This window comes from Mya arenaria, chromosome 9, assembly GCF_026914265.1.
Source record: "Mya arenaria isolate MELC-2E11 chromosome 9, ASM2691426v1".
In the NCBI taxonomy this organism is placed as follows: Eukaryota; Metazoa; Mollusca; class Bivalvia; order Myida; family Myidae; genus Mya; species Mya arenaria.
Window position 1 is genome coordinate 26671941 of NC_069130.1, and position 144179 is coordinate 26816119.

General features: G+C 35.8%; 8 protein-coding genes and 1 long non-coding RNA gene across 11 annotated transcripts; 6 read left to right on the plus strand and 3 right to left on the minus strand.

Annotated features, from left to right (window-relative positions):
• Positions 1-7975: 7975 nt before the first annotated feature.
• On the minus strand, positions 7976-12035 carry LOC128245440 (uncharacterized). The gene is made up of 4 exons (XM_052963588.1): positions 11250-12035; positions 10488-10583; positions 9953-10040; positions 7976-9672 (listed from the first exon to the last, which is right to left on the minus strand). Exons 1-4 carry the CDS (start codon positions 11292-11294, stop codon positions 8396-8398), a joined length of 1506 nt encoding a protein of 501 aa, XP_052819548.1. The 5' UTR covers positions 11295-12035; the 3' UTR covers positions 7976-8395.
• A 28662-nt stretch (positions 12036-40697) lies between these two features.
• LOC128203369 (uncharacterized) lies at positions 40698-50833 on the minus strand. Of its 2 annotated transcripts, XM_052904770.1 has the most exons (7): positions 50739-50833; positions 49609-49716; positions 48734-48956; positions 48085-48237; positions 47519-47723; positions 46559-46579; positions 40698-43616 (listed from the first exon to the last, which is right to left on the minus strand). In XM_052904770.1, the coding sequence occupies exons 2-6, from the start codon at positions 49714-49716 to the stop codon at positions 46564-46566; spliced, it is 705 nt and encodes a 234-aa protein (XP_052760730.1). In that variant the 5' UTR covers positions 50739-50833; the 3' UTR covers positions 40698-43616; positions 46559-46563. The 2 variants fall into 2 exon arrangements, with proteins under 2 accessions (XP_052760730.1, XP_052760729.1); XM_052904769.1 differs by lacking the exon at positions 46559-46579.
• Positions 50834-50960: 127 nt separating this feature from the next.
• Positions 50961-77073, plus strand: LOC128202922 (GMP synthase [glutamine-hydrolyzing]-like). The gene is made up of 16 exons (XM_052904099.1): positions 50961-51028; positions 55077-55178; positions 55823-55914; positions 56211-56325; positions 56743-56840; positions 57239-57342; positions 57814-58004; positions 62854-63019; positions 65789-65931; positions 66795-66968; positions 68433-68538; positions 69332-69447; positions 70076-70201; positions 70654-70778; positions 71124-71427; positions 74682-77073. Exons 2-16 carry the CDS (start codon positions 55089-55091, stop codon positions 74781-74783), a joined length of 2052 nt encoding a protein of 683 aa, XP_052760059.1. The 5' UTR covers positions 50961-51028; positions 55077-55088; the 3' UTR covers positions 74784-77073.
• A 2075-nt stretch (positions 77074-79148) lies between these two features.
• LOC128202856 (protein SCO1 homolog, mitochondrial-like) lies at positions 79149-88821 on the plus strand. 2 transcript variants are annotated; one of them, XM_052904015.1, is made up of 8 exons: positions 79149-79308; positions 81522-81644; positions 82520-82684; positions 83096-83189; positions 83627-83824; positions 84644-84736; positions 87002-87117; positions 88140-88821. In XM_052904015.1, exons 1-8 carry the CDS (start codon positions 79231-79233, stop codon positions 88281-88283), a joined length of 1011 nt encoding a protein of 336 aa, XP_052759975.1. In that variant the 5' UTR covers positions 79149-79230; the 3' UTR covers positions 88284-88821. The 2 variants fall into 2 exon arrangements, with proteins under 2 accessions (XP_052759975.1, XP_052759976.1); XM_052904016.1 differs by lacking the exon at positions 82520-82684.
• A 1898-nt stretch (positions 88822-90719) lies between these two features.
• On the minus strand, positions 90720-95775 carry LOC128203625 (macrophage mannose receptor 1-like). The gene is made up of 8 exons (XM_052905122.1): positions 95686-95775; positions 95038-95361; positions 94473-94754; positions 93642-93797; positions 92823-92894; positions 92062-92346; positions 91674-91859; positions 90720-90794 (listed from the first exon to the last, which is right to left on the minus strand). The coding sequence occupies exons 1-8, from the start codon at positions 95687-95689 to the stop codon at positions 90760-90762; spliced, it is 1344 nt and encodes a 447-aa protein (XP_052761082.1). The 5' UTR covers positions 95690-95775; the 3' UTR covers positions 90720-90759.
• Positions 95776-106908: 11133 nt separating this feature from the next.
• LOC128203783 (uncharacterized) lies at positions 106909-108966 on the plus strand. The gene is made up of 3 exons (XR_008256048.1): positions 106909-107076; positions 107682-107766; positions 108328-108966. It is a non-coding gene; the product is annotated as an uncharacterized LOC128203783 (long non-coding RNA).
• A 9964-nt stretch (positions 108967-118930) lies between these two features.
• LOC128202991 (uncharacterized) lies at positions 118931-122336 on the plus strand. The gene is made up of 3 exons (XM_052904207.1): positions 118931-119144; positions 119301-119394; positions 120607-122336. The coding sequence occupies exons 1-3, from the start codon at positions 119066-119068 to the stop codon at positions 121406-121408; spliced, it is 975 nt and encodes a 324-aa protein (XP_052760167.1). The 5' UTR covers positions 118931-119065; the 3' UTR covers positions 121409-122336.
• Positions 122337-126531: 4195 nt separating this feature from the next.
• LOC128202992 (uncharacterized protein DDB_G0280205-like) lies at positions 126532-130212 on the plus strand. The gene is made up of 3 exons (XM_052904208.1): positions 126532-126691; positions 127161-127239; positions 128207-130212. The coding sequence occupies exons 1-3, from the start codon at positions 126631-126633 to the stop codon at positions 128547-128549; spliced, it is 483 nt and encodes a 160-aa protein (XP_052760168.1). The 5' UTR covers positions 126532-126630; the 3' UTR covers positions 128550-130212.
• Positions 130213-132024: 1812 nt separating this feature from the next.
• LOC128245892 (uncharacterized) lies at positions 132025-134265 on the plus strand. The gene is made up of 3 exons (XM_052964111.1): positions 132025-132210; positions 132636-132714; positions 134007-134265. The coding sequence occupies exons 1-3, from the start codon at positions 132150-132152 to the stop codon at positions 134263-134265; spliced, it is 399 nt and encodes a 132-aa protein (XP_052820071.1). The 5' UTR covers positions 132025-132149.
• The last annotated feature ends 9914 nt before the right edge of the window (positions 134266-144179 follow it).

Consider the following 144179-nt stretch of genomic DNA (forward strand, 5'->3'; position numbering starts at 1 on the left):
ACTAGAACAATCTTAGCTCATTCTGTACGTGCTATATTTGTATATTAAAGGGCGGATTAACTAATGGCTTGTATTTCAAAATAATTGTTCAGAAAGAGCAGATTACAATTGGGCGTATCAAACAACATTCTAAATGGTCATTCTAGTTCAAAGCTTCAATAAATTGATTTAAACGCTCTCATAATTTACTTGCCAACCGAGGCAAGGAATAATAAAATTTCCCCAACTCTATCGAATTTGTCAAATAAATTATGCTAAACAGAGGCAAGCGTATCTGACAAATTTACGTCTACGTATGAAATGTAAATTAAGAGTCTATAATTTCTTACTTTTCTACCTATCTCGACTACATGATAAATACTCGTGGTTGGCTTGGACAGTTTCTAATTAAACACGGCAAGGGTGTTCAGAGGCAAACGGATTAAAATGAAGATTGTTTATTTCATTGAAAACCATGGAATGCAGTTAAATAAAAGCTTCACTCTCGCAGATTTTGACAAGCTTTTATTTGTTTATTTGCTTGGAATGAGCCAATTTTTATCGTAAATATCTGCAAACGTTCAGATCGCTTTTTTCATATTTCCGTGCCAAAAGAAAAAAATGTCTTATGGCTAAAAACGTTACTGACGCTTTAAGAAAAATGCATAAAACATCAATTTTTGAACATAATTATGAACATCTGCGTAATGATTTTTTAGCAGTCTTATATCATTCGTTTCGATGCATTTTTAATCAAGTTGGCTTAATGAAGACAAAAAAAAGCTGACAAAACGTTCAATCTATGAGAGTGCAGCTTCCAAGCTCTTCCAAGATAGCAAATGAGTGAGATTGCGAAAGAGTTCAACTAATCTTCTGCGACAGTACATCATATATATTGTTTGGTGTGTTAAGGAATTGGGCAAATCTCAGATGGACTGTGTTTAAAATTCGATTGGATCGCACGCAAATGTCCTCCGACAGTATAATGATTTTAAGGCCAATACACTTCATACTATCCAATCAACAAGTTCTTGTGGCTTTTCGATGATATCTATTCAAATAACAAAAAACATTGTACAAATAGAGCCCGATTCACACCTGGTTATACAAATGCAAACATCTATCTTGGGATAGAAGATCACCACACACACAGGATATTGTTCTTTTGGGTACCTTAAATATACACTCTTACTCCCAAATAAGACATCCATCAGTTAATGCATTTGTTTTTATATACCAAAAGGAATGAATAAATGTCGAAAACAATGGTTCGTATGAAGGATACCGAGTTGAATTTGAGAGAAAGGTACAGAAAACACGGTATTTCTACCATATGAGACGATAGTAGTTCATAGTAAATGTTTTAGCACTCACCAATCATTTAATAGTTTTGCGTTTTCAGCTATTTAATGCACTGTTACAATATTGTTAGTAGTTATTTATATTTTCCATAAATGCATTATTTTGTAAGGAGTTGAAGGTTTATAACTCAAAATTTATGACTGTTATGTGTATGTAGTGATTTTAAATAAGGGTGTCACTTCAAACTAGTTTGTCTTGATGTTATTGCTTTCAGAACTCAATTCTATTTAAATATTCCGTTGTTTTTGGATCAATTCTCAAGGACACTTAAACATGTACAAAATGATATATATCATGCTTGCCAAATATTAAACCTAAAACAAGATATTAATGGCATTTTAACAGTTATGTGTTTTGGTGCTTCATACACACTTGCGCATTTTAATGGTCACTTAAACAAGATTGCATTTGCTTTATATATATGCCAGCTGCTTTTAAACAAAATGGTAAAAAAAATAAAAAAAATATTTTTTTATGCAAGTATTAGATCTAGTATATTATCTAACCTATGTTTATAGAAATGTTCCTCATATATAATAAGGGCAACCCCAGTGGTGTTATAAGGAATGGGGACAATATCATTACCACTTTCTTCTAGAGTGCACATTGTTTAAAGATCCACTCTTACTCCAAAATAAGATTTACCACAATTAATAATATTGTTTTACTATTCCAAAAAGGATGAATAAATGTCGAAAACAATGGTTATTATGAAGGATATCGAGTTTAATTTGAAAGAAATCAGCCTAAAACACGGTATTTCTACCTTATGAGACTTTACTAGACCACAGTAAATATTTTAGCACTCACCAATCATTTAATACTTTTGCACAAACTGCTATTAAATACACAGTAACAATCTCGTTAGCAGTTATTTATATTTTCTATAAATACATAGTTATTCAGTAAGTAGTTTAAGGTGTATCAGTCAAAATTGATGTTTGTTATACATGTGTCTGTATTGGTTTTGAATAAGGGAGTCACTTTAATGAATTAAGAATGAGATGTAAACCGAGGTATTATATACAACATCCTAGTATGTATGAATTAGTTGCGTTGATCAATTCAGAAAATGAAACTATTTAAAAAAAATCTGAGTATGTTTACATACAGGACTTTCGAACTTTGAAATATTGTATATATATCCAACATGTGTATATGTGTGTGTTTACGTTGATGTATATGCATATAAAATATATAACCACTTATAATACGATTCATTGTATTGTTATAATTGTGATTATTGGTATTATTGGTATATCATATTTTGTCTGAAGTGCACGAAAGTGCATATATATATGTATGAATATTTACACATTTTTTGTACTTGTCGCCATTTTGTATGACATTCGGCAACAAGGGTCTATGATCTTCTGGTAAATAAATGTTCTGTTCTGTTCTGTTCTGTTCTGTTCTGTTCTGTTCTGTTCTGTTATCATTGGTAAGCTCTCTGATTCAAAAGCTTGAGGCTCTCATACATGTAGTTGATTTAACCAGATATCTTTTTATTACTCAATAGCCACATTTATTGACAATGACACTCCGACAAGATAATCTACACATATATATCAAGGCCTCAACGAAGTGTCTTGGACCTTGTTCATCTTACACTGAAAACTATACACATGTTTGCAGTTTGGAGAAGTTTCTTTTAATAAATGAGCACTATTTATTTTCATTTATACATCAGAAATCACCAGCTGGTATAAAAACAGTTTTATTCGGCTAGTTATTTCTTAACATACATTTAAAAATTTCAAGCATCTTTACAATGAACAATATAACATTAACTCCTATGAAAATATATCCATTAAATGTTAGCCTTTTCAGTATATATACATGTCTAATGAATACGCATCTTGCATTATAAAAGCCATTAAATGAAAGGTAATTTGTTTCTTGCGAGGTTTTGCTTCATTAGTAAAGCTATTGGCGAGATTGATTTCACCACTTTTTGAATAAACTTTTGTTGAAAGAGTACTATTGTAAAAAATAATTATGCATTAAATGGGCTATTTCTCATTAAAGATTCACAGATGCTTACACATTTCAATTTTACCAAAAAGCATTAAAACTGCAATTTTCTATGAACGAGGATAAAGGCATACTTGTATCACGGTAGGAAGGACTTGATTGGACACGTATCAAATAAATTGTCTAATTGAATTATAATATATATTTAAATGCAGTTAAGGTGTTTTTTTCGATATTTTGCGCACACTGCTTCCATGCAATTTCACCTTTTAATGCATGTGCATGCGCTTAAACACTTTCATAATAGGAAATTTCTGAAATTGCAATATATTTTATAATGTACGTAGGAAGCCATTTGGAAGTTAATAGCCTAAATAATTATATATTTTTTTTAATTCAGTCTTTATAGCTAAGTTCACTACTATTGATATTGAAGATGAATTTCATTTTATTTGCACATGTCCTTATTATCCTGGTGTAAGAAAGAAATATCTAAAACTTAATTTCTACATGCACCCTTCTGTGTACAATTTTCTAAATTATTGAAATAAAATGACAAGAATGAAATAATTAAACTAGAATTTTATATTAAAGAAGCTCCTGTTATTAAAAATAATTTACTGATTGTTGAAAGACAAATGTTAAGTTCAACTTCCAATTTTTGTTACATATAGTATGTTGTTTTAAAATTATGTGAACTTTCCGTATGTCTTACTACAACAACAAACATATGTTTACCATTTAACATTACATGTTGTATATACACGTTGACATGATATATGAACAAAAATGTATGTATATTTAGACGACATACATTCTACAAGTCTAAATAAATATCTGTTCTGTTCTGTCCTTCGTTGATGTTTGGCTACTGGGCCCGTCCCTGAAGTAAACATTGTATGATAAGTGTTTACGCTCATGTCTCCGAACATTTGGTAGGTTTTACATTTAATTGTATAGAAAGCCTCTGAAACAACCGCAAAATATCCATTTAGTAATAAAAATAAGCTCGCGCATTCGCTGGCTAGGCTAGTATAGAGACAATCCGCGATAAACACTAATAATATTAGCATTTATTTTTGGTCTTAAAAATATTGTCGGCTTTCGGCTCGACTTGATTGTTTGGAAGACCAAATTTAAAACTTTCTTTAACTTAATGACAGTTTGGCAGATCCCCACCAAATTCACATCTGTTCCCAGTAATAGTGCTTATGTTTCATCTCCAGCCGGCGCAGTAAGGCTGAGACTCAATTGTTAAGAAGACTTTCCTAATTTTGAACCCGAAATGCCTCCAATTCCAGCGTCTAAATAATCCATTAAATAAAAAATGATAGCCAAAGTTTAAGTAAGTGTTTTAATTTTGGTCTTCTTAAAAATTATGTCGACAAGCTGACTTATTTGTTCTGAAGACCAAAACATTGCCAGGCAAATTCATTTTTAAAATAGGCCAAACAATTTGAACAAAAACGGCGTAAAAATTCAGCTTAATATTTAACTACTAAATTATCTCCCTTTCAAATGAATATATAAATCAGAACTCAAAATATGTTTATGAGTTATGAAACTTTCAACTTCTCATATTTAGATGTCGTTTTTATTTACCTATAAGAAAAAGTAAAGGAAACCAAATGTTGTTGTATTGAAAATGCATTGCTTGAAACACGATTCTTTTAAAGTCTCAAAGGTGAGAAATTTAACTAGGCTTTAATTATAACCACAAAATGAACACCGCGGCAACACGGATGTTGTGTACAATCATATTTATCTTTCACATTCACCATGTCCTTTACCTTTTATCATTGGCAAAATTAATTTATTTGAATTGTTCTTGTTCTAAATCTATGGGAGTTTTTGATTCGAGGGTTATCTGACATTGTATCTATTTATTTCAAGATTTGAATAAAATCATCATAATTCGTCAGCAATATATGACACATGTATTCTAATAAAAAAATACGTTAATTATAATTGGTTTTAGAAAATAGATTAGGTGACCAACAGAAAAATAATTGCACTGTTTAAGTCACCCTAGACAGGTCTAAAATAAAATTTTATCTCAGGCCCAAATTTATCGAAACTTCTTAAGTCCCTTCACAGGATTAAGCTTAGCTCACTGATTTTGTTATTCTATAAATTGTTTTATATTAACTTCGTTAAGATTGTTTGAGAATTTTAATTTATCTTTATTGTAATTACAATTAACCAGTTTTCATTTATCAAAATCAAAGTTAAGTATGTATTTTGTGTTATTGAAATAAGCTACTTAAAGCTGTTAACCTTAAGAAGTTTCGAGGAATTGGGGCCAGTTATTAAAAAATGACAAGATATACTAAAACTTCAATATTAAACATCTGAAAAGAACTCAGTTCTTTTTTTGCAAAATCGTTTGATTTATACGAAAATAAATGTTTTATTATATTTACAAATAATGCCAGCACCTGGGGTATGAGTGTTTTACAAATATAAAGGTTTTATATGAGTTGATTTAGTTGTTTCCGAGCCAAATAAACTGACAAATTGCTGTACAATTTTGTCGTAAATCGCATGGCCATCCATTTATTTTTCTATCTGTGTGTCAGTTCCACTTTAATTATTCGACAGCAACTTTTTAATATAGTTTGCTTTCATAGTTCATGGTGACTGACATTAACTTTTTAGATATGTGGGCAATACTTTATTTTAGGTACAGCGAAGTCAGTCTGTTACTGGGTTCTAATTAATTGTGAGATATGTCACCATTTTTCAGTGTCAAATTATCCCTATAAATAAGCTGATATTACAAATATACATTGCATAGAATACCATATATTAAGATACTTTCAAGAAACATTTGTCAAGTTGCACTTTTTATAGCGAATTTATGTTAGAATACAATACTTGTATATTCTTTACGAGCCTTTTATTGGATCATTTAAAGCTTCATAAGCTACAGTATATATTATCAAATACATTTTTTTATAAATATATTTCTAAGTGTGAAAGCTATATAAATATAAAAATAACAAATATAGAAAAAAGTGTCCCGTCTACACCAGTATCTGCAGGCCAGAGCTGGTATTCAATAATGGTCCTAATTTGATATAAGAACGATATAGCTAATCGGATTACTGGTTATTAATAACTGACCTATAGCGTGAATGAAGTCAATGATGCATTACCGTACGATCAACTTAAAGGGCATATTGAATACCACTCCAAGCCGTTATCGCTGCACGACAGAAGCATTTGCGTACGACGTTATACACAATAAAACCATTTACGAAATAACATTGAACTCCACCAACCTAGCAACAGCAGTTGTAAAGTTTGCAATTGTATACTTTGTTTTTGTATGGATAAATTGAACATGGTTTAGAGCAAAGTTATTATTCTAGACGACATTCATTGCCATCGGGCAAAAAGGTTTTAAAGATGCACTCTTACTCCCAAGTAAGATTTACCACAATTAATACAATTGTTTTAATATACCAAAAAGGATGAATACAATTAGTAAAACAATGGTATTTATGAAGGAAACCGAATTTAATTTATTAATTAGGTACAAAACACACGGTATTCTACCTTTTGAATCGATAGTAGATCGGGGTAAACCTTTTAGCATTCACCAATCATTTAATATTTTTGCATTTTCAGCTATTAAATACACGGTTACAATCGTGTTATCAGTAATTAACATTTTCCATAAATGCATAAGTTAGTAATTAGTTAAAAGTTAATCACTCAAGATTTATGTTTGTGATGTTGATGTTTTGATATTAAATAAGAATGTTACTTCAAGAGACGTTCAAGTTAGTATTTATTTCCTTATTCGTAAGCATTAGCAAAAAATCTGGCCAAACAAAACAATGGGGCTTTAATTGTCCCTAGTGAATCTTTGGAAATCAATCAACGCTTAAAGAGTAAAAAGCAACAGTGAATATGTTAGCCATGGCAGTATATTTTACTGTTAGCAACTTAACCATGTACTATACGATATTCGAATTCGTATTTTATTTATCGCAATCCATCTACAAACAATAGCTCACAGTCAGCCCAAAACAATTCCGGATCTCCATTCACATCCTTAATTTATAAATAGGGATTTATCATATGATCAGGAAACAGGAACGGAACGACAATCATGTGAGTAATAATCGAACGAGCAGATATTTAATGTAATATATAACATTTCATTTTATTGCGATTTCTTCTGCCCCGACATGTTTGTGTTTCATTTGTATAAAATATAAATGTTAGATTGTCAAGGATTGTACATAATTTGGATTGTGTTTTTTATACATTTTTTGTGGTTTCAATCGTTGTTAGAGTGAACGTTCAGTTTCTTTCACTTCATTAGAGGTGTCAATAATACATGCATTTTTGTTGGTTTAACAAGTAACATCGTTGCTGTCAGAGTGGGAGTCAGCTGGTGCAAATACATTAGTTTATCGTCATACAGGTCGTAACAATGTATTTCAAACTGGTATGTTACCAACTTGTGAATGTGAAAATAAACAGTTCGACTCAGAATTGTCAGAAAGTAGTTGTGTGCGGTAACCACCTTGTCATACTCTCTGAATCCGCAGGAACATACATTTAGAAAATACATTATAGTCGATAAACGTTTATTAATAATAAATGATTTATTTTGCAAACAAAATGTAATGGAAACAAAACAACATAAAACGTGTTCTTTTTATTTCAAAAACGAGCAATATATTTTCAATATAACATTTATGATATCACATGAACACCGATATGTAAGGTTTTTTCAAAATAATATTAAATTCTCTATTATCACAGAATATGTTTAAAAAAACAAAATAGTTATCAATAAGGTTGCTAGCCTTTTAATTATAAAAACTTAAACAAAAGAAATTATCTTAATTGTAACACTAAATTTGCGAAAACATGATTCACGTTTAAACGATATCAATTAAATAAATATCATTGTTCACCATGGACTTGAATCTACTATGAACGCCAAACTCTTGAATCTACCTTGGACGCCAAACACTTGAATCTACCATGGACGCCAAACTCTTGAATATACCATGGACGACAAACACTTGAATCTACTATGGACACCAAAGACTTGAATCTACCATGGACGCCAAACACTTGAATCTACGTGCGGGTTATTATCATTATCACGACCACCAGTTTCATCACTTCTATTATTTGGATTATGGGCTTGTATCACGTTAGAACGAATACTCCCAGTATGATCAGTGGTGGTGGTGGTGGTAGTGTTACTCTGAAATGTTTGCACCTTTTCTCTGAATTCTTCAGCACTAGCCCGGTCCGTCCTCATAGCTGTATCGCGTGTCTGGTTACCATCAAAGACGATTGAACTGACGGTGTCTGACCTGTTGCATCTTTCTTTGAACAAAGGTGTAGGTCGAATAACACTTGATTTTGGTTTATAAAATTTAACACCAACCATTTCATGGCTATTTCTGGTCTCGTTACCTTTACTGTTATTATCTTTGACCACTGATGACTCAATCTGATCGGAAGTTATGGTTTGTAATGTTGCAGCTGTGTCCATTTCACTGTCAGGCACATTTTCTGGAATAGTGTACGTTTGAATTGGAGTGATTTGCGAACCAAACGGCGGAGAGAGATTCAGTAGTTGTTGTGGAGATATGTTTGAAACATAGGAAGACAAAGGCGCACCGATAGTGGAATAGTCATTAGTTTGTTGCTGCGGATAGTTTGAACTAGCACCGGTCCACGCTACCGGTATCATACAAGTAGTACCAAGTTGAGTTGAGCAGAAAGTAGTTCCAAGTTGGGTTGAGCAGAAATTAGCTGGGACAAGAATTGTTAGAGGCACCGTTGAAATATTTGAATGGGATGTCGTCAACTGATTTGAATCCATGGATGACTTTACTGTGTTGTCTGAGGGACTGAAGTTGCTGAATGGCACCGTGGTCACTTGGTAGATAGGTTGAGGGCTTGCGCCCACCACATTAGGAGAGGAGACGAGACTTGCGCCCACCACATTAGGAGAGGAGACGAGACTAGGCTCGTTCGCAGATATCTCTGAATTTGGATTGTATTGCTGAACATGTGGACTTATTCCCAGGTCTTCCGACGGTTTCTTTAGAACTCCAAGTCTGTTTTTACCAAAGCGATCGACAGTGGAATTTAAAACATCATGAGTTTGCATCGAACCCGGAGATTCACTCTGGGCAGGGTTTGGGTATATTGGCGTACATAGTTTGTTTGCTAAATGGTCGATCAGCTTGGTTTTAATTTCAGGGTCGGTGTTTCCAAGATCATTTGAGGTTAGCATTTTTATCACCTCGCTAACGCAAGTGTCTATACCGCTTTTATATTCTTCGTCGCTCGGTACTGGGGACATCTGGTCACCTGGTGAAAAATTGTAAGTGAATTAAATCACCTTTCGTATTTTTTATAGCCGAACATAAATCTTAGAGTAAATGGCGTACTTTCTCTATTGTAAGCTAATGTAATCTGAGATCAGGAGTATCCGCTTGTTACGACAGAATAAAGGAATGCTTGTATTTGAAGTTGAAACCGTATATGAATGTAGCTGTATTAATACTATAATGTATTAATTAGTATGCATGTTTATGTGGCTTAGATAGTGTTCTTCCATTAGATGATATACAGTTCTGGTGTTTATTACCTGTTTGTGACTGGCGTTGTAGTTGTCGAACACAACTGACTGTCATTTCCAAAATATCTGCTTTCTCCATTTTTTCGAACCTCTCACCCTTAAAGGAAATATCAAACTCACATTAACATTGAAACTGATATTCCTGAAATACATTGTTTCATCATTTCGTCTACATGTTCGTATTGTTCTGGCAACGAGTCCAAAAGACAATAAGAAAAAAAACCCAACAAGATCCACTCTTGCTTACGCAAATGACTGAACCATTTCGAATTGTGCTTTCAATATGAAAAATTACATTTACAGCTTTGAATATTATATATTGATTAAGACATTGATTTTGCGTTATATGTGTTTAATTCGGAATAAAATCACTTTTAAACTGCATAAAAATCGAATCATTATCACTCTTGTGCCTGTCGATTTAGGTAGTTTAAGTACTAAATTTATTTTACGTATTCTTGATTTAAGGTGTTTGATTTTTCGATCGGCTTTATATCCATGATCGGTAAATTATTTCATACAGGCGTCAAAGCTATTTAAATACCTTATTAGTGACCATCCCAGCCAGAATATTTTTCAGCTCAGTCAAACTGGAGTTGATTCTGGCTCGTCTTTTCTTCTCCATCGTCGACTTTGTCACCTAAAATAATTTGGTAAAAATCAGCATTTCGAAATTAAAATGTCAAGAAAAATATTCATTTGTATTTATTTATATAATTGCTAGTTTATCTTAATTTAAAATAACACACAAAATAACTATTGTTTTTGAAAAACCGATCGTTTGTTCTTATCTAATTAATTCATCATAGACTAATAACTATGACCAAGTGAACTGGTCTCACATCTTAATCGAATGTTAATTGCTGTTTTAGCTAAATTTAAAATAACACACATAATAACTATTGTAGTTGAAAACCCGATTGTTTGTTCTAATCTAATAGTCATCATTGACCAAGAACTATGACCAAGTAAACTGGTCTCACATATTAATCGAATGTTAATTGCTATTTTAGTAATTTAAAAAACAACACATACATTGCAACTATAATTGTATTTGAAAAAAAAAACGATCGTCTTTTCTAACGTTATTAATTCATCACTGACCAAGAACAATGACCAAGTAAACTGGTCTCACATTTTAAACGAATGTTAATAGCTGTTTTATTTTATCTGTTTCTTCAATTAAGTCAATATCTTTACACCGATTCAACTCAATTCACCCCTGAATAATTGCTTTGACCATAGCCTTTATATATCCAATATTTTATCCGGTATCATAGTGGATGTACTGTTTCTTGATAATTACCTTTCGTGTTTCCGACAGACCAACTCTCGGTTTTTCCGACAACATCTTTGCGGGTATGTTGTTGTTCAAATAACTTTCAGACGTCAAACTATTTGTTGAAGTAAAAATACAACATAAATAGGAAACATTTTTTCTTCAAGAGGCTGTCTTCCGTAAATTGTCCATACGACACAAAAAGTCCGGCACACGTATGGCCAATGATGACCCTCTCCTTGTCAGGCTTGCTGAAAGATTTGTTCGTGTGCCTAATAACTTAGGTCCAACAATGTCTTCCACAAATCGTCCATACGCCACAAAAGTCTGGCACATGTATGGCCAATGATGATCCTCTCTTTGTCACACTTGCTAGAAGATTTGTTCGTGTGCCTAATAGCCGAGGTCCAACTACAGTGGAATGCGTACGTCTGACACACTTAATACCTGTCTTCATATGAACTCAGCGATATCTAATGTATGAAGATATTGTTCCGTTGTAATGTATTGAAAACAATCCGTTGTTTGCTTAGAATATTTCCATAAAATATGTATGATTTTCGTCAGTTATCCAATCTAGTGAACTCGTATAAGTTCTGCATAAATAAATGAGCAAATATATACTTTTAAGACTTTTATATATGTGTTTTTTATTTAGTCAAGCCCCTGCTTGCATCAATCACACATATCTTTTGTTTATTTCCATAACAAGTCTGAACTTGCTCAAATTCCCATGGTCTTCAGATTTGATGATGCACCTGTATCTTCCTCATTTAAGATAGACAAGTTTGAGCGACCAAGCCAAGCGATAGATAAAACTCAAAGTGCGACAGAAGAGGCTTACGCCATTGGTCGAGTGCATGTCGCGTGAAATAACGCGTGGTCTTTTGGCAAATGAAATCGACAATTATGGTCACAGAAAGCGCGTGCGACTTTGATTGACAGACACGGCGCGTGGCGTAGATAGAAGCTTAAACGTGGGAATTCTCCGCCCCTTTGCGCAGGTAAACGAAACGCTAAAGTTCATCCAAAACTGCCATTAATCTTACATACCTATGGAGATGTCCTTAACAGCGTCAGGTGATTATTTATTAAGTGTCTCTTGCGCTTTCTCAAATCGTGGGAAAGTGGTTTAACAGTCTTGCGCTGGGTTTTTTGTTTGACAGGACTGCTTAACAAGCAGAAATGATTTTATGAAATGAATCCGTGTATTGTTCTTTATTGCTGTTGGTTAAATACAACTAGTTAACGTTGAAGTTAATTGTATATGCTTTATAAGTGTATTGCATTCGACTACAAATGATCGGTGCAGTAATTGACAAACAGTATGTGAAATGAAAATAAAATAGATCCCACAGCATGTATTAAACATGTACGAGGATGTGTTGACAAAATGATGTCATATTACTTTAGAACTATTGAAAAATGCGTGATTTAAAGCGATAATTTATAGATTTCTGTTCTTATAAGTATGTGCCAGTAACTATGGTAACTATGGTACAGTAACTATGGAAGCGTCTTACTGCCAACACATATACTTTCTTTGACATATACTATCTCGCAATAAGGTAATAGTAAGTCCTTATGACAATATCATATCTCCCAGTTAGGAAAAACTAAGTCCCAATTAGGAGAAACGATCGTATTAGGGAGATGTTGATTGAAAATTAAGTGATACTAAAGCATGATTAACAGATACTTGGTTCTGGGCCCATGAACTCCTTATTTAATGGTATTAAATCATAAATATACTTTTATTATATCCTTATAAGAACTTAGAATCTCCTAATTAGGAGATACGATCGTAATACGATCGTAATTGGGAGATACGAGCATGAAGAACATATACTTGTTTCCGAGTTCATTGCCTCCTTATTTAGTGATACTATATCATAGATATCACTGTTAGTATCTCCTTGTTAGAACTTAGAATTTCATAATTAGGAGAAAGAGTCTCCTTTATATTTATGAGATAAGTCATTTAACAAACGTATAGACGGTTGAAGTACAAAGCTTCGTTAAGTTAGTGTTTGGTGTTAGTGTACAAAATTGAATATGGTTACTCAGATTGGACACATTTTAATAATACATGTTGTCAATGCGTCTCTTTTAGATCCAACCGCACCCTTGTTATCGTTGATGATCAATTCAAGAGCATAATGTAATACCTTTGTACTCCCTCTTATCCTTAAAAGCTTTATCAAATGAGGCGCTATTAAAGATATTTTAAAATCGATGGTCCAGGATTTGATACAGCTGATGACCAGTGTATGACCAGATTCGTTTAGTTGTATATATGCCAGTTTGTTAGCATGGTTCAACCAAGAACCGTTTTAAGGCATTGGTTTTTTGGAAAGCGTGTCTTACACTGACACTCTCCGATTGAGAGCTTGAAGCGCGTTTGGTCATCCGAGCCCGAAATTGCGAGTTTATTACCGTTAAACCAAAGGTCGAGCGGTCATTGAGCGTCGTCAGAGGTTTATGTACGGGCAAGTGACCATTACAAGAGCAGACCCTTTGGCGGATTTAAGACGTTATAATTCATTGCTCTAATGAAATACAAATTAAGACGGACACTGCTGTTTTGAGGTCGAGATAACTCCCGAGATAGTGTAGTCTTAGTGCAAATTTTGACCAGGTCTGTCTGTCTTGTACAAATCAGATTGATGTACGCATGATATGTATAACCTTAAGCGAGTAAATCATCTGACATGCTTGCAATTGCAGATCAAAGGTGTTTGCATTTTGTGCTTAACAATGTTGTCGTGTTGTTTAACATAGAGATGTCATCTCCTATATATGCATGAAAACATGATTAAAAAACATTCAAAATGTAAATAAAATCTAAACAACGTCTTGCGTGGGATTTTCCTTTTTACATTTTTAACATGGTGGAGCCCCTTTCTTAACCATATATGGTATACATTGTGGTGCCCATTCTTTGACCATATATGGTTTAGTAGGAGGTGCCCTTTCTTTGACCATATATGGTATAGAAGGAGGTGCCCTTTCTTTGACCATATATGGTTTAGTAGGAGGAGCCCTTTCTTTGACCATATTTTGTATAGAAGGAGGTGCCCTTTCTTTGACCATATATGGTATAGAAGGAGGAGCCCTTTCTTTGACCATATATGGTATAGAAGGAGGAGCCCTTTCTTTGACCATATATAGTATAGAAGGAGGAGCCCTTTCTTTGACCATATTTGGTATAGATTAAAGTGCTCTTTCTTTGACCATATCTGGTATACATGGTGGTGCCTTTCTTTGACCATATGTGGTTTACATGGTGGTGTCCTTTCTTTGACCATATGTGGTATACATGGTGGTGTTCTTTCTTTGACCATATGTGGTATACTTGGTGGTGTCCTTTATTTGACCATATGTGGTATACATGGTGATGTCCTTTCTTTGACCATATGTGGTATACTTGGTAGTGTCCTTTCTTTGACCATATGTGGTTTACATGATGGTGTCCTTTCTTTGACCATATGTGGTATACATGTTGGTGTCCTTTCTTTGATCATATGTGGTTTACATGGTGGTGTCCTTTCTTTGACCATATGTGGTTTACATGGTGGTGTCCTTTATTTGACCATATGTGGTATACATGGTGGAACCCTTTTTTGACCATATGTGGTTTACATGTTGGTGTCCTCTCTTTGACCATATGTGGTTTACATGGTGGTGTCCTTTCTTTGACCATATGTGGTTTATATGGTGGTGTCCTTTCTTTGACCATATGTGGTTTACATGGTGGTGTCCTTTTTTTGGCCATATGTGGTATACTAGGTAATGTCCTTTCTTTGACCATATGTGGTTTACATGGTGGTGTCCTTGACCATATGTGGTTTACATGTTGGTGTCCTTTCTTTGATCATATGTGGTTTACATGGTGATGTCCTTTCTTTGACCATATGTGGTTTACATGGTGGTGTCCTTTCTTTGACCATATGTGGTTTACATGGTGATGTCCTTTCTTTGACCATATGTGGTTTACATGGTGGTGTCCTTTCTTTGACCATATGTGGTTTACATGTTGGTGTCCTTTTTTGACCATATGTGGTTTACATGGTGATGTCCTTTCTTTGACCATATGTGGTTTACATGGTGGTGTCCTTTCTTTGACCATATGTGGTTTACATGGTGGTGTCCTTTCTTTGACCATATGTGGTTTACATGGTGGTGTCCTTTCTTTGACCATATGTGGTTTACATAGTGGTGTCCTTTCTTTGGCCATATGTGGTATACATGGTGGTGTCCTTTCTTTGACCATATGTGGTTTACATGGTGGTGTCCTTTCTTTGACCATATGTGGTTTACATGGTGGTGTCCTTTCTTTGACCATATGTGGTATACATGTTGGTGTCCTTTCTTTGACCATATGTGGTTTACTTGGTGGTGTCCTTTCTTTGACCATATGTGGTTTACTTGGTGGTGTCCTTTCTTTGACCATATGTGGTTTACATGGTAGTGTCCTTTCCTTGACCATATGTGGTATACATAGTGGAGCCCTTTCTTTGACCATATGTGGTATACATGGCGACACCCTTTCTTTGGCCATATGTGGTATACATGGTGGTGTCCTTTCCTTGACCATATGTGGTTTACATGGTGGTGTCCTTTCTTTGACCATATGTGGTTTACTTGGTGGTGTCCTTTCTTTGACCATATGTGGTATACATGTTGGTGTCCTTTCCTTGACCATATGTGGTTTACATGTTGGTGTCCTTTCTTTGACCATATGTGGTTTACATGGTGGTGTCCTTTCTTTGACCATATGTGGTATACATGGTGGAGCCCTTTCTTTGACCATATGTGGTTTACATGGTGGTGTCCTTTCTTTGACCATATGTGGTATACATGGTGGTGTCCTTTCCTTGACCATATGTGGTATACATGTTGGTGTCCTTTCTTTGACCATATGTGGTTTACATGGTGGTGTCCTTTCCTTGACCATATGTGGTATACATGGTGGTGTCCTTTCTTTGACCATATGTGGTTTACATGGTGGTGTCCTTTCTTTGACCATATGTGGTATACATGGTGGTGTCCTTTCCTTGACCATATGTTGTTTACATGGTGGTGTCCTTTCTTTGACCATATGTGGTATACATGGTGGTGTCCTTTCCTTGACCATATGTGGTTTACATGTTGGTGTCCTTTCTTTGACCATATGTGGTATACATGGTGGTGTCCTTTCTTTGACCATATGTGGTATACATGGTGGTGTCCTTTCTTTGACCATATGTGGAATACATGTTGGAGCCCTTTCCTTGACCATATGTGGTATACATGGCGGAACCCTTTCTTTGACCATATGTGGTTTACATGGTGAAGCCCTTTCTTTGACCATATGTGGTTTACATGGTGGTGTCCTTTCTTTGACCATATGTGGTATACATGGTGAAGCCCTTTCTTTGACCATATGTGGTTTACATGGTGGTGTCCATTCTTTGACCATATGTGGTATACATGGTGAAGCCCTTTCTTTGACCCTATGTGGTATGCATGGCGGAACCCTTTCTTTGACCATATGAGGTTTACATGGTGATGTCCTTTCTTTGACCATATGTGGTTTACATGGAGATGTCCTTTCTTTTACCATATGTGGTATACATGGTGGTGTCCTTTCTTTGACCATATGTGGTATACATGGTGGTGTCCTTTCTTTGACCATATGTGGTATACATGGTGATGTCCTTTCTTTGACCATATGTGGTTTACATGGTGGTGTCCTTTCTTTGACCATATGTGGTTTACATGGTGGTGTCCTTTCTTTGACCATATGTGGTTTTCATGGTGGTGTCCTTTCTTTGACCATATGTGGTATACATGGCGGAACCCTTTCTTTGACCATATGTGGTTTACATGGTGGTGTCCTTTCTTTGACCATATGTGGTTTACATGGTGGTGTCCTTTTTTTGACCATATGTGGTTTTCATGGTGGTGTCCTTTCTTTGACCATATGTGGTATACATTGTGGAGCCCTTTCTTTGACCATATGTGGTTTACATGGTGGTGTCCTTTCTTTGACCATATGTGGTTTATATGGTGGTGTCCTTTCTTTGACCATATGTGGTATACATGTTGGTGTCCTTTCTTTGACCATATGTGGTTTACATGGTGGTGTCCTTTCTTTGACCATATGTGGTTTACATGGTGAAGCCCTTTCTCTGACCATATGTGGTATACATGGTGATGTCCTTTCGTTGACCATATGTGGTATACATGGTGGTGTCCTTTCTTTGACCATATGTGGTATACATGGTGATGTCCTTTCTTTGACCATATGTGGTTTTCATGGTGGTGTCCTTTCTTTGACCATATGTGGTATACATTGTGGTGTCCTTTCTTTGACCATTTGTGGTTTACATGTTGGTGTCCTTTCTTTGACCATATGTGGTTTACATGGTGGTGTCCTTTCTTTGACCATATGTGGTTTACATGGTGGTGTCCTTTCTTTGACCATATGTGGTTTATATGGTGTTGTCCTTTCTTTGACCATATGTGGTTTACATGGTGGTGTCTTTGACCATATGTGGTATACATGTTGGTGTCCTTTCCTTGACCATATGTGATTTACATGTTGGTGTCCTTTCTTTGACCATATGTGGTTTACATGGTGGTGTCCTTTCTTTGACCATATGTGGTTTACATGGTGGTGTCCTTTCTTTGACCATATGTGGTATACATGGTGGCGCCCTTTCTTTGACCATATGTGGTATACATGGCGGTGTCCTTTCTTTACACATAGGTGTTATACATTTATCTACTGTCTGGTCTTTTAAAATTTCAGATGAATCGAGAATAAATTGTGTATCTGTATCTGTAAAGCTAATTTATTTTATGATAGTATCGTTTGTATATATTTTTAATATGCTTGGTTTACATTATCGTAAATCTATCTTCCATTAATTTGTCACTATTGGATTTCTGCTTTATCGTCCATATCTTAGACCTCGATGTCTCCAACATCATTAATGTCACGCTCACAGTTAATCAACATTGTGTACATATGTTTCGCTATACGTTTTGTTACAATGTCCTTTTCCCATCACCTTCTAAAACAAATCTTGCGATCCGATCTCCCCTCATGGCCTGTCACGGCAATGTATGTGTAATTAGTTTCGGGTAGAATTACCTGCCTATGACAAGAAAATGGTTTACAACATTACCTAACATTAATCACAGGTATTTGATACTATAATTACCCGCCAGTTAAAATGTTCACCTTGGTACCATATTGTTGCAGTCATGTGACCTCTGACGCTGTCACATGACCTAGGGTGGAAAGTTGGGGTCTTTAAGCGAGTGTGAGTTACATGTGTACAATTATACAACAGTGCACCTGCATTGCTGTATATTAATGGAAAGAGAATCTTTCATATAAACTCATATTTTATCTCTCTTGACGTCTTCTTTACATATGATCGGATGGGTGTCGAGTAGAGAGTGCACATATGAGGTTACATATGGCATAACTGTTATCTATATCTTAATGGGTTTTTAATCACTCCCGAAATCCTTTTTCATGCTGTTAATAAATGACTTTTGCGTAATGTAACATCAATGTCCTTTCAGTAACAACATACCGAATGACTCAAAGTACGAAAGAAGGGAAATCAGTTTTGAAGTGAAGTGTAAATTTAGTAGTATCATGAAATATGTAAAGGATTAGTTTAATGAAAATATTTCATACTGTGATTTCATTTTCTTCGAAGATTAAATTTCCCGTCAGAAACGGATGCATTATTATTACAAGAAATTACCACCGCATCTACGTGACACGGTGGTCCTAATAAATACCGCTTTGTGTAATCGTCTGTATCTTAAAGGGGCTCGTTCACTGAGATTTTACTGGCGACATTATTATTTTTTTAAACTTTGTTAAAATTGATTTATTTTACACTTACTTTTATAAATAAAACAGACACTAGCAGATATTTACTTAAACATAATTGTGTACTTTTTAGTCTAAATTTATTCAAATCCCAATACGTTGATGACGCTCTCCGGCTAAACAGAGATATTCATGTCACAATTTTCGATAAATTTATAATCGAGCACTTACTCAAACTTGATATGATGAGTCATCATTGTTGCAAGCGTTTTGTTAACAATTCACACAAAATTTACGTGTTCGATGTCCGACCCTGTACAACGTGAAGAGGCCCCTTTAAGCCCTCACAGTAGACCTACAGAGATGACTTATAGCTGTGATAGTTGATTTACAATGGTTGTTTAATTACAAATCGTCTCTTGAACTACAGATCCTCATATAAAAATTGCTTAATGCAGTGCAAAATGATTCAAGAGCGATCGTAGAATTACTTCCAGTGCGCGCATTCAGTTATAATAAAATCATGTTTAATCTCACTAAACTCAATCTGACTCTACATATTAAATATCTTTTTTGAAATATCAGTTTAATTGCATTATAATTGTGTGTTAGTGCATGCATGTAAGTTGATAAACAACGACATACGTTCTGAATAAAACCACTTCTAACCATATAAATTAATCACCGTCAATAGTACAACTTGACTTAGTGTTCGAAATTATATTTTGTCCAATTTATATTTCGGGATGGCAGTATGTACTTTTATTTTTTGTTAAATCAGCAGTTTTAATCAGGTGAATCGGTATATTTCAACAAAGGCTGGGTCGGTAGACTAGATATAATCTCAAACACTAAGCTGGTTTAAGGGTTGGCTTAACAAGTATTTATTTCAGATAATAATACATAAATCATGAGCATTGTCGGCGACACTCCAGGTTCATTCTTTGTTGTAATTGCATACAGATAACCTTCCACCGTTCGTTACAATTTATCTTAACTATACAGCGCTTTGATGGTTTCAATTTTATTAAAATTTCTATTTCTATTGCCGTCCTTCGTAGTTTTTTTGCTTATTATTCCTTTTGTGTTTTTCTGTGAACTACATAGCCTTTAATTTTATAACAGTATTCGAAGTTAAAGTTTCGACCTATGTTCGCTTAAAGAAGTGGAATTTTCTAATACGGCTCATATACAAAACAGGACCTATTCCGAGCTCCCAGCCTATTGCTATAGGTGCAGTGAATTGACCACCGGGTTCAGTAGTGTATATTTATTCTTTAAAAGAGTCACGTGCCATGTAGCTCGATACCTGACCACCTCATACCCGTGCAACACGTCTGTCGCACGCAACAAGTTGTTGTTGTTTTCTTTGGAGTTGTAAAAAAATCATTCATAAAAGGAAATTTTAAAGAAGAAGAAGAAGAAGGGAGAAGAAGAAGAAGAAGAAGAAGAAGAAGAAGAAGAAGAAGAAGAAGAAGAAGAAGAAGATTAAGAAGAAGAAGAAGAATTCCCGTAAATTCCCGTAGCTCTTGATGATTCCCGTAGCTCATGATGATTCTTGTTGATTACAGTAGCTCTTGGTGATTACCGTAGCTCTTGATGGTTCTCATAGATTCCCGTAGCTCGTGGTGATTCCCGTAGCTTTTGATGATTCCCGTAGCTCTTGGTGATTCCCGTAGCTCTTGATGATTCCTGTAGATTCCCGTAGCTCTTAAGGATGGCCACAGCTCTATGTGATTTCCGCAGCTCTTGGTGATTCCCGTAGCTCTAGATGCTTCATATATATCTTTGCAATTACCGTAGCTCTTGATGATTCCCATAGCGCTTGATGATTCCCGTAGCTCTTTGCGATTCCCGTAGCTGTTGATCATTCTCGTAGCTTTTGTTGATTCCCGTACATTTTGATGATTCCCGTTATTGCCGTAGCTCTTGATGATTCCCATAGCGCTTGATGATTCCCGTAGCTCTTGGTGATTCTCGTAGCTCTTGGCGATTTCCGTAGCTCTTGATGATCCCGCAGCTCTATGTGATTCCCCTAGCTCTATGTGATTCCCATAGTTTTTGGTGATTCCTGTAGCTTTAGATGCTTCACATAGATCTTTGCAATTCCCGTAGCTCGTGATGATTCCCATAGCGCTTGATGATTCCCGTAGCTCTTGGTGATTCTCGTAGCTCTTTGCGATTCCCGTAGCTGTTGATGATTCTCGTAGCTTTTGTTGATTCCCGTAGCTTTTGATGATTCCCGTTTATTGCCGTACCTCTTGATGATCCCCGTAGCTCTAGATGATTCTCCTAGCTCTATGTGATTCCCGTAGCTCTTGGTGATTCCCGTAGCTCTTGATGAAGCCAGAAGCCTTTGATGAATCCCGTAACTTTTGATGATTGCCGTAGATCCCCTTAGCCCTTGATGATTCCCGTAGCTCTATTTAATTACCGAAGCTCTATGTGATTTCCGTAGTCCTTGGTGATGACCGTTGTTCTTGATGATTCCCGCAGCTCTATGTGATTCCCGAGCTCTTGATGATTAGTGATTCCCGTAGTTCTTTATGATTCCCGCAGCTCTATGTGTTTCCCGTAGCTCTTGATGATTCCCGCAGCTCTATGTGTTTCCCGTAGCTCTTGATGATTTCCGAAGTTTTTGATGATTCCCGTAGTTCTTGTTGATTGCCGTAGTTTTTAATGATTCCCGTAGCTTTTGATTATTCCCGTAGCTCTTAGTGATTCCCGTATTTTTTGATGATTCCCGCAGTTCTTGATGATTCCCGTAGTTCTTGATAATTCCCGAAGCTCTTAGTGATTTCCGTAGTTCTTGATGATTCCCGCAGTTCTTGATGATTACCGTAGTTCTTGATGGTTCCCGCAGCTCTATGTGTTTCCCGTAGTTTTGGTGATTCCCGTAGTCCTTGATGATTCCCGTAGCTCTATGTGAGTCCCGTAGTTCTTAGTGAGTGTTTCCCGTAGCTCTGAATGATTCCCGTAGTTCTTGGTGATGAACGTTTAAACTCTGATTGCTCGCTTGGTTTCTGCTGCCTCTTGTCGTATGTCATGTCGCACGTGTTGTTGCACTGGTCAATAACCTGACCACCAGTCATACCAAGTATTTTCAGCACTCCTCTTGAGATCTTTCAACATTTTCGTTTGACTATACTTAACGCAATTTCTGCTACTCACACTTATAAGTCAAAGTTAGGTTTTCCAACATTTCTTTACTTTTTGTAAACATTTTTGCCTTGTCACCGCGTTCCTGCCACTCACACTGACTAGTCATATGTTTATATTTTATCATATATTTCATACGTCATTATATGTTTCATATTTTATTAAAGTCTCGTCAATACATACATAAATCATTTCCAAAATAAAAAAGTTCATAAAAAGTATCGCCAAATAAACAAAATCTAATTAAATCTTGTATGTAGTATAAACCATAAATACAAAGTGTAAAATTGGAAATTATAAAAAGGGATGTATTCACTGTCCATTTCTATATAATGTATCTAGTATTGGCTTTTATCTAATATAAGTGGACTTTCATATTATATAAATAACTCCTATTTTCAAATTAATACAACTATTATTAGTTTTAACTTATTTGTTTTTCAACGACTGTGAACAACATTATATTAATCACTCTCGTTGGCACGATTTCACGCGAGAGTGTGGTCTTGTTGTTGGAAAAACCGGAGTACCCAGAGAAAACCCACTTGTTCGGGTCGCATTATTGAGAAGCGAGTGCGCTAACCACTGCGCTAACCGAACAACCTAAACTATACAACCATTATTCTAGGAAAACTTCAGGAAATACATGTACAGAATTGCCATAACTATTTTGGCACTTTTTTAATATTCATTAACATTTTCGTCTGACCACCGCGGTCCTCGCAAGATTTCTGTCCAAGATTTGCGTATTTGGTAATAAATGTCTTTGAGTTAAGCTGGGACACAAAACATATCTGATAATTTGAAATATAAATCGCTCAAAACATAGGTAGGCTGACGTTTTAATTACTCATTTCAAACATAAAAAATATTTCACACACCAGTTTCATTATTTTGGACATATTCGAAATTCTACTTCAACATCAATTAGCAATGAAATATGACATTATTATTAGCTAGTTCATAAACATGCAATAAATCATTGCCAAACTTATCAGCGATCTGGCGCTGCCGAAGATAGTTAAAAGAAATGTTTTTCATTATAATGAGTTTACTCTATCAAATTATCATTTTAATTGCATATGATCAAATGATATAAGTCTATTAATGACATCCAGAAGATGTCGGACATTTTATATGGATATATCTCTATCAAAGGGTAAACAATATTTATACTTTTTATGATGTGAAAATTATTGCGGAATTTCAAATGCTTTATCACAATAAGTAAAACTTTTATCAGGTGAACTTTTTTGTAATATATGAGAAAATGTAAGACCGTAACGCCCCCGACAAGTTTGTGTCCGATGCTTTATATGGTCATGCAGTCGGTCACGTGGTTTATATAATCGGTAAATTAGTCAGTTGTTATTTTTTTACTCAGGACAGTTGGTCACTTGTTTTTTATATCAGGTCAGTTGGTCACTTGTTTATATCTCCGGTCAGTTGGTCACTTGTTTTTATCTCCAGTCAGTTGATGTTTAATTTCAGTAAGATTGCCACGTGTTGGTCAGTTGTGTCAGTTGGTCTCTTGTTTTTGTCTCAGGTTAGTGTGTAACTTTTTTTTTTATATCAGGTCACTTGTGTGTTTTTTTATCCCCGGTCAGATGGTCAGGGTTTTTTTATCGCATGTCAGTGAGTTTAATGGGTTTTTTTTTATCTCCAGTCACTTGGTTACGTGTTTTTTTTTTTATTTCCGATCAGTTGGTCACGATGTCTTTATCTCCGGCCAGTTTGTCACTTGATTTTTATCTCCGGTCAGTTGGTCACTTGGTTTATATTATCGGTCAGTTGGTCACTTGTATTTTTTTATCTCCGGTCAGTTGGTCACTTGTTTTTATCTAAGGTCACTTGGTCACGCGGTTTTAATCTCCAGCCAGTTGGTCACTTGGTTTTATCTCCGGTTGCTTGGTCACTTTGTTTTATCTCCGGTCAGTTGGTTACGTTGTTTATATTTCTGGTTTGCTGGTCACTTGGCTTTTATCTAAGGTCAGTTGGTCATTTTTTGTCTGCGGTCAGTTGGTCACTTGGTTTATATCACATAGTTTTATGCCAAGTCAATTGGTTACTTCTTGTTCTTTTTTAATTCAGGTCAGTGGGCTACATGTTTTAATCTCCGTTCACTTGGTCACGTGGTTTAAATCTCCAGTCAGTTGATCACGTGTCTTTTATATCCGGTCGGTTGGTCACTTGGTTTTATCTCCGGTCAGTAGGTCACTTTTTTTTTAACTCCGGTCAGTTGTTCACGTGTTTTTATTTCAGGTCAGTTGGTCATTTGTTTTTTATCTCCGGTAAGTAAGCCGTTTGTTGTTTTTATCTCCGGCCAGTTGGTCACTTGATTTTTAACTCCTGTCAGTCGGTAAAGTGTTGTTGTTTTTATCTCCGGTCAGTTGGTCACATGTTTTATCTCCAGTAACTTGGTCATGTGGTTTTAATATCCGATCAGTTGGTCACTTGATTTTCAACTCCGGTCACTTGGTCACGTGGTTATAATTTCCAGTCAGTTGTTCACTGGTTTTTTTTTTATCTCCGTTCAGTTTGTCACTTGTTTTTTTTTATCTCCGTTCAGTTGGTTACTTGGTTTGTGTCTCTATGAAAATCTACGATCTGATTTTTTGTCCGCAATCTTATATCATCGGTTTGCAGATATTTACGCAAAAACTTGCTCCTTCCAAGACAAAAAAAAGTTGTAAAAATGGTAAATCTGTGAGAGTGCAGCTTTAAAATGATATATTTGTGAGAGTGCAGCTTTAAAATGGTATATCTGTGGGAGTGCAGCTTTAAAATGGTATATCTGTGAGAGTCCAGCTTTAAAATGGTATATCTGTGAGAGTGCAGCTTTAAAATGGTATATCTGTGAGAGTGCAGCTTTAAAATGGTATATCTGTGGGAGTGCAGCTTTAAAATGGTATATTTGTGGGAGTGCAGCTTTAAAATGGTCTATATGTGAGAGTGCAGCTTTAAAATGGTATATTTGTGGGAGTGCAGCTTTAAAATGGTATATCTGTGGGAGTGCAGCTTTAAAACGGTCTATATGTGGGAGTGCAGCTTTAAAACGGTCTATCTGTGAGAGTGCAGCTTTAAAACGGTATATCTGTGAGAGTGCAGCTTTAAAATGGTCTAAATATGAGAGTGCAGCTTTAAAATGGTCTAAATGTGAGAGTGCAGCTTTAAAACGGTATATCTGTGAGAGTACAGCTTTAAAACGGTATATCTGTGAGAGTCCAGCTTTAAAATGGTATATCTGTGGGAGTGCAGCTTTAAAACGGTATATCTGTGAGAGTGCAGCTTTAAAACGGTATATCTGTGGGAGTGCAGCTTTAGAATGGTATATCTGTGAGAGTGTAGCTTTAAAACTGTATATCTGTGAGAGTGCAGCTTTAAAATGGTATATCTGTGAGAGTGCAGCTTTAAAATGGTATATCTGTGAGAGTGCAGCTTTAAAACGGTCTATCTGTGAGAGTCCAGCTTTAAAACGGTCTATCTGTGAGAGTGCAGCTTTAAAATGGTATATCTGTGAGAGTCCAGCTTTAAAACGGTATATCTGTGAGAGTCCAGCTTTAAAATGGTATATCTGTGAGAGTGTAGCTTTAAAACGGTATATCTGTGAGAGTGCAGCTTTAAAATGGTATATCTGTGAGAGTGTCTGTGGGAGTGCAGCTTTAAAATGGTATATCTGTGGGAGTGCAGCTTTAAAATGGTATATCTGTGGGAGTGCAGCTTTAAAATGGTATATCTGTAGGAGTGCAGCTTTAAAATGGTATATCTTAGGGAGTGCAGCTTTAAAATGGTATATCTGTGAGAGTGCAGCTTTAAAATGGTATATCTGTGAGAGTGTAGCTTTAAAACGGTATATCTGTGGGAGTGCAGCTTTAAAATGGTATATCTGTGGGAGTGTCTGTGGGAGTGCAGCTTTAAAATGGTATATCTGTGGGAGTGCAGCTTTAAAATGGTATATCTGTGGGAGTGCAGCTTTAAAATGGTATATCTGTGGGAGTGCAGCTTTAAGCTTGCGGTACGGGTGAAATGTTTTTTTCTTATCAATTTCATTGTGATGCTTGAGTCTAACAATTGGCGTTATGTCTTTATTTCAATATGTCAACGTGGCGCGGTCCGTCAACGATTACTTTCAAATGTTTGTTTTTTCGATATTTGAATCTCTCTCTTTTTTGCAAAGAGAACTAGAAGTTACGCTCATCATTAGACTATCTTTGTCTGCATTTGGTGCTAGGTTTATTTTGTCACGTTTCGCATTTTATGAAAAAAATGAGTGCGGTTAATCCGTCCAACAAACCCTCAATATGGTGTCATGTAAATTGTAGATTTGACATATTATACCTTGCATTAGATAGTGTAACATGATGGTGAATGGGATTTGAACACTGCTAGCTTATTAAGTTCGTGGATAGTAGATGTTATCGCAAGTTAGTTTTGCAACATCTGAGATTTCTTATTTTATGTCACTTCTAAAAAGATGCTGACCCTATAAATGGCTGTGATGAGGGAAAAATCTTCAATTTATTAATTTATGTTTTTTAGCTTCATGTAATGTCACCTCAAGGTTTGGTTTGCGTGCCAAAATATAATAACCTTCATAAACAGTAAATTACAGTAAGTTTTATTCTCCAATTCGCTCCATAGAAATAAAGATACAGTATTCATTTTCTGATGATAAGGTTTCATATTTGTGTCAGCTAAATAGATTTTGAAAGTATTCCCCATTGTCACTTATTGTTATCTTTTATGAAAAATATTGTTTTCTCAGACAGGGAAGATGAGAGATGTATTGATGTCCGCGCCAAAATGTGACCTCCGGGAGGGCATATGACACTAAATGTTATTTTCCCTTAATTGTGCGCTACTTTAATCTTGATAAATCATATTATATTTAGTGACACTGTGACATACGCGACGTTTACAATTATAATATATGACAGCTTCAGACTTTGAAGGTATATCATACGGTTGTGTACTCTTGGATTATTTTTTGTTTTTGTCAGGCCATACCAAATACATTCCATGTTTAGCAGCAGGATCCGTATTGATAAAGCATCTTAGTGAATTACAAAGTGAAACCCAAGTTGAATATTATAAACGATTTGCGATGTTTTAAAACAAAAAATATGAAAATAAGCAAGAAAAATATCAAAGACATAGGAATACATTTAATAAAAAAGAGGGAATTTTAAATGTATGAAACGAAGAAAACATGTTCGTCAACTTCTGCGAATAATATGCGTTATCCCTGTTTAACCGTACACTTGTGTTCCAAATCGATTTGTGAATTTCGTGATAGCATATTTGGCATTTTTGTGAGAAAAAAATGATTTGTGAAAAGTGGGGTCCAATCACACTATATAGATGAAGGATCTTAAATTTCGAAAAAAAGCACTATTTGAATGCTTATTTAACTGCTTCTTAACTTATTACATTGTATTAGCTTAATTCATACAGTTTTCTGAGGTTGTGTTGATCTATTTAAAAGGAAACTAGCTGTTGGCGTCCTAAAGCTACCTGCAGGATGACGCTAATCACAGCATCCATTTGCGATGGCCTAATCCCCCAGACATGAAAAACATGAGGAGGATGTTGTGCCATACAAACAAAGCGTGATTCATTCCATTCCCTACATTGACAAGTTTAGAGATTGCAGAAAGTCGTATTCCACTGACAAAAAATGATACATTATCTGTAGAAAGCACAGCAACTTGATACTCTGTACACCCATTTGTAAAAAGTAAAAAGGACCTGTACTAGAGGTTTACATTCAAACCATCGTATTTTATAACTTTCTTTTGTGCATGCGCATGTCAGCAAACACGGGGAAATTAATCTAAAAACAAATTACTTTCGTTGCAATCTTAGTATGATTTTAAGGAAAACGTCGAGGGCGTACAGTATAATTATACATTAGTTTGTTATCTGTCAGACTGAAAACTATCTATAATACAGTGACCCGAGTGTATAAAATCTACATCCGTATTGAATAGTCGTTATAATTTAACTTAATTTTTTTTTTCATTTTTGTTAAAAATTCGTTATAATTTATAATACATTATCATTTAGATTTGTAGACAAAGTGTCCGATCATATTAACATTTTTTTCGTAATACAAATCCAATAATATGAATTTATTAATGCGATTTAAAGTGACTTAATCAAGTTTAATGACTTCTTAATTAAAGCACATGTACCCACATTTGGACGATACAAATTAACCCAGTTATCTTAATATGATTCCATTAATAAAAGGGTCAAATAGGATGTCAGGTGGTGACCCTTTACAGAAATGGTAAAGTTCGAATCGGATGTGTTAATTTTACGAATTTTACAATTGCCGTTATTTGTTGACTGCTACCGTTTAACAAAACTGCGGCAATTTGAACGTACTGCATATCTATTAATGTTAGTTTCAGTTGTGCGAAACTGTGGCAGATTATGTCATCCAAATGTGACTAGCATGATAAGCTTCATAGAAGAGTAGCTGTAATGTTTACGTCTTGCCAACCTTATCCTGTAGAGAAAGATTGTCTTTTATTCATGAGGTTTTGAGAGCATTTCGTGACCAAATTTTCTCAAGAGTTCAAAATTAGAATATAAGTGTACACTTTAGGGTTTCTAGTATGTAAGTTCTCACTTGAGATATCCCAACTAGTGTATAGGTTAACACTTGAGGAATCCCAACTAGTATGTAACTTCACAGATAAGGGGGTCTAGTATGTAAGTTCACACTTCAGAGATCCCAACTAGTATGTAAGTTAACAATTGAGGGATCCAAACTAGTATGTAAGTTCACACTTGAGGGATCTCAACTAGTATGTAAGTTCACACTTCAGAGATCCCAACTAGTATGTAAGTTCACACTTCAGAGATCCCAACTAGTATGTAAGTTCACACTTGAGGAATCTCAACTAGTATATAAGTTCACACTTGAGAGATCCCAACTAGTATGTTAGTTCACACTTGAGGGATCCAAACTAGAATGTTAGTTCACACTTGAGGAATCTCAACTAGTATGTAAGTTCACACTTCAGAGATCCCAACTAGTATGTTAGTTCACACTTGAGGGATCCCAACTAGTATATAAGTTCACACTTGAGAGATCCCAACTAGTATCTAAGTTCACACTTGAGAGATCCCAACTAGTATGTAAGTTCACACTTGAAAGATCCAAACTAGTATCTAAGTTCACACTTGAGAGCTCCCAACTAGTATCTAAGTTCACACTTGAAAGATCCAAACTAGTATGTAAGTTCACACTTGAGGGGTCCAAACTAGTATGTCAGTTCACACGTGTGGGATCCCAACTGGTATATAAGTTTGTTCCCACTTCATGGATCCCAACTAGTATATAAGTTCACACTCTTGAGGGATAACAACTAGTATATAAGTTCACACTCTTGAGAGATAACAACTAGTATATAAGTTCAAACTTGATGGATCCCAACTAGTATATAAGTTCAAACTTGAGAGATACCAACTAGTCTATAAGTCCACACTCTTGAGGGATCCCAACTAGTATTTAAGTTCACACTTGATGGATCCAAACTAGTATGTAAGTTCACACTTAATGGATCCCAACTAGTATATAAGTTAACACTTGAGAGATCCAACAGTATATAAATTCACACTTGGAAGATCCCAACTTGTATCTAAGTTCACACTTGATGGGATCTTGAATACAAGTTCTCACTTGAGAGATCTCAACTAGTATCTAGGTTCACACTTGATGGGATATTGAATACAAGTTCTCACTTGAGAGATCCCAACTAGTATATAAGTTCACACTTGAGAGATCTGAACTAGTATCTAAGTTCACACTTGATGGGATCTTGAATACAAGTTCTCACTTGAGAGATCTCAACTAGTATCTAGATTCACACTTGATGGGATATTGAATACAAGTTCTCACTTGAGAGATCCCAACAAGTATCTAAGTTCACACTTGATGGGATCTTGAATACAAGTTCTCACTTGAGAGATCTCAACTAGTATCTAGGTTCACACTTGATGGGATCTTGAATACAAGTTCTCACTTGAGAGATCTCAACTAGTATCTAAGTTCACACTTGATAAGATCTTGAATACAAGTTCTCACTTGAGAGATCTCAACTAGTATCTAGGTTTACACTTGATGGGATATTGAATACAAGTTCTCACTTGAGGGATCCCAACTAGTATATAAGTTCACACTTGAGATATCTCAACTAGTATCTAAGTTCACACTTGATGGGATCTTGAATACAAGTTCTCACTTGAGAGATCTCAACTAGTAATTAGGTTCACACTTGATGGAATATTGAATACAAGTTCTCACTTGAGGGATCCCAACTAGTATATAAGTTCACACTTGAGAGATCTCAACTAGTATCTAAGTTCACACTTGATGGGATCTTGAATACAAGTTCACACTTGAGAGATCTCAACTAGTATCTAGGTTCACACTTGATGGGATATTGAATAAAAGTTCGCACTTGAGGGATCCCAACTAGTATATAAGTTCACACTTGAGAGATCTCAACTAGTATATAAGTTCACACTTGAGAGATCCCAACTAGTATCTAAGTTCACACTTGAGAGATCTCAACTAGTATATAAGTTCACACTTGAGAGATCCCAACTAGTATCTAAGTTCACACTTGATGGAATCTTGAATACAAGTTCACACTTGAGAGATCTCAACTAGTATCTAAGTTCACACTTGATGGGATCTTGAATACAAGTTCACACTTGAGAGATCTCAACTAGTATCTAGGTTCACACTTGATGGGATATTGAATACAAGTTCGCACTTGAGGGATCCCAACTAGTATATAAGTTCACACTTGAGAGATCTCAACTAGTATATAAGTTCACACTTGAGAGATCCCAACTAGTATCTAAGTTCACACTTGAGAGATCTCAACTAGTATATAAGTTCACACTTGAGAGATCCCAACTAGTATCTAAGTTCACACTTGATGGGATCTTGAATACAAGTTCACACTTGAGAGATCTCAACTAGTATCTAGGTTCACACTTGATGGGATATTGAATACAAGTTCGCACTTGAGGGATCCCAACTAGTATATAAGTTCACACTTGATGGGATCTTGAATACAAGTTCTCACTTGAGGGATCCCAACTAGTACATAAGTTCACACTTGAGAGATCCCAACTAGTATCTAACTTCACACTTAAGGGGATCTTGTATATAAGCTCTCACTTGAGGGATCTAATGCAGTATCTAAGTTCACACTGGAGAGATCCAAGCACGTATATAAGTTTGTTCCCACTTAATGGATCCCAACTAGTATATAAGTTCACACTCTTGAGAGATCTCAACAAGTATATAAATTAACACTTGAGGGATCCAAACTAATATATAAGTTCACACTTGAGAGTTCCCAAGTCCAGTGGCGTAGCTTCCTATAGGCCGTGTAGGCCGCGGCCTACACATTTTTTAGAAAAACCGAAAAAATAAAAATGCCAAATCTGCAATAAAAACTGAAGGCATAAGAGGGTGAGGGGCTAAAAGATGAAATTCCGACAAATGCGCTTTAATATATAGGAAACCTGGTATTTCAAATATATCGTTTTCCTTTGCTCTAAAGTACATTTTCACGCGACATCAATGTTTCGTATATAATTTATCGAAAGTTGCATACCAGTAGTCTGCACGTTGACGCCTTACATTAAACATTTCCAATCGGCTTGGTAAAAGTTTGCGAGCGCTATATTGAAATTGTAAACGGTCTGGCGCCAATATTGCCAAACATAGTCTTACGTATCCTGATTTCGATAGTCTCACTTTGACTTCAATAGATAGAAAATACCAAACAACAACTGCTAGAAGGAACTTGGCAATCATGCCTCCAGTACCAGTTTCCACCCGAGTGTCCGAACATTGATGGACACAGTTCAGGACATTGGATTTTTGTTCAATTTTTCAGCAAATCGTCTAGCAGCGTTTCAGGATGAGCTTTCTAGAGAAATCGCAACGAAAGAGGATATAAACCGGCTCACTAAGCTTCGCTCGTTATGTGAGACACGATGGTTCAGTCGTGCGGACGCACTCGAAACGTTCCAAAATGCGTTCTCCGTAGTGGTCCGCGCACTTGAAACTTTTAATGAAGACGGAGATGAGAAGGCCGGCTAGTATTTGTCCGCTGTACTGCGCTTTGAATTCATAATCACACTGGTAGTGGCGCAACACATTGGGTACTTCCGTGAACCTGACAAATCTTCTTCAGAAGGAAGGCAATGATCTACTACACGCTTTTGAAGAAACAAACGTCATTGTTAAATTGTGCAATGACTGGAGGGCTGATCCTGATGTATAGAATGGACTGTACATGAAAGCAACGGATATAAGATCAGGCTTCGACATTCAACCATCAATGCCAAGAAGAGTTTGTCGACACCAAAATAGAGCAAATCTTGAGGTGCAAACACCATCTGACTACTTCAGATTAACCTTGTACAATGTCTTCAAAGACAGATACAGTGCACAACATTTATTGCCTTCAAAACTGGAATTTCTACAGGACGACATGCTGCCATCAATTTATGCTGCTTAGGCCCCTGATCGCCACGAAACATTTGACACATTTTAAACAGAATGGAATGTGAGATGGAGCATCACAGCCGCAAGTTTATCTAGACTACAAGAGACCACGAAGCAGACCAACAAGGACCTGTATCCTAGCATATTTACAATATTCGAGGTTCTTCTTACTATGCCACCTACATCAGCCTCTTATGAAAGGTCGTTTAGTGAACTTAAACGAATAAAAAACTTCCTGCAAACGACAATGAAAAGCGACAGGTTGTCATCCTTGGCCCTAATCCACAGCCACAAGAGCATGATCATAGATGTTGACCGCGTCATCAATGCGTTTGCGTCGCGAAAATGCCGGTAGCTACGTACAAAATTAATTTAAGGTAAAACATAATGATTTCGTTGCTCTGTTTAATGTTTTTACAATAACGAAATATACGCCAAAACGCACCTACAATTACCTAGCTAAGCAAAATTTCCGGGGGTGGGGGGGCATGTCCCCGGGCTCCCTAAAACGTGGCCTACACATATATTTTCGTCAAGCTACGCCCCTGACAACTAGTATATAAGTTCACACTTGGGAGATCCCAACTAGTATATAAATTAGCACTTGAGGGATCCCAACTAGTATCTAAGTTCACACTTGAGAGATCCCAAGTTGTATTTTAGAGACACAAACTTTTATATAAGATACTCCAAGAAACTCTTGTGTACTCATGAATGACCACAACTTTTTATCAGCTGACTTAAGTTATGCAACTGATAATATGTATATGACAAAGTTCAATTTTAGCGATCTACAGAAAATAGGACGGGCATTCCTAGGCCTGCAACCCGCTCTTTTTCTGTAGATCGTCAAAATAGGACTCTAACAAAAATAAAATCGAATTTGTGTTGACCAATGACAATCGAAATTTTTCAAACGTTCTGTCCATTAACTGTTAACTGTACATGAACAAGTGCTCCAAAACTAGTTTCATAGAATATATTTCAGTCAGTAATTTCTTCAACCCACTGAGACTTACTTGTTAAACGAATTATATGTCAGTAGAGAAAGGTAGCAAAAGCTTAGTTTTTGCATTTTTGTACGAGCTAAGGACAAAGAAGGATTTTCTGTTCATTTATTTTACGTATATCGACTGACAAACACCAAATTTTGACGACCTACAGAGATTAGAGCGGACTATGGTTTACAGAACATATGTCACAGTGTATCTTGTCAATGTTTCTTTTAAATAAATAGGGTATTTTTCTCAGGATGATAAAAATATTAAACCAAACAATGGCAAATTAAATTTCTGTTTTGAATATGTATAAAAATAAGGAATGGCCTAATTAATTATGTAAACATTATTATAAGGATGTTATCGAGTGTATTACAGTGACTCGCTCATGTTTTTGGACCAAATATTAGTTTTCCCGGTAATGAGTCTAAAACACTTATTTTATCATTATTTAACTCTATGATATCGATATTGCAGAAACAATACAGTTATAGAATAAAAAAAATGGTTTTAGTGGGGCTCGAACCAACGCCGGTAAAGTCAAGAAACAAATGGAAACAGCCGGCTATACCACACGGCCACCGGGACTTGTGCTTTTATGTTTTTGTTTTAATCTTTTTAATCTTTATGATTTGCCACACTTTATTTCGTAATTTATAAAAGTGCATTTTACAAACCATGAGCGAGTTTCTTTAAGGTCGATATTTTAGCAAAAGTGAAGGAAACACAATATTGTTTAGCTCGACGATTTTATATAACTACTAGTACACATAAAAATCAAACCATATATACTTATTGATTAAAACAGATATACATAAGTGCTTTTATAAAGACGTCGTGTCATGTCAATTCTTTAATGTATCGGAAAGATAAAGCAACTCTCACATTTATACCGTTTTAACAACTTATTCTATTTTTTGTTTCGGAAAAGCATTTTTTGCGTAAATATCTGCAAACCAATGATAACGGATTGCTCACAAAAAACCAGATCGCAAATTGTCATATTTTTGTTCGAAAATTAATGTTTTATGGCTTAACCCGTTACTAACGGTGTAAGAAAAATGCATAAAACATAATTGTTTGAACTTAAATACAAAAACCTGCGATCTATTCTTTTGTCAGCAGTCTTTTATCATTGGTTTCCATGCATTTTTGCAAAGAAATGGCTCGTTCGAAGACACAAAATAAAAAAAGTTTTCAAAACGTTCAATCTGCTGCACTCTCACAGATTAAACATTTTGACAACTTTTATTGTTTTATTCTTTGTCTTTCAACGAGCCAATTTATGCGAAATAGCATGTTAACCATTCATATAAGACTGCTGACAAAAAAATAAGTCACATGTTTTTCAATTGAAGTTGTAAATTTGATGTTTTATGCATTTTTTTAAACCGTTTGTAACGCTTTCAGCCATAAAACATACATTGTAAGTTTTCGAACTGAAATATGAAAATCTGCTATCTAATATTTTGTCAGCAATCTTTTATCATTGGTTTGCAGATATTTACGCAAAAAAAGTTGTAAAAACGGTAAATCTGTGAGAGTGCAACTTTAAAGATTTTTATTCAACTAACGAGTTGTCTCGTTTTCTTCTGTTTTTATTGTTTATAACGTGAGAAGAAACTGATAGAAGCATTTCATGGTTTTCTGATTAAATCAATCAGCTAAAAGGCTGACGATTTATGGAGTATATTACTTGACTATCGATAAAATAATCAATAAATATGACATCGTGTTAAAAAGGCAGTAATAACATGGTTATCACCGACAATCCATTACTTTTTCACTGTGATAAGAGGATGTCATATAAAGTGAACAGTGCAAATAATACATGTGTTTAATTATGTACCTTCTGTATCTGTACTTAGTAAATGTAAAAGCTCTCAGTAATAGTAAGATGACATGAAGTAAAATCTTAATGATTAAGAATGGGTGAAGTGAGTTTAATGATTATGCCTAGACTTAATTATTGCGAATCTGCAATTTCGTTGGCTAAAAATGTAGGTTGTATTCTATCTAGTATGATCAAATAGAAAGAAAATAACGAGTTACCTTTCTTTCACCGCTTAAAGTACAGGGTGGGGAATCACGTGACTTCAAATGGGTTCTCACATGGTTCACATCGTTCTACAAAATTCCGTCCAGTTTAAATTTTTACCAAGGATTACATCATAAAAATACGAGCAAATCTAATAATGTAGCATAACTCCATATTATACTAAATACAACTTATGTCCCCTGATCGACTAAGGAAATAAGATTAAAGTTTTAAGGCACATTGTGTCCGGTTTAAGTTTTAGGGCAAGTTGGAATCTCCACTAGTTACTTATTAATTCAATTGACTTAATACATAACTCCTATTATCCTAAATGCAAATTGTGGTCCTTGATTGACTTAAAAGGGGTTTAGTTATAGATTTTGGGCCACTTTAGGTTTTAACTCGGATGTCAAAAACTGTACATTCAATGGCCTTCACATTAATAACAGTACCCGCCACACAATTAGACTACATAACTCCTAATTAAGTTCCCTTAATATAAATAATGGCCCTTGATTGACTTCTTTATTTTATTATATTCTTTTATTGCTTTTACAAGCAATTTTGAGCTCACCTTAGCCGTTGGCTGAGAGTGAGCTATTAGGATCGATGAATGTCCGTCGTCTGTCGTCCGTCGTCCGTTCACACTTAGTTTGTTGACACTCTAGTGGTCACAATTTTGCCTCAATTGTCACATTACTTGGTCAGGATGTTTGTCCCAGTAATTATTCGGACGAGTTCGAATATGGGTCATCTGCGATCAAAAACTATGTTACAGAGCCCAAATATGGAAAAACCTTGTGAACACTAGAGGTAACATTTTCAGCCCAAATATCCTGGAAATTTGTCAGAAAGGTTGTTGTGATAATTTTTAAGTCAAGTTCGGATATGGGTCATTTATTTTTTCTATGGTCATTTTATTGTTTTAAAATCATTGAAGGTACCAACTTCAAACTTCATGAACTTATTCACAGTAAATTGTGATTTTTTGTGACGAGTTTTATGAATCCAAGCTAAATATTGTAAGAGTAATTGCCCTTTGTATCTCTTTAAAAAGATACATATTTGTCATGTTTTTACACGCATGTTTAAAAAACTGGACAAATAATAGTTCCACCTATGGTGTATGGAAGGGCAGACCAAATTTGGTCAGAATGTGTATGAATGTGTTTGATAATTAGCAAACTTGCTGTAGTTACCCGAGAGCTATTGAGCTTTAATTATATAAATTACCTAAAATTGCTCTTGTCCTATCAATAACTTTTTAAGCATTTGTCCAATCATCACAAAATTTCGTGAGAATGTAAATGGCATGATACATCAGAGAAGCCAAAGCCAAATCCCTGTTATTGCCCTTTTATTATCAACAAGTCTGTAGCACAAAGTTTTATTCAAGTGAGCGATTTAGGGCCATCTTGGGCCCTCTTGTTTATATTTTAACCAGTTTTTCACACAGTGGAAACTGGTTTATACAGTAACGGATGTCGTTGTTCGGGTGGGCCGGTGGGCGGGCAACGTACAAATCACCTATCATGGTTTTGAATAATTTAAGTTGGGTTTGACATATAGTCACTGACCTTGGTATAAGGAAGATTTTATGGAGACATTTCATCGAATTTTGTGGTTCCTATTGGTCAACGTCAAGGTCACTGTTACTAGAAATGGTTGGTACTAAATAACTTAAGAGTTGATAATTTGCGACCAAATTTGGCGTAAAGGAAGAGTTCATGGAGACCTTTCATGCAATTATGTTTGGGGCTCCGAAAGTCATAGTCAAGGTCAATGTCACTAAAAATAAAATAATGTTAAGTACTGAATAAATTTAGTTAGGGTTGAAAACTTGGTATAAGGAAAGAGTTTATGTAGACCTTTCAAGTGAGAGCGTTTGTGGACCCTATGGTCAAGGTCAAGGTCACTTTTACTTAATCGACCTTTTTATTGCTTTTGACAGACACATATTAAATCATTAATGCATTCATTTCTGAGACATAGCGGTGCATAGCCATGCGCGCTGCCCAACGACAGCTCTTGTTCTTTTTATTACATGCTTAAAAAGGATATTACATGATAGTGCAATGTTATTTTTCAGAAAGGTGCACCAAACTGTATTCGAACGTAATGTCATTTCAGTCGTTGAATTTGTGTCCTGTGCGAATAACATGTACACGAAGTTACCGGCCTAGCGGCTTAGATGCGAAACAAAAATGAAAAAATATGAAATATTTTTTTACTGTTTGAAACAATGGAACATCATTTTTTCACTGAAACATCTCTATAATCCACCAAAATGCATATAAAAATTGTATCTCTTTAAAATATCCGTCTTATTCATCCTTTAAGAGCGGATTCAGATATTTTGTCGTTCACAGAGTTCTGATATTCTTTTTAAAGTGTCCACTCTTTGCCGATACAAAATGTCAAATAGTCTCCAAAAACTAAACAAACAGCTTAACCTTAGCAGTGGAGTATTAGCCAGGCGCAATTATTTTAGACAAATAGTTGTGAGAGTTATACTTTCATTTAAAATGTTATATGAAAATCTATTTTTGTTTCATTGGCTGAAAATAAGTACTAACTGTCGTAAATTATGTTGAGATCGGACAACGAGGCAGGAACAAGGATAAAGGGTTGCATATAAGCCTTTGGCTTTCTCTTCAATTGTGCCCTTGTATATGTAATGTTGAATATATATATGTGTGTGAAGGCGCGTGTATGCGACTGAATCCACATGAATCTGACAAAAAATAAATCAATAAAAGCAAAGTTGCAGTATGCGTACTACTACATGATCCTAAAACTGTCCAGTTTCCAGTACTTAATAAAGCACCTCAGAACGCCCAGAATGTACCATTGTTTTCATTTTTCCGAAGGGGCATAACATATTCTGTGGTACAAAATGAATACTGTTAAAAAAAACGAGACAGCAACGGATCACAGCCATGTTTCATTTGTAAAAAAGCTTATGCCTATTCAGACAACATCATCTATCTCCATGTCCTCCAGATTTCGTGTGCGCATGTATCATGTGTATTGTATTTCTGTACAAGCTTTATGGACACTCTCACGCACACCATACAAGTGTCCAAATTGAAAACTATACCTGACACAGCGAGAGAATCAAAAATACCCGACACTTATGAACGATTCAGATTCATCAACTCTGAACAATTATATTGTGATGGGTGTGAAATTTCATCTAGTCCACATTTATAGATGACCACACGCAAGCAGGCAAGCGTCGTGTGATGAAACTGACATTTAACAGTTTTGGGGATGGTACCGAGCTCGTTTCTATTGAAAATACATAATTGTATAACATAAAATATGATTGTGATATTCCTATAATAGGGATAATATTAGGTACTTCTCGTGCATTGTGCTTTTACATTCATTTTGACGCAGGCTGTGTTACGTCTGCATATGAATTTAAATAGCTGTGAATTTGATCGTCACACACGGTGCGTTTTGAATGTTCTATCGCAGACCTGTTGTATTTCAAAGACAGTGTTTAGTGTTTATTTTTTGGCTTGGTTTAATAAAAATGCTTGGTGTTTGTTAATGAAAGTAAACGAAATATCTCAATTTAAATTTCACATGAACAACTTGTTGTAAACATGGAATCAGTAAAAGATGCCTAGAAATTTCATCTGGAATATTGAATTTACTCTATAAGCATAATAAGAATGATAAAAAGAGGCCATAATGTATGAACAACTTTCTATTAAAGCTGCACTCTCACAGATTAAAAGTTTTGACAACTTTTTTATTGTTTGTCTTTGAACGAGCCAATTTATGCGAAAATGCATGGAAACCAGTGATTTAAGACTGCTGACAAAAATTCAGATCGCAGATTTTCATATTCAAGTTCAAAAAAATGATGTTTTATGCATCTTTCTTAAACCGTTAGTAACGCTTTTAGCCATAAAACATAAATTTTCGAACGGAAATATGAATATCTGCGATCTGATCTTTTGTCAGCAGTCTTATATGACTGGTTTGCAGATATTTACGCAGAAAGTGGCTCATTCCAAGACAAAAAATAAAAAGTTGTAAAAACGGTATATCTGTGAGAGTGCAGCTTTAACACTCAAATGACAGTATGTACTAACATACCCCACACTTGTGAACTAGATTTTCTTCCTATTTATCATTGTTCGTGGGAAAAGTTTTATGTGAAATTAAGTTATTGATGACTGTCCACGTGTAATAAATGATTTTTAAATCACAAATCTCGCCTTAAAATTTATGCATGAATCGTAAACCTGTTTATGTTTAAATCGAAATATATTTCAAATATGCGTTGCTAACAAGAAATCCTCGTTCACCGGTGATTACTTATGGCTAGTGTAAAGATAAATGCGAAATAAACGACATTTGGCCCAGTGGACGCACGACATTGATGTAGTTCAAACTGCTGTGGTTTCCGGTTTCAGTGTCATGGTCAAATTTCGTACAAATATTTCTGTAATGAAATATGGAGTATTAACAAAATGCTGGACAAATAAGAAAAGGAGAACGTGAAACCGATATCTATGTAGTCTGTCTTGAAATTAACAGTTATTTTATTAATAAATGGATTTTAAACCGTTTTGTCTAACTGCTGGTATCATTTCGCAGCCAAAATCACCGTCCCATTGTGAACTGTCACGTAAAACAAAATTGATTAATTTATGGAAAACGTCTTTATGACTAAAATTTCACATATCAATAAGGAGTTGAATAATTTTATACATAAATAAAAAGTAAAATATGTAAAGTCATGTTGTGTTTACCGTGGTAATTAATTCTCCTGACATTTATATCAAGTAAAAGTATTTGATATATCACTTACATTTTTATATTGGGAAGAGGTGTTAGTTCACCGCGGCAACATTGTATTATATAAAAACAGGTCACGAGTTCAATGTTTATTATTCAATCAAAACGATGCGGTAATTTAACAAAGACATATCCTGGTGTTGTCTTTCGCAATTTCAAGGATTCCGTATACAGGTCATGTGATCGATTTAAAAAACATGAACTTTAAATATATTGTTGTTTTTTAAAAATGCGTCTTAAAGCTGCACTCTCACAGATTGAACGTTTTGACAACTTTTTTTTGTCATGGAACGAGCAAATTTCTGCGAAAATGCATGGGAACCGGTTATATAAGACTGCCGACAAAAAAATAAATAGATCGCAGGTTTTTATATTTGAGATAAAAAGTTGATGTATTATGCATTATTCTTTAACCGTTAGTCACGGTTTAAGCCATAAAACATTAATTTTCGAACAGAAATATGTAAATCTGCGATCGGATCTTTTGTCAGCAATCTTTTATGATTGGTTTGCAGATATTGACGCAAAAATTTGCTCTTTCCAAGACAAAAAAATAAAAAAGTTGTAAAAACGGTATATCTGTGAGAGTGGAGCTTTAAAGTAACAAAGTAAGCACTTTATGATTCCGCAACCAATTGTAAACAACTGGTTTGGTTTGGTTACAGTTTGCTAAAACGTTTATTGGGTGGTCAATATTTATCCAATAATAACTGTTGTCCAATCAAATTATTTCAATGTTCAAATTAGCCAGAAATAAATAACCTGCTAATAACTTTTCCAGTTTTTTACAACTAGATGTTTATATTGTGTTGATGTGATTTATGACCAAGACTATATATGTTCATCATTGTATACGACTGTGTTCATGAAAACAATAGTCTACAATGGCTTATTAACCGTTTCAGTTAAGTATTAAAATCCAGAAATAGCACACGACGGACGAATCAATGATATGGTTTTGTATATGAGAGGGCAGTGTCAAAGGTCACGAAAGAAAAACAAAACAATATTTGTAATATACATAATCTAAAACGAATCTAAAGAAACAATCAAATCATGATAGAAATACTTATAAATGAACATGGAAAATGAAATTATTATTATTGAAGGGAGATAACGCAATCTTTCTACAAAATGGCGGTCGTTTTGTAGTTGTATTGGAAATAAATAACTGTCCGATATAGCAGTGGGCAATTAACAGAGAAACTTTCATCAATGGCAATATTACACACCGCCAAGATATACATATACAACAAAGTATGGAAAGATATTTCATATATACACATAGGTGAAATTAGCTTAAGAGAGAGTGACAGGTCTTTGCAACAATACTTTCAATTTTGATTATATTTTTAAAACTACAGTCGAACCCCGATGGCTCCAAATCGCTTGGCTCGAATTCTTCGTTGGCTGTAACTAGATGTAAAGGACCTATATTCTTTAACTGAAGGTAAGCATTCCCGCTTGGCTCGATCTTTTCGAGGCTCAATGTATTTTTGCGGGTTCCTGTGAGTTCGAGCTAACGGGGTTCGACTGTATATAGTTTTAGGCCCCAATTTATCGAAACTTATTAGTCCCTGATAACACGATTAAGCTAAGCTCACTATTTTTCTTGTTTAACAATTTGCATATTATATTTTTCTTTAATGGCTTTTTTACTTAAGATAGGAATTATGTTAATGGTAATCACAAAAAACCATTCTTCGCTTATCAAAATCCATTTTCAGTATGTATTTTGGCTAATTGAAATAAGCGACTTAAGCCTGTTAAGCTTAAAGATGCACTCTCAAAGATTGAACGTTTTGACAATTTTTTTTATTTTTTATCTTGGAACGAACCAATGTTTGGGACAATCCATGGAAAACAGTTATATAAGACTGCTGACAAAACAATAGCTCGCAGAGTTTTATATTTAAGTTCAAAAAATGATGTTTTATGCATTTTTCTTAACCCGTTAGTAACGGTTTAAGCCATAAAACATTAATTTTCGAACGGAAACATGGAAATCTACGATCTGATTTTTGTCAGCAATCTTATATCATTGGTTTACAAATATTTATGCAAAAGATTGCTTTCCCAAGACAAAAAAAAATAATAAAAAGTTGTAAAAATAGTCAATCTGTGAGAGTGCAGCTTTAAGAAGTTTCGACAAATTGGGGCCGGAGCATGTCTTTAACTACACATGATCGTAAAGCTACCGATACAGATGAAAAGCGCGAGAGCATGCCATTTTTTTCATAACCGTTCTACAGTTATCTCGTACTACAAGAAATCTTTGATACACAGAAATAATTCTTCCTACATTGCCGAATCTATAATTATGGATCGGTTTCTAGATTTAAGCATTTACTACTTCTTTTACTATTTAAACCGGTTTACTTGTGAACAATGGCATATGTACTTCGTGTGTTTTCACTGCCGTCACGGTAAAATGTCTAGAATGGTGTCCATATTGAAATTGAAACACACACATGTATAACAAGTAATGAAAGCGCATATTAGTAACCATACCGTTTTCTTACGTGGTCTTAATATTTCTACTAACGATTCCAGCTTCAGAAAAAAGTCATGAATTTTGTTAATAAAAGCTTGCTTCCAACAAACTTTACAGAATATTCTATCACTTTTTATTACATGAATATAATCCACCAAAAAAAAAAAAATATGTCGTCGACATGATTTCATATATTTTAAGAGTTCCTTTTGTCTGCTATATATTGTTTGAAGAAATTAGTGTCACAGTCATTTAATTTGCAAGTTAAGAAATGAGGCAAAAGACCAAATTAACAACAAAAATCTCATTTCCGGTTCTACACGTCTTGAAAGAACATCTTTCAACGACACCGTTTGGCCTCGGGACGATATGACTTGATTTCAGGTGTTATGTTTCCATGATAATGCTGAAGAGGTACGTCATCATATATCCAAGAAAATGAAATGACGTCATCATGCCCATAATGCTGCTTCTGCGAGTTTATTTTTCCTTGTCGTCAATCTAAAATGAAAAGCAAATAAAAACACTATATAGCGTCACTCGTCCAGAATATATTGAGAAACTACCGCTAACATTAGGGGCGAGGTGGTGGCTGTATTTCAAGTTTCACCGTACATTCCTCGTCTTTATTTTCTGATCTATATAAGATTTATAAGTAATTCTTAATAATCTTTAAAACTTTAAATAATGTTAAAGCCGGTGTCTTTGACAGTTTCGCACTTGCTTCTATTGTTAACAAACAATCTTAATCAAACTATGAGTGCCATTCGCATTCTTTTGGTGTGCGTATAATTGTCACAGTCATTTGATAGGAATGAACATCTGCTTTGTAGTCATATGGCCTGAACAACATTTAGTGACATTTAACCTGAACATATTCAGATGTTTCTCCAGATTTATCAAGGGGGTCACCCAAACCAACGATCACGCATAAAGTAACTAAGAATTACTGCAGTTTAAAAATGTCAGAAAATCACGAAAAGCCTAAATAGACACCAACGCAGGAGTTCATTCCTATTAAATGACTGTACGAAGTGTGTGTTCCTGTACAGGTTTTTTAAAATAGTCTATAACACGCGGTATGTTTCGGTACAAATAGTACAGAAGGAATATAAAACCTCATCATGCACACTCTGATAGAGATCATTCCGAAGCATTAAATGAACAAGAGTGCCGCGAAGTGACCGCCAACGCTCGTCTGTTATTGTTTTTTTCAGTCCATAACTCAACATTATTAAAGTCAGAGTTATGTACCTTAATGTACATATGCGTTTTGTCTCTTGAAACATGTGTACCAAGTTCCATTTGAATATCTTGAACGTCATGTTTTATCATGGCCAATATTTTGCCAGACGACGTCACCAAGGCTATATCACAACAGCCTGACCTTTTACGTCGAAAAACATACTGGCTTAAAATCAGGATCGGTTTGATTGAAACTGTTCATTGACTGCAAAGAAATGTCTAAAACAAACAACGACCCCAGGCATAATCTTTAAAGATAAGCAGTATTTTTCACCCCGATTCAAAAGCCACATTCGTGATCACAAAGGCTCAGTCAATAATTGACAATTTGTGGACGAAGTACCATGTAACTTCACAATACTTCAACTAAAATGTTCAGTGTCAACTGCCATGACCAGTAAGGCTGGTCACGTGGTAACATTACAATCGTAATACAGAAACGGTCAGTCTAACATGTCTTGACCATAAACATACCATGATAGAGGCTGGTCACGTGGTTACTTTACCATCCTAACACAGAAACGGCCAGTTTAACATGTCATGACCATAAACATACCGTGAAAGAGGCTGGTCACCTGGTTACTTTACAATCCTTATCCAGAAACGTTAAATGTGATGACCATTTTCATACCATGATAGAGGCTGGTCACGTGGTTACTTTACAATCCTTATACAGAAACGTTAAAAGAGTGATGACCATAAACATACCAAGCAAAGAGTGATAGTGGTCACATGACCCCGTGCTCTCTCAGTGGGCGCGAAACAAATGTTTTCTGTCATCCATTGATTTATCGAACAGTAATCAGAATGATTAATAGCGCAATTATCACTTAGTTTGACACCATAATTGTGTAAAAGCAAATGCGACACAAGTCTCCCTTAAACGTTAATGACTACTTTTTTTCCTGGAATAAAACTATTCTCGACAAGTTTTTACTGAATGCACAATACGTCATACGTTAAAACAACGATTTATATCACTTAACGATAACTTAAATTCTTACATTTCTGTTATACTCCCATTATTTTGATAAATTAAAAATATAAATAGGCAATCTAAAAATGTGTGGCCACCATAGTAGTTCTATTTTAGCGAATCAAATCTATATAATAATATGACAGTAGAAAAGAAATAAAACATGTGTTATAATTCCTGTTGAATTGCACACAGTGACAGTTGAAATAATCTACAGTTCGAATCTAACCCCATTGGTTCGAACTCGCTTGGCTCGATTTGCTCGTTGGTTCGAACTGGATGAAAAGGACCGATTTATTTCTACTGAAGATAAGCATTTCCTCTTGGCTCGAATTATTATCGCCGGTACCTTGCAGTTGGAACCAACGGGTTTTGACTGTAAATAAGGAAAATGCGTACGCGAAATAGCAATTAATATTCGACTTGCAATGCGTAGCTGGCATAGTTGGGTGTGAGTATATTCGTAAATCATAATAAAATATGCAAAAACGTTTATAAGGGCAAGGACAAAAACACACTTCTGAATTGCAAATAATGAGGTGCGCACAAGAATAGTGATATATTTCATTTAATGTGCTAAATCTTATATCCATAGCGTAAAAAATGAAGGCGACACACAGAACAAAGCAAACAGTTTCAATTTCATTTTTGTCCCTCGTATGATATCAGTAATCATATAGGGAACCAAGGCGATTGAGTTGCAGGTTTTAGGTGGTACGGAGTATCGTATATCTGTACTGTGATGATATGCACATAACTAAATTGTGAGCATTCTTTCATATCGTGACAGAACTATATATTTTATGGAATAAATTTGCTTGCATCTTGAATGATCTATTAAAATGATAATAAACCCCTTACAAAATTTGTTTCAAATGTAACATTTCTTTATCATATAGGGGGTATACATTTCTCTATGTTTTATTAATCGTTTATATTTGATATCCGACGATATTTATTAAAACAGCACAGAATTAATCAAAAGAAAATTAATTTCGTTTAGTCTTATTTCAAATTAAAATATCAATAGACTCAGCAACAATTTATTACGCAACACCCTGTAGTAATATTCCGAAACGAAGTAGCTGCGTTAGAAAATTTGCTGAGCGTATTCACAGTGACTCCGTCAAGAAGATGCAAACAAAAATCCAGATCAAGAATTGTTCTAACAAAGCATCGGTGACTGCTGGCTACTTCACAATGTTCAATATCTAATACTTACGGTCGTCAGTAAACACTGAGGCTAAATGGAAGTTCAAATTATATGATTATAGACATACAGACAAACAGACTCATACACAATGAACATGATATACATTTCATACACAATACTTGTCCCTGCTTTAACACGCTCTAAGTATGTTTTGTTTCACCTTATACAACACAAGGCGTATTGGTACAAGATACAAGGCGTACATGTCTTCAAAAACAAGGCAATTGGTAGCTAATTTTCAGTGCGTCAGTTTGTGAATCTAGTAATCGATACCGCACTCTTAACTCGAGTTATTGAAATTATACAGGAGGCCTTTACTTTCAATAACGTGGGTAGTGGGGAGAGAGGTTAAATTGTTCTGCAGCATGTTGTTCAGGACAATGTTCAATAACAAGCGTGCGACGAAAGTAAGTGAATACCGTTGGTAGTTATAGCACGGTTAAATTTCCTCCTTCATTTTACAGTTCCGATATGGGAGTTAATGTATAAACGAAAGCAAGAAATACACACTCCAACATGGTACAAATTAACATTCTTAAAACCTTTGAATAACAATTTCAACGCGTTAGCTTTTGGGAGAAAAACTTTATAACTTGCTTATTTTAAACCATTAAGTTACAGCGGGATAACTTTGAAACACAAATCTAAACAACTGTTTACTTATAAAACACCAACCTTCATAATGGCTTACTTTGAAACACAGACCTTTACGACTGCTTGCTTTTAGAACAAAACCCTATCCCACTGCTTAAAAGTTTTGCAATAAGAACTGCCCTGCGTTCGGTAAAGGTGTTTGCGGCTAACGTTTGTGATTTTGACTCCCCGCGCTTACAATGTATGCTCTGCGATGCAACAGCCGGATACAATACAAAACAGTTTGTTAACATTTACTAACGCGAGCGACTGTTAGCCTTAACTGAACACGGGGCTGATATCACGAGGATGTTTATCCACACCTCAAATACTCACGTGTTTATTGTGGGTTCAACCCTCGTGCCAATCAACGTCCGGTCCGTGTATTCACTATAGTTTGGCCACATTGGTTTCCTCTGCAACATTTCCCGCGCTTTCTCCTCCCGCAGTTGAGAGTACTCGGCCATAGTTTTAGGCCGGATATCTTGTAACACTGTCGTTCTGTTCAGTGGTACTGTTGACCCAAACCACGTTTGGGAATCTGTAAAGAGAGGAGTAAACAGCATTGTGAAATTGACGAACTCTCCTGACACGGTTATGTATATGGAAAATACTTTTAAAAGTGTAATGTCCTTATCACATTATTGAATTATGTGTTCTAGTTTGTATGTCTTAACAATTACCATAAAGATTGTATCATACATTGCTTTTGGTATGCGGTTAAGAATCGGCCCTCTAACCACTTTTTTTAAACATGAATTGGGCATAAAAGTATATGATGACGAGAATAAAATTTAATACCAGAGATTTCTGTTAAAAAACTGATAAAAATGATTACGTGTATATAGGGAACACAATAAGTATGTACTTGACCATGGTTATTTTTCGGAATTAAACCATACTTGGATTTCTTTGTGCAAAATATCCTTCCGTCGGCCGGCCGTGGTCTTGATAGACATCGCCGGCTATGTTCGTCGGTGGTCGTCGGTACACTTCCGGCTTAGTGAAGCGCTTCGGATCTTCGGGTCTGTTGAAATGCTGGTTTGTTCTTTCGCCTAAAACAAGAAGTATCCATGTAAGAATTAGTGCTGTTTGTTAAAAATATGAAATAGTCCCGATGAAATATGATCGTTTACTTTATTATAGAACCATTTTTACGATCTAAAATGCGCGAGTTAAGGACTGGAAAAAAGTTGCATGGCTTGAACTGGACGGTTGTCACTAATTGCTATGAAAACATTTTATCCATATACGAAGAACCGAAAACAAAACGATCGTCAGTTGCAGTGTGTCAATGTATCAACTATAAACAAGAGGCGTCATCCTCATTACGGAGGTATCGTCACTCCAAAAAAATGGGCGAACGGGATACATACTCACCTTTTAAGGGGAGTAACATTTAAATATAAAACGTACTATTGAGAATAGCAGCTCATTATTCAATCGTGGATTTCCTTCTCATTGCGTATGAAGTCAGCACTTTAAGCACACATTCCGAAAGAAATCGGTCAACACCGGACTATAATCAGGACGAAAAAAAACATATCGTACCAACTCTGTCGGGTCCCCATCGCTCTGCCCCTCCCAGCCTGGCAGTATTGTATTGCGCTGGTGGGTCCCGTTGCCACTGCGTGTCGATCCAACAGAAGGGGTTTGACGTGGGGGTGCCACGCAGGAGGTACTGGTTCGTGTTGGTGGCGTACCGATCCCTGTACCAACCCTTGTCGGGGTACGGTCGTTCTTGGCGGCTTGTCATGAAAAACGCTTGGGGATTCTAGAAATAGGACATTGACATACAGTTTAAACTAGTATACGTTAGTTCGTTTGCGAAAACAAGTGTAAGCTTACCTTAGGAATCACTTTCGTGTCCTATTTTTGGGTAGAAACCAGCACTGTTGTCCATTTTGAGAGGCGCAGAACCGTCCCCTGGAGGAATTCGAACTCACGTTCTCTTGGGTAGGAGTCGGGCACTTGTACCACTTAACCAATCGCTTCATATTTTGGAAATGTTTTCCTGCCTTTTATATCAAGGTTTGCCAATGCTTATTGGTTGGATTATGACCTAATCGAGGCTTCCATGACTGTGTTGTAACATGTTGACGTTTCATTTTTGGAAGACTATACTTTGTAAGTGAATGGCACTCTAAAAAATTTAACTTACGGTCATTTCCATCCAAACATTTATTGCATTTATTATGGTACGTGGTACATTACTAAAGTCATTATATCTTCAATTTGGAGAGAGTTTATAATAATTATAATACGAAAAACATAGTTTGGGTATAACACGAAGACCTCGTCCATATTGCCCTGCAGTTTCAGCATGTACGGTTCGCTAAAATGCCTTGTCATGGACCAGGGTGTCCAATGAGACATTGCGATCAACTATCCAGAAATTAATTTCAGGTCAATGAACGCCTACAAACCTTTTGAATGTTTTTCTTCTGTGTGTCTGTGAGGGTGGTGTAGGGATCCCGCGGGGTGCGGGGACGTTTGGTGATCATGTCCATCCCGAGGTCTATCCGGTTCGTCATCTAGAAAATAGATCATGGAACTATAATGAACAATACATAGCTACATTTGTATTATTTCGTTGAAAAGGATTCGAATTATGCAGCTAGATCTAGAATAACAACATAATAGGTTGCACTATGTTGGCATCCAACATTAATACAGGTAGAAAACAATGCACACAATTGACTATCAGTTGTGTGAGACGAGTGTCTCAAAAACAGGCGCTGTTATTTTCATTGTGATAGACGCTCTGAAAACATAAAATCGTATATTTTATAAAATAATGAAATCAGATCATGTTTCAGGTACGTGCCATATGTTGTTATAAACATATCATGTTAAGAAACAGAGCTGACAGTGCAATGTGACTGAATAATGAAAACCACATCATAGCAGCTCTAAGGCTCATTTTTCATGACATGTCTTTCATCTTCGAACCATTTCCTACCTAGGTTCAAATATACACTTTCTTATTATATACAAAATCAAATTCAAATAGCCCGAGTAAGAGAAGAGGCTTTAATTAGGGTAAAATAAGCTTGTTTTGTTTTGTTGGTTACATGTAACAGAAAATGTGTATATATGTACAATGTAATAATAAATAATTGATTGTTGGAAATGTCTGTAGTGAACGTAAATATACAATTTTGTTTCTATTTAGTCAAAACATTACATATAAACGTTAGAACTATATGGCATTAATACTGAAACTACATTTGGCGCAGCTTAATGTGCTCAAATATTGATTAAAAATTCAGCCAGTTGAGCTTTTTTTCTTGCATGCTTATATTATTATTTCATTCAAATGTGACGACATCTACTTAGTTCTCAATACAAATTTAGTGTCACTTTATATGGGGTCGTGTCCTTTTAATTGAAACAGGTGCCCTCTTAATTGTCAATTAGTGAATATTATTATATGAAAGACTGTATTCCAAACAAAGAATTGTGAATATCATAGCATGCATAAACCAAGCAACTTATTTATTGAACTGAACTTATTTGTGATGAATTGCATTACTTGTTGAAAAAGAAACCTTACTTTGTGTTTATTTTCGTCCACAAACCGGAAACCACTACTTTTGTTGCTACAACTATAATAGTCTCGTTAGTAACTGAGACAATGGTCCGATTTTAATAAATCTTTTGCAAGCTTGTTATGTCACTTAAACATTTTTTAACAAAATATAATGTTCTATAATGATTCTCATTAAATAGGTTTCAGTTTAAGAAAATACTTAAATACTGTTTAGAGAACATAATATAACTTCCTGTAAGTTTACTTCCGGTTTTCAAGGTTCCCGCAAAATTAGCTGTAAAAGTAAATAGAAGGTAACTGAGAACTTGTAACAAAGTGTTATGTTGAAATTCAGTTGAAAAAATATCGAATATAGAAAACACTTCATTATAAAACCCCAGAAATTTACGTTGCCATTGCTGTACCTGTTATTAAAAATGTTAATATAAAACATTTTTTACTTTCTGGTCTGACAACATTGTCACATGTACGTATTCTGTACAGTACTGGTGCATATATATTTAAATGTAAAACCCAACAGCTTTATTTTTTGTGTTTTTCAATGTCTGCCTGCGCCTATTTGCTGCATTACGGCTTGACCTTGCTGTCTCGCCATCTTGCCTTAAATTACATGTCATACACAAAAGTGAGAGATTGTATGCCCAAACGAGTGCAGGGATAATTCTAGTAAGCGATTTCCGCAATATCTCGCATAAAAATCACTTAAATGCGAGATATTCTCGTGCTTGATCGCAGTTTGTGTATTTTGTGCCTTTTCCCTTTTGTTGTTTTACAAAATAAAGCATCGTAGTCGCAGATAGCTTCTTGTTTATATTTATTGAATTACTCACAAATTGCCTCCCATACATTGAATGCATTTGTCTTATCGAATGTTTTGATCGATATTGTCCACGCACTAAGTCTTGTTTTCAAGCGTTTTTGTGACCCGGAATAACTTTGTTTACGCGGGTTACCACTGCATTTTAAATACGTCTACAATATCGGAAGCATCAAAATGTCTAATCAGAAAACGTTGTTTGCATTCCTTGAAAAAAGCCTCTGGACCAAAATAAAATACCAGTTCAGATGAAAACAACAATGGAAAGCCTTCATCTTTCAAAAAAGTCAATGCACCTTTCAGCAAAAATGGCTTAATCCTATTTTTTGCTCAAATATAAGGAGTACGAATGTTCATGCTGTCTGAACTGTTAACAAGTGTTTCCTTCTAGTCAAACAAGTGTATATATTATATCTATATACCTATATATTGTAAATTTGTAAATATATTGATATTCATGAAACAAGTTACTGTTATGCATTGTTTTATCACTGCGTTATCCATGTATTATAAAAAATCTCACTGAAATTAAAATTCTCTCACCAATTTTGGACAAATGGGAGCAATTCTCTCATTGAAAATCTGACGTAGAATTATCCCTGGAGTGGGTTTGAACCCCGTACCTTATGACCTTCAGTTGACACCACATCCAAGTCACTATAAAAGCTAGCCCAACAGAAAGGCTGTTGGAAGTGCCCTAAACAGCTGACATTAGATTCCCAGGGTTCCCGCTGGCGATTGCCATCGTCGCCATTTGCGACAAAATCCCAAAAGTGGCAACAACTTTTCAAATTTGGTGAATTTATGGAGACGATTTTTTTTTTTTAAATATTATCTTAAAATGACGTAAGCAGTGCCCATGCAGCCTGCATTGATAATCGATTCTGTCACTGTCATATATCAAGCGCATCTGCTGGTGCGACAACAAATCAGATAATTAGGGCAAGCAGTCACAACCCAGTCAACACCTCGCTAATTATTGCAGAAATTTATTGCTTTCACGGATTAACCAAGCCATCCCTTAGTATGTCTCTTATTAGCAAACAATTTTAAGATTTAGCTCAACAGCTTTGTTGTTGCGTAATTAACGGGTTAGTTTTAAAAATGCAATTTTCGGTTGTCGGAAAGACACGTGATATTTCATAATGACGTTTACGTGCTAAAAATAGATTTGCTTTCGGTTTTGTCGCAATTTGTAATTGCTATAAATGCAGCAATTTAGGGGTTTGAAAAGTGTTAAAAAGATTAACAGAAGTCATTGGGTATGCTTACAAATAAATAGAACTACATCCCATTTGATAAGGCTTCCAATTACTTGGCTGGAGTAAAGAGTAGACACTATTTTATTCGGACAGTATGGCCTTAGTTTGACAATGTATATATTTCTTTAAAGTTTCCATTTATTTTAAGTTTATCTCATAATTGAATTTTTTAATTCTATGACACTTTTGTATGCAGGCATTCGATTGAAATCAACATATATGTATATGTCGCATTTTTGGCAATATTTCTTTTTTTTTATTTATATACTTGTCCATATATTTTGTCAATAGAATAACAATTTGCTAATATCTTATGCTTCATGTACAACAATATTATATTATGTTCTGCACGACAATGTGCTAATTAAATGCAATTTAAGGCTCTGAAAATGCTTAAAACCCATGAGCTTAAGGGGGCTTCGCCCCCTCTGAACCCCCACAAGGGCGCTGCCCTGTACCTGTAAGGGGGCCTGTCGCAGCCCCCCTTAACCCCCTGCAAAAAAGTGGCGACAACTTTTTAGAATCCAGGGGGAACCCTGACTCCTCTCTTGTTTTACCTTTTTGGGACCAGACTTGAACCCCCTAAACCTGAATGTACTGACCTGTACAGGTTCCGTTACCACCCCTTTACATTTATGTGCTACCGAATTACTTCTGACACCATTTAAGGCTCATAAGCAAGGCTATTGGAAGTGCCCTGTACTGCTGACACTACATTTGTTTGGTTTGACGCAGCAGCAATTTGAAACCCCTAACCTAAAGCATATGATACGAACAAGTAGTTGCCTGTGGCCTCTGCTGTGTATTGTCAAACCCCTGTGGTAAAACTGTCTTGATCTTGAAAAATTAAACATTTTATTGACTGTTTATCACTCCATGATTTGTGGTATGAATCATTATACAGACTGAGATACATGTATAACTTTGACAATATGTCCGCTCACTTACAAAGTTAAATTTTCTCTAGGGTTCTAAAAATGGAATGATTGGTAACATTTTACTAAGAAATAAAAATTTCACCCTTAAAGTTCAGACATGTTCAAACCCTATTAAATGTGAAATGTATGCATATACCGCACTTTCATTGCAAATGAAAATAAAAAATGCATCTAACAAGCACAACAATCTTACCAGTTAGTCCAACTTATACTAGAAATCCATCAAAACTACCAACGTTTACGTCATCATTGTTAACTTTTAAATCTTAACTACGGTACTCTTAAAACTTTTAGAATACGCATGTGATCTCTTGTATTTGAAATAAGATTTGTGACAATTGTTTCAGCATTACTTGTTTGAATTAAATATATGAACACATCAAAACATATTTCATATTTCGAAGTCCACAACTGTAAAATTAACAGTTGTTAAGTTTTTGATAAAGTTCTGAACAATTTTCCCATTATATGCACTGACAACATATATCATAATTTCTCGGCCATCTTTGACAAGATTGGGATGGACTTCTTTACATGAAAAAGCCAAGTGTGTTTGGAAGTCAAAAAGTGCTCGTTTTAAAAAAAAATGCAGAAATTCACAAGCATATTTGTGCAACATGAAGCCCCAATCATTCGCAGTTTAGGCACTGAATGCATGAGCTCACATTTCATTGCTGCCTTCATTACATCTAATGTAGAACTGTTTGTATGAATTATTGCATGTCTAAAACTTTCCTGCATTTTTGTAGAGACATTTATTAAACATGAACAACAGTTGTCTGGGCTTATTACTTTTTTATACAAATGTGGGATGGTGTGAGGGGAAGTGACGGCCATTGACACATACGTGTAGTTGACAAGCGGAATCGGACCGACCTGAACTATAGTTTGATAATCAGCGATGTTGTCCCAGTCCCTAAAGAGTTATTGTCATTGAATTTCTTTTTTATTAAACACAAAATTTATGTTGTCCCCACTGTAGCTTGAGGAGCTTTTAAAAGTTTTATCAGATAATCACTGAACTTATGAATAGACATCTAATATTTGTCACCAATCTCAAAAACAAAAGATAATTTTTTTTGGGCAGAATATCTCAATAACTTGCTATGTTGCCCATGTCATTTCAGAGTTATGGTCCTTCAAACTTAAAACATTTGTTTGTAATTATTTTGATGTACTGTCAGTACATAATTTTAACAGCTTGCCATTCTTGTTCTGACATGTAGAGACTAATTCGCCCAAGAATCACCTGGTACCTTGCCTATCAAGCTCCGAAGACCGGTTACAACAGATTTTAATTAAACAAAGCATTTTATCATTTCAGTCGTGAGATTCAATGAGTGGTCAGCCAGACCAGGTGAACGGTAATGGAGTTGGAGAGGAGGAAAAGGTTGCCATCCTTGATGCAGGGGCACAGTATGGCAAGGTAACCCAGAAAATTCAGAGATGATCATATCCCTCTTTTCAGATGATTTTCTCGTTTAAGGTCACAAAACTTTGATATTAGTTTTTAAGTTGTTGCACTTAATGTGATCTGGACAAAATTGGTAATATTTCAAAGGCAGGATAGTGTCATTCCTTTATTATTTTACTGGTTTCCTCTCTTCAATATTGTGTGTTGGCATCCCTGGAAATTCTGTCTGATGTTAGTGAGGGGCAATTTAATACCATGTATGACTAGAGTCACTAGATACCATTCATTTGAATCAGCCGTCATTGTGCTATTTTTGGATAGATACATTAACTGACATCTGTCACTTTATTCTACAAATTCACCATTGATGTATGATATTCTGTCATTTTTTTTCACACTCATGTGCCATTACTGAGACAGTTTTTCCTGATAAGAAAAACTTAAGTAAAAAAAAAAGTAAAGTTTTATAGTCAACAAATGGCCAAGACAAAGATTGTCTTACAGTGAGAACAGCTTAATTGTTTTATGTTTCAAATTAGGATGAGCATTTCTCTGCCTGTAATTAAGACCGTGGTGAAAGCACTAAAAATATGAAATCATATCTAAAATGTGATTCTGTGTTGTAATGTTAGCAGTACCATTACTGTCTTTTTAAGGTGATAGACCGAAGGATTCGAGAGCTGAAGGTTGAAACAGATGTGATCCCACTGGATACTCCAGCTTTTGTGCTGAAGGAAAAGAAATACAAGTATGTACACTTTGCAACTGACATTTTGCTTTATTTTTTTCCTTCTTCATCTTTATGCGTTTTTCTGAAGTGTCATGCGATAATTAGGTCTTAACTGCACAATTACATTAATTAAAATTTAAATGATACATGTGACCAGAATTTTGTAAACACCATGGAGCAGCAGTTCCTCAAGTTATATTTTTAATATTTGATTAAAAAATCACTAGATATTCACCCAATGTTTTTATTATAGTCCATCTTTGGAACAACAATTAAGCTGAGTACAAAACAATATTCTTTTATCAACCTTGCAGGGCGATTATCATAACAGGAGGGCCGACTTCAATAAATGATGAAGATGCCCCCCTTTATGATGCAGAAATATTCAACATCGGGCTTCCAGTACTAGGCATCTGCTATGGTTTCCAGGTACAGGTTCATTTCTTCAAAATCCCACAGGCATTTTTGTAGTCATCCTACATACATGTCAGATGTTCTTTTAAAAATATGAAGTGAATGATACGAATGAGTCAACTTATTTAGCTAATCCATTTAAACATATAACCTCGGGGAAAAGGCAATTTTAAAATATGCCACCCCCTTTCAGAAGCAAATTTACCCCTTCAGGGTCCAAATTAGCGTAAAAATACACCCACCTATATACTATTAAAATGATTGCATTCACTCTGCTGTACTTTTGTTTGAGGCATCCCACAGGTTAGATATTCTGATAAGTAGGTACTGGGAACTAACTTCAAAATAGTCATTGAATTTCAACTTTTGACTCCCTTAAATAATGAAACAATTGTTATTCTCATTGCTCTTGTTTCTGAATTTGATGTTCAGATGATGAATGCTCAATTTGGAGGCAAGGTGGGTCAGAAAGCAGCCAGGGAGGACGGTCAATTCAGCATTCAAGTGGACAACAAATGTCCGTTGTTCAGGTAAGTTTATACTTGTTTAGTTTGGCTTGAGTGTAAAGGCAGCTAGACGCTGATTAGATTCACTCTCAGGCTCATTTCTTATGAAGGAACATGTAGTGTTGATTTTGAGAGTCCACAAAAAGAATATTCACATGGTTGGACTCGCAACCTCTTGGAAGAGAGACCAACATTTTTACCACTATCACTTACTTAATAAATATATATGTACATAGTTTATACTGAATATTTTGCATTTTTCTCTTGGGTTATTAAAATGATTTACAATTGCATGAATCTTTGTAATTTATGTTAATAAACTAATGTAATATCAGTAAGTTTGTAAGTTGTCTAAACAAAATAATTATTATCCGTACAAAAAGCAATCGATTGTAAAACTAAATTCTGTTCTTTCTTTGAAGTGGCCTTGAAGAAGAACAAGATGTCCTCCTGACACATGGTGACAGTGTAGAAAATGTTGCTGAGGGGTTTACGACTGTGGCCAAGTCTGGGGACATTGTAGCTGGTAAACGAGCAGGCTTTTAGTTTAAAGTGACTTACATGTTCTTTAGCTTGATTGCAAAGACAGCCCTTTGTCTGTTTTCTGGGGAGAAACCAGTACTGGTGTGCAGTTTGAGAAGTCAATAGATGTAATTATTTTCTGGTTACCGTATTGCATGTTACCACATTCAATTATGCCAATGTTCCAGCAAATACATCATTTATTGTATTGCAACCTTCGACATGTGTTCCCAACTAACCAACCTACTTAATAAATGAAGTAGGATCACTCTGTCTTGCATATAAAACCAATTATTGATCTTTTTTATTATTATGCCCAGAAAGGGTGGGGGTGGGGGGTACGAAGGTACTCAACCATCAAACGTACTTCAATAATCCAGTATATGAACTCTTTTTTTTGCATATAATGAAAATTTGCCCCTTTAGTATTTGATTAAAAATATTCCTCCGAACACAACAATCATATCTTTTTCAGCCATTGCCAATGAAGAGAAGAAGCTGTATGGTGTTCAGTTTCATCCAGAGGTAGACTTGTCCACAAACGGCAAACAAATAATGGAGAACTTCCTTACTCTGGCTGGTTGTCATTTCTCATTTACAATGGCGTCCCGTGAGATGGAATGCCTGGAGTATATCAAACAGACTGCTGGCAGTCATAAAATACTGGTATGTTGTTAGACAGAGAGAGATACTGGCAGTCAAAAAATGCTGGTATGCTGTTAGAGAGGTGTTTACAGTAAAAAAAATACTGGTATGTTGATAGAGAGGGATGCTTGCTTCCATAAAATACTGGTATGTTGTTAGAGAGGGATGCTTGAAGCCATAAAATACTGGTATGTTGTTAGAGAGGGATGCTTGCAGCCATTAAGTACTCGTATGTTGTTCAAGAGGGATACTTGAAGCCATAAAACACTGGTATGTTGTTCAAGAGGGATGCTTGAAGCCATAAAATACTGGTATGTTGTTAGAGAGGGATACTTGAAGCCATAAAATACTGGTATGTTGTTAGAGAGCAGGGTTCGACACTAACGGTAGTCCGAGACTACCAGTTTTGTGCTCTGACTACAAGAAAGTTTAAGGCAATCGTCCGTCGGACTACTATAAAAAGTAAATATGACATCAGGTAATTGAGCATAAAATCTTTATTACGCTTAAACTTGCGTAAAACGTTTTGCTAAAATTTTTAAAAAGCTGAGTATCACCAGTAAATACTCATTCTAAAGTTTGCCGAAGATGGCCGAGCAGTTCCGGACAACCTGGACTGTTAAGCGAGTTTCGCCCGCAATTTGTTTAGCCTTTCGATCAATATTTAAACCAGTCTGTAGAATGTCTTTATTTAGAAAGGGAAAAACCATTTTGCACTGTTACATGGTGTGTTTTAATCGTTAGTCACATGAAACTCTGCCAGTGTCAGCGAGGTTGATTTGGGTTAAAAATGAGGTAGAATTTCTAGATCCCTTGCATTTTCAGTCAGAAACAATGATAGATACGATGTTAGCAAAAACTTGATGGTTGTTATTATTTTTAGATATTCTGAAAATATGTCATGGTTATTTATTTATCGTTTAGAGTATTGTCAAATGTCGGCGTTTTGATATAGCAGGCAGAAGGAACATAATGTATGGCTTGTGAAATATTTTAACTGGCTTTTAGAAGAGCAACTTAAAAAATAATCATACTGCTCAAAAAGGTCTAATTCAGTGTAAGTGCAGACGACGGCAGAAATTGTGTGCGTTAATTTTCGCGCCAAAATGTCGTAACATTTTAAACATTGAAGTTAGAGCCAATAACAATTCTTTCCTAATAAATTAATTACAATTTGGGAATTAATTTCATTATATTTTTAAAGCATTATTGTATGTCGTTTTAAAAGATTAACTAAGACTACTGAATAGTAGGATGCCAATATTAATTATCAAATATTGCTGATCAGTAGGAAGTCTGTCATTTGTGCGGTATCTTAGCAACGATCTCGGTCGAGGTGTCAATTGATTTATTGCACCATTTTCCTGAAAGTGACAGATTATGGGGTATTTTAGCATGGTTTTTAGATTTTTATTCTTGGGTATTTTAGCATGGGTTTTAGACTTTTTAAGGTTTTAAAATAAAAGGCCAAACATTGTTTTGAAGAATGTGGAAATTTTAAGATTGAGACACTGATAAGAAACATGACCAATCAAAGGGTTATTCTGACAATGTTTTAATGGGAAGTCTTACAAAACACTAAAGGAATCTGTTGCAGGCTTGCATTATTTTTGGACTACCAGAATTTTTGCTGGACTACCTGGATTTCAGATCCAGTAGTCCGAGGGACTACCTTGTGAAAAATGTTAGTGTCTAACCCTGGAGAGGGATGCTTGAAGCCATAAAATACTGGTATGTTGTTAGAGAGGGATGCTTGAAGCCATAAAATACTCGTATGTTGTTCAAGAGGGATGCTTGCAGCCATAAAATACTCGTATGTTGTTCAAGAGGGATACTTGAAGCCATAAAATACTGGTATGTTGTTCAAGAGGGATGCTTGCAGCCATAAAATACTGGTATGTTGTTAGAGAGGGATGCTTGAAGCCATAAAATACTGGTATGTTGATAGAGAGGGATGCTTGCAGCCATAAAATACTGGTATGTTGATAGAGAGGGATTCTTGAAGCCATAAAATACTGATATGTTGTTAGAGAGGGATGCTTGCAGCCATAAAATACTGATATGTTGTTAGAGAGGGATGCTTGCAGCCATAAAATACTGATATGTTGTTAGAGAGGGATGCTTGCAGCCATAAAATACTGATATGTTGTTAGAGAGGGATGCTTGCAGCCATAAAATACTGATATGTTGTTAGAGAGGGATGCTTGCAGCCATAAAATACTGATATGTTGTTAGAGAGGGATGCTTGAAGCCATAAAATACTGATATGTTGTTAGAGAGGGATGCTTGCAGCCATAAAATACTGGTTTGTTGATAGAGAGGGATGCTTGAAGCCATAAAATACTGGTATGTTGTTAGAGAGGGATGCTTGCAGCCATAAAATACTGGTATGTTGATAGAGAGGGATGCTTGAAGCCATAAAATACTGGTATGTTGTTAGAGAGGGTTGCTTGAAGCCATAAAATACTGATATGTTGTTAGAGAGGGATGCTTGCAGCCATAAAATACTGGTTTGTTGATAGAGAGGGATGCTTGAAGCCATAAAATACTGGTATGTTGTTAGAGAGGGATTCTTGAAGCCATAAAATACTGATATGTTGTTAGAGAGGGATGCTTGCAGCCATAAAATACTTGTATGTTGTTAGAGAGGGATGCTTGCAGCCATAAAATACTGGTATGTTGATAGAGAGGGATGCTTGAAGCCATAAAATACTGATATGTTGTTAGAGAGGGATGCTTGCAGCCATAAAATACTGATATGTTGTTAGAGAGGGATGCTTGCAGCCATAAAATACTGGTATGTTGATAGAGAGGGATGCTTGAAGCCATAAAATACTGGTTTGTTGTTAGAGAGGGATGCTTGCAGCCATAAAATACTGATATGTTGTTAGAGAGGGATGCTTGAAGCCATAAAATACTTGTATGTTGTTAGAGAGGGATGCTTGAAGCCATAAAATACTGGTATGTTGATAGAGAGGGATGCTTGCAGCCATAAAATACTGGTATGTTGATAGAGAGGGATTCTTGAAGCCATAAAATACTGATATGTTGTTAGAGAGGGATGCTTGCAGCCATAAAATACTGATATGTTGTTAGAGAGGGATGCTTGCAGCCATAAAATACTGGTTTGTTGATAGAGAGGGATGCTTGAAGCCATAAAATACTGGTATGTTGTTAGAGAGGGATTCTTGAAGCCATAAAATACTGATATGTTGTTAGAGAGGGATGCTTGCAGCCATAAAATACTGGTATGTTGATAGAGAGGGATGCTTGAAGCCATAAAATACTGGTTTGTTGTTAGAGAGGGATGCTTGCAGCCATAAAATACTGATATGTTGTTAGAGAGGGTTGCTTGCAGCCATAAAATACTGGTATGTTGTTAGAGAGGGATGCTTGCAGCCATAAAATACTGGTATGTTGTTAGAGAGGGTTGCTTGCAGCCATTAAATACTGGTATGTTGTTAGAGAGGGATACTTGCAGCCATAAAATACTGGTATGTTGTTAGAGAGGGATGCTTGCAGCCATAAAATACTGGTATGTTGTTAGAGAGGGATGCTTGCAGCCATAAAATACTGGTATGTTGATAGAGAGGGATGCTTGAAGCCATAAAATACTGGTTTGTTGTTAGAGAGGGATACTTGCAGCCATAAAATACTGGTATGTTGTTAGAGAGGGATGCTTGAAGCCATAAAATACTGGTATGTTGATAGAGAGGGTTGCTTGCAGTCATAAAATACTGGTATGTTGTTAGAGAGGGATGCTTGCAGCCATACAATACTGGTATGTTGTTAGAGAGGGTTGCTTGCAGTCATACAATACTGGTATGTTGTTAGAGAGGGATGCTTGCAGTCATGACCACCCTGATATGTGGCTAGAGTGGCATTAATGTTGTTTGAATCACATTATTGACATGACCACCCTGATATATATTCATAACTGTTCAACCAATAGAGAGATTCACCCACATGATAAGGCTAGGAAACCAGAACCATGTACATTTTATGTTGCAAGATACTTCCTGCCATTGACCAAATGATTAATGCACATGACATGGATACTGTACCGGGTATATATTGTTTTTTGTTTTTTTAATAAAGAAGGTAATTATTGCGGGCAGTCATTACTCATATCATTTCTAAAAAGGCCTCAATAATTCTATCATGTAATGAAAGGGACTGTAATCTTGTACTAGCACAACTGAATAGAATTATTTTATAGTCAGATGGGCACTCATCCATTCCTGAATTTGCAGGAATGCCAACAAAAAAAGTAATTTAGCGATCCAAATGTAATGAATGTTATATATATATAATATCTATTGTCATAGATTTCATGGCAGAAATTCTGTTTTGTCAAAGTTTCATGGAAATAGGCTGTCAACTCAATTATAACAATGTTTACAGTTGGTGTTCTGTATTCATTTAGTGGACTCCAAAGTGGTTGGGAATATAGAATAATTTGAGGCATAACAAAACAATGTGATCAAAGCTATGTTTGCACTAGCTAGTTCAAGGTCAAGGTCATTGTACAAGGTCGCGATTTGAGCCTTGCATTTTGTGTATTCTCCGTATCTGCTATATTTATTGAAGGATCCTTATGAAATTCCAGTTACAAGTACTGTTCACATAGCTCAGTTCATTACACAAAAAAGACAAAATGAAGAAGACATAAACAACTCCCCTGCTTCTAACATCTCTTTCTTTTTGTGACTAATGTATATTAGCTGTCATTACGACTGTCTGATTTTGCTTTTTGATATTGTCAGGTGATGAACCCAAAAGTCTATAGAATGTGCAGATAGATAAGATGATCATTCAAATACTCTCAAATTATCCTATGATTAAAAACTGTTTCTTACCCTAATTACAGATGTTGCTCAGCGGTGGAGTTGACTCGACAGTTTGTGCAGCCCTCCTACACAAGGCCCTTCCAGATGACCAGGTTATAGCCCTGCACATTGATAATGGCTTCATGCGCAAACATGAGAGTGAGCAAGTGGAGAAATCCCTCAATAACATTGGTCTGCATGTCAGAGGTAAGAACAATAATTTAAAGGATTTCATGGAGATTTAGAATAAACGTTTACAAAAATGTAAATGTGACGAGTTAAGGTTTTCTTTCTCAAGTGTCACATGGTAAAAAACCTTGAATTTATTAACTGATTACTTTATCCCAACTTTTTATGCCCCCTTTTGAAAAAAGTGGGGTATATTGTTTTGCACATGTCGGTCGGTCTGTCTGTCTGTCTGTCTGTCTGTCGGTCGGTCGGAATACCAAATGGTTTCCGATCAATAACTTGAGAACGCTTTGACCGAGGGACCTCATACTTGGTATGTGTATTGGTCATCACCAGCAGATGAACCCTATTGATTTTGAGGTCAGTGGGTCAAAGGTCAAGGTCAGTGTGACCTTTACATGAAAAACGGTTTCCGATCAATAACTTGAGAACGCTTTGACCCAGGAACCTCATACTTGGTAGGTGTATTGGTCATGACCAGCAGATGAACCCTATTGATTTTGAGGTCAGTGGGTCAAAGGTCAAGGTCAGTGTGACCTTAACATGAAAAACGGTTTCCGATCAATAACTTGAGAACGCTTTGACCCAGGAACCTCATACTTGGTAGGTGTATTGGTCATGACCAGCAGATGAACCCTATTGATTTTGAGGTCAGTGGGTCAAAGGTCAAGGTCAGTGTGACCTTAACATGAAAAACGGTTTCCGATCAATAACTTGAGAACGCTTTGACCCAGGGACCTCATACTAGGTAGGCTTATTGGTCATGACCAGCAGATGAACCCTATTGATTTTGAGGTCAGTGGGTCAAAGGTCAAGGTCAGTGTGACTGTAAGCTGAAAAAAGGTTTTCTGATTGTCCATATTTTAATTTCATCTTCTGTCTATTTTGTTATTGTTCTTCTTTTAGTGGACAATAAACACAATTTTTTATTATACCCCCCAAAACAAAGTTTGGGGGGGTATACTGGAATCGGGTTGTCCGTCCGTCTGTCCGTCCGTTTTTTTTTTGTCCGGGATTCATCTTTGTCGTTATTGAACAAATCTTTTTCAAACTTTCAAATATTAATGACCATGATGTAAACCTGTGCCTCCGTGGATTTGGTCAGAGTCGCATGATCCTGAGTGGAGTTGTGGCCCCTTAATGAGTTAAATTGGGCAAAATTAGCTTTGTCCAGGATTCTTCTTTGAAGCTATTGAGCAAATCTTTTTCAAACTTTCAAATATTAATGGCCATGATGTAAACCTTTGCCTCCATGATCCTGAGTGGAGTTGTGGCCCCTTAATGAGTTAAATTGGGTAAAATTAGTTTTGTTCGTCCTACTCCTTCGTCATTTTTGAATGAATCTTTTTCAAACTTTTAGCCATGGTGAGAACATTTGCCCCTGTGATTGTGGTTGGAATCACATGATCATGTCTCCAATTATGGCCCCTGAATAAGTTAAAATAGGCAAAAATTATACAGCTTTGTCTAGTTGTTACTAAAAATAGAAAAACGGTTTCCGGACGATAACTCATGAAAGGCTAGACAGATTTGAACAATTTTTGGTACACAGGTGTAACATCAGAAGATACAGGTCAAGTTCGATATTGGGGCTGGTGGGGCCAAGGTCAAGGTCATTGTTACTAAAAATAGAAAAACAGTTTTCGGACAATAACTCATGAAAGGCTAGACAGATTTGAACAATTTTTGGTACACAGGTGTAACATCAGAAGATACAGTTTGGTACACAGGTGTAACATCAGAAGATATAGGTCAAGTTCGATATTGGGGCTGGTGGGGCCAAGGTCAAGGTCACTGTTACTAAAAATAGAAAAAACGGTTTCCGGACGATAACTCATGAAAGGCCTGACAGATTTGAACAATTTTTGGTACACAGGTGTAACATCAGAAGATACAGCTCAAGTTCGATATTGGGGCTGGTGGGGCCAAAGTCAAGGTCACTGTTACTAAAAATAGAAAAACGGTTTCCGGATGATAAATCATGAAAGGCTTACAGATTTGAACAATTTTTGGTACACAGGTGTAACATTAGAAGATACAGGTCAAGTTTGATATTGGGGCTGGTGGGGCCAAGGTCAAGGTCACGGTTACTAAAAATAGAAAAACGGTTTCCGGACGATAACTCATGAAAGGCTAGACAGATTTGAACAATTTTTGGTACACAGGTGTAACATCAGAAGATACAGGTCAAGTTTGATATCGGGGCTGCTGGGGCCAAGGTCAAGGTCAATGTTACTAAAAATAGAAAAACGGTTTCCGGACGATAACTCATGAAAGGCTAGTTTTTCTTGTCAGCAGTGTAACTTCTACATTACTCAACATATTTAAATAAAACAGTACATGCATGATAAAAGAAGATGCAGTTTGCAGTAACCTTGGAGTTATGGCCTCTTTTCAAAGGAATGGTTTGCCATTTCTGTGTCCAGGCGGCATTTGGGGGTATTCGTCACTACTGTGACAGCTCTAGTATTTCTTACTTTTTTATAATTCCATAACTTTTTTTTTCCAATATTTAAAATCTAATAAATTCACAAATAATTGGGTATGGGTTGTCTTTCTAATACAGCTAAATTAGCCTTGGAAACAACAGATTAGGTTGTTTTTTCCAGCATATTGGGAAGAGGGTCATAGCCTTTTAATTGAAAAAATGAGATGTTTTGCCAAAAATAAGAATTTTCCACTTGTTTTCATGAAATTAACAAAAATCGTGCAAGAAATAAACAGGGGAAGCAAAATTCTGTTGTTTCAGTTTTAGAAAACATGAATACTTCTATCTCTTTCCTTTAGTGATAAAAGCCTCCCACCAGTTTTACAATGGTCGGACATACATCTCAAGTAGCGCTGAAGGCAAGAAGCGGAGAACTAACACGCTTTGTACAACTGTGGACCCAGAGGAGAAACGGAAAATCATTGGAGACACATTCATGAAGGTGGGTTTAAGCACAGCTTATTTAGACTAGATTGGAAAGATAAACCATATCCTTTAAATTGGGAGTTTTTGTGGCTCTTTGTTAAAAATTTGAAAATTGAGTCAAGAAATTGCAGCCAATAAAGGAGTGTATTTTAATTAATTGATGCTATTTATAAGCTTTAATAGAAAAAAACAACTATTACTTTGTTAATTTTAAGCCAAAAACAACCTATTAAAGTCTTTTACTCAGACACACTGGGAATTTTAACATTTGATTTAGGAAAAATGAATTCTATCTTGAATTGCAACATAGCTGTCAAAAAAGCCCTTATAGGATCTTTTGTGGTTTCTTTATTAGTACAGTTGCATAGCTACATATAACCCTTGTAGGCCTAGGCCTTCAACTATTTTGAAAAATGACAAAATTTAAATAACCCCAAAATGCAAGAAAAACTAATAGCTACTCAAACACCTTAAACAACCTTAAACAACTGTAAAGTTTGTGTTTTTTTAACCAAAGCAAATTTGATGTTTATTTGAATTACGTTCAGGGTGTATTGCTTGATTTTATCGTAATCATTGCAAATATAATTAAGTGTGTGTAATGTGCATTTAAAAGTCCCAAAACTCACATAGGGTCATTGGGCCTACAAGTGTTTTTTTAGGCCTAGCTACACCCCTGACTTAATTATATGCAACAGTATATATAGTGTAGAGAGAAATGATGTTTACTGGGATCAAACCAAAGGATTGAATAGTTAAAATCATTATAACACCCATCCAGATACTCTGACTACCCAGGGATGTTCTTATAACTGATAAGCCATCTGGCAGTTTTATAACAAATTTGTTTATCACATATCTCTTATAAATTGACTGCAGGTAGCAAATGAAGTGATAGAGGAGCTGAGTCTACGGCCAGAAGATGTCTACCTCGGACAGGGAACGTTGAGACCCGATCTCATTGAGAGCGCCTCGGCACTCGCTAGCGGGAAGGCAGACGCAATCAAAACACACCACAATGATACAGATCTAGTCAGGGAGCTCAGAAATCAGGTAGACAGGATTGAAACTAAAAGGATCAAAATTGATTGATACAAGGGTCACTTAAATAATACATCTAGATACTGTGCATAAAACATTTTATAGTGATAGTAATCATATTTTTACAATCTCGAAAGTGATATAAATTTTCTTGTAATGTGCAAAGTTTCATTTAGGTACCTTAATTATCCCCCGCCTTGAAGAGGCGAGGGGATATAGTAATGGTAGGCGCGATTCCGTGTGTGTGCGTGCGTGCGCGTCCGTCCGTCCCATTCATTTCTTTGCATCTCCTCTTACTTTTCTCATGCGATTTCTACCAAACTTTCACAGATTGATGATCATAAAGTCAAGCAGCGCATATTGTCGGGCTTTTGCGATTAGACCATTTTTGAAAGAGTTATAGCCCTTTGTTTATTTTACATTTAAAATTGGTTTCTTCGCAACTCCTCTTACGTTTTTCATGCGATTTCTACCAAACTTTCACATATTGATGAGCATAAAGTGAAGCAGCGCATATTGTCTGGCTTTCCTGATTTGACCATTTTTGAAAGAGTTATTGCCCTTTGCTTATTTTACATTTAAAATTGGTTTCTTCGCAACTCCTCTTACATTTTTCATGCGATTTCTACCAAACTTTCACAGATTGATAAGCATAAAGTGAAGCAGCGCATATTGTCTGGCTTTTGCTATTCGACCATTTTTGAAAGAGTTATTGCCCTTTGCTTATTTTACATTTAAAATTGGTTTCTTCGCAACTCCTCTTACGTTTTTCATGCGATTTATACCAAACTTTTACAGATTGATGATCATAAAGTTAAGCGGCGCATATTGTCTGGCTTTTGCGATTTGACCTTATTTGAAAGAGTTATTGCCCTTTCTTATTTTTATGCATTTCTTATGTTCCTGAGAAACTACCCTTTCCATTGATTGGCTTTCGTTACAAAATATGTCCCCATGAGGCGGGGGATATAGCTGTCTGTGACCGCTCTTGTTCTGTTTGATGTAGTAATATTTTAAATCTGGTAAGTTAGCGCAAGAAGGCGCCACTTAATGGCTTCTATTGACATTGTATTCATATGTGCAAGAAAAACATTATTCATTTATAGAATAGGTATAGTGATAATCCCCTGCTGAAAAGCAAGGGAATATAGTTATGGTGTGTGTGTGTGTGTGACAGTCGCACATGTTTTTGTCGGAAGCATAATTTAAAAAGTATATTTAGGTCCTGCAACTTTGGGTGTTGTGGACATACCGTATGTGATGTTTTTGTTTGCTTAAATGAATGGCAGATATTTGACAAACCCCAAGGTAGCGTGAGGAAAAAAACAAGCAAAAAACACTGGTTATTTAATGCATTACATGTTTTATTTTCAACATCATGTCAATAAAGTAAATGTTACCAGGCAGGGTGTTGCTTAATAACTAAATGATATTTTGTGAGATGGGACTGATATATTGAAATGTTTTTATCACTAGGGAAGAGTTGTTGAGCCCTTGAAGGACTTCCATAAGGATGAAGTGCGGGCAATAGGTCGGGACCTTGGGCTTCCAGCAGAGATGGTCAGCAGACACCCATTCCCAGGTACTCAAATTTAAGATACCATAATTGTACTAATGACTTAAAGTCATATAGTCAAGTTTATCAAGTTATATCTTGGTTTCTTACTCATTTTGTTCTTTGAAGAAAAACGTTAAGTCACAGTCTTAGTGTCAACATCCTTGGCCATCACTCCAAAACTGTTGAAGAGTTCTACATGAAACTTTGTATAGCAGTGGAGTTATGTATTTGTTGTAAGGCCCACAACTTTTATGGTAATAATTGTGGTGTTTTGAGTACCTGGGAAAAACAGGTGATTTTTAAGCATCAGATTTTTTGGTACCCATATTGATAATAGATTGGCATTTAGAATCTGAAGTGTATAAATGTAAGTAATGTTCTTTGCTATTTAGATTATACTATAATATGATGCAAACTATGGTGAAAAGAGGGTTCATGATGGTTCAGGTTGTGTGGCTTATCATCTGTAGACACATGTATGTTATAACATAAAAAATAAATGTACTTCTACTTACCATATCCTGCTGTATTCGGGAAAGGACCGCGACAAGTGGGAAAAAGTTCGTTTTGCGTCAATTTTGGAATTTTGATGCCTAAATGCATGACTAACACATTTTACATGACCTCGAAACATGATTTAATTCACTGCTAAATTGCCAACTGACACTTCTGCATACATTTTAACTTTCTGTTTGTACATGTGTTTGTGTGAAGTTCATATTTTTTATGGCTAATGGAATGAGGGCCAAGGCCCTATGAATTGTAAAAAGGCAACACAGTACACTAAATTGTGGTCCCATATTCCACCATATTCCAGGTCCAGGTTTAGCCATCCGGGTTTTGTGCGCAGAAGAGCCATTCATGTGTAAAGACTTCGCAGAGACAGCTGTTATCATCAAGTTCATTGCAGACTATGCATTAGCTTCCAAAACTGTAGGTTGTCAGAGTTCCCTAAGACTTTCATTTAAAATTTTACCCAATATTTATGTCTTTTTTGGGGGTTTTTTGGAAGAAAAAAGTTGAGGTATTGTCATCGTCTTGGGGTTACATTGTTGTATACCCCTTCACACTGTTACGCTGCACTCAAAATCTTAAACCTTGGCCATTACTCAAGAACAGTTAAAGATTTTCATCAATTGTGCTCACATGTTGCAAGAGACAATGCACACATGCGTAGCAAGGCCCATAAATCTGTCTGACTGAAAGAGACAGACAAGAGGTGGCATTTGTTCCCCAGATCTCTTGTCTTTTCTCTTAGTCTCGAACTATTGCCATGTGTAAGTGCTTAATATTTCATTGGTTTCATAACTTTGACTTTTAATTTAAAAATTTAATTTGTCATTAATATAAATAAAAAATCATTTGATGGATATGGCACCTTAAGCTCCTGAGCAATGTGTTTGTGATTCAAACAATTAAAGTAGAAATGAACACAGGCAAACCTTTTTCGGTTGCTATTTTTTTTTAAAACAGTTAGTACTAGAGAAATACACATTATTTTGGAAACAGTAAATAATAGGGAAATATTAAATGAAGACTATATTTTTCCTGGTTGTTTCAGCCTCATAACTTGATAGCCCGAATTAGCAAGAGTACGACCGAGAAGGAGCGGGGGTTTCTGGAGAGGTTCAGCGAGGAAGAAGCAATAACTGCCACCCTTCTGCCAGTACAAACAGTAGGGGTACAGGTACAGGCTGATATAGTGCATACATTACATTACATACATACACGTTTCTGGGCTGAGTTCTCAAACATTCTTACTTCTCTTATAGCAGCTGAACTAAATAGCTAATCCATCTATTCTTAGCCTGTCTTCTCTGGATAAAAAGGTGGAGTTAAGGTGTTATAAGTGATGTTGCAGAAAAGCATTATCCATGGCCTTAACTGTACAACCTTCAGGATATTCAAATAAAACTTGTCACACATGTTACAGGAGACTTTGCGTTCTTTAGTGTAGCTGGCCTGATAACTTTAGCTTTATCTTTGATAATTATGGAGTTGTGCCCCTTGTTTCACAACAGAGGTTTTCTCTCAGTTTTGTCATTTACTGTTCATGTCCATCTTTTGAAGAGAGTGAACATGTTTCAGTTAGATAACTGTTTATATATGCAGGAAACTTCCAAGGTTTCATTTTTCTAGGGTGACTGTCGCACCTACAGCTATGTGGCAGGTCTGTCGTTCAGGAAGGCAGCTAAAGACTTGAATTGGGACGACGTGATGACGCTGGCTAAGCTTATTCCTAGGATCTGCCATAATATCAACAGGTTTGAGGGTCTTACTAGTACAAGTATAAGTATACAGGGTTTGGCTGTGTTCTTACCTTATAAGCATAAATAATGCTTTCACGACCAAGCATAATTTTTTTTCATTTATGTTAAACAGTTGAGGTATTGTTATAGCCTTTTTGTCTGTGTTGTTGGCATGACTTTAAATTATCTAGCCTGGCATATTAATCAATAAAAAGGTCAAGATATTCAGTCTTAAAATTAGTTAAAAAGAGGCGTTTTCTCTTTATTGAAAGAGAAAGCAAGTATATTTATTGTTAAAGGTAATGCTTTCTCTTTTATATTAAAAGGGAAAGTAATCATTATTGTTCTCTTTCATTTCAGGATTGTGTACATATTTGGTGACCCAGTCAAGTTTCCTATAGAGGACATAACTCCCACTTATCTCACCGATGGGGTACTGAGTACCCTCAGACAAGCTGACTACCTGACTACAAAGGTGCTCATAGACTCAGACAGTGTCCATAAACTCAGCCAAATGCCTGTTGTGCTAGTTCCATTGCATTTTGATCGAGATCCCACGCAGCATAAGCCGTCTTGTCAGAGATCTGTGGTTATACGCACGTTTATGACGCACGATTTCATGACTGGAGTACCTGCCCAGCCAGACAAACACTTGCCATTATCAGTAAGTATAGAACTAAGTACATGCATTGTTGCCCTTGTGCAATAACTGAATTACTGCATGTATAGAAACGAGAGTAGATGTTGAGTTTTTGCATTAAGGTGACTGTACGCCATTATGCTTAAGTTCAGGGTTTTTTATGCCCCCGAAGGTGTGCATATTAAAATCTCACCGTCCGTCCGTCCGGCCGGCCGGCCGGCTCTGTAACTTCCCCTTGTATGGATAGATTTTAAAATAACTTGCCACATGTGTTCCACATACCAAGACGACGTGTAGTGTGCAAGACTCGTGTCCCTACCTCAAAGGTCAAGGTCACACTTAGTGTTTATTCACAATGGAGTGCTGCATATAAGGACATAGAATATAGGTTGTCGTGTCCGGGCTGTAACTTTCCCTTGTATGGACAGATTTTAAAATAACTTACCACATGTGTTCCACATACCAAGACGACGTGTCGCGTGCAAGACCCGTGTCCCTACCTCAAAGGTCAAGGTCACACTTAGTGTTTATTCACAATGGAGTGCTGCATATAATGACATAGAGTATAGGTTGTCGTGTCCGGGCTGTAACTTTCTCTTGTATGGACAGATTTTAAAATAAATTGCCACATGTGTACCACATACCAAGACGATGTGTCGTGTGCAAGACCCGTGTCCCTACCTCAAAGGTCAAGGTCACACTTAGCGTTTATTCACAATGGAGTGCTGCATATAAGGACATAGAGTATAGGTTGTCGTGTCCGGGCTGTAACTTACCCTTGTATGGACAGATTTTAAAATAACTTGCCACATGTGTTCCACATACCAAGACGACGTGTGGTGTGCAAGACTCGTGTCCCTACCTCAAAGGTCAAGGTCACACTTAGTGTTTATTCACAATGGAGTGCTGCATATAAGGACATAGAATATAGGTTGTCGTGTCCGGGCTGTAACTTTCCCTTGTATGGACAGATTTTAAAATAACTTACCACATGTGTTCCACATACCAAGACGACGTGTCGCGTGCAAGACCCGTGTCCCTACCTCAAAGGTCAAGGTCACACTTAGTGTTTATTCACAATGGAGTGCTGCATTATAATGACATAGAGTATAGGTTGTCGTGTCCGGGCTGTAACTTTCTCTTGTATGGACAGATTTTAAAATAAATTGCCACATGTGTACCACATACCAAGATGATGTGTCGTGTGCAAGACCCGTGTCCCTACCTCAAAGGTCAAGGTCACACTTAGCGTTTATTCACAATGGAGTGCTGCATATAAGGACATAGAGTATAGGTTGTCGTGTCCGGGCTGTAACTTTCCCTTGTATGGACAGATTTTAAAATAACTTGCCACATGCGTTCCACATACCAAGACGACGTGTCGCGTGCAAGACCCGTGTCCCTACCTCAAAGGTCAAGGTCACACTTAGTGTTTATTCACAATGGAGTGCTGCATATAAGGACATAGAGTATAGGTTGTCGTGTCCGGGCTGTAACTTTCCCTTGTATGGACAGATTTTAAAATAACTTACCACATGGGTTCCACATACCAAGACGACGTGTCGCGTGCAAGACCCGTGTCCCTGCCTCAAAGGTCAAGGTCACACATAATGTTTATTCACAATGGAGTGCTGCATATAAGGACATAGAGTATAGGTTGTCGTGTCCGGGCTATATCTTTCCCTTGTATGGACAGATTTTAAAATGACTTGCCACATGTGTTCCACATACCAAGTCGACGTGTCGCGTGCAAGACCCGTGTCCCTACCTCAAAGGTCAAGGTCACACTTAGTGTTTATTCACAATGGAGTGCTGCATATAAGGACATAGAGTATAGGTTGTTGTGTCAGGGCTGTTACTTTCCCTTGTATGGACAGATTTTAAATTCACTTGCTACATGTGTTCCACATACAAAGACGACGTGTCGTGTGCAAGACCCATGTCCTTACCTCTAAGGTGAAAGATACACTAATAAGTGTTTATTCACAAGGGAATTCTGAATATAAGGACATAACAGTGTAGGTTGTCAAGTATGGGTGGTATTTTTTTATGTTCAGAGGCAATTTAAAATAACTTGCCATATGTATTTGACACGTAAAGGCAAGATCAACTTTTCATGTACTGACCTTGTTCGTAGGTAAGAAAAATAAGCCTAGTTTTCCCCTAAAAATGAACATTTCCCTCCGATTATTTTTTTTTATTTTATTATTTTTTTTAGAAAGTCTACCTGTACAGGTTCATTTTCAACATCCTAATAAATCATGTGATGTTAAGTTTCTTTGATAATTGAACTCAGAAATCATTGATTTTCATCACATTCAGAGATCAGTGTATGAAATATTATCTGTCATGAATTATTGCAATTGATATTTCCACCCAAAGGATTGATATTTTTTGTGCCTTTTAAAAGGAAAATAAACTTATATTCAATCATTTCCTAATTCGCAGGAGACTAGACAGTCTTTTCTTTTAGCTGTAAAATTTCCCAATTTCGCTATTTTCACGACGTGAACGTGAGCCTGAGGTACATGTAATCTCCCCACCGAATAAAAAAACTAGAAGTCATGCTGAGGCTAATTTAGTGGAGGAGTTTAAGATCAGGAAAAAAAGAGAGGGATGGACTTGTAATCTAACAATCAAATATTATAAGAGGTATGATAGTAAACTAAAAATAAAAAATTAACATGCACATTTTCCCCCTTTTTGTACTAAAACGCCGCAAAATTTTCCCCTTCTCAAAGGCCCCAGGCCCGTCCCCTTTTTTAGAAAAAAAACCCTGAAGTTGTATGTACTTTATAAGTATATTTTGTTTAAAATAATACCATTATGCTTACATTTTGAAATGCTTAGTTTGTCAACATAAATTTGCTATTGAAACCAATACTATCAAAAAAAAAATTATTATACAGGTGCACCATTTTTTACAACTTTATTATTTTTTGTCTTGAAATAAGCCATTTTTTCCGTAAACATCTGCAAACCAATGATATAAGATTGCTGACAAAAAATCAGATTGCAGATTTTCATATTTCCATTCGAAAATTAATGTTTTATGGCTTAAACTGTTATATGATATGGTTTATAGAGATTATCGTTAAGATTATTCCTATCTTATGTATAAAATCTCTAAAAGAAGTAAATATTAAGCATATTGTTGAAATACAAAGAATAGTGATCTTAGCTGGAGTAATTAGGTCTAGGGCTTGCAGGTTTATGCTAATATCAACCTCGACAGTGTTAAAAACCTCATGTGCATTCATACTACATTATGTTTTCAGGTGATCGAAGACATGGTACGAGTGGTACAAGAAGTCCCTGGTGTGTCCCGAGTCATGTATGATCTCAGTTCCAAACCCCCAGGAACTACCGAGTGGGAATAGCCACATGGACATTGAATGTGATCACAAAATAGATCAGATACATGCATGCATAATGCTGTTTTTTCTTATATAAACATGCCGGCCTTTTTCTAGGCACCCCAAGGTTTTGTGACTGAAACCTCTTCCAAATAATTTTTACATGATCACTAAGTGTGCTAGATATTTTGGGAAATGCTATTTGAACTTAATGAAATTTTGATATGTGTCTAAGATTAATAAAAAGTGTCTAAATGATGGGTATATGGTGAATTCATGAAAAGTGCTTTACTACTGGTGCCATTCCATTAAGACTCCTAGGAGCAATGTTGATATTTTGAACAGTGCTGTACTGCTGTTGAATCTCTCCTACATGTACAAAAGTACGTCCAAGTTCACTCCTAGGAGCTGTAATTTTGAATTTGACCCTCGAGTCTTATGTAACACAGAGTATTGAAACTTGGCCAGTTTTTGTAAATGGTTTTGAATGTCCGACTTTTTGTGAAAATGAAATCTATACATTTATATGCTAGAAATGTGTACAGCCAATGACTTGTTGTACATGTATCTAACACAGGTGTGCTGCTTGTCAAAGGTTTATACCTCCAATATTCAAGTGTTAATTTAAGTAATCATCTTTTAGATATAGCTGTTTACGATCTGTTGATTCCATTTTAAAAAAATGTGCTATATTTAAAAGGCCTGGGGCGGTATTCATAAAACATTTTCTTAACCTTAGTATCTCTTAAGCACATGGTATAATAACTTTATAATATTTGAAATTCTCATCTTCAATAATTTGATTTAAAAAAAAATGCATACATTTATATTAAAAACACTCCTATTTTTTTTTCTAAATTGACTAAGAAATTCTATGAAATTGACTCAAGTTACGATTGACTTAAGACGTTTTATAAATACTGGTCCAGTTTCTTTCAGATACTGAGCTCCTAAGTTCAGTTGTACAATAACAGTTAAACCTCAATAAATGTCTGTATTAATCTTGTACACAAGAGCTGATACAATTTATAGATTACAATTATTAAATAAAATTGCTGATTGACAGCAGAATACCCAGTTTAATTAATTTTATTATTTTAACCAACTGTCATAGAAACATGTGCATCTTTAGAAAGTATCGTTTGTTTTTTATAACAGTTAGTGGGTTTAGTTAAAAGGGTACCTAACTTCTATTTTACGCTTTTCAAAAATGCAATTTTATGAAATAAGTTCATAAAAAATAGTTCTAGAATAAAACATTAATTTGAGCAGTTACTCAAAATAATGAGATTTTCTCAATTTTTTAATGACTAGTTATTGATGGTATTCATATTTATTGCTTAATAATATATTAGAGAAAGCGCTGTTAAAAAGAGGCAAACATTAACAATTTTGAATCTTACTTTGCTGTATTGTGGTAAATGAGTTCTGATCGACAATTGATTTAAATGTAAAAGAAAAATACATAAATTGGGACCACTTTCTGAGCTTTTTATGTTTTGAGGAAGAAAAAATACAAATACAGTATTTTTATTTTTTTTGAAGTTGTCAGCAACAAGTCTTGGAGAGGTATTGACGAACATTTAAGAGTCAAAACAGTGAAATTATCCAAGTGATAGGATTACAAAATAAAATGAAACAGATGTGTAAAAATATTTTTTTTTTAAATGTTAAAGGATAGTTATTATTACCTGCTTAAAAAGGAGAATGTCATTTTTCATCCACTGGACTCAATTTCACTGATGGAGTCACAATGAATGTCATAGTTTGTTCTATTGTGTTGTTTTGTCCTTATCCTGCATGTCCATTAAAGGGACTTGACACCAGATGGTTCCAAAATTGTCAATAACAACTTTTTGTCAAAAAAAGTCTAAAATTGCCAATACGAGCTAGTATGAGGCTGATAATAATCATTTTAAAAGATATTCTGTCACGGCATCAGCTGAGTTTATCCGTTTCAAAATAGCGCATAATGGTTCCCAGTTTATACTGTGTATATATAGCAGATACATATAATGACCCTATTTTTAAATTAGCTGAGATTTATGTCGAAGACAAACCCTGATTTTTTCATGAATTGGAGAAATATGCATAAACGATAATGTGTTATAAGCAATGTGATAGTTCAGTATTGAATTAAGACTCTATGTGTTGTACATAATGATATAAATTTTATTTTAGTTTTTGGCAATTTTTATCTTTTCTTGCAGTTGTATTATCTGGTGTTTATTCCCTTTAAACTAGCACTGTTTAAAACATTATCCTTGTTACTAGTGTTTGAAATGAAATCAAAGAAATAAATTGTTGAATACCAGTTGTGTCCGAGTGTGGTCTCAATAGTTCTGCATGGGATTGCATAATGTTATTGAAAGAAATGCTACAAGTGGGTTGGTGTCATCTCAAATTTAGAAGAGAATTCCTGAACATGGTTCTGACATCCACAAGATAGTTGGATATGTTGACTGTACGCGTCCTTGTGACTGATCTTATCTCTACACATGTACATGTAAATCTGTCTTATCTTCCAAAATGTACATTTCAAAATGAATGCGTTCATTTAATGGAACACTTTGAACAGTAAAAACTTCCAAAAAATGGTTCGAGAAAAGTTATTGATGATCAGACGTGAAGAGCTTTTTTATAGCAACATACTATTCAGTCTTTAAATCTGTTATTTACATGGTATAGAGAACCCGTTCTCCATTTTGTTTTGAAGGTAATCAAGGTCAATTGAACCTGGGACAGTCTTTCTTTTTATGTTGAATTTCTTACAGTGACAGAAAATTCCTTACAGTGACAGAAATTTCCCGGAGAGACTGCAAAGTTGAAAAAAACAGCAAGGAGATCCTAGTTTGATACCTTAGCTTTTTAGTTCACCTGAGCACAAAGTGCTCAGCGAGGAATGCTTCTTGGAATGTCCTCTTCTAGATTCCTTCAACAAAAGTGGTACCATAAGAACTCTTGTTCAAAGGATTTGAAAATATCAGAAACCGCTGGCCAGATTCCAACATAATTTCACTGAAATGCTCCTTGGCGACTGTATCAAATTCCTTCACCCATGTCAATGGTAATAAAACATGGTCGCCAAGGTGTGGGGCAACTTTCCTTTATATATATATATATATATATGGCCCAATTTTAAAAATCTTCGAAAAGATTCTCTTCAGAAACAAATGGTCCGATTTGAAAATGATTTCACAGATATGTTCCTCAGATGACCATCTGTCAAATTCCTTCACCCTATGTGGATTCAAAAAAATGACTTCCAGGGGCAGGGCTAGTTACTTCAATATGTCTATATGGAAAACTTCTGTTCAGAAACCATTAATCTGATTTTAAAATATCTTTACAAAAATGTTTCTTTGGTGACCATATATCAAATTCCTTCACCTGGTAGGGTAATTTATAATAAACGTTGCTACCAGGGGCGGGGCAAGTTTTTACTAACTTTGAAAAACTTCTCATCAGAAACGATTGGCCTGATTCCAAAATAATCTACAAGATAAAAGAGTCTTTATTTAATGTATGATGTATGGCAACAAGAAACATCGATGCGTTAATTTCCGACATGAATAACAAACATGCATATTTTTATAATTATAATTAAAGTGCAATAATTATTGGGTGACTAAAGCGATTTGGCTAGTTATCGCACTAGTTGACCAGATTTTGCTATAATTGGACAAAGGATTCTAGTGTTATTACTCCAACAGCCCAATAATGCCTACCCATCAGTAAGCCCAAGGTGAGACTTTGATGCGTCCCTGTGGTGTATCATATATGAAAAATATGTATTTTTTAAAAACGTTACAAGGTGCCATGACTCTTACAATATTAAAGTAGGAGTCAATTAACTTGTCACAAAAAAGTACATTAATACTGTGAATAGGTTCTTGTAGTTGGAAGTTCATATCTTTAATGATGGCAAAACATTAATTAATTAAAACATATGATGAAAGGGAACATTTCTGTGGGATTGTTCCAATGTGTATAATGCTTCTTACATTTTAACTATTTAAAAAGTATACGATTATACTCTTGAAAGAACTAACCATTTAACAGTGGTATGTCTAGCTACTAGAGGAACCGTGCGCGTGCATGTGGACTGGACGTACTGCCAGGAAAACTAGTTTATGTTATCATTGTATTCAGTGCTCTAATCCATTTTACTCTTTGTGGTTGTATCCAGGAATATGTTAAGAATCGACTTTTGAAAATAATTGTTCCAATAGTTTACCTATTTATAACTATATGCTTTTATTTCCTATCACCAACTAATTTTTATGTTTTGATATGTTATGTATGTTATCTCTTGGGTACCAGTTGAAACTGTATGCCTATCGCCGTTATGACTAGTAATAAAATTGCTATATTTACGAAGTAATTTCATATTGAGGCTGTCAAAGGATCACGCCGAATATTTTGTTAGATTTGCAACTTTCCTGCTAGATTTACTGATTGTCACATAATTATGGAGCTCAATATCTTGAGAAGAATGTGTACTCGATATTTTCAAGTTGTCAAATCGCACGGACATTTTTCAATACAGGTATCGTTGTATAACAATTTGCCCGGAATGTGTGGGTGGGGTAAATGTTGACTTTCACAACACAGGTTATACAATACTAATTAATTTCCCTTTACATTTCAATCCCATTTCCGACATATAGAACTTATAATTATATACAAAAATAAATCTATTGTTTAATTAATTTTGTTTGATGATGATATTTTTAGCTTGACTATGGACTATTCAGAATAAGGAGAGCTATCCTAGTCACCCGAGCGTCGGATTTGGCGTAACCACTTATGTCAAAGTTTTTGTAAGAGTTTTTGTACCACCTAAAATATTTTCAAAGTGCATTGACATCTGGCTTTGAAACTTTGCACACTTGTTCACCATCATGCCCCCAACCTGTACACAGAAGGAGGTAACTCTATCAAGCATTTTGACAAAATTATGCCCCTTTTTGTACTTAGAATTTACGTTAAAGTTTGCGTACCACCTCAAATATTTTCAAAGTCCATTGACATCTGGCTTTGAAACTTTGCACACTTGTTCACAATCATGCCCCCATCCTGTACACAGGAGGAGGTAACTATATCAAGCATTTTGACAAAATTTTGCCTCTTTTTCTACTTAGAATTTACGTTAAGTTTGCCTATCACCTCAAATATTTTCAGTCCATTGACATATGGCTTTGAAACTTTGCACACTTGTTCACTATCATGCCCCCAACCCGTACACAGGAGTAGGTAACTCAAGCATTTTGAAAAAATAATTCCCCATTTTCGACTTTTAATTTATGTTAAAGTTTGCGTTCCACCTCTTATATTTTCAAATTCCATCGACATCTGGCTTTGAAACTTTGCCCGCTTGTTCACTATCATGCCCCCAACTTGTACACAGGAGGAGGTAACTTTATCAAGCAATTTGACAAAATTATGCCCCTTTTTAGACTTAGAATTAACGTTAAGGTTTGCGTACCACCTGGAATATTTTCCAGTTCAATTTATGTAAATATCTTAGCACATCATGTATTGCATTGAAATCTAATCCAACAGTGATCCATGCATGTTTCGCCAAAACTTTTCAATCCATACACCACACCGAAAAGCGGCGGAATAGTAGAGCGCGCTGTCTCTGTGACAGCTCTTGTTGATTATGATGATGTTTATGATTATGGAGATGATGATGTGGAGGTTGCAGGGTTCGAATTTAGCACTCGCACACTGGCAAAATGCGAGCCAAAATTGAAAAATGCGAGTTGAATTTAAAGTGTCAAATATTTGCGAGTTCAAAATTTGCAGAACATATGCAATCCTCGAAAAAGTTATGAACATAATCGGAGATCAGTTCCTGCACAATAGATAAAAAACTAATTTTAGATATGCCTACTTTCGTTTTCCGATAATCACACAGAAATTGATGACGTTGATTAACGTATATATATGTGCACAGACAGGTACTTGTTACTATGTGGCAGGTACTCGTAACTATGTATATTTCTAGACTGGTCTTTTCCTTTCATTTTTGGCGGCGGTATTTAGCGATAATCGCATCGAGACACAGTCTGTATAATGACGACAAGCTAAAAGATAAGTTTTTTTACGCGTGTTGAATTTAAAACGCCGACGGCTGATAGCAATGATCAATCAGTTCCAAAAAAAGAAGGCAAAACGAAATAATCAGTCCGTTAAAACTGTTTTGATGTGGAAGAGGGAGTTGTATATTAAATTGACACTCAACACAGATGACGAAAGGAATGTTTTCAAACTATTTTGCACAGACCAATACTGGCCTGATCAGACTTCCTCAGTACGTACTGTCAGTGTTTCATATATGATGATATCATTTAAAGTACAATTACATGATCATTCATTTAAGAATACACTATACCTGAAACCATTGTTTTCCATACAATATACAGTATACTTTTTCCTAGCAAACACAAAGGTTTGCCTTAAAAATGCGAGTGAGTGGCTGGTTTTGCGAGTTGAAAATTTAAGTACTGGCAAAAGTTTGCGAGTGTCCAAAATAGTTAAATTCGAACCCTGGGTTGTGTTGTTGGTGGAATGGCTTGCATTATTGTGATTATGTCTGATGAGAAATTCAATGTGTTGCGGTATCTGTAAAATTAAATCAAATTTTAAATTGGTGATGATAATCAACTATCACCAATGTTGAGCCCCTATTTGAGCCGCTGTCCACTCCTATCCAATTTCATTAGATCACTAATTGAGTGGTTGTCCTTTTTTCAGGTGAATCTTCAGCAAAGACGCAATCCCTTGTTAGGGATACCAGTGAGATGTTTGAGCACTAGTAATGTTTGCCATGAACAAACAGGCAGAACTGGCAAAACAAACAGACGGTTTCAACTTCCAGTATGTACTTTACAATGAAATATGAATTATTCTATCTTCTTAAGTTTTTCTTTTTCTAAATGTTCATAAAATTGTCTTGTAAACACATACATGTCTGTTTTTCGAAGAAGAATTAACTGATGGAGCTATCACCATAGCTTTGGTGTCAGCATTGTCCTTGGTAGGCAAATATTTAATCTTTGTCATCTAAAAACTGTTCAAAGTTATTCAAGTGAAGCATTGTCCCCATGTTGCCCGAGACAGTATGCACATGTTGTACAGGAAGGCCCATAACATTAGCTTTGATCCTCATTGAGCTATGCGCCTTCCTTGAAGAGATACAACCAGGCAAGTGTTGTTAAAAGCTATGCAGCTCTTTTGATTGTATTAGTTACCAGACAGCCTGCCTTTGCCTTAAATCAAAAAGTTTCATTTACAAAAGAGGCTTATAAGATAGTCATGCTGAGAGAAAGTATGGTGCAAGATTTATAAAGGAGCAGGTTTGGCCTTATTTCTTATAACTAAAATCACAGTTGGCTAACAAGTTTTTAGGTTATCAGTTTTTAGACTATGTCTATTTACACTTGCACAAATAATTGTTCATTATTAATTATGTCAGAATTTTAAACAAAAGTATTGGTGTATGAATTAATAATTTGTTAAGATTTATTCAGCTGAACAATTTTCGACATTTAATTATATGAAATGATTCACATTGAACAAGATGTTTGTATATGGCTAAAATACAATGAATGTGTGTATGATATGTTTGAGAATGCATGTGAATGTGCAAGGCAATGAATGGTTGTCCTATTCATATGAGAAAACATGTGTATATGGCTATAATGCAATGAACGTTTGTTCGATTCGTACGAGAATACAATGCCATCTTGCAGCCTGGAATGGAAGGAACAAAAGAGCCACCATTCATGAACAGAATGAGAAAAGGCAACAAATCTGTTCCCCCAGCTCGCTCCAAGGGGGCATTTCAAAAATACCAGGAACAAAAAGACAAACAAGACTGGAGCAAGAGATTTAAGATACCTAAAATATTTTATGAGGTAAGAGAGTAGCGTGCTTTGGACAGAAAATGGGACCAAAATTTTGCACCATTTTATTATGATTCATATCACCAAAAAGTATAATTTTTTTACAAATATTGGACTCAAAATTCACATGCTTTCAAAAACAACACAAAATGTATGTAGGTTGATGGAAAAAATAATAGTGCATTAAAATTCCGAAAAAAATAAATAATAGTTAATTGTACTAGCTTACCTGCACAATATAGGTTAATTCCTTTGATATCGAGCTAGCGTGTATTGACTGTATACACAACACATGTTCATGTACTGTATGTCAAGTATTATAAACTTCAATTGATGTTTAAGGCAGGCTGTCTGGCAAACCTTTGTTGTTCTACATCTGTTGATAAGCCACTGATGTGTATGTATTTCAATTTTCTGTTTCAGAGACAGGTGGAGATATTTCTTTTTGTTTTCTCAGTCGTAGGCTTCGGATATTCCTACTACTATATTCAGAAAAAGATTCGGGAAAAACAGTTAGGTAGGCATGTTACTGTTATTCTGCTGTAAATCTTCTCAGGTAGATCTGTCATACATGTAACTTCAGCAGTATTTTCTGGAGATGAAAACAATAAAAAAAAGGGATTCAAAAAACATTTGTGGATGGAACAGTTTTGATGCATTTCTATGGAAACACACTTGGCACATTATTTATAAAAATGACATATTTTTCCCAATCCTCAAAATGAAGCATTTCTGCCAATCCTCAAAAATATACATTTTTCTCAATCCTCAAAATGAAGCATTTTCCCCCAATACTCAAAATGACTTATTTTCCCCCAATCCTCAAAATGACTTATTTTCCCCAATCCTCAAAATGACATTTTTTCCAATCCAAAAGTCCCTGCAACATACCAAATACACATAAAAAACCCACTGCATATGTTTTAACCTCACATATTCTTCTTCTTATTCAAGAGCTTGTCAAACAAAGTGCAGTAGAAGAGCAGCCAGTATTGATAGGAGGTGACTGGGAGTTGGTCAATCAGGATGGCAAGCTTGTGTCAAACAAAGACTTTGTTGGCAAGTGGTGTATCGTCTACTTCGGCTTCACCCACTGCCCCGATATATGCCCTGATGAGATTGAGAAAATCATCGAAGTTACGGATATCTTAGGTTTGTTGAGCTCCATGTATTGGCGCATCTCTATAGTTTTTGTCACCAAAAAACACGCTAATATTAAGCACTTATCTTTAGGCCTACATTTGTATCTTGGTTGTTAGTTCAAAATTATGTGAAGATTTACAATGTTCTTATAATCATTACTATTCTAAAGAAATACCTAAACATTACCTTAAATTATCTGTTCTTTGTCATAACCATGAACTTTTTAAAAAAGAAAAACCTTAACATTATGTATGAAATGTATGTTCTTTATCATTATATAACGATGATTTTTTTAAAGAAAAATCTTATATATAACATAATTTAATTTAACGATAACTCTTAACCTTAAAAAACCTTAACATTGCATATGTCACGGTATCGTTACCTAATCAGGTGTTGAGAAGATGTGTAAGCAGTCCGATAGCTCAGTCTGTAGAGAACTCCCCATCAGAGAGGGGTCCCCAGTTCGAGCCCCAGTCTGGCTGCACACTTTTTTCACCCTGTGACAAATGGCGCCCAATGAGGGACTGTGACTGTATAATAAAATTCAATATCCTACCCGTGGTTTTGTCGAGATTATGTTCACCTTGTTCGTGGACAAATTCCAACTTGGCAAGGGAGTATGTCACAGTATTGTTACCTTATCAGGTGTTGAGAAAGTGTGTAAGCTTTCCGGTAGCTCAGTCAGTAGAGCACTTGCCCTTTCAGCAAGGGGTCCAGGGTTCCAGCCCTGGTCTGGCTGCACACTCTTCTCACCCTGTGACACATGTTTGTATGAAAAAGTCTGTTCTTTGTCATATCATAACCTAATAAGCTCTTTATTTTTAGAGAGGACCCCAGGCATGCCAAAGATGATTCCCATGTTTGTGACTGTTGACCCAGACAGAGATTCTCCCGAAATTGTCAAGCAGTATCTGGAAGGTAGGTTGTGGAGGTTTTAGGTCATCATTTAGTCTCCCCAGGACCCCTAGATTGTCTTAGCTTTGTTGCGATGGCAGTGTAGTTTTTAGCTCGACTATTCGAAGAATAAGGAGAGCTATACTACTCACCCAGGCGTCAGCATCGGCATCTGTGTCACACCTTGGTTAAGGTTTTGCATGTTAGCACCTTTAAGTCATTATCTCAGTAAATACATCATGTATTGCATTTAAACTTTAGATATGTATTCCCAACTATCTGACCTACTAAATTAATGAAAATAGATAACACTTATTTGAATTTAATGCAAATACTGGGCCTTTATTATTTGACTTAGAAATTCTGGTTAAGGTTTTGCATGTAAGCATGGGTTAATATCCCAGCAACTACTAGATATATTGCATTAAGACTTTAAACAATGGCACTCGACCATCCAACCTACTTAATTAACCAAATAATATAACTCTAGTTTGCATTTAATGCAAAATAATTGCCCTTTATTATTCGGCTTAAATATTCTGGTTAAGGTTTTGCATGTAACCACATTTAAGTCAATACCTCAGCGAATACATCATGTATTGCATTGAAACTATAGATATGTATTCCCAACTATCTTACCTACTAAATTAATGAACTTAGATAACACTTTTTTGAATATAATGCAAATTATGGGCCTTTATTATTTGACTTAGAAATTCTGGTTAAGGTTTTGCATGTAAGCACACATAGGTTAATATCTTAGCAACTACCTGATGGATTGCATTGAGACTTTATACAATGATACTCAACCATCCAATCTACTTAAATAACCAAGTTAACTCTAGTTTGCATTTAATTCAAATTATGGCCATTTTTTATTTGACATAAAAATTTGAATACATCATGTATTGCATTGAAACTTTATACACAGGTTCCCAACCATTCAACCTTCTTAATTAATCAGGAACTCTATCTTATCTATTATATTATAGTTGCCCCTTCATTATGCGACTTAGAAATTCTGGTTAAGGTTTTGCATGTTAGCACACATACATTTAGGTTAATATCTCAGCAACTACTAAATGTATTGCATTGAGACAATGGTACTCAACCACCAACCTACTTGAATAACCAAGTTAGCTACCTGTATTTTACAAATAATGGCCCTCTATTATTGGACTTAGAAATTCTGGTTAAGCTTTTACATGTTACCATAGGTATGTTAATATCTCAGCAAATACATCATGTATTGCATTGAAATCTAATCTAAGTTTACAGTGATCCATGTTTCGCCAAATCTTTTCAATCCTTACACTGAAAAGCGGCGTAATAGTCGAGCGCGCTGTCTCTATGACAGCTCTTGTTTTGGTTGTTGACGTCATGCAAAACCTTAAAAGTTTAGAACTTATATGCTGTTCTGTATAATGCAAAATATTATGGGGGGCATCTGGTGGGCCATGTTCACAAAAGTTGTCATGCAATCTCTTTCTTTGGCAAATGTACACCAATACGCATCCAATTTGCTCACCATGTGCATGGGCAAAATATCCAAAACAAGTTGAACAACCAGCCTTACCATTGAAGTTGCTCTAGAGTTGTGATCCCTGTTATGATCCCTGAATCAACAAAGATTATCAAAATGACAGGGTATGCTTAGATAAAAAAAATCCAATCTTCACCAAACTTGGTCATAATGTTTATTGGCAAAATATCTGGGACAAGTTTGATAACTATTAGATATCCAAGTCGCTCCAGAGTGATGGCCTTTGAACTGACAAAACATTTATTGAAAAGTTGTAATCCTCAAGTTGACAAAATAAAAAAAATAAAAAAATGTTGGCATGTCAAGCTATTACAAATTGGTCAAGTCTTAAAAAAATTACCTTAAATTGATACCCTAAATAAAGCCAGGAGCATTAGTTTAAACTTTATTTATTTTACAATTATTGCAAAGAAAGTTTTATGTCACTCACATTGGCCTGATGTTGAGGAAGACTGTGGTCTTGTGGGAAACCGGAGAAAACCCACATGTATGGCTTAAATATAGGACCATTGAGGCTTGGTATTACTTAAATGTGATATGCAGAAAAAGTTGTAAAAAAGAATAATTATACTAAATAAATACTATCTGAATTAGACAGTATATGCACATGCTTCCATAATAAGCACTGCAGAATGTGGTTTTATGTTCTGATGTTGATATGTTCATTTCATAATATGTACATGTGTATACAAAGTCCTTTGTTAGTGTTCTGTGTATTACCAAGTCCATGAACCTGTTTGTTACAGAGTTTTCCCCCAAGATGGTCGGCCTGACAGGAACCTGGGATCAGCTGAAGGTCATACTAAGGGAGTTCAAGGTCTACTTTTCAAAAGGGCCGGTGGACGAAGATGGAGATTATATTGTAAGTAAATTCTGCTGGTATTCAATTTAGTGTGTAGATTTTATATTAGCATGTCTGTTTTTCAAAGGAAATAAGTTAAGGTTTTATGATAAGTTTGGTGTAATTGCTAGTGTCGACATTCCAGGTTTGGTGTAATTGCTAGTGTCAACATTCCAGGTTTGGTGTAATTGCTAGTGTCGACATTCCAGGTTTGGTGTAATTGCTAGTGTCGACATTCCAGGGGCCTCATATAGGTTGATGCCCATTTTTAAAAAAAATTGACTTAAATGATCAAAACAAAAGTGAAAGATTTGTGTGCAGATCAAAAAAAGCTTTAATTAATGGAAATTTGCAATTAATAGCTACGTGACAACAAATTTCCCTGTTAAATGAGTGCTGACATGTCACTATTTTTTATTGGTACACAATTCATACGCACAAGTTTTGTTGTGATCATTAAAGTCCAAAAGGTTAAGCATTATATTGCACTTATTTTTTTGTTTTACACCAATTTATATATGGCCCCTTTAACAATGACTGTAACTCAAAAACAGTTTAAGATATTCAAATGAAACTTGGTACACATGTTGCCAGAGATAATAGGAACATGTCTAGCAAGACCCATAACTCTGGCTATAATATTTGTAGAGATGCTTCTCGTACAAGTTCCAATGAAGATGAAGAAATCCCCTCCCCACGTCCCCCAATAGTAACCATTGATTTCTTATTTACGTAACTTGGTACAAATGATCACAATGACAGCGTTCATATTTGAATTAATTCACAACACTGTGGTAAAAATATTTAAATTTTGCAGGCAAGATTAAGATTTATGCTGGAACATGAAAATTCATATTTTAATACATATATCAAAACACTATCAAAATAGATTTTCAAATACATTTTTTAAATCTAAATTTAACCCTAAACTGTTTTTGCATAAGCAATACAAACAGTTTGGCCAAATTTCAGCCAAGTGAATGATTTTTTTTTTTTTTTTACATCAGCGACTATGGTTTTTCAAAACACATATTGAATTTCAGGTGGATCACTCAATCATTACGTTCTTAATGGACCCCGAGGGACGCTATGCAGCCCATTTCCCGAGGAGTAAGACAAACATTGACATTGCTACTGCGATTGAAAAGAAAGTGAAACTGTATAAACCACCATCTAGCAGACATTGATTGTTTTTATAATAATAAGATCTGAAGGCGAGTTGAATTCCACCACTGTTTTCTGTAGCAGTATGTGTGATATAAACATTTTCCTGTAAAGTTTGTCATTATTAAGTTATTAATGCAAAATATTATGAACTTGTCTGGGGGGTTTTAAATAAAAAAATAAGTCAATCTTTTTTCATAGTCTGTGTCATTCAGATTGTGGTCGTGCAAAAACTATAACCATGGCCATCTGTCAAAAACTGTTCCAAGATATACACATGAAACTTGGTACACATGTTCCCAGAGATGATACAAACATATTTAGCAAGGCTCATAAATCTGACCTAAAAATATCTTCAGGAGTGCCCCTTTTTGGACTAAATGCAACGGCCAAGTGTTAGTGGCCAAGCGTTAGTGTTACTCCGAATTGCTCTTGTTTTACATTTAATGTACACTATTTTTAGTGATGTTATCTGATGTATGAATGTATGAATAATTGTATTTTGAAACTATAATTATGTGTGTAAAGGAAGTAAATATGTAATTAAATTTATGTGCAACATGGTGTTTGTTCATTATTTATTACTTACGTTTGTTTAAATCATATGTCTTATGATGGCCTCATCAACATGTTGCTTGTTTACACTAAAGAAACCATTTTTTTGCCATCTTCATGAAACTTGGTTAAAATGTTAAGTGCTAAATCGAATGTTAAAGTGAAAATAAGGTAAAAATCTTGACAGTGTAGTGGCCACATTTTCTACCGTATGTTTATTAGGCTTACTGTCACATGAAGCCAAAATAGTTGAGGGCATGGGAACGATTTCAGATGAGTTCACAAGATGTTCCCTAGGTAACCTATCAAATTCTATTTTTTTACCCTATGGTAATATGGAATACCTCAGAAACCGCTTAACCAGTTTCAAAAAGAAATCACAGAATTGTTGAATTTCCTTCAAGCCGTGTTTGTTCGTACAAAAGCATGCCTGTGCAATGCCCCAGAAAGTGCTGGCCAATTTCAAAATAAAGTTATATTCAGATGAATGTTGCTTGGGTGACCCTTTTATCGATTTCCTTCAAGTCAAGTTGAATCATTTAAAACATTCGAAAACAATGCAAATGCTTTTTGGCCCAAAATCTGATAAAATATTCTTCCATAAAATATGATGAAAATATGAGTACCCCAAAACATACCACAAAGGATTTAAGTTTTACTCCCTAAAACTATTTTCCTCAGAACTAAATAAAACAAACTTTTGAAACGTTTTAAGTTTTGGCCTTCTCCATCCAGACCTTGAGTTATAATAGTGTACTAAAATATATAGGTTATTTTTATGTTGACATTAAAAAGAAAAATCTTAAAGATTTTTTTCTTTCAAAACTGCAAGTGGTTCCGTACCCATTTTATCCAAATCATGTTCCTGTGGTCAATACTGGTCTTGATCAGGTGGTCACTGTACTAAATCAGACTAATATAATGAAATATGGATGATTTTTTTCTTTCTCCAAAACTGCGCTGCCACGAGCTGAAACATATACTTTTTATAGTTTTCTAGTAGACCTCTACCATCTTTTTCAAACAATCATCACTTTCCTTAGCAACCATCACTTTCCTTAGCAACCTTCGACCTCCATAGCAACCGTAAAATTCCTAGGCAGCTATATTTTATCTGAGTGAACTATAACTTTCTCAGTAGCAGATTTTGTTCATATGAATCAACTATTTTCTGACAACCATGTACAGTCTAAGCAACCATCAACTTCCTTAGCAACGACACATTTTTTTCTAAGTAACAAATGATAAATGTTGGGAGTACGCCTTTATGTAGTATACTACGTTGTTTAATGCTGGGAGTACGCCTGTATGCAGTATACTACGTTGTTTAATGCTGGGAGTACGCTATGAGTACGCCTTTATGCACTATACTACGTTGTTTAATGCTGGGAGTACGCCTGTATGCAGTATACTACGTTGTTTAATGCTGGGAGTACGCTATGAGTACGCCTTTATGCACTATACTACGTTGTTTAATGCTGTGGGTTCGCCGTTATACAGTATACTACGTTGTTTAATACTGGGAGTACGCATTTATATAGTTAACTACGTTGTTTAATACTGGGAGTACGCCTTTATACAGTTAACTACGTTGTTTAATGCTGGGAGTACGCCTTTATGCACTATACTACGTTGTTTAATGCTGTGGGTTCGCCGTTATACAGTATACTACGTTGTTTAATACTGGGAGTACGCCTTTATATAGTTAACTACGTTGCTTAATGTTGGGATTAAGCCTTTTTTGTAGTGGACTAAGTTGTTTGATTTAGGAGGATGTATGGCTTAACGTAGTAGACTACCTTTTGATGCTGCTAGAACGTCTTTATGTAGTTTGCTTTGTCACAGTTACTACTGATGGGACATTGCTTGACCATCTACAACATTAATACAAAAATAATACAGTATTTATTCTAAAAGGCTTTATTTTTTTCTGTTTTGCATATTTCATCCAACAATACTAGCTCCTTGACTGTGTATTTCTGAAAAGAAAAACAAAAATAACTGGTTATATCTGTATACAAGATTATATAACATATCAATAAAGAACGTAGTTATAAAGTGCAAACATGTTGCTTGAGTGTCTCACTATAACAAAATGTAGCGAAAATGAAACAGCCTTACGAGGAAATATATTGTTGACTCGTACTGAGCAAATGGTACAATGACGTGTTAGGCATATCCTTAGAAAAGATCCATGAATTGGTTTACCCTGTTAAAATATGTATTAGGTAATGCCTTTATATGTCATTTAAATTGGCTGAGAAAAACGGACGACCCAGTACCTAATAATATTGCAGCAATGGCCGTGTAAACCCTTATATCGAATATGAATATCGTTGCAACGTCTTAAGGCTTCCTTTTTTTAGCCACGACTTTATACGTGTTATATATCGTAGCCACAATTTATAATTAATGTTTGTGCAATGTATTTGGTGTCCTGTGAAGTTTTTTTTGTCTTTCGTCTAGTGTCTTATTGACCGTGATCTTTGTCTTTGGTCTTTAAAAGTCTTTCAACATATTATTTGTTAAATGCTATGTTGCCGGTCTTGTCCCTTAGGTTGCCATGATTATAATTGTAAATCGTAGTAATAACTGGTCGATGCTACAACTTAAAAGAACGTTGCTATGAAATGATTTAGCCGCTTCTATTACCATCTTATTCGCAGAACCTAGTATTCCAGCCACTGGTGGCCATGGCAATTACTCTACGTCCTAACCACGGAATACGTAATTGAATTTAAGTTATTTGCTAAGTGAAAACTATTTACTGTAGAAGATCTCTTTGGTTCTTTGAAACATGAACGACTGTAACAAAACGGTGAATTTAAATGTATGCAGTCAATATTTAGAAGACATACTATATCGACAGAAGGCATAGTGCACTTCTCCAGAATCATGGCCAAAGATTGCCTCATAGCCACAATGGACGTCATCCCACTGTCCCTCCCTGTATGGTACCAGCACTGTACAATCCTCAAACCCGGAACCACCAAGCGTGTTGGACACATGTCCAGGCATCCAGTTTGTGTAACGAACACTTGTTCCTAGACAAATAAATTGAATAAATAAATAAAGGATTGGTGTCATCACCGAACACATGCGCCTTCAAATTGTACAACACAGTTTCCCATCATCATCATCATCATCATCATCATCATCAACAACAACAACAACAACAACACCATCACCACCAACATCATCATCGTTATTGATTTTCCTATCGACTCGTATTGACAAAAAAATTACCAGAGGTCCATGTAAATGTCCCCTCATTATGGACGTCATTCAAGCCAATCCACACAGCATGTAGTGGGAAATGTCTGTTTATGAAGCTCTGGACGAAATTTTGTTCTTCTTGACTGCTGATATGAGCGAGATGGCCACCGTTGTTATTGCAAACGTTTTCAGCATGTTCCCAGGAGTAGCGGGTGGTCGGGAGTAATTCAAAGCATGCTCTCTCGTATTGGGCCAAAACGCCACCATTGCTCAGCGCATGCGCCCGAACGTTCGATGGACATTGGTCGGTGTCACCTTATTTTAAACAAGATACTTTTATAACGTAACAAACAAATTAAACATAGTTCATCGTCAATCACCAAGACCCATAGATGTATTTTTATGAATAATAACACTAGGTTCCCATGTCATAAGCATATTGAACACATGCTTTCAATTATACAGAGCGAACTACATGGAAAAGCCAAGACGCCATTAACTTAACGGAGAACAGTTTCGAGGCACACTATGAAATTTAAACATACTCTTAACGAAAGACAAACAACATTACAATATAAAAGAGACAGAGAACACGTGCATTAAAATATGTTTAGTAACAAAGCATAATTTATTTAGATGTTAAAAATGATGAACATTGGCGACTCAGTTATTCATTAACACAATCTCCATTTGCCTTTGAAATGAGTGGGGAAAAATGATGTGGTGGTTATGTCATATAGATGTTTTAGATGTTGGAATGGACAAAGAAAGAGTATAATGATATGTCTTACCATCTCCAGCTGCGAAAACAACTGTCGGAAAAACATTTGGAGTTGTACTTTGTAACGGTGATGATGTAGTACCTAAATCGAACAGGGAATGAGAGCATTAATATAAAGGTTAATAATTGCGCTCACGGCAGAGATCAAACATATTTATGACGAGAACGCACACATGCATATATACATGTAGAACACAAACTAAGGACAAGTTTTACAGTGTTGGAACAATAGTTAATAAACGGACGTCGGCTTAGACGAAAGAGGAATTCCTACGAATAATATCATCAGTATTAAAGTTTAACATCTTGAAGCAAAACTGATCTTGCTTTTTTGTGTCTTGAAACATATATTCGAAAGTGTCCTTCCTTTCAGGACTCTATGTCTCTGAATTAACCCTTGTTAACACGGACTAACACAACAGAAAATAATCTTAGATACCACTAAATGCTGATCCAAACATTCTACCATATCCAAATTACTACAGGTATATATATATATATATATATATATATATATATATATATATATATATATATATATATATTTATTTATTTATTTTAAAACTCGATCCCTTACGTTCCGAAGCTGAATGACTTTTAGCGCCTAAAACCACTCGTGTAGAACTAAGATCACGCCACTTACTGGACATTACATCAACTCATGGAAAATCATTTTCTTCTTATTCTTTTCAAACGAAGAAAATTATATCTTTCGTGAAATAAATATGCTCAAACGAAACAAAGTCTAAACTATCTCTAAATGGCTTCATCAAAACCTATTCAATTTTATCAAAGTGGTAAATTGTCCATAAAACCAAAACACACTTACCAAATTGACAAATGTATCCGTTCAATTCAAATGAACAGTCTCGGTCGTCCCAGTGTCCTGTGAGTGTTCTCGTATCCATGACAACACAATCCTCTATACCGTGAACTATAGTCATCTCATTTGTAGGCGCCCAATTTTGAAACGTTAAAGGATCACCTGCAAAAAACAATGCATGTCAAGGCATCCCCAAGTTGTTGAACCAGGAACTACTTTTGTGTTGCTAAACCAGTAACTACTTTTGTGTTTTTGAACCAGGAACTACTTTTATATCACGAAATTTTTAATCGGCCAAATTGATTAAATTTAGGACTTTATTACAGATAATCAAAAACCGTTATTGGAGAAATCAACATGTTAACTTAAAAAAAGACAAACACATATTTCCAAAAAGTAGGGCTTTACAGAAAGTATGTGATTGGTATTGATTTAACCCTAGAATTTAAATTTAGGTGCAGTAGTGATTCACAACGACAAAAGCATTTGGAACTCCTCGGCCATTTTTATCGAAAACAACCTCGGATGTATATGGAAGGTTTTACATACGCAGAAATCGGTAGGTTTAAGTCCGCTGCAAGTAGATCGCGTAGTAATTTCATTTTGCAGTTAAATTTAATGACTTAACTCTTGGTAATCTTAATTATGTTTGCAATAATACAATTCACTTGCAATTAATTCAACCTAAGATAAACAAATATAAGCTTAACAACTACATTTGATTAATAATATAATTCAAACTTTTACGAACTACTTCTACTGATGTATCGGCATACATCCGAGGTTGTTTTCGATAAAAATGGCCGAGGAGTTCCGAATGCGACAAAATAGACATACCAGACGTCCAAACAAAGTTTCCTTCCGTTTGTTCATCGTGTAAACCAATCCAGACAGAATGGTGATTGTAATACTTGTTGAGGAATGCAATAAGGTAGTCGTTTTCTGCTTGACTTCCAACATGGACCAAATGACCACCATGGGTGTTACATGTGCGTTCAGCAGATGCCCAGTGCTCTAAACGGCTACTTACTACGTAGCAACTCGACCCAAACTGTCCCAAAGAACCGCTGCTTATTGATGCAAAGGAAGCGAGGTCGCTCGAGCAAAGACTTGTATCACCTAGAAACATTGAGAGGAGGACCAAAATCATTCGGAAGAATGACCATTCAATGCGATCAATTGTCGGAAGGCAGCAAAATAATCGGATTAGCATTCTAGAACCTCTGTAACTTCAAAATAAATAAACAACATATAATTTCCGCAATAAAGAGAATTTTGCCACAGTTGTAAAAAAAAAACATTTATCGCATTTAATTGAGATCCGTGTGCCAAAAATACAATCACAATAACTGATCTCTGTAGCTCACCTGTACTATTGAAAATGAAACAGTCTAAATGGTACCTGGAAGCGAAAACAGTGTCGGTGGTGCCGTTGTAAAGACAGTTGACGGCAAAAGCGTTGTTGTTCCCATCGTGGTCGTCGCCGCTGTTCTTGTTGTTGCTGCTGATGTTGATGATTGTGTTGTCGACGAGGAAGTTGATACCATAGATGTAAAACTATCAATTGACTGCGTGTCTGATGTATATGGTTGTGTCATCACACTAGTTGCATTGGGGGTGACAGCTGATGGCATGGTTGTCGAAATCGAGTCGGTCACAGAATGTGTTGTGTTGAAAATACTTGATGTTGTATTTGAATGTGAAGATATGGATGACACTGTTGTTACTGTAATGTTTCAATTGAATAGCCCGCTAAAATGTGATTGCACAGTTGTGATATAATACACGCATTTTAAAGTATTAACACTCTTATAACAACGTACTAAATTGGCAATTCTTCTTATTGTAATTCACTTCCGAATATCACTTATGCCATGCACATTTTATTAAAATATTTTTAACAGGAAAAATAACGAATAAATTAAATACAACTGTTTGTTTTACATGTTTTTGTTTTTTTTACTAATTTGACACTTATTGAACCTTTTTTTACTGCATGAACAATGAATACCACAGTGACTGTATGACTAACAAACAAAACACGACCTACTCATATCTTGTGGGGGTATACTTCCTGGGCAAGTCTGGGCAGTAAGCTGTTCATTTGAAGGCACATATCCTACCTACAATCAGATTAATAAAAGTATTATAAGACTTTGTATGTTTGTGCAACATAGTTGAAATTTGTGTAGATGTAGTAAATAACTCCCTTATATAACTTAAAAACTACAAAAAGGCTTCATAAAGGTTATCTTAGTATTTACCGATGATATTAGAACACTTTGGGGGACCATGATTTTATCTCAATTGGTAAAATGTTTACACTAAATTGTTTACTTGTCTGAATTGATTGTCTAGCAAGAAGTACAACACACAATATATTTGTACGCCTTCACTATTTTATAACGTTAAAAAACTAAACAAAAACATCCTTCCCTTTCCTTCGAATGCCATAGAGAGCCATCCACTGACGTTTGCGCCATTCTGGTATGTTGGTTTGCAGTCAAACTCGTACAAGTAACCGATAGGGGGTCCGTTTTCATTTGGCTGGTCAGCGAAGATATAAGTAATGGTTTGCTTATGCCATAACATACGCTCAGCAAATCACGAATACAATATAAATTATTGAATTAATACCACAGGGACAAGCCCAGTAGTTTAAACAAGGATCCTGTTTAAAAACACAGTGATCGAAAGGTAGGCAAAATGGTTAGTAAAAGAGTGGGTATTTAGAAAAATAAAATGAAATAGAAAATCAGAAATCGGGCTACATTTTACTATGTTTTAGTTCAAGCATTTTACAAATATTGTTTTATTTATAACGCTTTGATTGATGCATTTGTCTTCCAAATAATTAAAGTTAAGGTACAAACAAAATAAATTGCACAGCGCATACGTACATATGACCAAATCATAATGATCACAATTTACTAATTTAAAATGAATTTTTTGAAAGGACAGAAGTGTCAACAGACAAATGTGGATAAACAGTTTCAAAAACAAGTTTTCGAGGTTGTTTAAAGGGGCAAGACACAAGATAATACAGGCGCAAGAGAAAAAAAATGTCAAAGACTTAAATAAAATTGACATCGTAGTGTAAAACGCGTTGCATCTTTCTCATCGCTTACGACACATGCATCTCTTTCACAGATTTTGAGCATTTTTTCCAATTCGAAATTTACTATGGCTGTCTTCCATGTAAGTCCCAGTAAGTTTCAAAATGGTGTTGGTATATTTATATGTACTCATAAAAAAGATATGAGTTAAACTGGGATAACTTCATGCGCTATTTTAAACCCGGAAACACAGATAAGACAGCAACGTGGTTGTTGAGTACCATGTAAGGTGATGTATTATCGGTTTCCTGCTAACTCACATTGACAATTCTAGGCTTGTTTTGAGGAAATATTGGATTTGCTGATTTTTGGACCATCTGGTGTCCAGTCCCTTTAATGGTACATGGATATTCAATCAATCGACTGTCAAATATCAGTCTAATTCGCTGTAGACATGTCGTTTTCCAGTATCGTGTTTTAGATTATTTATGGTGGGGTATTTCATTAATTAGTCGGTCAAATGTTGTCTGATTTTTTTCTGGAAAGTTCGTATTCAATTGTAAAAAAAAATGAAAATATATCAAATAAATGATGTAACATCGAATATTTGTCTGAGCATATGTTTTCGTTTGCAATGAGTTTGTACGAAAGCAAATGTTGAAGACAACATCTTTTAGGAAAGGTTTGAGAAATAGGTATGACGTTTCTGTAATAAACGGTTTAGTTCCGAAAAGATTTATTTTTTATTTAAGCATATGAAATATTGTTTGAAAATCAAATTATTACTTTTACATACTTCGTTGTATCAAAAAACGTGGTACTTACTTTTAATCAAAGGAAAGCTACGTTATTTTATTTTAAAAGTGGTTCTTTAAGCTGCACTCACACAGATTGAACGTTTTGACAACTTTTAATTTTATTTTTTTGTCTTGGAACGAGCCAATGTATGCGAAAGTTTATGGATACCAGTGATATATGGCTGCTGACAAAACATCAGATCGCAGATTTTTCTATTTAAGTTCAAAAATTGATGTTTAATGCATTATTCTTCAACCGTTAGTAATACTTTTAGTCATTAAACATGAATTTTCGAACGGAAATATGAATATCTGCGATCTTATCTTTTGTCAGCAATCTTTTATCACTGGTTTGCAGATTTTAACGCATAAATTGGCTCATTCCAAGACATTTTTTAAAGTTATCAAAACGGTAGATCTGTGGGAGTGCAGCTTTAAAGTCGATATTTTCACATCTTAGTTTGCCGTGAAATTCATTCCACTAATATTGTTTCATTGATCACCGTAGAATGAAAGAAATACGTATATTTATTACCTACCTGTGCATACACTGCTGTTTCCACGTTATAATTGCATACACAACTATAATCTCCATTTGCAAAAGAACACACATATACAATAACAAATAAATGGCTCCATATTCTTTCGTTGAGAAACATTTTAATTTAGTTTATAACGAGTTCAACTATATGTATATTACAAGTCAACTCAATGTTGTATTTGAAATTTGTATGTACATGTAAGTAAGTGTCCAAGAATGGGGTTATCTCAGATCTGAGATAAGTACACATAATGCTGCCGAAATAGTCTCTGGTGTTCAGGTTTGAGGCACTTCGACATGCACATTTATTATATCGGTCATTATCTTAATGTAATGACCTACTGTAAATTTAAATTTAATATTGATGTCCTGTTCACATTGCAAATAGAGGTGGAATTAGGGTCAGACTTTTCCAAATTATTTCTCTCTCTAACTAAGTCTTTGTTGTTGTTTTTTTGTAGCAGTGTTTCAAAAGTTTACTTAAAGATACAGTACTTAGTTTATTTTCGTGTGAACTGTTTTTGTGGTCTTGTTTATGGCCTGTTGGATGCCTCATCTGACTTGCTTTATGACCTTTACTCTGTGATCCTTGTGCCACAAAGGCTGGTGAGTTTAAGACTGCTGGAAGAATGTTTCCATGGAAGTATCGCATGTCTTTAACGTTTCACGTCTTGGACTTGGTTATTCTGCTTCATTGTGCGAACTGTTTTGTTTCGCTCGGGGATGTTTTGCTTCGCATCTTTGTTATTGGTCGGCTTTCAATGTATATTGTGTGAGCATACATCAAACACAAATTCCTGCTTTTCCAACAACGGTATGTGACAAGCCGCCGTTGTTATATGTTAAGCAATTATTATGTGTTAAGCAACAACATTAAAGCAATATATCGGTGCCTGTTCGGCCACAAATGTTGGTGTTCCAACAAGTTTCAACAAATTAAAAGAATAAAAAATGTGTATTTTAGCTTAAAGGCCAATCAATTAAGCAAGCGTTCGATAACCGTCGGTACTTTATCAACAACTGAATTTGCAATTCAGAGTATGCGTTATCAACTCCCCAAACTAACTAAATCAAATTACATATGTTATATTTGTTGTTGTTGTTTTACCCATAGGCTTGTCCCTGAAGTTTTCATTGCATCATAAAGACTATTCTTGAAGTAGTGACAACCTTTGCAACTTTTAATAGGGTACTTGGACCTGTCAAACAACCGCTTGGAGCGTGTAGTAGTTAGTTAGGGCCGGTATTCAATATTAGTCTTAAATGGATCTAAGAACGATATAGCTAATCGGATTACTTGTTATTATCAACTGACCAATATAGTGAATGTTGTCAATGATGTATGACCCTAAAATTGACTTAAGTTCCATATTGAATACCACCCCAGGACTTCAACACACTAGGGGCTTATCTACATCAGACTGCTTCGGTGAGCATCACTCGTTATTAAGATGTATTTCTACACGTCTTTTTCGCGTTCATATATGAACCCATCATCCTTTTAAGTGCTTTCTCATTCCGATGACCACAATTTCACAAACTCTTCGGAATACCTCTGACCGTACCATACGACGCCTGTGATTTGCCAAATTACGTATTGTATCATACTACGCCCAATTGTCTAAGAAACTTTTTTTTTCAGCGATGACGTTGGATTATTTCGATCAAATGTTCAAATAATAAGCGTTAATTTGAATATTTATTGTTTCAGAATTCAAAGTGTTTTGAGTAAACACTGACATTATTTAAGCTCATATTCAGATTAAAATAGGTATAACATGTATCAGAGATATTCATACTTGGCTTAATTAATAATATGTCTGCATAATAAAACATATTCTATCATTTGCACACGAAAAAATTAACGTCTAGAAGTAAGAATCACCAATATTTAACTATACGAGTATTATGAACTTCTCCTTTATTAATAAAATAAATGAATTAAAGTATATGCATATTGAATTGAATACCAGCTAAATGTTTAATAAAAAACAATATTTAATGATTGAGGACCATCAAATCCATAACTTTTATCATACCTATGATGTAATATTGGATAGGAAAAAACACACCATAACCTAGGGCTGGTTTCTCGAGCAAATTTAAGTTCTGTTCTTAGTTTCTGGGTCTGTATTACAGAAGCATTTTAAGATTTATTAACATATTTTAACTTAAAAGTGTAAAATTTAGAATTGATATATTTCTTTAAAAATCTAGTTCTTTAAAATGGAGTTTTAATTTTTAATTTTATTCATTCAAGTTTTGAGTGTCCATATTTTAATTCAAGAATGTAAAATAAGCATTACACTTTCTTTAAATCAAATAAACCAATAAGGAAATTGTTGAATTTAAGGAAAATGTAAAATCTTAACTTTAACTTTGATGCTTCTGTAATATGGCCCAAGGGTATGACTTAAGCAAACTATTGAATATGACTTGAAGTGTTGCTTAATCTTAGCTAAAATGCAACTAAGAAACAACTTAAATCTTTTTAATGGAAAACTACATTAAGCGAAAACTAAGCCAACAAGAATGTTTGTTGGTGTATTTAACTAATTAAATAAGGCTGACTTGAACCTAATCTACGCGCTTAATATTAAGTATATTTTAATCCAAAATTATCCATAAAAACGTTAATGTTTAATGCACTGTTTTAATTTAAGGTAAGGCCATAAAAAAGCGTAAATCCTACATTTTACCGCAATTTGTTAACCGCTGATTTACAATACGTCTTTATTTAGATCCTGTTATAACAGTATATTGCAGCTATATAAATATTAGTTTACGTCATTTACGTACTGAACGTTAGATCATACGCACGATTTATTTAGGAGCGACTAATTGATTCATTGGACACAATATATTACAAGTCGTATAAAAAAACCCAGAAAAAAGTCATTTTACAGAACTGTAACAAAAAGCATTTGAACAATCGTCATTTAGTATTTATCAAATCTAAGATAGCTGTAATATACAGTATTTGTTTTTATAATGAACATGCTTATGAATGAAGTTTTTGTGTCGTTATATATATTAGCACTGGGTTTGATAAGAACTGGCAGTACAAAGACACTTGGTAAGTAATCTTCAAACATTCATAGTCAGTCTTATTTCTCGGGGTTCTCCGTTTTCCCCACAATACAATACGCGTTTTAACGTACCAACCAGCGATATTAGTAAGTATTGCAATAATACTATAAACAGTTTTATTTTTCTAACATTCTTTTATCCAGTGATTGGTTACTTAATGTAATAGTATGTGATGTAGTTCATCGCAGAAACCAGGACAAAAAGAAATACTAATGTTGTGCACTCAGATTTTGTTATTCGTGTGAGCGACAGATATTGGACCGTGACGTCACACTTTGGATCTACTTTCAACAATAAAGTATAAGCGATTAGCAAAAAAAAATTGCAAAATCGTTTAATCCGTAATGCATGATTCTGTACAGATAAGATACCAGGCCCCAATTCTGTACAGATAAGATACCAGGCCCCAATTCTGTACAGATATGATACCAGGCCCCAATTCTGTACAGATAAGATACCAGGCCCCAATTCTGTACATATAAGATACCAGGCCCCAATTCTGTACAGATAAGATACCAGGCTCCAATTCTGTACAGATAAGATACCAGGCTCCAATTCTGTACAGATAAGATACCAGGCCCCAATTCTGTACAGATAAGATACCAGGCCCCAATTCTGTACAGATAAGATACCAGGCCCCAATTTTTCAAAACTTCTTAAGCTTAATCGGCTTAAGTAGCTTATCTCAATGAGCCAAAATACATACTTGAATGTAATTTTGATGAATGAAAAAAGGTTTAATGTAATAAAGATATAGTTTATTCTTAGCTTAAGTATAAGAACTCTTAAAGAAGTAAATATTTTCCACATTATTGCAAAACAAAAATAGCGAGTTTAGTTTAATTCTGTTATAAGGGACTTAAGATGTTTCGAGAAATTGGGGAAGCTAACACACATGTTCACTGCAGGCATCTGATTTTTCCAGAAATATCACCTGAAGTCCACCGAGGCTTACTAAACAGAGGTATTCACAAACTGCACGACGAATATAGGTAAACATGTATACATCACAATAGAAGGTACATTATTTAATAATAAGAAGCAACTTCATTGTGTTGCTAAACCTCTATCCGTCCATAAAGCTCAAATATAGAGCCGCTGTTTCTTGAGAGGTAGCCGGGGTTCGAACCCCGGATGCGTCATACAAAAGATGGTAACACAATGGTATAATTGGCTCCCTCGCTAGACGATTAACAGAGAGAAACCCTGGAATCTCAGTAATTGTTAAACCATGGGAAATTGTCCATTTTGTGTCGGTGATTTAGGGCTAAGTACGCGGATTCCACACACTTTGGTCAGCCCAGTTGCGTTCATACCCCGATAATGACATTAACCCTGCAATTCATTCCTTAAATATTCGAAATCACCAGCTGCTTGTCTAATTTAATGATTGGAAAATTAAAAACCTTTGAATAGTTTATAAAAATATTTAACTGTACCTGTAAAAAAACATGTGCATTACCTTTCCGAAATCTTTTTTCTTATTGCAGACGTAAGCGTGCTGCAATTGAAGTACCTGCTCCTAGAATCCAGATAAACCCCAATTTCGAGAAGATGGCGGGTCAAGAGCTTCTAAGAAGGCGCCACCTGCTGAACACGCCCCAGAATTTCGAAGCGTCACATTGGGGAATGGAACGGTTATATTTGTTGAAAAGAAACAGGGGCCTAACGCTCGTGCCAATATATTTGAAGAAGAAGAGGATATCCTAATTTCGGCAAGAAAAATTTCTACTGGTAGTGCGGACAATTTGAATGCAACTAACAATGGCACGACTGCGAGTAGAACGGTAGCATCTGCTTCCATTGCAAATGACCCCATGTTTGAAACAACCCCAAGTGAGGCTGGAGTTGGCACACAACTGATAGAAGTTTTCGCTAATGAAATTCTCCCTTTTGTTTCATTTGATTCAAATAAAAATAAAATGACAGAGGAATTGTCTGAAAATGTTAATGGATTTGCGTCGACTTTGCCCGAAAGTCAGGATACCACTGATAAAGCTGAATTGAGTTTCAGAATGACGCCTATAACATCAAAGAAACTTTTCACAGTCTCTCCATTTATTATCAAGAGTTCGTCATTTCCGTCTGATACTGCTCCTGGTGAAGCGAAAACAACGATACCGACAGTGCACAAACCGAGGATGTCAAATAGAAAGTGTGCATCAATGACACAAACATGTGTTAAGCTGAGTTCATTAACTGCCTCTTTACCGGCAGGAATAGTGAAAGACACTGTGCAGATTATACAGCAGGTGTTCGAAATAAAATCTTAAAGACAATTAAATAGTATGAGCAGATCTGAATTAAGATCATTATAGAGTATTACTATCATCAGAAAGTTAGTGATACGATTAAGTTTTTTCTTAATAGTTTATGTAGTGGTTATGAATATTTCTAAAATGGTAAATCATGTAATAAATAAGTTGTGCTATTTGCAATAACTTCAGTATTCTGTGAAAGCTTATTTTATTATGGTGGCTGATTGTTTTTTTTACCATTTTGTGTTTCCGCTTTTTTCTTTAAAAATAATTGCTCCGGTTTTTGTCATCAAGTTTAGATTTTAAGCACATCTCACGACTGTTTGTTTTATATCAAATATGAGTGCGTGTTTTCGTATGTCAGTTGTAGCAGTGATGTATTGTGATACTATACCTATTAGATCGGACGCGCACAATCAATCGCTTCGTGACTATTATTGACTTACATATAAGTATACATAGCAAACGTAGTCGATGAAATCTAATTCAAGATAACAATTATATTTGTAAGGCATACCAATAAATGTTGGTTCTTAAATTCCACGTGTCTTGTATTTGTGAAACAATACTACTATTAATGTTTATTTTAGATGCACTGTATGCGCATGCGCAATCGTCATATTACATTCAGCAACGCGTGCTACTTTCAGTCAGGTTAATTGAAAACATACGTAATGCACCAGTCAATTGTAACCACGGCCTCTCCAGGTCCAGGGAATAGCGGGGACTTTGACTTTCAGTGCAGCCAAGACCGGGTAAAACCACCGCCTTGCGGGGACGAACGGATGGTAAAATCACCGCCAAATGCCCCCTCAACCCAGGGACCCTCAGTAAGGCACATTCCCCGCTATATTTGGCGCGAATACAAAATCACCGCATTCACCCGGCACTGCGGGTCCACCGGAAGGTAAAAACACGGCCCATTTCCCCGGCTATCCCCGGTATACCCCCGGACCTTGGGGGGGCGTGGTTACAATTGACTGGTGCATAAACGATTCAGTATATGATCCTTTTAATGAAGATGAACATACATAACGAGCAACTGTTTCGCTACGTGTTGTGGTTACATTCCTCTGATAACAAATAAATGAGTTTCATTTCTATCAGGTGTTTTTTATGCTTTATCTCAAATATCACTACAAAACATTTGTAATAAACGTGAATACGTAATTTCTGTACATAATTGAGCATATTACCATTAGATTTAAAGGAATTAAATCTATTTTTGTATCGGTGTAGTTAAGGTGATTCACATGATCAGACTGATAATTGTTACATTTGTGAACTCTTCATTCTTTTAAAAACTTGTTTTAAACAGAAACATTGCGCATTCAACTTGTGCACGATCACCAAACCCTGTTTTAGTGACACGAATCCATTTAGGTGTATTGTGACAAAACCTGCATTAGTGACATGATTTTATACACGAACGTGTATTGTGACAAAACCTGTATACGTGACATGATTTTATACACGGACGTGTATTGTGACAAAACCTGCATACGTGACATGATTTTATACACGGACGTGTATTGTGACAAAACCTGCATACGTGACATGATTTTATACACGGACGTGTATTGTGACAAAACCTGTATACGTGACATGATTTTATACACGGGCGTGTATTGTGACAAAACCTGTATTAGTGACATGATTTTATACACCGACGTGTTTTGTGACAAAACCTGTATTAGTGACATGACTTCATACACGTAAATGTATTGTGACAAAATCTGTATTAGTGACATAATTGCATACACGTAAATGTATTGTGACAAAATCTGTATTAGTGACATAATTGCATACACGTAAATGTATTGTGACACAACCTGTATTAGTGACATGACTTCATTCACGTAAATGTATTGTGACACAACCTGTATTGAGGACGTACTAAAATCGTGATATTATAAAAAATACCAACCTTTTATAATTTAATTAATTTAATGTGCTTTGTACAGTAACCTTAAGGTTCGCGATTATTGCATTTTTTTCGTTAAATTATATTTCGTATCACGTTCTTGAATGTTATTACTAAATGCCCGGATGTGGTCAATGATGCACTCTCTATATTAAATATAGCTATCAGAAAGAACTAAGAGATGAGTAGCTCAGAGATTAACACATTTTTCTGCTGGACCAGCTTTTCGCTAACTTCCGGCCTTATGCAAACGAATTACATGATAAGGGAATGGTGCTTAGCTACTGAGTGAGTGTTTTATTGAAGGAAAAACATGACATACTATTTTTTTGGCTTAAATCAAATGGATTTGAACAGAATATTTAGGAACTCAATGGTTGTCACATACGTGGCAAGCTAGAAATGGCGCATGATTTATTTTCCAGTATTACATTTTTTCTATTTATATTGAAATATATAAGAAAAATAATTAGTAATTTGTAACCTTATAGAAAAACTTATTGCACAGTAGGATGTCAACGTTTGATGGGCTGTATATCTCTGTTTTGTTTATTGCATATTGATATTGATAACATCATAGCAATATAATCATTATAATCAATTAATGTTCTTATAAAATACTTTATAAAAAATTATGGAATACTACCCTTTTACTTGGGATTTACTGTGATAACTTAAGTGTAAAAATTCTAGTAATTAACTAATTAGATACTTAAGTACACGCATTACGATAACTCCATATACAAGATAATATTTTTTGTCCAATCATTATTTCCTCTTCGCCACTTGAAGCATTTTCGAATTTTCACTTTTCGCCGAGCCACTTGACACATTCCCGCATTTTCGCCTGACGGGCACATTTTTCGCATTGTCGCATTTTCGCCGCAAAATGGCAAAAACACAACAAAGTGCAGCGTTCGTTTTCTCACTTCCGGCTTTACGTACACATGCGCGACACGGTTTCAAAGCAAATCATACAGCTGCCTTTGAAGTCACTATTTACAAAACCTCATTTCACGTGAACGTGTAGGCTGACTGAACCTTACAAAACGCTTATAACGTTATATTGTAGATGTCTTTAATCATCAATTCACGATTGATTATCGACTACACGTTGTTGTCAATTAAGTACACATTTCTGGATACCACTCAACAGTAGATCACTCGTACCTTTACACGTGCAAATAGCATTTTATAGCCTTCTATATAAATGCATGTTCATCAATTTTTATGTACAGTCGAACCCCGTTGACTCAAATTCGCTTGGCTCGATTTCCTCGAAGGCTCGAACTGAATGTAAAATATCGATTTTTTGTACATACTGTACATTCCGGCTTGGTTCGAATTTCCCGAGGCTCGAAGTATTTTGTCCAGACCCTGGGAGTTCGAGCCAACGGGGTTCTACTGTATAAAGAATAATATGTATTTGCATTGAATGTTACTCATAATCTGTTTGGTGTGTTCGTTTCTTTATCTGAGTGAAGTAAATGTTCTGTTCTGTTCTGTTCTGTTCAAGTTAATATGAAAAGACAAATTTATGTTTGATGACGCATGGTGATAGAATGTATTCGTAATATACAATTAAGCCCAAGTGCAGTCCTTAAACACACGCATTGATGATCAAGTTTCATTTTACAGTATAGACATGGGTTGTACAACATACATTTAACTTTTGTTGTGCTGCATGAATTTGATTGAAAACAATACAATGTTACTAAGTTATCTTATTATACTTCGGGTTCTTACGAAAGTTATGGGACAGGAGGAAAACTTTGGTAACATCTTTTTAAAATTTATTAATTATTTTTGGCAAACTATGCAACAGTTTGTTTTTTTAAAAAGTGATTTATATGAATATTAAACAATAAAAACAAAGCATGTGCATTAGGAACGTTTTTTTAATGTTATACTTTAAGAAGTGCAGTCTTGTTTTCACTATGAATAGATAGATAGAGGGATAGATGAATAAATAGACGAATAGATGAAAAATGGATGTATGGATGGATTGACAGACGGACAGACGGACGGACGGACGGACGGACGAATGGATGGAAGGATGGGCGGGTGGATAGATGCATGGATGGATGATGGATGGATGGATGTATTTTATTCCTCATTGGAGAGCACACACCATGTATTATATATATATTAAAAGATCAATTACAAAAGTGATAATAGGAATTATTGCAATGTAGTTTGTATCAGTATTAAAGCAGTTTGAAAGATAATATCAACTCATATTTAAAATAACTCATCAATCATATACAACAATATAATTTCAGGTTTAAATGTTGTATCTAGCAGCAGAAATGATTACAGTCAAAGACCAGGTTGTCTTAACGAATATCGAAAATTAAGATTTGTTTCTATAATGTTTCAGAATCCGTGCCGATGGTAAATTATAGCTTGAGACAAACTATGATAGACAACTCTGGTCTGGACACATCTGAAACACATATCATAAGGTTGGTTTCTGTACTGATACTTGAATGTTTCTTGTTATACATTCTACCAAAATATAGTTATATGTTTCGAAATCAACTTAAGTTTTAAACATATTCAACGAAGTTATAAATCATAGAGGGACAAGAGTTAAACTGTAGATACGACCAATACAGCCTCAACAAACTTTTGAGCGTGGCACATGGACCAAAGCCAGAGCTCTGATTATAGAGCTCTAGAGCACGTACTCATAAAGCATCTTGGTGATAATGTTCCATTTAGGGACCATTTTCATTTTTTGTTTTAAAACCACATAATCTATTCTTTTAATTTAACAATTGAGAAATCGACTAAAGTTAAGATATGACATAATAATACCAGCCCTCATGATTAGTAAAAATATAACTTGATACGTGTTTATTACCGTAGTTGTTTGACAGCCGGCCATGCATGTTTGCACATTTTCATAAAAACAATTCGTTTCGGCTGAGATGAGATTTATGTGTTAAGATTACAGTTTGTTTTATTTGGGATGAATGCATTAAATGCCATGATATTTACAAGCAAATTTGATTTATCACCAGGTTGAAACGAGGCATACCTGCCATGAGAGAAGACGGAGGTGCACGGGCCGATCATCCTCAGTTCATCATTACAGAAGTCATGAGCACCGTAACAGTCACAGAAGCAGCTACTTACGCATATGAGAATACTACGCATTCGCAGAATAATAATTCTAATGCAGTCACGTGCAATGTGTCTTCAAATGTATGTTTTATTTACACACTTCCTATGCTTGTGACATTCCAGCTGTATTTATTATAATGTATAAACTAATGTAATGGTACTTAAAGGACATGACAAGAAAGGTTGGAAAAACTCAAAAAAACAATCTGGTCTAATATGTATCTTACATATATGTCAAAACATTCTTTCCAACTGTTTCTTATATTGTCTGACGTCAACGTTTAAGACTTAAAGCCCCACTATCTGTTTTGAGCAGTGTAATTGTTTATATTGTCGAATAAAGAAATAAATTGCTGGTTGCATTAAACCTTCACTTCTTGTTAATATTCTTACTTAAAGAGCTATTGAAAGTATTGATATAAGCTTAATTAACACTGTACACAATGTCTATTCAGGACAAATCAATCTAAAATTGTACGTTTTAGAACATTATGCTATCGGATTTAAATATCTTTCGTTTTCTTCAAAGGTCTCATTTTTACATTAAACATTTATAGTCGTACGTGTTAGGTAATACATATGACTATTTAAATAACGGGCTCTGACAATAAAGCAGTTTTAGGCCATAGACATCGTCGGATAACCCCCCCCCCCCCACCCCCATGCGAATAAATTGGAAGAAAAGTTGTCTCTTCTGCCTCATGCATATTCATTAAAACGAGACTATGTCAGTCAATTTTCCCATGGTTTGTATGAAGTGTAACGGAAGAAAGTGCCGTGGTTGCCGACGGTGGGCTATAGAGAGAAAGAAGATTTGGAATTTATCTGTATCAACATCCCCGCCAAAAATATCACAATCATGATTGTTAGGCAAAATACCAAAAATCACATTTTTAATACTCGCATACATGTATGACTAAAATACCTTAAATACGATAACATTTTCAGGTTATGGAAAGTGGCATTATTAGCGCGCCGATGGTAATATAATAAAACAATCGAAATCGAGTACTTTTCATAAAATTTATTACCACTTTTATTTATTTTCCACTCTGCTGACGTAGCGTCATCATCATCATCATCCACCATCACCACCACCACCACCACCATCATCATCATCATCATCGTCATCCTCCAAAACCAACTCAGCTAAATGGTGCTTACTATGTTAAGCGTTTTTCATGACACATAGATATTTGGGGTGTCGGGGGTTTTCAAATAAATTATTGATTTTTAACCGGAAACATATGGACATACGATTCGCATCACACGTTTTGGAGTCTTAATTTCATCATATTATAATGGATGATAGATTAGTTGCAAGTGAGTTAACCACAACCTTATCGCCAGCAAAGTCATGTCAGAAATAAATGGAAAACTTTACAGGGTATTGGAAGGTCAAACACCAACAGGCATTGGCCTAGTCACATATTCTGAGGTTAAATGAACGTCATGGAGAGTGACGTAAACAAATTCACGCTCTACTTCCTGAATGAGGACACTTGTTTCAGGAGGAAAACTCTCATACAATATCCAAGTACCTGCTAAAATAAGAGAAGCTCTTATATACTGTAATTGAGGCAGTCGGGTAAGTTTCATCATTAGTGGCACTAAACCATCAAAGCGGAATTGTTAACAAATCTCCAGTGGGTTGAGATAAGGGAGTTTGACCTTTGGTTTCAGCAAGTGACTTTGTTTTGGGTTTACTTTACTGACTTTAGTTAGCTTTCAAAACGGAAAACAAAACGTAGCTTCCGATTGTTCATGTAAGGTCCTGAGTGTTGTTTCATTTATAAATAAAACGTTGTGGGTCAAAGAAGTGTTATCAGCCAGTCCAGCAGCCTCTTTAACATTTATATATATATATATATATATATATATATATATATATATATATATACTAAATAAGGATGTTCCAGAACATACTACCAAAAGCCTTAAACTTATATAATAATCTTGTTTATTCAAACACTTCTAAACATGGAATAAATGGAAAATTCTAGAACATTCTAAACAAATTCGGATTAATGCATTCTAAAAACATCAAACGGGAAAACACAGTATTAATTAATGAATTACCTAACAATAAAACTAGATAGTTAAGAAATAAAGTACTGAATTAAGAATACATATACATGTAACAACATCGACGATGATAAAACCATTATGCACCAGTCAATTGTAACCACAGCCCACCCAGGTCCGGGGAATAGCGGGGACTTTGACTTTCGGTCCAGCCAACCCCGCCTAAAATCCCCGTCCTGCGGAGACGAACAGATGGTAAAATCCCCGCCAAATGCCCCCGCACCCCAGGGACCCTAGGTAAGGCCCATTCCCCGCTATATTTAAAGCTAAGACAAAATCACCGCATTCACCCGGCACAGCGGGGCCACCTGAAAAGTAAAAACACGGCCCATTTCACCGGCTATCCCCGGTGTACCCCCGGACCTGGGGGGGGGGGCGTGGTTACAATTGACTGGTGCATTACTAAAATGCAATATGTGTGTTTGAAAGTACCATATACGCGAAAAACTGATGTTGTAGGCATATTCCGATATGGAAATTACACGTTATGAAGAAAGACAAGTCTGCAAAATACAAAATTATCTTCTAACATTCAAAAACTTGTCAATAAAACAACTGTCATTGTAATTGATACATAATTTTGTATTTCAATCAAATCAATCAATGTTTGCTTGACATGTTTTAATTATCAAGAACATAAACGCATCCTGATATATTGTGTGTTTTTTTCAAAGTTATTTCAACGTTATGAAACGGCGTGACTGGGATCTAGATCTATCGAATATGCAGCAACACGCGATTCCATTGGTTTGTAGTAAACGTTCAAGTAGGCGAATTATTGTATTGCTATGGCATCCAAACGTCCTGCATATTTACATTGTCAACAAAGAAAAAAGAGTCGTTAAATCTCGGAATCGCCGGTTTTCACCCAGTCCTTGCATTTTAAAGCTCTAATCGCCAATCAATATGATTTGTCTGTATAAATGGCAAAATAAATGCGTCCAAATACGTTTCTGTTGACATATACATTGCACTTAATTACACGGGGATAGCATTCGAATTTACATTATTTCCATTCAATTGAAAACCATGCCATTCATATCGGAACTATTATACTCAAGCGATAAAAAGATGTATAAAGGTAGTATTCTAATTTTAAACCGATATGATTGATGGAAATAAATTTATTTAAAATATTGAAATGCACACGTTATTTTGTGACTGAGTGTACATCTAAAACCCAGCTAAAATGCTTAAAGACCGGACCCCAGTTTCTCGAAACGTCTTAAGTCCCTTATAACAGGATTAAGCTAACCTCACTATTTTTGTTGTTCTATAATATGCGTTATATTTACTTCTTTAAGAGTTTTTATAAATTATATAAGAAAAATCTGTATGCTAATAAGAAGAAACCATTTTTCATTTATCAAAATCCATTATAAGTATGTATTTTGGCTAATTGAAATAAGCGACTTAAGGCTGTTTAGCTTAAGAAGTTTCGAGAAATTGGGGCCAGAACATATTATAAGACAATATACAAATTCAGAATAAACATCTAAATAATTAAAATTTATATTAATTCAGATACGAACATATTATACAACATAGGCCAATATATAACAATATGTTTCATAAAATAAGTAGCAACTTTAAATAAGCTTAGCCAAAAAATAAACTCATTTTGTTATTTTGATGTCGGTGTTCGAATGTCATGACCAGAACCTAGGACTCGAGCTTTACATTTAAAGAAGTTACATTCTTCAGTGTTTTTACTATGTATCTCTTTTTCTGAACAATTTCAAAATTAAGCAACTTGCTGTTACATGCAGCACTAATACATCTACTTAGCATAAAACACAAGCAATTGTTGTTGATTGCACAGGCTTTAGCATAGTAAACAAAAATTAAAAGAAAATGACCAATCTGTAATAAGTCAAATATAGTGCCGAATAGAACAATAGTAAAATATAAAGACAATTAATTCTGCATTCCGCATACTTATCCATTGACATTGTCGGCTGCGTTTGAAATGTCAATCACTAAATATAGACAAATAAAATACATACCAGAAAGTAGCAGAAGACGTTAGGCAGAAATGAGTGACAAGTTTTAACGTTATGATATTATGCGAAATCCTTAATAATAACGTTCCACAATTAGGTACAACGTCCATACTTGGTATATTAAATTTATTTCGTAGTTCAGCATTTATTCCCATTCGGCACGTAAATGTTGTGCAATGAGTCTCCTTTATCCATACAAACTTGTCATTTTCTTTCATGAATCGGTAACTTCTGCCATTGACCAAGTACCACCGGTCGCGTCGTAGTAGATGACGAGTGAAGAATACACTACGGAGTTTTCAGCACAAGCGCCGCCTGGGTTCACAAGCGCCGCCTGGTTTCACAAACGCCGCCTTGTCTCCCGCACAAGAGCCACCTGGTCTTCCGCACAAGCGCCGCCTGGTTTCAATAAGAAACCGGAACACAATATCATTTTAACTAGGAAGTGTCTACTTGGTGTTAAATGCGTTTTTCTCCTAACACCTGACTCTAAAACAAACCATGGCTATCCTCTGTCAGGATACGGGCTACTTTCGTCATTATAGGTTTTGAAGAGGAAAGGTTTGGTTTATAAAAGAATCGCTGAACATGCTGTATCTTATTGGTCCATATCTTACCTTGCATTTTCAGTAGTAACATTCCACCACATTCCTTTGTTTAGTAAACAAGCGCAACTTTCTTCTCGTATATGATTATGGCGGTCGTGAAGTCTAGAAATCTGTGTTATTTTGCATGCGAATCGGTCAATTCACCATAAACTAATTAGGACATTTTTGTTTGTTAGTAACACTAAGCGTTAATGGAACTAAAAAGTTATCCGTTGTACTTAAGAGGCTTTCACAGACAGCGGTTAGTACTAATATATTTGTACATACTTATATCACATTTTACAGCCAGTTGCAGGATGGTAAAACTTATTTTAAGGTTCCGAGGAGTTTCATTATAAGCTTCTCAATGGGTAAAATCAATAATATCTTTTTACGTATTCAATTGAGTTTGTCTCGAAAACGTATCATGTCACCTCGAGCAATTTTTTGCGTTCAAAGTGGTTATATCTTACTGTCTAAAGAATGACACAGCCTTTCTTTTCGATTATTTTGATTTCACGCTGAGGTCCATATATACCATGCATATTGTAATCACGGAAAAGCTCTTTTCCACATTCATCACATGGGCTACCATTATTTGGACCACATATTCCGTCGTCTTCCACGACATTTTCTTTTCCGTCATAAATCTCAACATATTGGCGTCGGACTGAAGTGCTCTTCCCGCAATAAAACCAGCCGCTCCATCCTTGCCATTTTCCTTCATTGTGAAGTCGCTGACGCTTCGAGCTGGTTGGTGTAACAAGGACACGACATGCCGGACAATTTGGACCATTGTTTGGACCACAAACTCCGTCTGTATCCCTTGTAGTTGGATAGTTGTGAGTCTTTGTAGTTTGACGTCCACAGTATAGTATTCCAATTGTCCCGCTGACTTTTGGATCATAAGTTGCTTTTCGACAAGGCCTAAACAGAAGGTTTAAGCCGACCTTATCCAGCTCACTCATAACTTGGGATCTAGCTTTATCTAGCTTATGCCCCCAGACAGGATCACCTGGGTATTTTCTTTGCATTTCTTCTGTTTCGGGATACATCATAATACTGAGAGGATCGAATCGACACAATCCAATGTATTTGTCGCTGTCTACGTACTGGCTTTTCCATTCCTCATCAATTTTATCGGAGATAGTGACGTATAAATTTGCATACATCCGCTTCATTTCGTGCTGGAAGCCAAGAGCGTGGAGAAGCTAGTGTGTACTTGTGCTTTGCCAATCTCCTTTCCAGTCGTTCGATAAAGCAATTTGGCTTGTTTCTTTTGCAAATATGCTATTCGTTGTAGAGCAAATCTTCTCGTCACTGCTTTTAACAATGATGTCCGCAATGTCAATGTTGTCAGTCTTGAACAGATGTATTCCCGGGGCGGCTTCATTTATTTCTTCAATGTTTCTGATTAAACAGATACTCCATTTGGCATTGAGTGTCTCAACGAGTTCGCCTATTTGAATCACATCAGTTTCTTCTCCTAAGTCATAGATAGATTGTATACGGTAGAATCGTTTGCATACATCATCATAGTTAGTACCCTCATTGCAAGACAATTCTTTGTAAAGGCGTTTTAGCTTAAAATTTAGTTTCCTGGTATCCAGATGAAGCGGGTTTTTTCTCATAAGTGCTGAGTAATACTGGTGATGGTAAGTTTTCGTTGAAGTGTGTTCCATTAAATTCATAATTCGGTCTTTCAATATTTACATCGCGGGCAGACGTGCTTTCTGTGCCGTCAAGTATTGACTTCTTCGTAGTCGGCATAGTCTATCACAAATGGCTGTAAAAGATTGGCAAAGAGCAACATTTTAATAACATGTGGGTGAAAGACAATTACATGGTTAAAAATTCAATGCACATGTTTATTGCTTTGCACTAGTAATATTATTTCCAATTTAGTATTTTTAAAAAGGAACCGCATTTGAAAAGATCGCAATTTAAATTCGGACACTATTGACAGTGTATGCATCTGAACCTTTTTTTTTATTCCAATTGCTATACAAAGTTGACAATCAACAAGGTAGAACGAATGCAGTTATTTTTACGCCTTAACATTGAATGAATATTTCTAAAATGGTGCTTAACAACACAAATACAAATGTAAAGATATGTACACAGTCTTACTTGAAAAGGTTTTGTCACAACACCAATCAATTCATATACATTCGTTGAACTCCACCTTTCATTTTTATATCTGCCATATGGCTTGATTAATTATCCAAGAAGAATCAAATGCGTTTTTCATACGCACAATGCAGATGAAGGATTTTTTAATGTACAAGTAAAATTTAGTTTTACAAGAATAGTTTTGTTTTAAAGGTAATTTTATTTTATATTTTGATGGAGATTTGGTTTTCATTTGGTTTCAATATTGATTCACTGTCCAGAATAGACACTGTACTTTTCATTATAGCAAAATAAATCATGTTTAGATTTGTTAAAAAAATGGTAGCAAAGTTGTATACGGTATATATCTTTATCAAATATAGTCGTTAGCAAACACTGTTCGCATATGTTTTAAAAACCAGTTGTACCTTTCATGTAGCAAATAACTATCAGGTTCGATACTCATTTGCTAGCGAACATGTTTGCATAAAGAAATATTAATTATACTACTTATCCACTACTTTGATGATCTAACTACAGTTACTCAATTATAAATTGTTAATTGTGTGCAACCTATTTGTATAAATGTTATTGTTATCAGTTTTGCTTTATCTATAAACATGTCTATGTTTTTAATTCAATTGTTTGCATTCTAAATAAATGTTTCCTTGAAAGTATTCATGTCAACTGCGTGGTCGAGGTCACTGTAACTAAACGATTGATACTTAATATTTTTTTCTCTGCGTACTGTTACACAGTTATAAGGGTGTAAAATGCATGGTATTCCGATTTGAAAAGGTTTTTGCAGTTGTTATACGTCACAAGTGTAACAACGCTTTATATTTTTTTTATATAATTTCGACGATATACAGTATGGGGTGTTACAGGGTGTAACAATCTGAAAATGTTGTAAAGTTCGTGTTTTTGCCTTTTTACAGGATAAATGATATAACACCCTTATTACTTTGCTAGTACATGAGTTACAGCGTAAAAATTTCCACAAAAAAATCTGTTAAACCCGGTTACGCTTGGTTTGTGTAATTGTAGAAACCGCCACAACTCGGTCTTTTTCAGATTGTTACATCCTGTCGTAGTGTTAAAAGTTGCCTACTTGAGTTTTCTAGCATGAAACTGATTGATTTCCGTGTTCAGCTTTGCGGGGATTTTGCGTGCAACTTCGTTTTGTAATAGTTCATTATCTTCGGTATTCGAATTATGCAAATGTTCTTACTGCTTTGTCAAACGAGATATCTCAAATGTTTGTGTTTTGTTAGTATGTTTCTCTCTGGTTAAACATAACACCTTTTGATGCAGTGTGCTACACTTCTTGCGGTTCTCAGTCACTGCAATGTTTTGCAGTGTGCGCGAGTTGACTGTTAGCTTTTCCAGAGTTTGGAACCATAGCGGGCAATGGGAACTACATTTTTAATTTTGAGACTTGTGGAGACTAAAGGATTCACACCGAGAGGGTGGACACCCTGGCCCACCATTAAAAAGAAAGCATTTCTAGCTTTCCGTAAACGCTCTAAAATGCGTGTACGTAATTTAAGATTACAAGAACAACATTCACATCAACATGAATATATGAAAATGCTTGAAAGCATAAACAATTGAACAATCTGCATGTCAAGGTGCAACGATCCAAACCTACAAAATAAGACTATTTAATGGAGTGACATAAAACCATTTCAGAACCAGTGAAAGCCATCACAACCTTGACGGTAATTGGATTTGTCAAACAATCCATTCGAGAGAGACTGAAATATACGAGCATATTCCTTTTTCGCGCCATGAAAATAAACGAACTATAACCTGTACTTAAACGTTATACATATATTTACTGTAAATATCTGTTTTTCCGAAAAAATATTACCCGACGTTCAATGAAGCTTACTGAAGAGAGGTATTCACAATACATACTATATATTACATATAGCAATACACTATTCATTAATAAGTCTTCACTTTGTTGCTGAATTTCTTTGCCCATTAAGCTCGGTTGTAGAGCACTTGCTTCTGGAACAGGAATCCGCATTCATGTCCCGGCTGGTTATACAAAACACGTTCCATTTGCTCCCTCTCCTTGCGATCTCGGGAATGTTGTCTCTGTTTATCGGTGCTATACACTGGGCCCATATAAAACCGAAGAGCATGTCTATTCAGCCATGACTATAAAACAACCTTTGACATAGGAACAATTTCAATTTGTGTTTTCATGGGTTATCATAGATTGTAATTGTAAACACCGTTGCAAAGAGCCTACAGAAAACAAGTACATCGGCTTAAATATATAGTCAGAACACTATTCCTTCAAATAACACAGAAAAGTATTTGATACTAGATTGTTATTCACATACTGTAAGCAGCATGTCGTTGTATGAAGGTATGATTTAATTGTTATATCGGTGTTATAATTTTAGATTGTATTTCTTTTAAATTATCAAAAATGTTTATAAATCTATACTCCAGAAAATCCCATTTAAAGGGACTGTAAACCAGAAAAAAGTTTTTAATCTGTAACGAATCTCAGGACAATTATCTAATAGAATGTGTTACGCTTTGATATCATAATTGTAAAAAAGTACCATAATGTAAAAAAAAATTGTGTCGGTATCCGGGTTCATCCCGTGTCGCCAAAATTGCAGGTCGAGCGTCGTATTCACTGAGCTACGAAGGCTTACCCTAATTGGGTGACATAATTAAGTTTTACACCAACCTCGGTAATATCACGTGATAACACCGATTAGCCAATCACGCATAAGGAATGAATTCTACCTGGTAGACATACACAGTAATCTTTTTTAATGGAAAAATACGAAATTACTGCTAAACTTAAATAAATTGTAAACTATGTGGTACTCCAGTTAGTAAGTTTCAATGCATTGTACACATCGATGCCAAGTTTATGTCAGTTTTCGACAATTTTCTCCCCCCCCCCGCTATTATTTTTCCCTCCGTATGATAATACGGAGTACAGCCCCTTAAATTATTTGACTGTATAGTGGTTTTGATTGATTCTAAATTGGTCAATCAAGAAATTTATAGTTAGTAGAATTTCTTTTTTTTTTCATTTTTAGCGATGGCTCAAAGTTGTCAGTAAAACGTCTTGCGTATGTGTTGTTGTTTTGTTTTTAAATCGTGTTTTTAAACATTCAATTAAGTTGAATTAAGCATCTATGCATATGTATTATTATGAGTCAATATCGGAGGCAAAAATTAATCGCTCATTATACAGCCTTTGGGACTCGAAATTGTGAATATTTTCTTAGAAGGGTAACAACAAACCCCACATTCAAACATTTTATGCTAAATACATTTCGGTTTTTAGGGAGGGACGCACGTCAAAAGGTTGCGTTCCTTAGTTACGCTCCCACTTAGTAAATTCCTAGATTCGCCCCTGGTAGTGTATTGCGGAACGCATGTCATAACATGATGCTGTATACATTGGTCAGGTGATGTTAATTGATGTGTGAAGATCAATTAAACATTATTTTACTTTGGATGTCAACAATATGCGCGAATATGTATCATTTAATCAAAACATGACCTCTTGCTTCTTAGTGGCCTTCGATAGATATATTTAATGGGGGAACGTTGTTAATTTCGTTTAGCGTACATCCGTACACATGTTTTGTATAGGAGTGTGTGATTGATTTGCTACATTAACAAACCTCAATGATAAAGTAAGTTAAACAACAGTTGTCAACTTCAGATTCAGTATCGGGATGGGACATTTATTAGATATATGACATTTCAATTACAAGTTGTGCTAATGTTAATATGCTTAGGGATTGTTTAACTGATTTTATATTTAGAGCGCAGTACCACACTGTCTGTTTTATATAAATATGATTATGAGCGCGTGTTTACTTTTATCAGTTATAACAGTGATACATATTATTACTACCAGAAATGCACAACCGCTAGGTGCGTATTATTGTTTACTATTATATTAGCGAACTTTTGCGATGCAATCTATTTGTAGACCATGTATTTTTAAGGCTTATCAGTCAAGTTTTTTTCTTTTTCAAATTATATCGTATTATATAAAACATTATGTGATACATACTATGTTTATTTTAGAGGCACCGTATGCGCATGCGCAATCGTCATCTCACACGCGGGAACGGAAGCTGATCGGAGGCTTTCATAACTTTCAGGGCGAACACAGTGTCAGGTAAATTGCAAAGAAAAATCAAACATATATTATATGACCATTTTTGTTAAGATGCATAACATAAATAACGAGCATCTGCTTTTTGTTGCATTGTCTAGTTACATTCCAATGATTACAAAATAATGAGTTTCAATGGTATCAAATGTAATATTTGATTTATACAATCATTATTGCAATACACGTGAACATGTATCATCTGTCCTGGATTACACATTTCATCATTTGAATTCATTTATTTTGTTTATTTCATATTGATAAATGTATTCTGTATATTTAAGCAGAGTTTCTTTTTAAACAAATATTTAGTGTGTGTATTTTATGGCTCGCCGCACATGACAGTAGCAGTTATTGTACCATGTTGGATAGTGTTATTTGTTTACATTTTATCTATATAACTCCCATATCGGAACAATTAAAGTTGGGCGGAGCTCTACCGTGCAATAAAAATGTTCGGATAAATAACAACGCTCTTTATGCACCAGTCAACTGTACTCACGCCTCTACCAGGTCCGGGTATATACGGGCCTTACTAGAAGTCCCTGCGGTGCGGGGGCATCTGGCGGGGGTTTTACCAGCAGTTCATCCCCGCTTTTCTCCGGACCTGGGAGGGCGTGGTTACAGTTGACTGGTGCATAACTTACACACGCTAGTTATTGAACGTTGTCCTTGACAACATGGTTCAAATAGTTTTTTGTGACAACTCTTGCTCCGATTATACTACACACGCTAAAGTTACTATTACGAGATGGTGATTTAAAATATAAATATACTTTAATAGAGATCTAATTTAAATCGATACTCGTTATTATTTGAAAATGTTTATTTGTGTATTTTGTTTTTCTCACTGGCCATTTGGCTAATTAAACTTGTATTCCAAAAACAAAAACTGTCTTTTTTGTTTTTAGTAAAAATTGGACACAATAAAAATCTATTAATACCTCTTAATGGCACAATCTTACGACCGTTTTTTCTAATCGATATTTGTAAGAAGTGACTATATATATAATCCGAAAACGAAAATTAATTGGAATGAATGCGAGAATGACTTTATTACTTTGGTTGTAAGTATGTTGATAAAAGAGCCAAGTTTTAAATAAAATGTCAACATAAGTGCAATACATATATAAAAGAAATCCCTATATTTCACTGATATTGCCAATATAATGGTATAGCCACACTGTACAAACTTCATTATATATGTACCAACTGCAGACTGCGGCGTGAAGTAAAGACGGCCCCTGTACGTACGGAGTTAAATCCGCGGCAATTAACCGAAGATGGTGGCGCAAGAGCTAATAAGAAGCCGCCATTCGTTGAACTAGCGCCAGAAATACGAAAGGTCAAGTTAAATAATGGCACTGAAGTGTTTGTCGTCGTAGAACATGGGCCAAAAGTTCCTGCTAACATACTGGGGCCAGAAGGCAATTCATCATCTGTTACAAGTAATAAAACGACTCCAGTAACATCTAATGCACAGCGGAATGACACTGCTTTTGACATTTTAAACGCTGCAGAAAATAGCACGGATGCGGACAACTTCAAGCCTAGCAGAAATGTAGGTAATTCATGTTCGATTAAAAGTGATACATCTGCAGAAACAAATATAAATTCACCCGGAACTGCCGTGATATACCCAATTAGTTTTCCCTCTGTTTTTTTTCCTCAAGTTTCGTTCGACTCAAATACGAAAAAAATAGCTGAGCGAAAACCAGGACTTATTGATAAGCCTACTTCTGATTCGGCTAATAATAAAGTGACGTTTAATCAAACAAGAACGACTGGCGACATGGCTTTTAATTCAGGTGATATAACATCAGAGGAGACAACAGTATCCCACTATGAAATACAAAGCACCCCGTTGATGGCTGATGCGGGGCTTAATGTTAAAAGGACAGCCATGCTTCCAACTGTAAAGTTGAATGCAAAGTTGGCATCCCTAAAGAAGAAAGTACTGAAGTTTTCAGAGAAGCTATTTGCAGGCAGAACAATTAAACGGAACAGGAAAGGTACTTAGAAAGGTCTTTGTCAAAAGAAGCAGAAGTCATCACCGTGACGTAACAGTAACTAAAATGTATGCACCAGTCAATTGTAACAACGCCCCCCCCCCCCCCCCCTCAAGAAGGTCCGCTGAATAGTGGAGGAAATGTGCCATGATTTTACCTCCAAGGTGGCCACGCAGTGCCGAGTGAGTACGGTAGTTTTGTTTTCGCGCCGAAAATAGCGGGGAATGGGCCTTACCTAGGATGTACCGGGGATGCGGGGGGCATTTGGCGAGGATTTTAACAGCAGTGTGTCCCCGCTGGGCAGGAATTTTACCCGCGATTGGCTGGACCGAAAGTCAAAGTCCCCGCTATTTCTCGGACCTGGAGGGTCGTGGTTACAATTGACTGGTGCATTACAAATACAGAAGGTATTGGACAGAATGACAGTTTAACTTATCAAATGGAATATTTTCTAAACAATGTTGATTAATTCATAACAAGAAGTGTTTGTGTATACGTAAGAACACTTATATTTCAGAACGTGTTTTATTGTTTCGGTTATCGTGTTCCATCGATAGTTCACTCGTTTACACCTGGCAAAGTTACATTTATCATAACTGTCAAGATGCACTATAAAAAATCAAATACAACTATGGTCAAAGTTTGGGGTTTTGATACATCTATTCCATGGTGTCAGTGTATTCAATGTATATGTTGTGATCTTAATGAAAAGTGTTACCGTTGAGAACATGTTTTTTTTTCTTTTAAAGTTTTGTTTTAAAGTGACGAATTGCGCGTGCAACTTGTGCAGACTACCACTCTACCACTGTTTAAAAAGTTTTCGTGATTTTCGTGGTTAAATAGTATCAGACTGATAATGTTTGCATTCATTCCTTTTTGATGTATTGCAAGACGTTCGTGCTACATCAAGAGTTTTAGATTGATATAACGACTAATAATTTAATGAACACATATATGAATTGCTAGGATAGTATACAAGTGTATCTGGTAGGTAATCGCTAGGATAGTATACAAGTGTATCTGGTAGGTAATCGCTAGGATAGTGTACACGTGTATCTGGTAGGTAATCGCTAGGATAGTGTACAAGTGTATCTGGTAGGTAATCGCTAGGATAGTGTACACGTGTATCTGGTAGGTAATCGCTAGGATAGTGTACACGTGTATCTGGTAGGTAATCGCTAGGATAGTGTACACGTGTATCTGGTAGGTAATCGCTAGGATAGTGTACACGTGTATCTGGTAGGTAATCGCTAGGATAGTATACAAGTGTATCTGGTAGGTAATCGCTAGGATAGTGTACACGTGTATCTGGTAGGTAATCGCTAGGATAGTGTACACGTGTATCTGGTAGGTAATCGCTAGGATAGTGTACAAGTGTATCTGGTAGGTAATCGCTAGGATAGTGTACACGTGTATCTGGTAGGTAATCGCTAGGATAGTGTACACGTGTATCTGGTAGGTAATCGCTAGGATAGTGTACACGTGTATCTGGTAGGTAATCGCTAGGATAGTGTACACGTGTATCTGGTAGGTAATCGCTAGGATAGTGTACACGTGTATCTGGTAGGTAATCGCTAGGATAGTGTACACGTGTATCTGGTAGGTAATCGCTAGGATAGTGTACACGTGTATCTGGTAGGTAATCGCTAGGATAGTGTACACGTGTATCTGGAAGGTAATCGCTAGGATAGTGTACACGTGTATCTGGTAGGTAATCGCTAGGATAGTGTACACGTGTATCTGGTAGGTAATCGCTAGGATAGTGTACACGTGTATCTGGTAGGTAATCGCTAGGATAGTGTACACGTGTATCTGGTAGGTAATCGCTAGGATAGTGTACACGTGTATCTGGTAGGTAATCGCTAGGATAGTGTACACGTGTATCTGGTAGGTAATCGCTAGGATAGTGTACACGTGTATCTGGTAGGTAATCGCTAGGATAGTGTACACGTGTATCTGGTAGGTAATCGCTAGGATAGTGTACACGTGTATCTGGTAGGTAATCGCTAGGATAGTGTACACGTGTATCTGGTAGGTAATCGCTAGGATAGTGTACACGTGTATCTGGTAGGAAATCGCTAGGATAGTGTACACGTGTATCTGGTAGGAAATCGCTAGGATAGTGTACACGTGTATCTGGTAGGTAATCGCTAGGATAGTGTACACGTGTATCTGGTAGGTAATCGCTAGGATAGTGTACACGTGTATCTGGTAGGTAATCGCTAGGATAGTGTACACGTGTATCTGGTAGGTAATCGCTAGGATAGTGTACACGTGTATCTGGTAGGTAATCGCTAGGATAGTGTACACGTGTATCTGGTAGGTAATCGCTAGGATAGTGTACACGTGTATCTGGTAGGTAATCGCTAGGATAGTGTACACGTGTATCTGGTAGGTAATCGCTAGGATAGTGTACACGTGTATCTGGTAGGTAATCGCTAGGATAGTGTACACGTGTATCTGGTAGGTAATCGCTAGGATAGTGTACACGTGTATCTGGTAGGTAATCGCTAGGATAGTGTACACGTGTATCTGGTAGGTAATCGCTAGGATAGTGTACACGTGTATCTGGTAGGTAATCGCTAGGATAGTGTACACGTGTATCTGGTAGGTAATCGCTAGGATAGTGTACACGTGTATCTGGTAGGTAATCGCTAGGATAGTGTACACGTGTATCTGGTAGGTAGTCGCTAGGATAGTGTACACGTGTATCTGGTAGGTAGTCGCTAGGATAGTGTACACGTGTATCTGGTAGGTAGTCGCTAGGATAGTGTACACGTGTATCTGGTAGGTAATCGCTAGGATAGTGTACAAGTGTATCTGGTAGGTAATCGCTAGGATAGTGTACAAGTGTATCTGGTAGGTAATTTTGCATAATTAGTGGATAACAGATTGCATTTTGTTTTAAAATTTAACCCGTCTTACAGCTCGTTTCTTAATTACACTTTTATTAACACACGCCTATTCTGATTCTGCATCACACAAAAACTGCTTAAAGCTTCCTCGCCCAACATGAAATGGCCGCTTCATACGAAATTTTAAAGTGAATTTAAATAATAAATTTGAAATTTCCTGAAATCTTGCGTTTGTCCTTCTGTGGCATTTCGGAACAGAATTGTATCACCTATACACAGAAGCATTCAACCACTGTTTCTGTGTGTAGTGCTTTTTACATGGGGACACACTGAAGATTGGAATTTACCACAGGCGTCCGTCACGTAGCTTGATCACTAAAATATGGCCCTACAGTCCTTTGATGTTGTTAAAAAAATAACTTTTTTTTAAAATATAGCCCTTCAGTTCTTTGATAGTGTTTAAAACTTTCCCATAACCACAGTTGCCCTAAACAATGTCAAATATTTCCTAAAATATTTGACAAAATGATATCAATTTTACACTGCCGGAAAGGTAAAAGACTAAGCTACAAGAAAAAGACCGTCCGAGTGGCGCACTGTCCAAACATTATTATGGAAACAGGTTTGTCGAAGTGTTTGATAAAACTATTAATCACCTTATCCAACTCATGTAATAAAACGAAGGCGGCATAGACTGTCCTTTGTTTCATTTAAAATGGTGTTGTAAAAGAAAAGTTGTCTTTGTTTTAAGAGTTCATTTCAAGCAAAACGTTGCCTTCCGACGTAGCATATATGACGTAATTTATCACGTGTGTACACACACTTCTTATGCGAGCGTTGTGTTGTCATGTTTGCGAGATGTTCAGTGATTTAAGTCGTTTTATAATGAATTTTAACTACTTTCTAAATAATCCATTTATGTAAATTTCAATTACTGATAACAAGATTGTAGCCGTGTAGTTAATAGCTGAAAACGCACAAATATTTAATGACTGGTGGTCCTAAAAGATTAACGGAGATTTACGATCGTCTCCATAAAAACGTTCAGTTGATATCCCTGACTCCATCTTGCATACTACCGAGAAAGCGGTAAAATCAAAATGGAAGCAGCACAATTAGGAATTATCTCAAGTTCAGCATACTTTCAGACCGCAAGACAGCGTAAGGTAAACAAACACTGGTGACTCTTTCGGACACGTCGTCCGAAAACTATTCACTTGGCGAATTGCAAGTACATTTAGATCATTTTATAAAGAAGACAAACCGTGTTTTCCGCACTTTTCTTTTAAATTTACCAAGATTTCCTTTATCAAAAAAACACATTGCTTTTTTAATATCTACACATCTTTTTCGGTAGGTTAAAACAATTGTTTTAATTGTGGTACTGCTTATTTGGGAGTAAGAGCGCATCTTTAATATTCTCTATACGATAATAATACATGTATATATCGCTTCCGATGGCAAGATGTTTACTAATTAATTGAATAAAAATCCCTGTATCAGTGACATGACTTTGTATACGTTTAAATCAACATTTGAGTTTGGGACGTGATTTTATCGCGGATGTTCTCATTTCGAAAATTAAACAAATTACAGTCATATGTCTAGTAACATAAAAGTTAGCAATGATTACGATTTCATGCTATTACTGTACAATTAAATATTGCTATAGTTGGTGCATATCTTAATAGGCTAAAACATTATGTAGGTCATAAACGTTTCGTAAGCATAACATTCCGTCGTGTACGGAATCCTGTAAGGGACATGGCGGCGGCGCCCATTGCCTCTTAAAATTGCCAAAGAAAAGCACAAGATAGCATTTTCTCAGTTTTTTTCCCGTTCAAAATGTACAGTAAACCAGTGTTCACCTCAATTCCATAACATAGAAGTGGGATTTCACTTCTACTTTCGCATGCATTATTTTTGATACATTGCTATGTTTCTTTTCATTTATAAGAACGCGCGAGATTGAAATTTACATTTTGGCTACTTGATTTTAAGGAGAAAAATTGAAGGTTTACTGTATAAATTGACTGAAAAAAAAAACGAAGAGACAAAGTAACGAAGAATTCTAGGGTGGATACCGCGATGTCCCTACCAGGATTCCGTAGTTATATCACAATGAAGTCAAGTACTTTACAGATGAAAAGACAACATTGAGTTGGATGACACTTGATGATTAAATGTATTGGTAAAATATATGATGTAGATGTCGATGTAGTTGACTTATAATTTTATCTTTACAATACGAGTCTTAAGTGCAGTACTTAAACACAAACGTAAGTGATGTACTTTCAGCATAATTAGAAATTAGGTTGATGTACACTTATCTTGTAATTTATTGATAATGTTGAAACTTGTTTGAATTATATAAAGCAATGGTTCTAAGAAATCTGACGCTGCTGGTTCTTATCAACTTTGTAGCACAGGGGGAAACAAGTAAGTTTCGCTTCTTTTTATAAATGTATTATAGCATTGCAAAATATGTAATCGTTGTTATAGTTAATATGTGTTTTTATCAAGAATAAACGAATGTATACAAACCAAATATTTTAATAGTCATTCATGTTCTGAATAGTGAAAAGTTGATATTAATAATAAAAATAGCAGTCTGCAACCAATTGTATTAATCCGGTCAGTTCTTCTGTTAGGGGAAAAGTTAGTCGAAATGTTTATTGATTGGTCAATATTTATTCAATAACGACTGTTGACCAAATAAATTGCTTGCATGCGTAATCTTACCAAAAAATAACCTGCGGATAAGTTATCCAGTTTTTTTACAATTGGCTGCAGCATGTTTCATAAATCGTCGGCGTAGCATTATTATTTAGGAGTTGTAGTTGAAGAAAATTATTTCTTAGGTCTTGTTTGGATCAATGTTTGATTGATTGCAATGACAATACTTCAGAACTGACATCGATGTTGCACCATAGACAAACTAGAATTAAATCTACTAGTCTGGATGCATTTGAACGACTTATCATAAGGTTTGTAGCTTTAATGTACGCATAACAGAATGATTCTTCATTTGACCAAAGTATATTTCGCTTCACGAATTATTATTTCTTCGATTTAATACTTTTTCAACTAAAATATGGAGATTTGGTTTAACAATATAAGAGAAAGAACAGAAAAGAACCCAATAAAAAGGGGGTTATTTAAAACAACACGGATAGATGCCCAAACGACACTTAATGCACCAGTCATTTGTAACCACGCCCCACCCCCAGGTTAGGGGAATAGCCGGGACTTTGACTTCCGGTCCAGCCAACCCCGGGTAAAATCCCCACCCTGCGGGGACGAACTGATGGTTAAACCTCGGTCAAATGTCCCTGCACCCCAGAGACTCTATATAAGGCCCAATCTCGGCTTAATTTGGCGCTATGACAAAACCACCGCGGTCACCCGGCCTTGCGGGGCCACCTGGAAAGTAAAAACACGGCCCTTTTCCCCGGCTATCCCCGGTATACCCCCGGACCTGGGGGGGGGGTGTACAATTGACTGGTGCATAATGAGACACAAAAAAACAAAGACGAATAGGGTTAAAATAGTCCCACCATTTCTAAGAAAACACCTAAACTGTTGGATATGTTAAGACATGTGATACATTTATATTATCTATCGCCAAACACTTTAATCACAATGAATTTCACTATATGTAATATCATGATAAGAAAATACCTACCTTGACAGATGCATCCATTGCCTGTTTCTTATATTGCTAAGCATTTTTTATGTAAATAGAATAACTTGAACGTTCATAAAAATAAATGGAAAATACATATGGTGAATTAAAGGCAAAATGTATAGGTGTTCATTATCTCAGTCGTTTAACCGATGACGTAGACTTTTACATCGCTTCATCCGAAAGTCCACTCTTCTGATTGATGGTCTTGTTTTTTTATTTTGTTGTGATGATTATTTTGTAAGAAGGTAGGATTGCTTTTCCACCAGGTTAAAACGGGGCGTACCCGATTTAAACGAAGATGGAGGTTCAAGGGCAACGGATACACCATCCACGCCTACCCTCGTCCCTAACACGCCACCAAGCCCGCCAGTCACCGCTACAGATGCCATAACCACGACAACAACGAACACAACGACAACAACAAACGCCACGACTAGCACAGAAAGAAACACGCAAGCAGCAACAACGGCGAGCGCTACTGAGACAACCACACTGAAGCACAATCCCGATGCTAACGCGGCCGCACGCAGTGAATATCCACATATCACTTGTTTTTACGTTCTACCTTTGATTGCGATATTCAAACTGCTTTGTATTGAAATGATTTAGGTAGTTTTTTGTTGATAACAAACAAGTTTCAGTTTTGGTTTCAAGTGTCTCGGCGGTTTGGAAACCTGTTTCGAAACTTTTGCTTTAAGACACAAATCCATGGTTTTGTGTACAGCTCCAATAACATTATGGAGCTTCTGCATGTAGCCATCATTTCTAAATTTCTTCGAAAACAATGATACCGAAGATGGTCGTGTGTCTGTTTTAACTCAATGGTGCTTCAACACACGAGTTGGATCACTGTCAGCCATGTTTTATTTTTCAAAATTAGCTAGTTTTCGGATGGAACGAAGCGACGGAACCATATTCGGAGGGGGTTTCGATAGTACATATGTAACAAAAAAACATTTGATTTGAAACTGTCACAACAAATACACAGTTCGTGTAACCAATATAAGCCCAAAACAAGTGCATTACCAACAAAAACGCCGTAAGTTAGTGTAATGGTTGATTCGAAGGCATATAATGGAAGTTTGGAATGCTAACAATATATAATGTATACAACCGGTCATTCGAAACTCCTCGGCCATTTTCTACGAAACAAACTCGGATGTGTATAGACGGTTAACAATGTTCGAAATCGGTACACTTTAACTACGCTGAAAGTAGATCGCGTAATTTTAATTTAGCAGTTAAACTTAATGACTTAATTCTTGGGAATCTTCTTTTTTGCAATAATACACTACACTGGCAATCAATTTAAGCTCAGGCCCCAATTTCTCGGAACTTCTTAAGTCCCTTATAACAGGATTAAGCTAAGTACACTATTTTTGTTTTTCAATAATTTGCGTAAGTTTTACTTCTTTGAGAGTTTTTGTTCTTTAAAAAGGAATGTTCTTTATGATAATCACAATAAACCATTTTTCAATGATCAAAATCCAATTTAAGTATGTATTTTGGCTAACTGGAATAAGCTACTTAAACCTGTTACACTTAAGACATTTCGAGAAATTGGGGCCAGGTCTACAAAAACAAGCTAAAACACTATATTTAATTAATAATATAATTCCAAAATTTTACGAACTACTTCTACTTGTACCGGCATACATTCGTGGTTGTTTTCGTAGAAAATGGCCGAGGAGTTCCGAATGACAACCGGTATGTTCGACACGTTCTAACTCATTATTCATAACGTTGTCACAAATCAACATTTCAGCTTATGAAATCCATGTTGTATATTTGTCTATATCAATATTCAAGGCGAGATTATTCATTATGTACAATGTTATTCATTAAAACGTTACAATATTTTATGTTACCTATTTTAGTCTTTTATATTTTTTGAATTTTCAATGGAATGAAAATGATGAAGGTGGTTTTCATTAGTTCAATTTGTCGGATTTTAAAGATTTTTTTTTCCTTTAAATGCTGATGGAATGGACTTACATGCAGTTCTAATTAAGAAAGGCATGTTTGCATCTGAATTTATATTGTGTATATGAATTTATTCTATTAATTGTAATTTGATGTCGAGCTAACATTTAAGACTTTATCCGCACATACTAGGCCACATTATTATTTAGATGAATAATCATGATTAAATGCTCGCCTACAATATATTGCGTGGTAATAAAATAATGCTTTGTCGAAGTGTTTTTCTGCAAAAGAAAAAAAAAACGTCACGTACCTTCAAGCTGTTCATGTACATTATACATGAGGGAGAGGGGGGGAACGCATTTTATCATATTTTTCATTTTATGACAACAGAGAATAAACCATTTGTCAATGTTCTTATTGAGAAACTTTAATTAGTTATCCTAGATTTTGGAAAACTATGCCAATTTTTATTTGAACGGTCTTTTTAATACATTGTATCGTCATATTCAATCACATTTTAACAGCTTTTAGCTGGCACGACATTCATTTTTGAATGTCCAATGTCCAATGTCGTGCCAGCACGACTATCATTTTTCACAGCTCGCATTTTATATAATTTTACGGTAAAGATATGGAAACTGAAGAAAACACATCTGAAAAACGGATTTTGATAAATAGAACAGTTTTAAGTATGGATGTAATAAGTTTTAATGTGGTATGTATTGTAAATTTCTATCTGATATCTCCGTACACAAAGTTCACGTGATGAGTGAAAACTTCGGACTGGTAAAATAAACGACATTATAAATTCTAGCAACGTTCAGCGAAAACAAGTGATTTCATGCATACCAGGCATTAATCTCCCACTCATAAATATATAAGCTTAATCGGTTTCTGAACGAGACCTTCAACAACAACAACAACAACGACGACGACAACAACAACAATAACATCATCAACAACAACAAGTAATTAATCTAGTACTTGTAACGCCGGTAGCCCGTTTATTATTGCAAGACGATGAAAACATATGTTATTTACTATTTATTCTAAAACTCCAACGACTTGTGTCCAGAAAACAGAAAACGATAGGAACAAAACCGTACCCAATGGCTCTAGATACAAATGTGTCACTCGCATGTCAAGGTCAGTTTGACAGTCATGTCCGTTGGTTGTTTTTTAGTTCATTGAACTGTTAAACACAAGAAGTAAACAAGAACTTAAAAAACTATCTTTATTTGTCAAATTAGCTCTGAGTATTAGAAGATCAACTTTAAATATTGATTTACAATTATAATAAATTTGTTCATCCTCACCTGATTTGAATATATATTTTTGAATATATTGATGATTCTATTCCATATTATGTTTTACCTATGTCATACCAAATGTTTGTCTATTATTCAATTGTAGTTAAGAAGATACTTCAGAAAATGGGAAGAGCACCAAATTTTGAACACGCTATCTTAAGAACAAACCGAAAAAATAAGCCCTAGACAGACTCTGAAAAATCCAAAATGGCCGATAAATCCAAAATGGCCGCCATACATGATATCACATTTTATTTATTCATCAAAATAATATAACAATACAATTTCAGACCAATTGAGCATTTCTTACACATTAAGAATTATGACACAATAGAACGTGTATAAATCTAATTTAGAATACAACCTACATTTTCAGCCAATGAAATTGCAGATAGGCAATCATTAAGCACAATACTTAGTCATTAAGAATTTCACCTTTCGCAGGCGTTTAGGGGTCCGCCTACTGCCACTCATCCAATACACACTCCCTGCGTCAGATTTTGCGTTGACAATGAGTCAACCAATGAGGTAGTATTCTAAGACAGTTAGGTGACCTAGAGTAATACTTTAATGATTAAGAAGGGCCCGTTCGTTTTGCCCACTCCGCCAATTCTTAATCATTAAAATCATGTCATCTAACCATTACTTAATTCGCAAAGTCCTTGTTTATGGTTTAGATGTTATTTCGGTCATCAACGTAAAGCGTGTGACAGTTGTGAATATAGATTCAAATAAAATGATAAATCCCTTTTTGGCAATGAATGGTGATACATTTAATTCATGACATACAGAGCAAATGGGAAAGTCGATGTGGTTGATTGTTCATTCAACCAATACATGTATGTTGATCAAAGTCAAAGCAAAGTACTTAAAGTTATGGTGGTATACTTTCACAATATAGTGAAGACATAAGTGTTCATGTACATAAATTGTAGTTGATGTTAGCTGTTGGAATTCGTTGAGAAATTACAAAATGTTATTAAGACATCTAGCACTCCTGGTTCTTATGACCTTTGTAGGACATGGGAAGACGAGTAAGTAATAGTTTTGTGGTTTAATTTATTTATGAAATTCATTGCGACATACGTAACAGACACAATACTATACTATTGTCTTTTTGAAAACAAGGGGCGGTATTTCATATTCAACTTAAGTCCATCTAATAGTCATACATCATTGACTAAATTCACTACATTGTTCATTCATCAATAACAAGTAATCCGATTAGCTACATCGTTCTTAGATCAAATTAAGAATAATATTGAATACCAGCCAATGAATAGAAATAAAAAAGTTAAAGCTCTATTATGTAACGGAGTCGAATTGAAGAGCAACTCATATAGAATGAGTTCATATCCCTAGAGTTATTAATTAAGAAATAAAACCCAATATGCTAAATTAAATATATATAAAAACATCCTTTGTTAATGCGCAATTATTTGTTTCCATAATATTTCAGAATCCGTGTCCATGGTTAACAAAAGGCACGCCATGATGGAATCTGCTGGCAAGGACGTTATTGAACGACTTATTTTAAGGTTTGTTCTTGAACAAATTTATACGTTTACAGAATAATTCTTGTTACATTGAAACTGAGCGTATTTTCATAAGCATATATGTTCAACTAAAACATTGGGAGTTGCCTCAGTAGTTCTCTTAAATTTGCAGGAAATAACTTTGTTGGTATTTGTTTTTGTCAAGTTCCATATTATTGTTTTTCATATTATATCACTTTATCACCTGAAAAGATTAAATATCTAGAGACGAAAAGAAAAAAACACTTCAAAAACACTTATGTTTAACTGTAGTGACGATAATTTCCAATGGTAATAACGATACTATTTAATTGAAATAAGAACAACGCAGTTTTTAATTGATTACTTTAAAGTAGAACCTTAACCTAGGTGAAATATAATAACGGAGGAATAAGCATTAACAACAAAGTTTTTTTGTTGCTTCGCTAGTCACACATTCGGAACTCCTCGGCCATTTTCCATCAAACACAACCTCGGATGTGTATGGACGGTTTACATACTCAGAAATCGGTACAAGTCCGCTGCAAGAAGATCGCGTAGTAATTTAATTAAGCAGTTAAACTTAATGACTTAACTCTTGGGAATCTTAATTATGTTTGCAATAATATACTTCACTGGCAATCAATTTATACTTAGATCAAGAAATACAAGCTTAAACACTACATATAATTAGCGATATAATTCAAAATTTTACGAACTACTTTCACTGATGTCGCTACATCCGAGGTTGTTTTCGATAAACATAGCCGAGGAGCTCCGAATCTTTGTCACAATGTTAACAGAACAAAAGCAAAATTTAAAGTTCCAGCCTAAATTTACTATACGAGAAATCGACGTTACTTCCAACCGAATTGCAGTCAAAAAGTAAAAGGTTGCGGCCAAATAATAAGAAATCTGGCAGTAAATTAAAGCATGTATACACTATCATTTATATACTTTATTAGCATAAGCAAATATCAGTTTTAAAATTGTGAACTTGAGTATTTCTTAGTTCCAGCTTAATATTATAATAATTGCGCACACTATCAAGGGAATCTTTAAAGAAGTTCCGATGATGGCAATTAATTGCGGACGAGATAGCTGACGACATAATATATAAGCAAGTGCCGACCACATGGATAAGCGAAACTTTTTGAAGTATGCAGACGTTTTAAATATAACGAGAATAAAAAATATCTGAAATAGTTCTAACGGTGTTTTCAATTATTATTGATGCCTTGTTGGATAATTTCATTTTCACCTCGAACAGATTTTTGGTAAATCAGGAAATTTCATTCTAAATGTTTCTTTGATAGGTTAAAACGAGGCGTACCCCTTATGAGCGAAGACGGAGGTTCAAGAGCCACGGAAACGCCGCCGACGACACAAATTGTCCCTGATACGCCACCTCCCAGCCCGCCAGTCCAAGCTGTAGAAGCTACAACAATAACATCAACAACAGTCGCTACAACAAAAACAAAAAAGACAAAACTTTGGCACAGTGCTCTTCATAGAGATTGGAGATACGCTGTTCGTCTTCCAATGTGGCCGTTTAATATGAAAATTAAGTTTTAAAATAGTTTCAATCAGACATTTTGTACGGAATTACATACTCAATTTTGTCAACTTGTGTTACAAAATCAGGAAGTATTTCTGTATTCAACTTGTCTTTTCTTTTATGTTAAAATGGACCCAAGTATGTTTGTTTTTGTATTCACATACAGTATCGGTTTTCAGGCATACCCTTGTTCATATTGTTAACCTTAAAGCAGTAAACCAGTGCGCCGTAAAATAGTTCGACTTAAACGTTATGCAAACTGGTGCAGTCAACAGTCTTAGCCATTTTGCTATCGTGAACCCGATTTTTTCACCAAGGCTATAGCTTCATTATTCCTAATATCAGGATATTTTTGCTAAAAGAGAAAAGTTCGGGAGTAATAATTTCACCCTATTTATTTTATCACGTCTGGCTGATATACTTGTAGTTTTGGTATTGTATAGCAGACGCGATAGCCGAATTGCTGAGCGTTCGCTTCAAGAGGATGCGGGTGCAATACTCGGCCAAGTCATATTGAAGTTATTTTTTTCTTTCCAGAATTCAATACATTTTACGGGTTTGTTAATTTATATTTAAAAATAAAACAGGGCTTTTTGTACATTTTGATATCATTAACAAGAATTTGGGCTTGTTCATCAAAAAGAAGTATCTGATGGGTTTAAGTGGCATTTGCTTCAATCACAGTGGCTTGTTAGTGGCATTTGCTTCACTTCCAGTGTCTCGTTAGTGGCCTTTGCTTCAATCACTGTGACTCATTAGAGGCATTTGCTTCAATCACTGTGACTCATTAGAGGCATTTGCTTCAATCACAGTGGCTCGTTAGTGGCATTTGCTTCAATCACAATGGCTCGTAAGTGGCATTTGCTTCAGTCAAAGTGGCTTGTTAGTGGCATTTGCTTCACGTACAGTGTCTGGTTAGTGGCATTTGCTTCAATCACAGTGGCTCGTAAGTGGCATTTGCTTCAGTCAAAGTGACTTGTTAGTGGCATTTGCTTCACGTACAGTGTCTGGTTAGTGGCATTTGATTCAGTCAAAGTGGCTTGTTAGTGGCATTTGCTTCACGTACAGTGTCTGGTTAGTGGCATTTGCTTCAATCACAGTGGCTCGTTAGTGGCCTTTGCTTCAATCACAGTGGCTCCTTAGTGACATTTGCTTTAATCAAAGTGGCTCGTTAGTGGCATTTGCTTCAATTACAGTGGTTCGTTAGTGGTATTTGCTTCAATCACAGTGGCTCGTTAGTAGCATTTGCTTCAACCACAGTGGCTCGTTAGGGGCATTTACTTCAATCACAGTGGCTCGTTAGTGGCCTTTGCTTCAATCACAGTGGCTCGTAAGTGGCCTTCGCTTCAATCACAGTGGCTCGTAAGTGGCCTTTTCTTCAATCAAAGTGGCTCGTAAGTGGCATTTGCTTCACTTCCAGTGTCTCGTTAGTTGACTTTGCTTCAATCACAGTGGCTCGTTAGTGGCCTTTGCTTCAATCACAGTGACTCGTTAGTGGCCTTTGCTTCAATCACAGTGGCTCGTTAGTGGCCTTTGCTTCACGTACAGTGTCTCGTTAGTTGCCTTTGCTTCAATCACAGTGGCTCGTTAGTGGCATTTGCTACAATCACAGTGACTCGTTAGCGGCCTTTGTTTAAAACCACAGTGACACGTTGGTGGCCTTTGCTTCACGTACAGTTACTAGTTAGCAGCCTTTGCTTTAAGTACAGTGACTCGTTTGTGGCATTTGCTTCAATCACAGTGGCTCGTTAGTGGCCTTTGCTTCAATCACAGTGACTCGTTAGTGAGTGGCCTTTGCTTCAATCACAGTGGCTCGTTAGCAGCTCGTTGGCTTCGTAAGTGGCATTTGCTTCACTGTCTCGTTAGTGGATTTTGCTTCAATCACAGTGCCTCGTTAGTGGACTTTGCTTCAATCACAGTGTCTCGTTAGTGGCCTTTGCTTCAATCACAGTGGCTCGTTAGTGGCCTTTGTTTCACGTACAGTGTCTCGTTAGTGGACTTTGCTTCAATCACAAAGTCTCGTTAGTGGCCTTTGCTTCAATCACAGTGGCTCGTTAGCAGCCTTTGCTTCAAGTACAGTGACTAGTTTGTGGCCTTTTCTTCACGTTAAGTGCCTCGTTAGCGGCCTTTGCTTCAAGTTCAGTGACTCGTTTGTGGCCTTTGCTTCACGTTAAGTGACTCATTAGCGGCCTTTGCTTTAATCACAGTGACTCGTTAGTGGCCTTTGCTTCACGTGCAATGACTCGTTTGTGGCCTTTGCTTCACGTATATTGACTCGTAAGTGGCCTTTGCTTCATGTACAGTGACTCGTAAGTGGCCTTTGCTTCACGTATATTGACTCGTTAGTGGCCTTTGCTTAACATACATTGACTCGTTAGTGGCCTTTGCTTTACGTACATTGGTTTGTTAGTTGCCTTTGCCTCACATACATTGACTCGTTAGTGGCAATTGCGTCACATTCAGTGACTCGTTGATGGCCTTTGATTAAATCACAGTGGCTCGTTAGTGGCCTTTACTTCACGTAAAATGACTCGTTAGTGGACTTTGCTTCACGTACAGTGACTCGTTAATGGCATTTGCTTCACGTCCATTGACTCGTTAGTGGCCTTTGCTTCACGTCACGTGACTCGTTAGAGGCCTTTGCTTCACGTAAAGTGACTCTTTAGTGGCCTTTGATTCAATCATATTGGCTCATTAGTGGCATTCTGCTTCAATCACATTCACTCGTTAATGTCCTTTGCTTCAATCACATTGGCTCGTTAGTGGCCTTTGCTTCAATTACAGTTGCTCGATAGTTGCATTTTGCTTCAATAACATTCACTCGTTAGTGTCCGTTGCTTTAATCACAGTGACTCGTTAGTGGCCTTTACTTCAATACAGTGACTCGTTAGTGGCATTTGCTTCAAGTACAGTGGCTCGTTAGTTGCATTTGTTTCAGTTACAGTGACTCGTTGGTTGCCTTTGCTTCAATCACAGTGCCTCGTTTGTGGTCTTTGCTTCAATCACAGTGACTCGTTAGTGGCCTTTGCTTCAATCACCGTGGCTCGTTTGTGGCCTTTGCTTCAATCAAAGTGTCACATTATTTGTATTTGCTTCGATCATATTGACTCGTTAGTGGCCTTTGTTTCAGTCACAGTGACTCGTTAGTTGCCTTTGCTTCAATCACAGTGTTTCGTTAGTGGTTTTTGCTTCAATCGCTGTGGCTCATTAGTGGCCTTTGCTTCAGTCAAAGTGTCTCATTTTTTGCGTTTGCTTCGATCATAGTGGCTCGTTAGTTGCATTTGTTTCAGTCACAGTGACTCGTTAGTTGCCTTTGCTTCAATCACAGTGACTCGTTAGTGGCCTTTGCTTCAATCACTGTGGCTCATTAGTGGCGTTTGCTTCAATCAAAGTGTCTCGTTATTTGCATTTGCTTCGATCATAGTGACTCGTTAGTTGCATTTGTTTCAATCACAGTGACTCGTTAGTGGCCTTTGCTTCGATCACAGTGACTCGTTAGTGGCCTATGCTTCAATTGATTGGTAAAAAAATGTTGAATGGCAGTTTATAAGGCTAATTCATATAGGTGTTTTAAAACATTGAATATGAATTTACGCAGCCGGTTTGTATTTTATGAAAATCTTTTTCATTATAAATGGAAGAAAATTTTAGTTTTCACAAAATCTTAGATATTAAAATACTACGTATTCGCAGGAGTTATCAGTTTATCATTTCAGAAGGAAGCTTGACTATAAGGCAGCATTAGGGCTTGGCCCGCTTGACATACTCCCATCGGGTATAAGGTCAGGCTCTAAGTGATGCGTATATACCGATGATTCTTTGATTCATGAAAAAACACTATAGAATATATGAGCAATATGATACTCCAGGTTCAACTAAGTTCTTTTTTTAACAAACATACGTGTGACATTTTTTACCCATAAATAAAACACAAAAAACTCAAAAACAGTACATTGATCTTAAAATATGTTTGATAAAATCAATTTCTAAAAGGTTTTGATTTTTCTTTTTAATTTTATTAAGATTTGAAAATAAAATAATTCTGTGGTGGTGTTAATAGTTTATACACCGGGCCCCGGCGTGAGCACATTGAAGGGTCCCAGAGTGACAGTTCAACCACCGCACAACTATCCTGAGCAGACTATCAGGCGGTTAACCAGTACTAGGTGCCTTCACCTCTGAAAGGAACTGACAACTTCTGTACATGCCAGGAGCAGTGGTACAGTGCGAATGGTCGTAGAAAGGAGTTCATAACCAATCACGACAGAAGTGACCTGGTCAGCCCTGAAATCGAACCCGGGTTGGCCGATTCACAGTCCAACGCTCTACCGATTGAGCTAACCGGGCGGACTAAAAAATAATAAATAATTCTGATGATTTTGACATGACTATTTAATTACGTTTGTTAGAGATTCGGTTCAGTGGAGGTTAACAATGCTGATGATATAGTATGAAATATAATTCGTTCATTATAGACTTATTATTTGTTCATTATTATTGCGTTTCATAAAATATAAATACTTTTGTTTCTCTAAGTAAAATTCGTCCCCTTTTTCGCAAATAATATAGGGGTTTTACTACTGCGTTTTGATTCGGGAGGTTGTATTCAAATCGAGCGGATTTTTCAGATTCGGATTTCATGAGGCGCTTGCCAACAACAGTCGATTGCTATCCGTATCAAAACGCAGTAGTAATAACCCTTTTATTATATACCTTACTGGGTTAAATCACTCAAAAGGCACATGATATCATAATAAATGTAATTTTTATGACGCACTATTTTGTTCAATGACGTCATTTAAAAACGCGCATCATACTTGTTATGACGTAACGTCAACAGAGTGGAATACTGCCGTATTGCAATTGATTTGAATACGGAATACCGTTTTGTGCGTTTGGATTTATGATTGGTATACAATATAATAGGGTTATTAGTACTGCGTTTTGATCCGGGAGGTTGTATTCGACTCGAGTAGATTTTTGCAGATTTGGAGTGAAATCAAAATCTGCAAAAATAAACGACATTTTGACCATTTTTTTGTCAACATAATGAACGAGAGAATGCGATTTTAAAAAGGGTAAAACATTTACAATTTTAAATCATATGATGCTGTTATTTGATAAAGAGTTGAGATTGAGATTTGACTTGAGTATTTTCGTGATATTGCACGACCTCTAAACGCCAGCTCCACCACTTTACGGTGGTGCAAAGAAAAAGAGCTGTCGACACTTCCGTGGTGGAGATGTGCCCTATGTTTACATGAACAAACGAGAGTATGATTTATATTTTATTTGATGATTTCATTTAACGGACACATTTCGAAATTCGGAGAATTTGGTACCGTGTAAGAACACTTCTACTGCATGCTGGAAGTGTCGACAGCTCTTTTTCTTTGCACCACCGTAAAGTAGTGGAGCTGGCGTTTAGAGGTCATGTATTAGGGCCAGAGCTGTGTTGACTGCAGTCAACTGCAACGTCATATGTAGGACATTTTTGCTAGCAATCTGTCAACTCATTATCTACGCAGGAGTATATCATATACAGTGAAGTATTTCAAGCATAACTTTAATACCTTGTGAACTTTGTTTGATATAATGTCAGTAAATTTGATTTCTGCGGTATGGGCTTGAGCTATTGAATAACAAACACCAACATATGTTGCTATATCTCTAACATATTTTAAAATACAATCGTTAAACTAAATACATTTATTGTTCATCATTCACATGAGCAGGAACGCTTTTTGTCCGTATTCGCTTTCTTTCTAACCAACTTTCAGAAATATGTATAAAATTTACTAATATATATGACCCATGCAGAAAAAACCCAGTTATAACTGGATGCAGGATCATTCAACAAACTTAATTCGAATTTCAACATCAATTGCCTATTTATATTTTCTGTAAAATTAGGTGGCATGTTCATTGTATAGAACCGCCATTCCTTTCAATTGTTTATGTATTTAAATTGAATTCACACACACAGGTCCGGGGGTATACCGGGGAAAGCCGGGGAAATTGTCCGTGTTTTTACCTTCCAGGTGGCCCTGCAGTGCCGGGCGAATGCGGTGGTTTTGTCTTTGCGTCAAAAATAGCGGGGAATCGGTCTATCCTGGGGTACCTGGGGTTCGGGGGCATTTGGCGGGATTTTACCAGCAGTTCGTACCCGTAGGACGGAGATTTTACCCGAAAGTAAAAGTCCCCGCTATTCCCGGACCTGGGGATGGGCGCGTGGTTAAAATTGACTAGTTGCATAAAACGCTAACTTGAAATGAAGTTTGTAACGTTTCATTTGGATCATAAAATGTAATACTAATTGTTTGTCATAGATCATTCAACCCTACAAATCTGAAAGTATATAACCTGCAGCATGTGTGGATACATCTTCGAATCAACCCGTCACACTATACTACGCTCGAGCGCAAAGCGAACTAAAGTACAGGAATTGCCGACGGTTTTGTGACTAGTAAAAAATCATAATATAACGTTGACATTTACGTTTAAGTAATCAAATCATTTTTGAATTTTGCTTTTACAAACTATAAAGCGATGTTGCTAAGATATTTGGCACTACTGGTTCTTGTGGCCGTTATAGGATATGGGGACTCAAGTAAGTTTTATTTTTAAAATAATATTAATTAATTTTTCAAAATATGTTAAGTTTGGTTTGTGTTTAATAAGAGTGAGGTTTGTACACATAAACTGGTTTAAACCCCCAGTATTATATAGTATGTATGCACTGTGCTGTTTGTGGAGTTTTGTGCTGTTCTTCCGTGTTTCTTGTTTGTGATTTATTTTTGTTTTTGTGTTCTATGTCTTTGACATTTACCCAGTGCCATTAAACCGGGTTTATGTTTAAACTTTTTGCTACTGAGCTTGTTTCTGTAGTTTTGCACATACGTATTCACTGAATCCATTTTTATTGACAGGTAACAAGTAATTAAATAGTATTGCATTACTCATCATGTTGTCCGGTCGACTAAAAGAAGATTCATGCTAATATGAACCTATTTAGAAATGTTGTGTTAACTGTAAACTAATACAATATGAATTGGTGTTCAGATAATAAAAGCTTCTTTTTATGATATTTCAGAATCCGTGTCGATCGTTAGCAATAGGCAGACCATGATGGAACACTCTGGTGTGGACGTTTTTGAACGACTTCTTATACGGTTGTTATTTTTAACTTACACCTCATATTCTTGTTATATTGATTTTTTTCCAAAATGAGTTCATGTCATAAATGTTGTTTTCGAAAACACAGTCGTACATACATATTCAACTAAGCATATGGATATGGCTCAGTTTATTTCCTTCATTTTGCATGAAGCACTTTAAGAACTGATTTTGTAAATTTATATTCATATGTGGTATTCAATTTTCTTTTCAAAAATTGAACACTAACCTATTGGTGTTCACCCTTTTTGACCCACTGACTACGCCCCATACGACTGAGTTGCTCCCGTCTATAAATTATGTAGTCGCGTGATCATTTACCGCGAAATTTCAATCTCAAAGTTCTACTTCTTTAAACAAGTGTCGGTGATGGCAAATTGGTTGCGGAACGTGAATATTTGATGCAAAATTTAATGTAAATAATAACATTAGGAATGGATTTAGAGCTAAACCATCTTAAAATGACAAGAGATTTTTTGGCAAAATTAATGGACTGTTGACGTAAGAAATCATGTGTATTCACTGTGATGATATCTTCAATAGCTTTCAATTCTAATTGTGGACCTATAAAGGTCCGTGTTTACACTAACCATTTTATGCCATGAGCTATTAACTCATTTTTGAATACACGATATATTTTATGTAATCATCTTCGTCGTTAACCTATTGTCATGAAATTTTCCACGGATTCATAATTATTAAAGTTCATAACGTTTGTCGATAAATATCTATACATTCATTATTATTGTAATGGTGTCGTTTGATGACAAAGGTCAAAGTGAAAAGGTTTTACCTCCTTAAAAAATGTAATACTACACAGAGCTTATTCGCTATCATCAATATAATTTTTTGGTAAATGTGGCTTTTGCAATTGGGTAATTCATATGGAATTTTCTTCGCCAGGTTAAAGCGGGGCGTACCTTCTTTGAGCATAGAAGATGGTGGTGCAAGAGCCCAGAATACCACGGAGGCGCCGCCGACGTCGACACCAATGATCCCAAACACGCCGCCAGGCCAAGTCAAAGTAACAGAAACAACAACCACACAGGCGATAAATTGGCCCAACCTCTGGGGAAATTGGAAATTTTCTTGGTGGTCACTTAATAAGAAAATTAAATCATTGTTGTTTTGATAGAATGTGTATACTTGCCGATTTCTTGAATTTCTGATTTTGAATAAAGCAAAATTCCTGTATTTATCCTAAGAGTTATTGAAGTTATTAAAATGCGTATATAAAAATAACAGAACAGAACAGAACAGAAAAAACACATTTATTGGCAACTTGGATATATACAGTTTATCGTTATTTCAATAACATTAACACATGGCATGGCAATAATTGTTAAATGCAAGAGTGCATATACATATATAAATATATCAATAGTTTAAACATGTTAAAAGCAATAAAGTTAATCATTATTATTCAAAGCGTTATGTCGTAACTTAAAAGCATGCTTGTACAAATATCACCACATAACGTGTGTGCGCTGTCTTATGTGTGCTGAGGAGTATGCGTTGTCTTATATGTTCTAACGTGTGTGCGCTGTCTTATGCGTGCTGAATTGTGTGCGCTGTCTTATGTGTGCTGGAGTGTGTGTGCTGTCTTATGTGTGCTGAAGTGTGTGCGCTGTCTTATGTGTTCTGTCTTATGTGTGCGCTGTCTTATGTGTTCTGTCTTATGTGTGCTGAAGTGTGTGCGCTGTCTTATGTGCGCTGTCTTATGTGTGCTGAAGTGTGTACGCTGTCTTATGTGTGCTGAAGTGTGTGCGCTGTCTTATGTGCGCTGTCTTATGTGTGCTGAAGTGTGTTCGCTGTCTTATGTGTGCTGAAGTGTGTGCGCTGTCTTATGTGCGCTGTTTTATGTGTGCTGAAGTGTGTGCGCTGTCTTATGTGTTCTGTCTTATGTGTGCTGAAGTGTGTGCGCTGTCTTATGTGCGCTGTCTTATGTGTGCTGAAGTGTGTACGCTGTCTTATGTGTGCTGAAGTGTGTGTGCTGTCTTATGTGCGCTGTCTTATGTGTGCTGAAGTGTGTTCGCTGTCTTATGTGTGCTGAAGTGTGTGCGCTGTCTTATGTGCGCTGTTTTATGTGTGCTGGAGTGTGTGCGCTGTCTTATGTGTGCTGGAGTGTTTGCGCTGTCTATTGTGTGCTGGAGTGTGTGCGCTGTCTTATATGTGCTCGGGTGTGTGCGCTGTCTTATGTGTGTTGGAGTGTGTGAGCTGTCTTATGTGTGCTGGAGTGTGTGCGCTGTCTTATGTGTGCTGGAGTGTTTGCGCTGTCTTATGTGTGCTGGCGTGTGTGCGCTGTCTTATATGTGCTCGGTGTGTGTGCTGTCTTATGTGTGCTGGAGTGTGTGCGCTGTCTCATATGTGCTCGGGTGTGTGCGCTGTCTTATGTGTGCTGGAGTGTGTGCGCTGTCTTATGTGTGCTGGAGTGTGTGCGCTGTCTCATATGTGCTCGGGTGTGTGCGCTGTCTTATGCGTGCTGGAGTGTGTGCGCTGTCTTATGTGTGCTGGAGTGTGTGCGCTGTCTTATATGTGCTCGGGTGTGTGTTCTGTCTTATGTGTGCTGGAGTGTGTGCGCTGTCTTATATGTGCTCGGGTGTGTGGGCTGTCTTATGTGTGCTGGAGTGTGTGCGCTGTCTTATGTGTGCTGAAGTGTGTGCGCTGTATTATGTGTGCTGGAGTGTGTGCGCTGTCTCATGTGTGCTGGAGTGTGTGCGCTGTCTTATGTGTGCTGGAGTGTGTGCGCTGTCTT

What these genes read in the sequence shown, in the direction of transcription:
- LOC128245440 (XM_052963588.1), bottom strand. Translation starts at nt 11,294, where the DNA reads ATGTTGTCGGAAAAACCGAGAGTTGGTCTGTCGGAAACACGAAAG. An exon ending in CTGGGATGGTCACTAATAAG is followed by an intron (nt 10,041 to 10,487) that starts GTATTTAAATAG and finishes ATTTCCTTTAAG; the next exon opens with GGTGAGAGGTTCGAAAAAAT. An exon ending in ACAACGCCAGTCACAAACAG is followed by an intron (nt 9,673 to 9,952) that starts GTAATAAACACC and finishes ATTTTTCACCAG; the next exon opens with GTGACCAGATGTCCCCAGTA.
- LOC128203369 (XM_052904769.1), bottom strand. Translation starts at nt 49,716, where the DNA reads ATGACGAACCGGATAGACCTCGGGATGGACATGATCACCAAACGTCCC. An exon ending in AGAAGAAAAACATTCAAAAG is followed by an intron (nt 48,957 to 49,608) that starts GTTTGTAGGCGT and finishes TCCTATTTCTAG; the next exon opens with AATCCCCAAGCGTTTTTCAT. An exon ending in ATGGGGACCCGACAGAGTTG is followed by an intron (nt 48,238 to 48,733) that starts GTACGATATGTT and finishes TTCTTGTTTTAG; the next exon opens with GCGAAAGAACAAACCAGCAT.
- LOC128202922 (XM_052904099.1), top strand. Translation starts at nt 55,089, where the DNA reads ATGAGTGGTCAGCCAGACCAGGTGAACGGTAATGGAGTTGGAGAGGAG. An exon ending in CTGAAGGAAAAGAAATACAA is followed by an intron (nt 55,915 to 56,210) that starts GTATGTACACTT and finishes TCAACCTTGCAG; the next exon opens with GGCGATTATCATAACAGGAG. An exon ending in GTCTGGGGACATTGTAGCTG is followed by an intron (nt 57,343 to 57,813) that starts GTAAACGAGCAG and finishes TATCTTTTTCAG; the next exon opens with CCATTGCCAATGAAGAGAAG.
- LOC128202856 (XM_052904015.1), top strand. Translation starts at nt 79,231, where the DNA reads ATGGAGCTCAATATCTTGAGAAGAATGTGTACTCGATATTTTCAAGTT. An exon ending in ACGGACATTTTTCAATACAG is followed by an intron (nt 79,309 to 81,521) that starts GTATCGTTGTAT and finishes TCCTTTTTTCAG; the next exon opens with GTGAATCTTCAGCAAAGACG. An exon ending in GATTCGGGAAAAACAGTTAG is followed by an intron (nt 83,190 to 83,626) that starts GTAGGCATGTTA and finishes TTCTTATTCAAG; the next exon opens with AGCTTGTCAAACAAAGTGCA.
- LOC128203625 (XM_052905122.1), bottom strand. An exon ending in TGTTTTCGCAGCTGGAGATG is followed by an intron (nt 92,347 to 92,822) that starts GTAAGACATATC and finishes GTTTAAAATAAG; the next exon opens with GTGACACCGACCAATGTCCA. An exon ending in GACATTTACATGGACCTCTG is followed by an intron (nt 91,860 to 92,061) that starts GTAATTTTTTTG and finishes TTATTTGTCTAG; the next exon opens with GAACAAGTGTTCGTTACACA.
- LOC128202991 (XM_052904207.1), top strand. Translation starts at nt 119,066, where the DNA reads ATGATTATGAGCGCGTGTTTACTTTTATCAGTTATAACAGTGATACAT. An exon ending in CAGAAATGCACAACCGCTAG is followed by an intron (nt 119,145 to 119,300) that starts GTGCGTATTATT and finishes TGTTTATTTTAG; the next exon opens with AGGCACCGTATGCGCATGCG. An exon ending in CAGGGCGAACACAGTGTCAG is followed by an intron (nt 119,395 to 120,606) that starts GTAAATTGCAAA and finishes TACCAACTGCAG; the next exon opens with ACTGCGGCGTGAAGTAAAGA.
- LOC128202992 (XM_052904208.1), top strand. Translation starts at nt 126,631, where the DNA reads ATGGTTCTAAGAAATCTGACGCTGCTGGTTCTTATCAACTTTGTAGCA. An exon ending in TGTAGCACAGGGGGAAACAA is followed by an intron (nt 126,692 to 127,160) that starts GTAAGTTTCGCT and finishes ACAATACTTCAG; the next exon opens with AACTGACATCGATGTTGCAC. An exon ending in TTTGAACGACTTATCATAAG is followed by an intron (nt 127,240 to 128,206) that starts GTTTGTAGCTTT and finishes CTTTTCCACCAG; the next exon opens with GTTAAAACGGGGCGTACCCG.
- LOC128245892 (XM_052964111.1), top strand. Translation starts at nt 132,150, where the DNA reads ATGTTATTAAGACATCTAGCACTCCTGGTTCTTATGACCTTTGTAGGA. An exon ending in TGTAGGACATGGGAAGACGA is followed by an intron (nt 132,211 to 132,635) that starts GTAAGTAATAGT and finishes ATAATATTTCAG; the next exon opens with AATCCGTGTCCATGGTTAAC. An exon ending in ATTGAACGACTTATTTTAAG is followed by an intron (nt 132,715 to 134,006) that starts GTTTGTTCTTGA and finishes TTTCTTTGATAG; the next exon opens with GTTAAAACGAGGCGTACCCC.